The 128,813-nt window shown below is 46.0% G+C and overlaps 2 protein-coding genes across 3 annotated transcripts; one reads left to right on the top strand and one right to left on the bottom strand.

The window, feature by feature from the left end:
* Window positions 1-7,521: 7,521 nt before the first annotated feature.
* LOC308663988 (scaffold attachment factor B1-like) lies at window positions 7,522-45,881 on the bottom strand. 2 transcript variants are annotated; one of them, XM_081320878.1, is made up of 21 exons: window positions 45,427-45,881; window positions 41,615-41,702; window positions 40,354-40,418; window positions 40,054-40,251; window positions 38,873-38,935; window positions 36,212-36,239; window positions 34,741-35,293; window positions 33,100-33,146; window positions 31,508-31,608; window positions 30,007-30,156; window positions 29,822-29,901; window positions 28,618-28,748; window positions 27,601-27,692; window positions 23,212-23,324; window positions 20,038-20,340; window positions 18,915-19,052; window positions 16,723-16,765; window positions 15,841-15,953; window positions 12,627-12,739; window positions 8,590-8,641; window positions 7,522-7,888 (listed from the first exon to the last, which is right to left on the bottom strand). In XM_081320878.1, the coding sequence occupies exons 1-21, from the start codon at window positions 45,670-45,672 to the stop codon at window positions 7,774-7,776; spliced, it is 2,832 nt and encodes a 943-aa protein (XP_081177004.1). In that variant the 5' UTR covers window positions 45,673-45,881; the 3' UTR covers window positions 7,522-7,773. The 2 variants fall into 2 exon arrangements, with proteins under 2 accessions (XP_081177004.1, XP_081177005.1); XM_081320879.1 differs by having other exon boundaries at window positions 8,560-8,641; window positions 45,427-45,879.
* Window positions 45,882-54,476: 8,595 nt separating this feature from the next.
* SAFB2 (scaffold attachment factor B2) lies at window positions 54,477-110,278 on the top strand. Its single transcript, XM_081320901.1, has 19 exons — window positions 54,477-54,863; window positions 63,378-63,465; window positions 65,065-65,129; window positions 65,255-65,521; window positions 71,075-71,137; window positions 74,539-74,566; window positions 75,540-76,131; window positions 76,714-76,760; window positions 79,263-79,363; window positions 82,599-82,748; window positions 84,952-85,055; window positions 86,851-86,987; window positions 87,717-87,808; window positions 89,227-89,363; window positions 98,542-98,832; window positions 100,189-100,326; window positions 103,089-103,128; window positions 107,438-107,553; window positions 109,891-110,278. Exons 1-19 carry the CDS (start codon window positions 54,666-54,668, stop codon window positions 110,015-110,017), a joined length of 2,781 nt encoding a protein of 926 aa, XP_081177027.1. The 5' UTR covers window positions 54,477-54,665; the 3' UTR covers window positions 110,018-110,278.
* The last annotated feature ends 18,535 nt before the right edge of the window (window positions 110,279-128,813 follow it).

Raw genomic sequence — 128,813 nt, 5'->3', positions numbered from 1 at the left:
AATTCTCTTGAATAGGAATCAAATAAACACAAAGAAAGTATTTTATAATTACTTTTCAATTTTTCCCACGGCACACCAGGCAACATCTCGCGGCACACTAGTGTGCCGCGGAATAGTGGTTGAAAAACACTGTTCTAAATAACCATAAAAAAAATCCTTAGAAACAACATTTGGGTCAACAAGAACACTGGGAAATTTCTAAAGATGTCGGGCAGCTCCTAACACGAATAAGCAGGCAACTTGGTCTCAGGCACCAAAGACTTGGAGCAAATTTTGCGGAGATCAAAGCAAGGTTTCTCTTTGCCAAAGAATTTTATTTTTATTTTTATTTTAAAAAAAACGCCCTTACCTGAGCAAGTCATTTGGGAAAGAAGCAGGTTCCAGAAAGGTAAACTTAAGTACCAGAGAAAAATCATGAACTCCGAAGCTCTTTTTTTTCCCCTCCTGCAAGTCAAATCTGACGGATTCAGAGCTTCGTGGCTAAAGGCAAAAATAAACCAGAATGCCTCGAAAGATCTTGCACAGGCTTGTCTGACGCTAATTGTGTCTGACTCGTCGGAAGCCGACGGGCCGAGCTGCAGTCAAACCCTGCCCATCTGCGGTAGGTGATTATATTACTATTCCCCGAAAAATGCATTTTTCACAAAAGCTGGGCAATTTGTTTCAGATGCAGAACGAGGAAGACTCAAGGAGATTCTCTGGGCCAATGAAACTACTGCATAAATCTGGAGTGTCCAACCTTGGCAACTTGAAGACCTGCGGACTTCATCTCCCAGAATTCTCCAGCCAGCCATGCTGGCTGGAGAATTCTGGGAGATGAAGTCCACAGGTCTTCAAGCTGCCAAGGTTGGACTCTACCGGTGTAAATCATTGCCTATTATCAAAGATTTGCAACATGTTCAAGAAAGTGTATTAACTTAAATTTATGCACTAATACAATTCTTTTTCTAGTATGTTGCTCATGCCCCTGAAGCTAAATGAAGCCTGTTTATTGACAATTGCTATTTATTTCAAGTCTGTTTATCCATTCTTCCATCCATCTTGCCCAGTTTGAGAGACTTTGATCTACGCCATCGAATTAAAGGCCACGCTGGCATGAGACATATTTTGAATTATTTTGGGAAGAACGTACTGAGTCCTCCTAGGTTCACCAAAAGTCCCTATATAGCTCAGATTGTGCCAGCCAGCTCTCTCTTGTGGCTACGTTTTCCTTACCTGGTGGAGCACCTGGTGGTACCCTTTTCTTGGTAATGCTGGATAGAATTGTTATCTCCTGAGGGTTCCAGACTGGGGCAAAGTGTTCCACTTTCAGATATTCCAAACAATATATATAAAAATAGAGGGAGAACTATTTGATAACTCAAAGGCAGTGACATGGAAGGTTAGCTGGCAAAGGAAGAAAGCTAGAATAAGGCTGAAGAAAATAGTGGCTTTGATTTACCAGATGGGATACTATATTACTAATTACCACTTGGAGGCTCCAGCTGGTGCAGAATGCAGCCGCGCGAGTTGTGATGGGGGTTTCCCGATACTCCCATGTAACACCTCTGCTCCGCGAGCTGCATTGGCTTCCAGTTGTCTTCCGAGTGAGATTCAAGGTGCTGGTGATGACCTAGGTAAAAGGTAAAGGTAAAGGTTCCCCCGCACATGCGTGCTAGTCGTTTCCGACTCTAGGGGTCGGTGCTCATCTCCGTTTCATAGCCGAAGAGCCAGCGTTTGTCCGAGGACGTCTCCGTGGTCATGTGGCCGGCATGACTAGACGCCAAAGGCGCACGGAACGCTGTTACCTTCCCACCGGAGTGGTCCCTATTTTTCTACTTGCATTTTTACGTGCTTTCGACTGCTAGGTTGGCAGAAGCTGGGACAAGTAACAGGCGCTCACTCTGTTACGCGGCACTCGGGATTCGACCCGCCAAACTGCCGACCTTCCGATCGACAAGCTCAGCGTCCTAACCCACTGAGCCACCGCGTCCCTAGGTGATGACCTATAAAGCCCTAAATGGCATGGGTCCGGGTTATTTACTGTGAGGTGTTCTCACGAGTGAATCGTTAAAGGTGCTTCCAAGCAAAGGCATCACGCAGAGATGCAATCATATTAGCTTTATTCAATGATAGATCAAAGAGAAAGAAATACTTGGCATGAAAGCATTCATGCCTGCATGTGAGAGAGAAATAAAATAAAAGAAAACAAGCTAGCATTACATGACTAAAATAGAAAGACTAAGAGAATAGGAACTAGAAGCTAGAAGTAGAACTAGAAGCAAGGACAAAGAACAGCCCCTCGTGCAGAGGTATTTATGGGGGGTCTTGGTCCCTCCCTGACCATAAAACTCTCTCGCCAATGGGGCTGTGGGTCCGAGACCCTTGGCTCATCAGTGGAAGCAAAGAAGCCTCTTTGCCTCCATCTGATGATCCTTTTGGGGAACTGCCAATGGCTGGCACTAATCATCTAACATTTACGGGAGCACCTCTTGCCGGCGTTAACTTCCCATCGCCCTGTGCGCTCCCACAGAGAGGGCCTCCTCAGGGTGCCATCGGTCAAGGAATGTCGACTGGTGACCCCCAGGGGGAGAGCATTCTCTGTGGGCGCGCCTGCCCTCTGGAATCAGCTTCCGGTTGAGCTCCGGATGGCTCCCGACCTTCGCTCGTTTCGCCGCGACCTGAAGACCTGGTTGTTTGAACAGGCCGGCCTGGGCTGAGGGATTGGATTTTAGTGTTTAAATTTTTTTAAAAAATTAAATTTTAGATTGTATTTATTACTTAGGGCTATTGATTTAATCTTATTTTAATTTTTAAACCTTGCGTGTTGTTACTGTTTTAATTGCCCTGTACACCGCCCCGAGTCCTTGGAGAGGGGCGGTATATAAATCTAATAAAATAAAATAAAAAATAAATAAATAAAATTAGATGGTTGAACATGATGGAAAATAGACAATTCTTAGAAATCAAAATATTATTATAATCAGGTAGATGAGATGTGTAACTAGAATATTAGATTTTGGTATGAAAAGGGGGAAAAAGGAGGAAGTTGGAATAAGGGAAGCTTTTGGTCACTTAAACATAATGTACTTGGAAATCATAAATAATAGTGTTATTTTGAATATCGATGGGAAACCAAAACCTTTAAAAAAAACAATAACAGGACATTGATTGAATACAAGGATATTAAGTGCAAATGAAGTTAAGATATGTATTGGTTAGAAACTGAAATTATTGATAAATGTAATGTTTTTATTAAGTTAATAATAAGAATTGTATTTGCCCAATATGGGAAAAGAAGATACTACCGGAAAAAGAGGGGAAATACTTGATGTTGTAATATTAGACTTACGCTAAAGATTTATGTATATGAATTATTGATTGACCCAGACGACACGTTGCTTTTTCCCATATTGTACCTTGGATGGGGTTAAAGATCGTCCTTGGGTTACATTCATTCATTCAGTGGCTGTTATGACAGTACTGAAGAAAGGGGACTTACAACCGGTCCTCGAAGTTGCGGCCGTCCGTGTCCCCCATGGTGAAGTGATTGAGATTCGGGCGCTTGGCAAATGGCTCAAAATTACAATGGTTGTAGCATCCTGTGGTTATGTGATCACCGTTTGTGACCTTGTCCTGCTGTCTTCCACAAGCAGTCAATGGGGAAGACAGCAGGAAGTCAAGTGTTCTTCCACTAGATCAGAGGTCTTCAAACCTGGTCCCTTTATGACTTGTGACTTCAACTCCCAGAATTCCTCAGCCAGCGTGCCTGGCTGAGGAATTCTGGGCCAAGTTTGAAGACCCCCTGCACTAGATCTTCATCCGCCCGCTCACGCTCCGTAGCATCTGTCCATGACACAAATCCACCTGTAGCTATCACCTGCTGGCCTGGGAACTCTGCCTCTTGTCACATTGCAGTAATGTGAGGTCCTCACTTAACGACCCGTGGGATCCTGGGATTACAACAGGAACTGCTAGGATTGCTGTCATTAAGCAATGCAGTCTTGTCAAGCATTGTGCTTGACAACCTCGTTATTCACCATCAAATCACAATCACTTGATCCTGGGGTGTTTCAACAGCCATCAACTTTGAGGACCGGGTTGTAAGTCCACCTGCATTCAGTTCTGTCGTTAACAGTACTGATCATAACCTGAGAACTAACTGTGGTTTACTGAATCGCCACTGCCCTCTCCCAGTTTATGGTGAAGGAGCCTTAGTCCTTCCAGAAAGCAAGGGAAGGCAGAGGATTATGGGTATATAATGGTAAGGGAGGGTGGAGTAAATTGGTAGCACCATGGCAGTCGAGTAATTTCAGCGAGTGTAAGGTTTTCTCATGTCCCATTGTCCTCAGTCTGATAGGCATAGCCTTAAAAGTCCAATATTCTCCAACTTTTTGAGAGCTTTGATTGGTTTTTGGACCACTTTCACCACAACGCAGGTAATCCTCATTTAACAACTGCAATTGGGACTGGCACCTCTCTTGTTGAGCCGTCATTAAGTGACCATAAAAGGTAAAGGTTCCCCCGCACATGCGTGCTAGTCGTTTCCAACTCTAGGGGCCGGTGCTCATCTCCGTTTCGAAGCCAAAGAGCCAGCGCTTGTCCGAGGACGTCTCCGTGGTCATGTGGCATGACTAGACGCCAAAGGCGCACGGAACGCTGTTACCTTCCCACCAGAGCGGTCCCTATTTTTCTACTTGCATTTTTACGCGCTTTCAAACTGCTAGGTTGGCAGAAGCTGGGACGAGTAACAGGCGCTCACTCTGTAACGCGGCACTCGGGATTCGACCGGCCAAACTGCTGACCTTCTGATTGACAAGCTCAGCATCCTAACCCACTGAGCCACCGTGTCCCTATTAAGTGACCATGCCAGACTTTAAATCAGTTCTGCAGTTGTCATTAAGCAATCATTGCAGGTTCTTAACCACAACAGGATTAATTGTATCTTATTGCCAATTTCTCCACTGGCGTTGCTTGTTGGAAGCCGGCTGTGAAGCTTGCATGTGTCGATTACATAACTGGTACACCAGTCCGGCCATTAGGTCTGAGGAACTGGTTATAAAGCTACTTTTTCCAACACTGTTAAGTGAATTCTCACTAGGGGTATTATGACCTGGTAAATTATCTGCTTCTTCATTCCAAATTATATTTACAGCCAGTCCCCAACTTACGGCCACAATTGAGCCCAAAGTTTACGTTGCTAAGAGAAACATTCGCTAAGCGAGTTTTGCCCCATTTTGCGACTTTTCTTGCCGCTGTTGCTAAGTGAATCATTGCAATTGTTAAGTGAGTAACTTGGTTGTTAAGTGAACCTGGCTTCCCCCATTGACGTTGCTTGTCAGAAGGTCCCAAACCCTAGGACGCTGCGACTGTCATTAAGTACAAACTAGCTGGCAAGCATCTGAATTTGGATCACATGACCATGGGGATGGTGCAACGGTCGTGTGAAAAACGGCCCAGTCACTTTTTTCAGTGTGGTTGTAACTTTGAAGTCACTAAACAGTTGTTAAGCCAAGGACTGCCTGTAGTCCTTTCCGATTGTCAGCGTTCTCCTTTGCCTGTTGCAGATATTTGGTACCCATGAAATTAGTGGCTCCATTCTCTCACAACACAAGCTTAAGGACAGTCCTCGGGCGGGTGTGGTGGGAAAGACCCAGTGTGGGGATAAGGGATGAATTGGGCCTTCCTGGGCCATGTATGAAGACAGGCGCAGGTCTTGCAGGATTTTCAGAGGCTGTGGATGGCTGTGAACATGAGTGCACTCTCATGTGGCCTCCAAAATCAGTTTTTTCAGGGCCGCAGAAGAGCATCCCCCAAAGCTACAGCACAAAGGCCTCTTGTGACCCAAGGCAGCTCTGGATAGGCCAAGGGGCCTCTCAGAGGAAAGAAAACACCGCCTGAAGGTAAACGGCACACATAAGATCACAGGGGCAGTGCTGGGCCAGGGGAAAAGTGCGAGTGGGTCTTTTTGAGCGGCCGTGGTGGCGCTAGGCTGAAGTTGAGGCCTGGGCTCCTAATCCAGGCCCAGCTTTCGCACTGCTGTCAAGCGTCAACAGTTCAGGGTGGCTTACATGGGGGCAGGGGAAGAGATAGAAAATTCTTTTTGCAAGATCCAATCTGGCTAGGTCTCCAGAGGTTTAGTCTTCATTCAGTTTTGCAGCTATTAAGATTGTCGGATGAGCAGGTACAAAAACAGCCAGGGAAGTGATTGAAGCCTGGGAAACATCGTCAGTCAACAGGAGCATTGATTTACCCCCAGCTTATCAAGTACTTAGGAGGCTGAGCCTGAGAACTATGGCCAAGCAAGATATTGTTTACCAGAGTTGCAAGAATTTTTTCTCATCATAATTGCCTGAAGATTTAATTAGGTAATGTGACCTGCACTCTCGGGCGGGGAGTTTCTATACTTTTTAATATATTGCTTTCGCACCAAATAGCCAGAGCTGGTTTTCCTTTCATCTGTGCCAATATAATTTGCTCAATAAAGTTTTGCATTAGAGATTGGATCGTCTTAGCTATGCTTACTTTGTCGGATTCCTCAAAGGGAACCACGACAGTCATCCAACACCCCAATCAACAAGTAAAAAGCCACACATAACAGGCACCATATAAATACCACACACGGAAAAGCTCAAAGCACACACTCTGCTAGAGAGACGTTCCCCGAGGATGGGCTCCGGTAGGAGTCCAAGAGCTTGGAAGACTAAATCTCTGGTCCTAGTGACCAACCTTGATTGCGTCCTGTAACACTATCCTGGGACACGTGCGTTTGTCTTCATTTGCGAGAATGTTTTTAAGATCGTTTTTGGTGTGTGCGAGACACGTCAGTGGGATGAAGTTAGGCATTTTCCGAATTTTTGACACTTGCCATTGCTGGCCTAGCGCCTTTGGCTGAAAGAGCTCCGTTCCGCTGCACAGAGAAGGGCAAAATTAATGATTGAATCATAGAACACGAGGGACGTGAGGAGCACGTTTGGTTCAACCTGCAAAGCAAGCAATCGACTTGTGGTGTTCAACTCCCATGGCTGGCTAGGGAATCCTGGGAATTAAAAGTCCATAGGTCTTAAAAGTGGCCACGGTTGGACATCCCTGTTCTAGACCAATAGCAACAGCACTTAGACTTATATCGCGCTTCACAGTGCTTTACAGCCCTCTCTAAGCATATCACCCCCAACAATCTGGGGTCCTCATTTTACCGACTTAGAAAAGATGGGAGGCTGAGTCAACCTTGAGCTGGTCAGGATTGAACTGCTGGCAGAGAGCAGTCAGCCTGCAATACTGCATTCTAAGCACTGTGCCATCAGGGCTCTTCAGATAGAAAGATGGGTGATAGACAGATAGATGGATGGAAGGCTGAGTCAACCTTGAGCTGAGCCTGCAATACTTCACCTTAACTACTGCGCCACCACGGCTCTTACTCCCCACTCCTGGGAGGTGTTTTAGGCAGGCCACTTCTTGGAAGAGCCCTCAGAGCCGGTATCCCGAGTAATTGTAAACTGTACTTTTTTCCCCCCTTTTATTTATAGAAAATGGAATGCCTCGTAAAAGAAACACGTTTTCTTTCAAAGGATGAGCATGTGCGGCAGGCACCTACAGGAACACATTACAAAAAAATAATAATAATATATATATATATGTATGTATGTATGAACGGCTTCACATACTGAGCTAGGAAGTGAAAGAATGAAAGGTCAACTTAAAGGTCACATTCAGTGGTACACTGAGTCGTAGTGTCGAGCATCTTTTGTCCCTAGTCTTGGTTGCCATTTGTACAGTTAAAAACAATAAAAACATTCAATAGTGATGGCTGAACCGGGGGTCGCTGGGTCGGTCTGCCCTCTCTTGTCCTGCAAAGCCCTCTTCCTGGGCAGTCTGTTCCTGCGGGCCGCCTGGAATGAATCCTCCTTGTCTGGAAGAGAGAAAAAGAGGGATGGGGAGACCACCATGAGGAAGGGAGGACAGCAAGTCAGGTCCCCTGCTCCCATCCCCAGCTGCGCTCCACGGTCCTTCCTCTTTAAAAGGAACTCGCCCGGCTGCTGCACTTCCACGGTTTGGATCGGGCGGCCTTTCCTGCGCCAGAGTTTTCCCAACCTTGGCAACCTTAACAGCCAGGATACGTGGACTTTTTAATTCCCAGAAAGGATGGGTGTGAACTCCCCAGAATCCCCCAGCTGGCCTGCGTGACTTCGACTTCTCAGAGTTCCCGAGCTAGCCTCCTGCTTGGGGAATTCTGGGCGTTCGAGCATCATTTGGTCCCAAAGTTGAAAAATGCTGGGCTAGACCATCTTTCCCTTCCCTCCCCCCCCCCCTTCAAGGAAAGGCAAGAATAAAATTTAAGTAATCCGAGAGCCGAAAGATTGAACTGGAAGGAAAACATGCATCTGAACAACCCAGAAACGGGTCCCATCGGATCCTCTTAAAGAGAGCTGCTAGATAATGCAACGTTAACCCCCCCCACCCCGCCGCACTGGGAGAGGAAGTGACAGTTTGGAAAGTAGAGGGGGAAACAAGAGCTGCATAAACACCATCTAGGTTTTGCTATTAGGGTCAAAATGCGTAATGAGAAAAGGTTAACCTTACTCTGAATTCAGAAGGCTGAAGGCTTCTTACCCAGACATTCCACCTCGCGGCATTACGTGGCCACGCCGTTCCCTGCCCCCACCTAGGAAAGACGGCAGTTAATTCACACTTGCAGGCCTGAACTGCTCTGAAACTGTCATGTTTCCTCCATTTCAGGCTCACACAAGGACGTGAAAAGGAAGGCTTGGAAGGAGAGGAATTCCAAAACTGTGGGGGTGCTCCCCGAGATGGGCTTGGTCTTCTTTTGCAAGACACCTCATGACCCAACTAGGTAACGTCGTCAGTGCTAGTAGGGGGCGAGATCTGTGGAGAGGAAGAGGAACGCGGGGCCCTTGGTGCTCTCTGGCCTTGGTTGTGTTTTCATGACCTTACCGGGTAACGCCATCAGTGCCAGAAGGCAAATGGAGTTTGGTTTCTGTTTATATACTGGGGTTTGCCTTGTCGGGGTTTGCCTTGTTGTTCTCTTCTTGGTAGTTCTTTAATTAGGCTGCTGCTTATTATTGGATTGTTTGTCTTGAGTTGATAGCGGCAAGTCCCTTTATATCAGTGATATAAAGTGCCCAAATTGCAACCCAAAACCCACTTATCTATCCTCGGGTGCCGGGTGGGCGTGGGCCTTTGGGTGGGCGTGGCTTTAGTGGTAAAGGCAGACTGGGTGGGACTAAAAAGTCCAATCAATCAATTCCAACTTTGCGAGAGATCTTTCCCCCCCCCCGCGAGAAGTTGAAATTGATTGATGATATGACTGAACCTTTTTTTTTTTTGCACACGGCGGCGGAGGCCTAAAGCGAACACATAAAGCCCAGCTGAAGGCCTAGGACTGGGACGACGGCGCACGTGCCCACAGAGAGGGCTTGGCGTGCCGCCTGTGGCACCCGTGCTATAGGTTCGCCACCACGGCTTTATGTCAACGGAGAGCCAACCCCACACTGCCTTCCAGCACTGATGATGTTATCTAGAAGGCTCATGAAGCGTCTGCAAGAAAACAAAGATGATCAAAGGGGATCAAGGAGTCGACAGGTCAATCCTGAGCTACAAATTTATTTATTTATTTATTAATGGGATTTATATCCCGCCCTATCTCCCGAAGGACTCAGGGCAGCTAACAACAATAACATATAATAAGTACAGAAATTAAGATAAAAATAAAATTAAAATCATCTGTGCAATAAATTAAAATTAAAAATAAATTAAAAATTGTAAATATAATTAAAATGCCTGTCAGTCCAGGTCAGCCAGGTGGAAAAGGAGTGTTTTGAGGCCGCGGCGAAAGGACCGGAGATCCGGGGCTATCCGAAGCTCAGGGGGGAGCTGGTTCCACAGGGCTGGCGCTCCCACAGAGAAGGCCCTCCCCCTGGGGGTTGCCTGCCGACATTGCCTAGCTGACGGTACCCTGAGGAGGCCTTCTCTGTGTGAGCGTACTGGACGATGGGAATTTGTTCCCGGTAGCAGATGGTCCTGCAAGTATCCCGGGCCTAAGCCATGTAGGGCTTTAAAGGTAAGTACCAGCACCTTAAATCTCACCCGGAGGGCAACCGGTAACCAATGCAGCTCATGGAGCAGAGGTGTTATATGGGAGTATCGGGGAGCTCCCATCACTACCCGTGCAGCCGCATTCTGCACCAGCTGAAGCCTCCGGGTGGTTTTCAAGGGCAGCCCCTTGAAATACTCCCTTCTATTAATAGGGAACCCATCAGACTCTGGGAACAGAGCTTCCTTTGTAGGAACCTGTCTTTAAGATTATAAATACCATTCCCCAAAGCTGTTTGAGCACCAACTGATGTCTCCTTCTGTCCAAATATAAAGAGCCCTGACATCAAGGAACAGACATATGGATCTTGCTGTACACCCCCAGGCTTAACTACCCTGGGACTGGAGCTGAAAAGGGGGGAATATCTGGATGTTAGCCAGGGTGCACTGAGCACCGTTCAAACAAGGACACCAACAAAAAAAGGGAAGGTGGGTCAGCTCAATGTTGGAAGAAACGACCCTTCATTTCTTCAAATCACCCTTTGTGACTTCCTTTCACTTCAAAAGCAGAAAGCCTGAAGGAAAGTCCCTTTTTTAAAACAAAACAAAACAAAACAAAAACTGTGGAATTGATGTGACCTGCTTTGGGAGACAAGACAGGCAGTCCTCGACCTACAACAGTTCGTTTCGTGACCGTCGGCAACAGCGCTGCAAAGTGTGACTTGCGATGTGTTTTTCCTACTTAACAATCGCTGCGACATCCCTGTGGTCACGTGATCGACATTTGACAACTAGCATGTATTTTTTGACGGGTCGCAGCGTCCCGGGGGGGGGGGGTGTGTGTGTGTCACGTGATCCCCTTTTGCGACCATCTGGCAAGCAGTCAATTGGGGGGGAAAGAAGCCAGAATCACTTAACAACCGCGTTAAGTAACTTAAAAACTTCAGCGGGTTGCTTAACAGTTGTGGAAGAAAGGTGGTAAAATGGGACAAAACTCACTGAACTGTCTTGCTTAGCAATGGAAATTTTGGGCTAAGTAGCGGTTGTAAGTTGAGGACCACCTGTCATCCGAAGAATGGAGAAAGTTTAGAGCAGGGGTCTTCAAACTTGGCCCTTTTATGACATGCTGGCTGAGGAATTCTGGGAGTTGAAGTCCACAAGTCACAAAAGGGCCAAGTTTGAAGACCCCTGACTTAGAGGATAAATAAGCATCTCTCTCTCTCTCTCTCTCTCTCTCTCTCTCTCTCTCTCTCTCTCTCTCTCTCTCTCTCTGTGTTTTTGTGTCTGTGTCTGTGTGTATAGATATAGTCAAAATTTTGTGACTGACAAAAAGTTACAGAATTTACAGTGTTCACAGTAGTGACATTTGCCTGCAAAAGATGCTCTTAGACTGGAGCGAAACGCAGAACAGACTGCTTTATATTTGGCAGACCAGGTCCTCCACCCCCCACCACATACCCACCCACCCACCTACCTACCTATCCATATCTATCCATATCTATCCATATCTATCTATCTATCTATCTATCTATCTATCTATCTATCTATCTATCTATCTATCTATCTATCTATCCATATCTATCTATCTATCTATCTATCTATCTATCTATCTATCTATCTATCTATCTATCTCATCTATATTTTATATCTATCATCTATCTATCTATCCATATCTATCTATCCATATCTATCTATCTATCTATCTATCTATCTATCTATCTATCTATCTATCTATCTATCTATCTATCTATCCATCCATATCTATCTATCTATCTATCTATCTATCTATCTATCTATCTATCTATCTATCCATATCTATCTATCCATATCTATCTATCTATCTATCTATCATCTATCTATCTATCTATCTATCTATCTATCTATCTATCTATCTATCTATCTATCATCTATCTATCTATCTATCTATCTATCTATCTATCTATCTATCTATCTATCCATATCTATCTATCTATCTATCTATCTATCTATCTATCTATCTATCTATCTATCTATCTATCTATCTATCTATCTATATATATCTATCCATATCTATCTATCTATCTATCTATCTATCTATCTATCTATCTATCTATCTATCTATCTATCTATCTATCTATCTATCCATCTATCCATATCTATCTATCTATCTATCTATCTATCTATCTATCTATCTATCTATCTATCTATCTATCTATCTATCTATCTACCTACCTACCTATCCATATCTATCTATATCTATCTATCTATATCTATCTATCTATCTATCTATCTATCTATCTATCTATCTATCTATCTATCTATCTATCTATCTATCTATCATCATCATCTATCTATCCATATCTACCTACCTACCTACCTACCTACCTACCTACCTACCTACCTACCTACCTACCTATCTATCTATCTATCTATCTATCTATCTATCTATCTATCTATCTATCTATCTATCTATCTATCTATCTATCTATCCCTGGCTTTTCTGTTCCACACAGAAAAGGATCTTAAGTTAGTCCTGAAGGGCCAAACCTGCCTACAACTTACCCCCAAAGCCTAAACAACTGGAGCTTTAACAACGGAAAGGGAAAAAAAAAAATTACCTCGCCATCGCTCATGATCACGTCCTGGTGGGCCCCCATCATCGTTGCCTGGCCAAGAGCGATCGGGGTGGCCTTCAAATTTTCTAACGTGATCCCCCCATTCACGTCCATCTCTGAAAGGCAAGGAGTTTGTCATGGATCCAGTGGTAGTTGTTTCCCCCCCCCCCCAAAACACATACAATCCTGAAAGCTTTCAGGTCCAGGTCGTCACAAAAACTACCCACAGAAAGGAGAGCTGATAAATGTTTTAACGGGTTTTAAAAATACTTTTCAAAAAAGAAAAAAAAAAGAGACACCGGTAAGAGTCACCATTCTGAGTTTACAAATTAAAAAATAAATGGTTCTTTTTAGAAGGCTGTCCAGAGAGGTTAATTTGAGTTGAAATCTCTGAAGCTCCCATGATTTATTAGCCCAGGAGTCTTCAAACCTGGCCCTTTTATGACTTGTGGACTTCAAGTCCAAGAATTCTTCAGCCAATTCTGGGAGTTGAAGTCCACCAGTCATAAAAGGGCCAAGTTTGAAGACCCCTGTATTAGCCCATGGTGAAGCCAGCACTGACTCTCTTGCCTTCTGGTTAAGACCTGGTTCTCCCAACTGGCCGGGGGGGGGGGGGAGAGGGGGAGGGAGCATGTAAGAGTGTCAGTGCCATCCCTGGAGTGGCTGGTGGGTCAAAGGCATTTCCTTGGCCTTTTAACTCAGCAACTGTTCTTTTTACCTCTGTTTTAATCCAGTTTCGTTTGGAATTACGGCCTTCGTGTGATTCTCCTCTTTTTATTTGTAAGCTCGCCCAGAGTCAAGGAAATACGATGGGTGGTACAGAAGTTTGATTAATAAATAAACCAACTAGCTGTAGGAAGTGTCGCTTAAGGTCCACTTGCTTAGCGAGGGTTTGAAGTTACGACAGACCCTCAAACAACTGCTTATGGCCAGTTTTGGAATTTCCATGGCTGCCTAGAATTCTGTGGTCACACGGGCGTATTTTGGGCACTTGGGAACTAACTCAGCTTTTACCCTTGACTGCGGCATTCCTCAGTCACAGGATAGGGATTTATAATGCTTCTGGCCTTTTCAGACAAGAAATGCCCATAGGAATACATTGATTCACTTACTCACTCCTATGGTGGTTATGCCTGGGTCCTTTGGGTCTAGTAGGTCCTCCTACCTGGATGGTCCTACCTGGGTGCTTCGCAACCTAGGTGCACTTACGCCTGGTTGCCAAGCGCCCCACTATCACCATTTGCTAACTTTCCTTCTGGATCCCCCAGCAAGGCAATGGGGAAGCCGGCAGGGAAGGTTGCAAATCACTGGGATTAAGTCTCCTCCACTCTCCCCCAGGCCTTTTGCATTTACGTCACGCTGTGGCTGCCACGAAGAAGAGGGCGTGTGTGTGTGTTTCACCCGATTTCCCAAAACACACGAAGGCAGGACACGAAGCAATGGACAGAAACTAATCAAGGACAGAAGCAACCTGGAACTAAGGAGGAATTTCCTGAGGGTCAGAACAATTAATCAATGGAACCGTTTTGCTCTAGAAGTTGTAGGTGCTCCAACAAGTGGGGATTTTCAAGAAGAGACTGGATAGATTTGTCTGAAATGGCATAGGCTAGCGATGGCAAACCTATGGCCCGTGTGCCGGTGGTGGCCCGCAGAACCCTCTCCGTGGGCACGCGCACCGTCGCCCCAGCCTTGCCTCCCCCTCCTCATCAGCATACCCGTGGAGGAGAGTCGCCCCAGGCGTGGCCCGCGTGGAGCACTGCAGCCAAGGACATGGCAGCCGGGACAAGACTCCACCCTCGTGACCCATCGTGTGCAAATGATGCTACGGGGTGCAGGCGGAAGGCGTGGCCGCCATGGCGCTGCAGGGCTGCCTGGGTGATCTGCTGTGGCGGGCCGTGGAGGTGGTAGGTGGCTCTGCGGGTGGGGCAGGGGGTGGGCAAGGGTGAGGTGGGCGGCAGAGCGGGGCAGGGCAGTTTTTGGGCACTCCGTGTCTAAAAGGTTTGCCATCACTGGCATAGGCAACCCTCGGCAGAGAGGGTTGGACTAGAACACGGGTCGGCAACCCGCGGCTCCGGAGCCGCATGTGGCTCTTTGAGCCGTCTCCTGCGGCTCTCAGCCGCCCGGTGCGCGCGCACCTCTCCAAATGGAGAGTGGCACCGCCCGTTTAGAGAGGTGCGCGCGCACCTCTCCGAATGGGCGGAGGTGCGTGCGCACCTCCCCAAACCTTTGGAGAGGTGCGCGCGCACCTCCGCGCGAACGGGCAGCAGCGCCGCTCTTTGAGAAAGCTGCCGTGGCACGTTTGCAGGCTGCCGAAAGCGGCAGCTCCGCAGACGGGCCGCGGCAGCTTTCCCAAGAAGCGGCGCCGCTGCCCATTCCGAGAGGTGCGCGCGCACCTCTCCGAACGACCGTAGGTGCGCGCGCACCTCCCCAAACCTTTGGAGAGGTGCGCGCGTACCTCCGCGCAAACGGGCAGCGGCGCCGCTCTTTGAGAAAGCTGCCGCGGCACGTTTGCAAGCTGCTGAAAGCGGCAGCTTTGCAGACGGGCTGTTGCCGTCGGGCAACCGGGAAACGGTTCCATCTCACTTTAAAAAAATGGCAACCGCGCGCGTCTGCGCATGAAAAAACCGTTTTGCGCATGCGCGAAACATTTTTTACGCATGCGCGTGCATGGACGCACACACGCGGCTCCCACTTTTTTTAATGTGTGATGGAACCGGTTCCCAGTGGCTCTTTTCCTTTTTCAGGTTGCTGACCCCTGGACTAGAAGAACTTCAAGGTCCCTTCCAACTCTTGTTATTCTGATAAACCCTCACCCACCCTACCCAACCCACGCAGCACCTCTTAGCCCCCCCCTCACTAACCCACATGGTACATCTTCAACACCCCCCCCCAAGCAGCCACTTACTTACCTGCAAGCCTGGGACTTACCACTTCCTGCCAGCTTCCCCACTGACTTTGGCTGTGGGGAAGCTGGCAGAAAGTTGCCGAATCGAACGAACATCGGATTCGATTAACAACGGCAACCAAGAGGGCAGGCATTGCCACTGCGGAATGACGCAGTTGCCCTTTACGACCAGATCACTTAACAGGAGGGAAATTCTGGTCTGAATGGCTGCCGTGAAAAGTCGCGGACTCCCTGCACCCACGTTCTGTTTGTATTTAACTGGTTTCTGGACTCCCAACACCATTTGAATGTGATCACCCAGAAGCCACTCACCGGGACGGTGGAGGTATTCGCCGCCCCTCGTTCATGCGCCGGTCCGACCCATAGCTGCCCCAACCTTCTCTGGAGTGGCGATCTGGATCCCGGTGGCGTTCCTCTGCATAGTGCTGAAAGAGGGGAAGGAGACAAGAACAATTATCCAACTGGTATGTGAAGGAAGGCTAGGTGGGGTGCAGGCAAAGATTTCTGAAGCTATGCACCTAGTACAGGGGTTCTCCAAGCTTGACCACTTTTAAGACTTGTGGACCTCAACTCCCAGAATTCCTCAGCCAGCCCTCAGGGCTGGCTGAGGACCCCTGCCCTAGTACAAAGGGAAGTCAAAGGTAGGGCAGAGAGACACAAAGGCTGCAGTAGCCATTTCAGTCAGTTCTTGTTTTGTCTGGCAGCTCACCTGCCCTAAAAGAAACACCAGCAACTGAACTAAGAAAAACCAACCAGCTTGAGGCACTAGGACTTTGCAAGGTCTGCTTTCAAGAGCTGCAAAGCGCTGCTTTCTCAAAAATGCTCCAGAGCGTTAAGAGAAAATTTCGAAAATGTATATACAATTGAAACCTGAAGCTTCCTTTTTTTTAAAAAGGAATGGCAGTTAACACAGAATTAATAGGGCTGGAAGAGACCTCAAGAGGTCTTCTAAACCAACCCCCTGCTCAAGGCAGACCGTACACCATCCCCAAATAACAAGTCAGAAGGGACCTTGGAGGTCTTCTAGTCCACCCCACTGCTCGAGCAGAAAACGCTGTTATTATTTCAGACAAATGGCTGTCTAGTCTCTTCTAAAAAAACCCCAGTGTTGGAGGACCCAACTTCTGGAGGCAAGTCGTTCCACGGTTTAATTGTCCTCACTCTCCTTTCAAATGCACAACGAACGTGACTCACCTGCCTTTCTCGGTCTCCCATCATCCCCCGTGACCCTTCTCTCCTGGGGAAAAAAAAAATACAGCTGTATCAAATGTTTGCCCTGGATTGATCCCCAATGTCATACATAACCTATGCCTGTGGTGGCGAACCTATGGCACACATGCCACAGGTGGCACGCAGTCCTCTTTGTGGGCACGCGTGCTGCCGCCCCAGTCCTAGGCCTTCAGCTGGGTTTTATAAACCCTTTTTGCTTTAGGCCTCCATCGTTGTGTGCAAAAACAACGGCACTCCCTTGTGGAGAAAAAAAAATTGTCCGAATTTCACCTGAACAGCACTGTGCTTCTGAATATTTGACATACAGAGAGTTGGAATATTATATTAATTTATATATTTTGAGCTGAGAATATTATGTGTGTGTGTATGTACACACACACACACACGCACACACACACAAACACATCGATGTCCGCTAGGCCCATTAATCGGAACCTTTTTCTCTCTTTCCAAGTCCTTAGAAACTGAGAAAAGAATTTCTTCTTTGAGATCTGGGCTCTCCAAACTTAGCTACTTTTAAGACTGGTGGACTTCAACTCCCAGAATTCCTTAGCCAGCCATGCTGAAGGGAATGATACCAAAGAAAATGCCCACAATCCAAGGGGGTTACATTGCATCTCTTCAGGGTGAGGGGGAACTTTCCTACAACTTTTCGTACAATCAGATCGGATGGAGAAATGGACGCCTGCAGTTAATTTTAACCATTTTTTTTTCTTTTAAAAATCATGTTCACCGTAACGCGGCAGAACGCAAATTGTCACTTTCTTCTAAGAAAAAGCAGCAAGCAAAACAAATACCATCTATTAGGAGCAAGAAAGAGGATTAAGAGATGGGCAGTTGGAGAGAGGAAAGAAGAAGAAAGCTAACGTGACTGAATCCCCCAAACCCCAAACGCTCTTTGCGAGAAACTAAAAAACCAGGTGTGTCCAACCTGCAGCCCACTGGAAAGCCAGTAATGAGGATGCACAAGATAATAAAAATATAGAAAAATAAAGGAAGCTTGTTGCTTGAATAGTTTAACAAGATTATATAGTTTATATGGGGCCCCAGATAATTCCTCTTCACTCAAGGAGGCCCAGTCAAGCCCAAAGGCTGGACAGCCATGAACTCAATGGTCATTTTGTTAATGAAGCCAAATGGAGAGACGCTACAGGTGGTTCTCGACTTACAACAGTTCACTTAGCAACCGTTCAAAGTTACAACGGCACTGAAAAGAGTGACTTATGGCCATTTTCCACACTTAACGACCGTTGCACATGCCCATGGTCATGTGATCAAAATTCAGACGCTTGGCAACAGACTCAGATTTATGATGGTTGCAGCATCCTGGGATTGCACAATCCCCTTTTGCGACCTTCTGACAAGCAAAGGCAATGGGGAAGCCAGCTTCAATTAACAACTGGAGGTTACTAATTTAACAACTGCAGTGATTCACTTAACAGCTGTGGCTGGACAAATGGGGCAAAGCTCACTTAACAGCAGATACGTTGGCCTCAGTTGTGGTTGTAAGTTGCGGACTACCCATCTAATGCTTTCCCCTTATCTATCAAAAGCAGAACAATATTTATGTAAGATGAAATTTCAATTTGTGAACTCTTAACTTAGAGGCAGTGGGTTGTTAAAGAACATTTACCTCAATTTAAACAAAATGAATACAGGTAGTCCTCGACTTATGACTGTAATTGAGTCTGGAATGAAACTGGTCACCTGATTGTAACCGGTTTTTATGGTCTTTACTGTACCGGTCGTTAAGTGAATGTGGCGGTTGTGCGAATCTGTTTTATCCAACGGGCATTTTCCCCCCCCCTGGAAACCAGAAGTAAACACTGAAAAACCAACAACAACAACAAAAAACCCTTGAAAATCACGGTCACATGACTCGAAAGGCTGCAAATGGCAGTAATGTTAAGTCAGTTGCCAAGTGCCCTAAATGGGATCACATGATTGGGGGGGAGGGGGGGGGAAAAGAGAGCATCTATGGCTGTCAGGATTTTGAAACTGGCATTATGTACCTTTTGCGGGGGGTCAACAGGAACTTGGAATAGTCATAGAGTGAGGACTACCTGCGATCCACTTTTGGGCAAGTACACTTGGGAGTTGAATAAAAAAAAAACTTTCCCCAACAGGAAAACAAAACGTTCCGGCCCCTGGCTTACCTGTCCAGAGGATGGCCCTGGTACCGCCCACGTTCCCTGTGATCAAAGTCATGGAATCGATCCTGGCGGCCGAAATCGGAACGGTGACGATCGTCCATTGCCATCCGCTTGGCTTCTGGCCAGTAGGGTTCATCCCTCCTGCAAGCAAGATTGAGGTCAAGAGACCAGCCTTAAAAAAACAAAACAAAACAAAACAAAAAAAACCTTCCCCCCTGATCTCCTAAGTTGCTGGCGGATCCAATCTAAGGGGATGAAACCCGATTCGCAATAAAGGAGAATTATTTGTAGCTCGGGGGTTGAAATGCAGGGTCCTTGCTGCTCTCTCTTGAGCTGGGTGGTTTTCTTGCAGACGTTTCATTACCCAAACTGGGCAATGTCATTGGTGCTAGAAGGGAGTGAGGCTTGCAGAGTGGAGGAGGAGGAGGAGGAAGACTGTGGGGTCTTGCGTACTCTCTTAAGCTTGGTTGTTTTCTTGCAGAGGTTTCACGACCCAATTAGGGAACATCATCAGTGCCAGGAAAGAGCGAAGTCCACATTTCCTTCTAGCACTGATGATGTTCTCTAGTTGGGTCAGGAAACCTCTGCAAGAAAACAACCAAGCTCAGAGACAGCACCAAGGACCCCACAGTCCTCCTCCTCCTCCGTTCAACCTCCCCACCGTTGTAGCATTGATGATGTTACCTAGCTGGGTAATGAAACGTCTGCAAGAAAAACCCCAAGCTCACAAGAACACCAAGGACCCCACAGTCCTTCTCCTCCTCCTAAACCCCAGTCATTTCTTGCACTAATGATGTTCCCTAGTTGGGTCATGAAACATCTGCAAGAAAACCACCCAGCTCAGAGAGCACCAAGCACCCCACAGTCCTCCTCCTCCTCCTCTTCACAACCCCCTCTCTTCTAGCACTGATGTTGTTCCCTAGTTGGGTCATGAAACCTCTGCAAAAAAACAGCCAAGTTCAGAGGGCACCAAGGACCCCAGAGTCCTCCTCTTCTTCCTCATTCCCACCCCTTTCTAGCACTGACGTTACCCAGGTGAGTCATGAAACATCTGCAAGAAAACAGCCAAGTTCAGAGGGCACCAAGGACCCCTCAACTGGCCCACGGTTGCCCATGTGACTTTCACCTCCCATCCATGTCATACGGCCTCCGCAGGGCCACGCGCCTCTCCTGGTCGTAGCGCAGCTGCTCGTGCTGCCGCCGCAACTCCTCTCTCTCCCGCTGGATCCGTTCCTGCTCTCGCCTCCGCTCGTGCTCAATGTACATCCGCTCTCTCTCCAGCCGCTCCCGCTCCATCCGCTCCCGCTCCAGGCGCGCCCGTTCAAACTCCAGCTTCTCGCGGGTGATCTCCAACCTCTTCCGCTCCTCCTGCTCCCAGAGGGCTTGCAGGCGCAAGCGCTGTCTTTCTCGACGGTCACCACCACCGGTGCTGTAAGGGAGGGAGAAAGATGGCTGGCTCTGATGGGCAGGCCGCTTCGGCCTTCTGGCTCCTGCTGTCGTGCTTCCCGTTGAAGAAATGAGTGAGCAAGCCTGGTCCCCTTTGGGCCGATTTGGTTAGATCAGGGGTAGGCAACCTTGGCTCTTTTATGAGTCGTGGACTTCAACTCCTAGAATTCCTGAGCCAGCATGGCTCAGCTTGGAAACCTCTGCCTTTCCCCTCAGCATGGCTGGCTCAGGAATTCTGGGAGTTGGAAGTCCACGAGCCACAAAAGGGCCAAGGTTACCTACCCCTGGGCTAGGCCAACCTTGGCATCTCTATGATTCGCGGACTTCAACTCCCAGAATTCCTGAGCCAGCATGGGTCAGCTTGGAAACCTCTCCCCTTTTCCCTCAGCGTGGCTGGCTCAGGAATTCTGGGAGTTGAAGTCCACGAGTCACAAAAGGGCCAAGGTTGTCTACCCCTGGCTTAGATGCTGAACTGGCTGGGGAGAAAGAAATGTCACCTCCGCCCTCACAAGGGTGGTGTAGTGGTGAAGGTGCTGGATTAGGTATCAGGAAGAAGTCAGTTCTGGTCCCGCTTTAGGCATGAAAGCCAGCTGGGTGATGCTGGGCCAATCACCAGGAGAGAGTGAGTTCTAGTCCCACCTTAGGCAGGAAAACTGGCTGGTTGGCACAATCACCAGGAGACTGGGAATTCTGGTCCCGCCTCATGCATGAAAGCCAGCTGGGTGACGTTGGGCCAATCACCAGGAGACGGTAAGTTCTAGTCCCGCCTCTGGCATGAAAGCTGTCTGGGTGACTTTGGGCCAATCACCAGGTGAGTTATCTAGTCTGGTCTTAGGCATGAAAGCCAGCTGGGTGACCTTGAGCTAGTCACTCTCTCTCTGCCCAGTTCCCTTCACAGGATGGTTGTTGTGGGGAAAATAAGAGAAAAGAGTATTAATGTATGTTCGCCGCCTTGAGTTACCTGTAAGTAAAATCTAAAAATAAAATAAACACAGCAGAGCAGAGCAGAGGTCACAGGTTCTGTACCCTCCTGGATTAGCTATTCACATTGCAACTGTTTGTATTAATTGTTGGCTTCAGTAGAACGCAACAAAAGGTAATCTTTTTTTTTTAATTCCATTTATATCCCGCCCTTCTCCGAAGACTCAGGGCGGCTTACAAACTTAGCAGTAGTAATGGGCATATCAAAAGGTCAGCCTTCGCTACACCGGGGTTCTCCCAATGTAACTCGGCTACAGGTCGTCCTCGACTTACGACTGTAGCCGAGCCTGCCATTTTAGTCCTTAAGTCAATACGGCCAAGTGAGACACCGCACGACTGCGCCCAATTTTACAGCCTCTGTGCAACGGTTGCTAAGCGAACGTGGTGGTTGCAAAGCGGACACAGCAGTTGTTAAGGGAACCAATTGTTTGCTAGGGAGTGTTTTCGCCAGAAATGGGAAGCAAGCACCCGTTTTTGGCAAAAAAAAAAAAAAGGTCACAAACCACGATCGCGTGACCATCAAGCACGGCACAGGAGTATAAATGCAGGTCAGTTGCAGCTCACGGAAATGAAGTCATGTGACCATGGAGAGGGAACTGGGCCTTTGGAATTTCAAATATGACTGGGGGGGGGGAGGAGATTGTCATAACTTTGAATGGTCATCAAGCCGGCTCTAAGAAGGACTACATGTACTATGGCCAGTGGCGTAGCGTGGGTTGTCAGCACCCGGGGCGGGGCAAGGCAACCGGAAGCGGAAATAGAGGGGCGGGCAGGCGGTGACGTCACGGCACTGCTGAAAAGACGCGCCCCGCAGCGGCGTAGACTTTCCAAGAAGAGTCGCGCGCATGCGGGATGCTTCCGGGTCCCTCTCGAGGGCGGCTGGGCGGGGCTCCGACCTGCAAGAGCCGCTGCATTCAAGCTCGCACGTGAGCCCCGCTAAATAAAGCCACGCATGCGCACGAAGCTAGGCCGGCCGGCCAGCGGGTCCGTCTTCGCTCGGCCAAACCTGCCAGGGCGCCTGCGGGGCGCTTGCGGTTGGCCTGAGCCTGGGCGGAGAGTTGGCCACTTCTATTTATTTTATTCAGTTTATGTGGCCGCCCATCTCACCTGCCGGACTCATTTCGCTTTGCAAGAAAGAGCAGCTCGAGAGCGGAGCCAAGCCGACTCTGTGCAGCCCTTGGGGCTCCCTGAGCAGCTCAGTGCGAGCGCGCCCCCCCCAGGTGTTGCGCCCGGTGCGGCCGGCCCCCCCTGCACCCCCCACGCTACGCCACTGACTATGGCCATTCCCTATCAGCAACAATGGCCAGATACGACGGGAACCAAAGGTGCTTTTTCAAGAGGCAACTGGACGTTGGTTTTTCCTGGAAGCCATTTCGCTTCTCATCAAGAAGCTTCTTCGGTTCTGACTGAATGGTGGAGGAGGGAAGGATTTATATTTATATTTAGCTCGCATGGTGTAACAAGATGGTGGGCTTGTTGTCACTGTGAGTTGTGATGGGGGGAGCACGAAGGGAGGCTCAGCCAATCTCCATGTATACGTGTTGTACTTTGATAATAAAGGTTCATTCGTTTATATCCCTCGTACTCCTTAAATCCTTCCGTCCTTCCATTCCCCACCGTTCAGCCAAGAGCTGAAGAAGCTTCTCGGATGAGAAGAGAAATGACTTCCAGGAAAAACAAAGAAAAATCCAGTTGCCTCTTTTTGAAAAACCACCTTTGGGACAACCAGGATGACCTGGATGACCGAGAATCTCCACAGACATTTATGATAGGAACTGTAAACCCAAAATGGAGAAGCTTGTTAAGTAAATGTGACACAAGTTTTTTTTTTTAAAAAAAAGGCACAACACAAGCACAGATTTGAGCTTCTCACCGGTGTTGTTCTTCGTTCGGTCGCCTGTCTCTGCCTTTGTTGAAGGGCACGGAGCCTTGTCGCTCTCGGCTCTTTTCTCTGCTCTCCGACTTGCGTTCCTGGCTCTTCTCGCTCTGCATTTCGAGACACAGAACAAAGTTGCAAGATCTGATTCGTTAAAGGAAGGAAGGAAGGAAGGTTCGGGTTTGGAAAGGGAACGAAGGTCAAGGAAACGGCCATTTTTTTTTTTAAAAAAAAATCCCATTTATATCCCGCCCTTCTCCGAAGATTCAGGGCGGCTTACAATCTAAGAAGCACAAATCAATGTGCTTAGCAATAGCCTTCATTCTATGTATATGCCTGCTTATTAGGGCTTTTGGGCCGCCCCAAGTGGCATTTTTTTTTACAAAGTCAGCTTATTGCCTCCAACAATCTGGGTCCTCATTTTACCTACCTCGGAAGGATGGAAGGCTGAGTCAACCTTGAGCCTGGTGGGACTCGAACCTGCACTAATTGCAGGCAGCTGGTGTTACTTAAGGAGGCATTAGCCCACTGCTCCACCAAGGCTCTTTTGAGCTGCCGCGGGATCCGGAAGGACAACTGCGAGACAGACGAGCCCAACTCTGTGTCCGTAACGGACTTCAGGAGGTGAAACTCTGCTAGGGAATTCTCTGATTTCAAACTGTCTTTGAAAGGCAGGGTTTCGGCCTGTCTTTCTTTCTCCTGATCCCAAAGCAGCAGCAGCAGAAACTTTTGATGAAACAGATCGGCAAGTAGCCCTGCAAGTCTGTGCATTGATTAAAAAGCAGTCCTCAACTTATGACAGTGATGGTGAACCTTTTAGAGACCGAGTGTCCAAACTGCAACCCAAAACCCACTTACGGTTGTCGGGTGCCGGGTGGGCGTGGCCCATTGGGTGGGCATGGCTGCGGTGGTAACGACAGACTGGGTAGGACTAAAAAGTTCAATCCATCAATTCCAACTTTGCGGCATCTTTTTTTTCCCCGCGAGAAGTTGAAATTGATTGATTGAACTTTTGTTTTTTTGCACACGGCGCCGGAGGCCTAAAGCGAAAAGGTTTTATAAAACCCAGCTGAAGGCCTAGGACTGGGGTGACGGGGCGCGTGCCCACAGAGAGGGCTCTGCGTGCCGCCTGTTTGCCACCACAGACTTATGACAACTGAACCCCAAATGTTCATCGCTAAGTGAGACATTTGTTAAGTGAGGTTTGCCCCACTTTATGACCTTTCTTGCAGAGTTGTCAAGCAACTCGCTGCAGTTTTTAAGTTACTAACTAACGCGGTTGTTAAGTGATTCTGGTCCCCCCCCCCGGGTTGACTTTGCTTGTCAGAAGGTCGCAAAAGGGGATCACGTGACCCTGGGAACACTGCAACCGTCATAAACATGAGCCAGTCGCCAAGCGTCTGAATTTTCATCACGTGACCCTGGGGATGCTGCAACGGCCAAGGGAAAAACGGTCATAAGTTGCTTTTTTTCAGCGTTATGACAGCAATCTCTAAATGAACTGTTGTAAGTTGAGGACCATCTGTATTTGGATGAGGACTCCAGAATCAGAAATCAGGAAATACGTACGTTACCTGCTCTAAACTACAATCAATCACCCTTCTAAAAGCTACAGCTTTCAGGTTGTTTCCCCTGAGCATCAAAGTCTAACACGCCGAAAAGGTGTTACAAAACCCATTATGCTGAGTGCATTCTCACGTGGCCCTCCCTATTAAGGCTGTTTCCAATTCCAACCCTGCAATACTGAAATTACTTTCGTAAAAAATACGATAGGCCAAAGTTGATCTGCACGTGATTCTTTTCCGCTAAATGAGGCGTGCACAATTAGGGGAAGCAACAGACTTTGCTGTGCCCCACAGGAACACGCGTACTTAAAAACCAATTTGGAAGGTAAAAGCAGCACAAGCCAGTTTGCAAAGAATCGATCCAAAACACAATATAAATCTCCTCACGGGCGTATTTATACCGTGTCGTGTGGTGCTGTTTTTGCTGCAAAGGTCAAATCAAAAGTGCTGTTTTAGTTATCTTCTTTTGACAGAAGTGTTCTGTAGTAGCTTTGCATTCCTAAGAGTGCTACTTTCCTAATGTAGCCAGAATCAGGTTTTTACAATTTAAAAATCACACATGCCATTAAAAATTTAAGTACAGATCTTCTGAAAAAAGATCTAAGATCAAAAGATCCAACTCCCATCAGGTTCTAAAGCTTACCAGATAACCCCTGCGTATAAAACAGGACAGAAACTGGGGTATGTTGAAGGCTACTAAGTTATTTTAATGTCCTGGTGTTTTTGAAGATGAAAGATCATCTTTCTTTTAAAGTTATCCTTAAAACATTATGCTTCATGAAGAATACCAAAGCCTACAAAAATAACAGAATTGGAAGGGACTTTGGAGGTCTTCTAGTCCAGACATGTCAAACACAAGGCCCGGGGGCCAGATCAGGCCCGTGAAGTGGTTTCATGCGGCCTGTGAAGCCATCCTGGAAACAGTGAGGGAATGGCCCCCACTGCCTTGGCCCTGGCCCAGAGACCCTCCTTCTGTCAGAGACCCTCAGATCTGTCCCACTCCTGCCCAGGCCCCCATAGGTACCCTTGATGCGAACCATGTAGAGCTGGCCACGCCCACCCAGTAGGCCACGCCTACCCAGGCCACACCCACCCGGCCCCTTGTGGGCAACCGCAATGCTGATGCGGCCCTCAGTGAAATTGAGTTTGACACCCCTGTTCTAGTCCAACCCCCTGCTCAAGCAGGAGACCCTATACCAGGGGTAGGCAATCTTGGCTCTTTTTATGACTCGTGGACTTCAACTCCCAGAATTCCTCAGCCAGCCTGGCTCAGCTTGGAAACTTCTCCCTTTCCCCTCAGCATGGCTGGCTCAGGAATTCTGGGAGTTGAAGTCCACGAGTCATAAAAAGAGCCAAGGTTGCCTAACCCTGAACTAGTATAATAATAATAATAATAATAATAATAATAATAATAATAATAATAATAATAATAATAATAATAACAACAACAACAACAACAACAACAACAACAACAACAACAACAACAATAATAAAGTTGGAAGAGACCTTGGAGGTCATCTGAGTCCTTCGGGAGAAGGGCGGTATACAAATATAATAAAATAAATAAATAAATAAATCTAGTCCAACCCCCCATTCAGGCAAGAAACCCTATACCATTTCAGACAAATGGTTGTCCAGTCTCTTCTTAAAAACCTCCAGTGTTGGAGCACCCACAACTTCTGGTGTCAGGTTGTTCCACTGGTTAATTGTTCTAACTGTCAGGAAATTTCTCCTTAGTTCTAGGTTGCTTCTCTCCTTGATTAGTTTCCATCGTTTCTTGTCCTGCCTTCAGGTGCTTTGGAAAGTAGGGTGACCCCCTCCTCTTTGTGGCAGCCCCTCAAATATTGGGACACTGCTATCATGTCACCCCTTGCCCCTCTTTTCACTAGCCATACCCAGTTCCTACATACGTTTTCAATCTTTGATAGTCAGGATTATGCAAAAATATATATTATAAAATCTTTTGGTTTGCTGTTCATAAAGATGTTGAGCCCATCTTAAGACTTAACAGTTAGAATCAGCTTCAGTAAAGAATCTTAAAAAGGTTTCACATTGATTTTCCCATTTCCAATATATAGAGGGTGAAAGGATGTTTATTGCTTAGTATCAAGTTTTCAAAACACAAAGATAAAAAGAAACAATTCATTTCCCACAATAGAAGAGTGGATGGCAAAGGGGATGGAGCTGATGGAGATGGCAATATCGACCATTTGAATTAAAGAGAAAATAATATATGTAGTTTTTCTTTCCATTTGGAAACCACTTCTGGATTTTGTACTTGAAACTGGGGAAAAAATGAAACTCTAATTTCAGCCTTTTATGATTAGAATTTTATTGCTATAGGCTTGAAGTAGTTAGAAAAGTAAAAGTAAAAGGTTGAGGCTGTAATTGTTTTTTTATTCTACTGCACTGAAAAAGTTGAAGTCCCTACTATTTTTCAATTCTTTTTTATCTCCTTTTACATCGTTCTCTCCTTTTAACTTTTGTATTTTTGCTTACAATAACCTTTTAAAAAACGCTTCCGAACAAGGAAAAAAAAGCTTCCAAAGCCTAAAAAGGTAGTTCATCCCATTTCAGTTATCCAATTATTTTTATTTCATTAATGTTTTCCTAACAATGGCCAATGCGCTCCTCCAAAATGAAGATTAAGGGGGGGGGGAAGTTTTGATGTTTCAGTAACTGTGTGTAGCAAATGGAGGTGAAACAATGATATCAAACTTCTCAAGGATAAAACAGTAGAATTGGCCTGCCTCCTTCCCTTGCTTTAACAAAATCCAGCAAACAACAATTGTGACAAGGAAAAGCTGAACGTTTTACTTACTCTTTCTTTTGATCGTGATGTGGTCTTCACGCTAATAACTGGCTCACCCTTGGACTTATCCATTATCACGGTTCTTTCTGTCCCTTTGCTCCCTGTGCGAAAGCAAAGATGACAATCCAATCGTTGGCAGAAGCCAGCAATGAATGGCTTAGGGCAGGGCATGTCAAACTTGCGACGTCGTGACTTTTCCCCCCGCTGCCGGCAATGGGGAGGGCGCGGTTTCATTGTGATGCATCCGGCCTGCGGGCCGGCAGTTTGACATGCCTGCCTTAGGGCCATGTTTCTCAACCTTGGCAACTTTAAGACGGGGTGGACTTCAGCGAGTGGTGTTGGGGGTCTCCCGATACTCCCATGTTACACCTCTGCTCCGCGAGCTGCATTGGCTGCCAGTTGCCCTCCGGGTGAGATTCAAGGTGCTGGTAATGACCTACAAAGCCCTACATGGCATGGGTCCGGATTACCTACAGCAGCACCTGCTGCCGGCGTCAACCTTCCTCCGCCCAGTGCGCTCCCAGAGAGGGCCTCCTCAGGGTGCCACCGATCAGAGAATGTCGATTGGTGGCCCCCAGGGGGAGAGCCTTCTCTGTGGGCGCGCCAGACTTGTGGAACCGCTTGCCGGTTGAGCTCCGGACGGCCCCCGACCTTCGCTCCTTCCGACACGATCTAAAAACCTATTTATTTGAACAATCCGGCCTGGTCTGATGGGGTTGGGGTTTGGATTTGGTTTTAACATTGTTTTAATCATTGTATTATATTGGGCATAATTATTTAATTCCTTTTTAACTTTTGTATGTATATTTCGATATTTATTGCCCTGTACACTGCCCTGAGTCCTTTGGGAGAAGGGTGGTATAAAAATTTAATAAATATAAATATAAATTTAATAAATATATAAACTCCCAGAATTCCCCAGCCAGCCCAGAATTTTGGGTGTTGAAGTCCACCCATCTTAAAGTCGCCAAGATTGAGAAACACCAACTTAGGGGTTCCCCCCCCCCCGCTCCAGCAATAAATTACCTGATTTGGGAGTCTTAGATTGATCGGCAGATCCAGCTTTCTGCTCTTCTTTCCCCTTCTCGTCCTTTTCATCTGCTTTGCTACTATCTTCTTTCGAATCAGCCTTTTCATTCTTTTTCGCACTGGCAGCCCTGAAACACAGTTAAGAATGTTTAGAGCAGACCTGGGCATTTAATATTTTAATCTATATTCCACCTTTTATTATTTTTTCTAAATAACTCACAAGCGGCTAACACAGGGTTAGGCAACCTCGGCTCTTTGATGACTCGTGGACTTCAACTCCCAGAATTCCTGAGCCAGCGTGGCTCAGCTTGGAAACCTCTCCCTTTCCCCTCAGCATGGCTGGCTCAGGAATTCTGGGAGTTGAAGTCCACCAGTCATAAAAGAGCCAAGGTTGCCTACCCCTGGGCTAACACAACTAATACTGTGTAAGCGTTCCTCGTATGTTTCAGCCTCCAGCCCTCTAATCGTCTTTCTTTTCTCTGCAGTCTCAACCTATTTTTTTTCTCTGCTGTCTCAACGTATTTTTTTATATCACGGTGAAGAAAACTGGATGCCGTATTCCAACTGTGGTTTTACCCAAGTCCGCTGACTCTTATCTGACGCCAATTTGCCTTGACCGTTAGCAGATCAGATTCTTGTGACTAGATAAAGGTAAAGGTTCCCCCGCACACGCGTGCTAGTCGTTTCCGACTCTAGGGGCCGGTGCGCATCTCCGTTTCAAAGCCGAAGAGCCAGCGCTTGTCCGAGGACGTCTCCGTGGTCATGTGGCCGGCATGACTAGACGCCAAAGGCGCACGGAACGCTGTTACCTTCCCACCGGAGTGGTCCCTATTTTTCCACTTGCATTTTTACGTGCTTTCGAACTGCTAGGTGGGCAGAAGCTGGGACGAGTAACAGGCGCTCACTCTGCTACGCGGCACTCGGGATTCGACCCGCCAAACTACCGACCTTCTGATCGACAAGCTCAGTGTCCTAACCCACTGAGCCACCGTGTCCCTTTTTGTGACTAGATAGCACGAAATAAATACTTTTGAACTCTTTTAAGCTGGCACCTGATTTCCTGCGCTTGACGGGGACTTCTGAAGACGGTGGGGGAGAGGAGTAAATGGTCTACATTAGTATGTGCACATCTAATAAACTAAAAAAAAACAACAACCAAAACCTAAAAAAACCAAACACCAAAGCAAGCTGCAGAACTTACTTATCGCCAGATGATGTTTCAGTCTTCCCCTCACTGTCCTTTTTATCCAGAAGCTTCCTTGTGGCAGGTTCATTCTTTGCCTGAGAGTATATTGAATCGTCAGAAAAAATAGAAGCGACGGATTAATTTTCCTACCAGTTTTTTTTGGGGGGGGGGGCTTGAGGAAGGAGAGAGGCCCCACTTACTCTTTCGACTGAGATTATTTTGCCGTGCAGCTCCGTCTTGTGGCAATGAGCAATGCATTTGGTGGTTTCGTCGGCTGTGGACATTGTCACAAAACCGTAACAGCGCGCCCCGGGGCTGCGAGCGTTGGTCACCACTTTGGCCCCAACCACCTGGAGGAGAGAAAGCCCATGTGGTCTTGGGAACTGCTGGCTGGAGATCCATCTCACCCAGCAGCCTTCGGAGACCAACCACCGGCCCTAGTTGACACACGTCACAGGGGGATATTATGCCGCGTCATTTCTGGTGACACACAAGATCTCGAGACTCTCTGGAAGTTGCGTGAGAAGGCCCCGCTCTCGCGCGGCCTTCGAAGCGCCTGAAAATTGCGCGGCGTTGCCACGTGATTTTCCGAGGCTTCAGAGGGCACTCTTGCACGACGACTTTGAGAGGAGGTCCTGAGGCCTCTTTTGCCTGGAGCGAGGCTGAAGCATGGGACACGCCAGCAGAGCCAAAGTAGGCATTTTTTAAATTTTTGACAACCGCGTCCAAAAGATTCGCAATCACTGAACTAGCCCTGCCGTTTAAAGGGAACAGAGACAACAGCTTCACCTTGTTTACCCCCCTCCCCGCCTAAATTTTTAAACACAATGTACAGATACTCTTTGACTTAGGACTGATTTTTAAAAAGCTTGGGGAGGGGGGGGGAATGTGGTGCTGTGACAGAATGGAGAGCCGTGGTGGAACAACGGTTAAATGCAGTATTGCAGGCAAACTCTGCCCACAGCCTGGAGTTTGATCCGGGGTGTGTGTGTGTGTGGTCCTCAAGGTTGATTCAACCTTCCATCCTTCTGAGGTTGGTAAAATGAGGACCCAGATTGTTGGGGACAATATGCAGCTGTTTCTACATTGTAAACTGCCCAGAGAATGCTGTGAAGCACTGTGGGACAGTATATAAGACTAAATGCTATTGCTAGTATCCTGATAAGAGGACGTGGAGGATTAGCTGAACGAGAGCTACACCAAAGCCCTCATTTTAGAAGGGAGAGAATAGAATAAAATAGAATAAGAAAGGAATAGAAATAGAAATAGAAATAAAATAGGAAAGGAAAGGAATAGAATAGAATATAGAATGGAATAGAATTCTTTATTGGCCAAGTGTGATTGGACACACTAGGAATTTGTCTCTGGTGCATAAGCTCTCAGTGCACATACAAACAACAAAATAATATAATCATAAGATACCAACAGAAGAAGGCAATAGGAAAGATGAGGAGGATAGTAGTAATACAGCCCTACTACATGGATAAATATTCCTAAACGTGTTCAGGTTCAACACGAGGGGGAAAAACTTGTGTGTCTAGATACAAAGGCACAAAAAGACAAAATAAAAATGAAAGATTAAAAAGTTTAATTCCGAGTTGTATTTAAACAATTTAAAGATAAAATAAAACTTAAAAAGACAAGAGCCTGTAACCAAGCAGATCACCTTTGGATTTAAGGAATAAATGAAAACAGCCTTACTTTCCCATATTTGCTAAAGAGATTCTTCAAGTCAGTAGCTCGGGTACTGGAAGCGAGGCCACTGACCCAGAAGTTCCGACCGGTGCTGGCGCTACTGTGACCTAGTTGGAAAGAGAAAACTCACACGAGTCACGTGACAAGGTGCAACGTGAGAAGTTCAGCCACTATCACTGCTGCCACCCTTTGAAAGGAACGCAACTCCCCCCCCCAAAAAACTCTCTTTACGTTCCGCTAAAACAGGGGTCTTCAAACTTGGCCCTATTATGAGTTGTGGACTTCAACTCTGGGAGTTGAAGTCCACACGTCGTAAAAAGGGCCAAGTTTGAAGACCCCCCCTGCGCTAAAACCTCTGTTCTCGCCCCAATGGGATTGGCTCGCCCCACCCACGCAGGCAGGAGGAGCATGCTGCGGACCTGTCTGTCAAAGGATTCCAAAAGGCCTTTTCTGCCTCTGGAACATCGTGTCCCTTGCGGCGAGATTTGCCCCCACCCTCTCTTCGCTTTCCGGAAGAGCCTTGAAACCACCTCACTCTGGAGGTGGTTAACCACCATCCACCCCACTGGATGTTGCTTTCTTCCTTAGCCGATTTTTTTATTTTAATGTTAATGACGATTGTTTTGTTTTCTATTGGTCTTTTTTTAATCTTAGGTGAGTTACTAGATGGTGAGATGGGCGGCATATAAATGTGTAAGAGCCGTGGTGGTGCAGTGGTTAGAATGCAGCGTCGCAGGCTAATTCTGCCCGCTGCCAGGAGTTTGATTCTGACCGGCTCAAGGGGGAACTCAGCCTTCCATCTTTCTGGTAAAGTGAGGACCCAGATTGTTGGGGGCAATATGCTGACTCTGTAAACTGCTTAGAGAAGCCTATCGAGCACTGTAAAGCAATATATAAGTCTATTGCTAATGCCTGAAAATGTGGCATCTTATTTGAGGCCGTGTCTTAGTTTCAACTGCAGCCAGCATCCACTGGCGAATGCCAATGAAGGAGATATTTGCAAAAGATGCCCGAAATTACTGCCTTTCGTAATGTCAAAATTCATCAATCTTTGCCATCTGCAGGATAGTATCCAGGATCAGTGCCATCGTGCTAAAGCCGATTATTTATTTTTTTAAACTGACAAAAACCCTGTAGAACAGACATGTCAAACACAAGGCCCGGGGGCCGGATCCAGCCCGCAAAGTGGTTTCATGTGGCCTGCGAAGCCATCCTGGAAACAGTGAGGGAATGGCCTCCACTGCCTTGGCCCTGGCCCAGAGACCCTCCTCCTGCCAGAGACCCTCAGATCTGTCTCCACTCCTGCCCAGGCCCCCATAGGCACCCTTGATGCCAACGATGTAGAGCTGGCTATGCCCACCCAGTAGGCCATACGCACTCTAGCCCCGCCCACCCTGGCCACACCCACCCGGCCCCTTGAGGGCAACCGCAATGCTGATGCGGCCCTCAATGAAATTGAGTTTGACACCCCTGCTGTAGAATTTCAACTCATGTCATGAAGCATCAGCTGAGGTCATGTGTAAACCCATCAAACATTTAAATATCCTCTCCTCAGTAATGGTTAGGTGGATGAGACAGTTTCACACAAACAAACAAACCTTTTTCCTCTTTTGTAGACTGCTTGGAGTCTTTGGGTTCCTCAGAACTAAGAACAAAAAAAGAGAAAGGAAAAGAAAATTGAGTCAGGAAATGAAAGAAGGAAAGATTATATATGATAATGTATTTTAAAAATTCATTAGAACGCAAATACCTACCCAATTTAAACATAAATGAATCAGTGAATTAAAAAAGCAGCCTTATAGTACTCACAATTTAAGCTTAGAAACAAAAAAAGAACTTTATAAAGATTAAAAATAAAAAGTTGCAAAACAATGTTTAATGCACAAGAAAGGGGAAATACAAAACCTAATTAGGATTTTTTTTTAGGGTAGCAAGGAATTTTAATGGGCTTGCAGGCCAAATTGAAGAAATGCCCTAATTTCTTATAGACCAACTATCTATCTACGTATGCTGTACATATGTATACATATAAAGAAGGAAAAAGGCAGCATTTTGTCTAAAATGGAGAAATGTAAGGTACCAGCCCATATTATACATGGATTAATAAAACTGTTAAGCACTAGCAGTATTAACCCCTTACACAACTGAAAAAGAGAGGAAGATTAACATTCTTAAGAATCAGAGGAGAAATAAACAGGTGCAATATTTCCCCCCCCAAAATATTGATTCAAGGAGGATGAGGGGATGTATGTTCCACTTACAGGTAGGAATCCAGTTATTTTTGCTTTTACTACGGAAAGTACGTAGCTGCATTCTTGCATTTCTCTATCAACACAAATTGTACCATGTAGGTAGTCCTCAACTGATGACCACAGCTGAGCCCAAACGTTGCTATGGGGACATTTGTTGAGTTTTGCCCCATTTTACGACTTTTCTTGTCACGGCTGTTAACTGAATCGCTGCAGTTAAGTTAGTAACCATCCATTAAGTGAATCTGGCTTTCCCATCGACTTTGCTTGTCAGAAGGTTGCAAAAAGGGATCGTACAACCCCGGGACGCTGCAACCGTCATAAATACGAGTCTGTGGCCAAGCGTCTGAATTTTGACTAGGTGACCCTGGGGATGCAGCAACGGTCATGTGAAAGACGGTCATAAGTCACTCTGTTTTAGTGCCATTGTAAACTGTCTGAACTGTCACTACATGAACGATTGCAAAGCCGAGGAGTACCTGTACTCTAACCACAGATTTTACCAGGTTGTCCTTATGATGGTCTGAATGTGAGGCTAGTTTTCCTACACATTCTTCAGGGGCCAGGTGATTTTTTTAAAAAAAATATTTTTATTGTACAAGTCTGCAGGTGTGCGTCTGTAACAATCCCCCCCTTTCCTATGTAGCCTCTGACTGATTTCTAGACTTGCCCTGGCATTCAAACCCTGTGGATCAGATGTATCCAGTCTTGATCTTGGACGGGGGGGGGGGAGAAATACCACGGAGAAAAGAGACCACGGAAAGCTCTAAATGATTGCATCTGTATAGTCTTCCTCTGTTATGGAAAGCGTTAACCTCTCTATCCAGTTTTCTAGATAAGAGGCTGACCTGTTATCAAGGCTTACAGGATTACAAATCTGGGTATCATATTGGCTGGTACCTTACTCTACTCTTTGGACGGATACTATACTGACACAGCGGATCAGGGATTGGTATTTTCCTTTTGTTGCTAAAACGGAGAGAAACAAACCTCGTGTTCTGATCACCACCCTCTTGGGCAGAGGACTCTCTAGTGGCAGAGGGCTCCTCCTCAACATTAGCCTTCACTTCCATCTTCTCGGCCTCTGGACTAACCACTTGGGGACCTGTGTCCGACTCCGCGGTTTCCTCACTACTGGCTTCCAGAGTTTGAGCTTCTCTGCTACTATTATTATTATTATCATCATCATCACCACCTCCACCTCCTCCTCCACTCCTGCTCTCTACCGCTAAAGAGTCCGAGTCCGGTTTGGCTTCCTCAACTGTCTGCTCGCTGGGCTCCCCTTTCGCTACCACTAAGAGCTTTGCTTCGTCCTCTTGGCTCTTGGCCGCCGCTGGGCCTGACTGGCTGTCTGTATCTACAAGGTCTTCGTCCGACTGGGTGCTGGCAGCCAGCGCGTCTTCCTCGTCTTCTTTTTTGTCCGGCAACGGTTCATTTGCTTCCTGCGCCTGCTCCGATTCAGACGCTTCTTCTTCTTCTTCTTCTTCTTTAAGGAACTCAGATTTACAAGTGTCACCCAAAATGTCGAGCATTTTCTCATTTTCTATAGATTTAACAGGAATAGAATGGCACAAGGTTTAATCACCAGGGAAACATAGCAAAGACATATGCGGAACGGGCATGGCTGCCAGTCTTAACAGTATGGTTATAGCTACACAGAAACTGGAAAAAAAAACGCTTTCTGTATATCACATTCAAATGCCTAAAGCTAAGACATAATTTTAGAAAGATCATACGCTATGAAGGAAAAAACAAAAAACAAAAAAAACCAACCCTGATCTTATCAGTTTAAACAAAAGCTGTCTGGCTCATTCTTGAGAGATCTTCAAGAGGTTCTTTCTTCCAGAATTCCAAGAGGCTTAAACAGAATGCATCAAGAACACACATTTCCATTTCAAACTCTGAATTTCTTTCTTTCATTTTGGTTTAAAAGCATGGCAGGTCCAACAGGAAAACTGGAATGTCTTCTGATGATGCATGAACATGTAACTCCAAGAAAAGCAAATAGCAATTTTTTTAATGGAAATTTCCACGCAGAACCTCTCTTCTTGCTTCTTCTCTTTTAAGCTGTGACTCACAATGTCTCCCTACGGCAACTTTTAAACTAGCCTTTCTGCTCTACTGACCACACAATCACATGCTACAATCTGCTCTATAGGACTTGCTTTCATATTTGACATTAACTTTCTTCTAGTGTATTTGTGAAGCTAGAGAGGACTTTTAAAAAAACAAAGTGTGTGGTTTTTTTTCCTCCCAGGTCTAGAAAAAAAAGCACTTCTTAAGTGGCAGGCATGAATTCACAGAGATGGAATCATGATTGCATTCCAGATAATTTACACACTAGAGCATTATGTGGGTTGTCCGACATGTAATTAATTAATTGATACAACTAGAAAGTCCAAGAACTGGCCCCTTACCTCTGCTGTACTTTTTAAAATAGAAGAAATTAACAGAAAAATACCTGGTTCGGAATGTTGCTCTTCCAAATCCTGCAGCAAAAACAGGAAAGAAAAACATATTAAATGAAGGGAAAATAATTGCTTCTATGTTCATTTATTGTGATTTCTAGGTCTATCTAGAAAAGAGACTGAGATTAAGTGATTGTAATCTGCTCCTCGTGACCAATTCCTTTATGGCAATCTCACACTGAACAGGGTTATTTTGTGAAATTGGTAAGTACTTTTCTTAAGCAAGTAGGATTTTAAAAGTGTCGCTAACATGTTCCAAACATGTTGTAAGAGGATTCTATAGATATTTTTTAATCCACGTGTACTTGAAAATACTCAAGAGATACTAAGAATACAATTGCAAGAGGTGGGATAAAGACAACAGAAGAAGCCAAAATAAAATAAAAAAGGCCAGTCATGTGGTCTAGATGCGCGCCTAATAAATGGGAAAGCAGGCCACCAAACAAGTGTTTCTGATCCAGAATTACAGATGTCTTGTCAAGAAGACTAACATTCAGAATTAGTTGGGAACAACATGACATAATAACGGAGTCGGAAGGGACCTTGGAGTTTCCCAATCTTTCCAAGTTGGCAGCCCCAAAGTGCGGGGAAAGGAAGAAAGAGGGACTGATTTTGTTGGAGGCAGATGTGCATACGCACGGATGAGCACCCATTGCTCGTGAGAGGCCAAGATTGCCTGCGACGCTCATGTGAGCGGGGCTGTGCGTGTAGACACACATGCCCACCAGCCAGCCACTTACACGGCCCCGTTGCCAATAGACCATGGACCGGTAGTGGACTGTGGCCCACAGGTTGGGGACCCCTGTTCTAGTCCAACTCCATCAAGGGGAAAAATATCCAACAGAAACAAAAGTGGACTCAATGATTCAAAGGGGTGGAAGGCTATTATCTGTTTGATGCTCAGAAGTTGGCCAGCCATTTGTTGGGGAGGTTTACTTTAGATTTCTGAAATGAATACAAGGTAGGATCCATGATCTAATGGCTTCTTTCAAGGCCTAGAACAGTGATGGCGAATCTTTTAGAGACCGAGGGCCCAAACTGCAACCCAAGACCCACTTACGTATCGTCGGGTGCCAGGCGGGCGTGGCCCATTGGGTGGGCGTGGCTGCGGTGGTAACGGCAGACTGGGTGGGACTAAAAAGTTCAATCAATCAATTCCAACTTGGCGAGAACTTTTTTCCTTCCCGCGAGAAGTTGAAATTGAACCTTTTTTTTTTTTGCACACGGCGGCAGAAGCCTAAAGCAAAAAGGTTTTATAAAACCCAGCCGAAGGCCTAGGACTGGGGTAAGGGCACGCGTGCCCACGGAGAGGTGCCACAGGCTCGCCACCACGGGCCTAGAAGATTCCTTAAACAAACAAACAGCAACAAAAAACATAGCTGCAGCCATCTGGTATTTACCTTGCACTCAACTATGAATACTTATAAATACTTATAAAATACTTATAAAAGCCTAAACCAGGGTTTCTCAACCTTGGCAACCTGAGGATGGGTAGAATTCTGGGAGTTGGAAGTCTACCCATCTTCAAGCTGCCAAGGTTGAGAGACACCGCCCTAAACCATTTAGGACTTTCTTTCTTTTCTTTATTATTTATTTATTTTTGGGACTTATATGCCGCCCTATCTCCCAAAGGACTCAGGGCGGCTAACAACACATAGGCTAAGTTCCTGCTGTTATTTTTAAAAGGAATAGTTTTTTATTTTTAAAAGGAATAGTTGGGTCACAGTGTGTCAATACTGTAATACATATAAGGAATCTAAATCTCAAGGGCTGGAACCAGCTCCTTGTTTAATTCCCAGAGCATCACCTGATTACAGGCATTTCTTTTCCAAACACGAAGCTTCTCAGCCATAGGCTACCAAGCTTCTAGAAAAGCAAAATGGCTTTTGAATCCATCTCTGCCTGTGCAAACAAGCAACGCAGAACTTGAGGCGCAGTCTCCTGATATTTATACATCTTTTTGTGAAAAAAGGGTAGGGTAATCGAGATTAAAGTAGTCATAGGAAAAAAAAGAGGATGCCCTTGTAAGACAGAACTCAGCCCAAAAATTTAAGAGACCAGTAAAAAAAAAAAATAATAATCACAAAAATAGCGTTAACAATTTATTGAAAGTAAAATTCTGTAAATGTCTGCCATAAGAAAGCTCTTTCAGCTATCTGGCCCAACAAAGCAGCTTTGGAACTGGAAAGGAGTTTATGAAGAGACTGCCTCCTCAGCCCTCAGATTTCCAATGTATTAAAATTTATTTCCATAACCAGTAGGGTTGGGTTGGGTAATGGGTTGAAATCTGAAGCATGTGAAGGAATATTGGTGTACTTGTCTGATTTGGCCCTGTAAAAATAGAATTACAGCCGCACGACTCATCCAAATAAATAAATAAATAAATAAATAAAAAGTGGGCAAGGAAAGCAAAAACCTTCCCATAACTGTCACCTGCAAACTGTTTGAGTGATCATCATGCCCCACTGATCAGAAATAGCCAACACAACTGCTCTTTTTTCTAGGAGAGAGATGGTTTTAAAAAAAAGAAGAATAATTTGGGCTTGGTTTGAGAGACAAGGCCAGAAGGCAAGTTAACTTGGCACTTAAAAAAAAAAGTTGTGGGTTGAATGGTTACAACACATTTCCCAAGCCTGTGAGAGCTAGCAAGTTACCTTCATTTCAGCCAAGTCAGGTGAAGCAGCCTCTAGTTGGTCATCAAGGTCGTCACCATTCTCCTGAGAGAATAAATAACAAACAGATACACCTTTCAAAAGCTGATCGTTGATCTAGAGGGGCAAAATCCATCAGCAGAATATGAATGTTGGAGCCCCAGCATTATAAATGCTCACTGGGAATAGCAACTTGCTGAAGAAGCAACCAATTTCATTGACACATTGAGCTAGGACCAAGTTTCGTTTCCCAGTGACGTTCAGCCTGTGCAACTCTCAGAGGAGTGAGTCCTTTGAACATTCCAACTGCTGAAGGAAAGGCATCAGAAATAGCAAGCTGAGCCAGGAGTGAAACTGGCGGTGTGCAGCTAATCTTTCAATTTATTTACATTATATCCAGCAGAAAAACAATAGGGGACTGAATTTCTTTTTCTATCTTTCTCTTTCTTCCTGCCTTTATGTTAAAGGTAGTTCTCGACTTACAAGTTTGTTTACTGACCGTTCAAAGATACAACATTGAAAAAAATGACTTATGAGCATTTTTCACACTTAGGACCTCTGTAACGACCCCATGATCATGTGATCAAAATTCCAATGCTTGGTCCCTGATTCATATTTATGACGGTTGCAGTGTCCCAAGGTCATGTGATCCCCTTCTAGGACCTTCTGACAAGCCAAGTCAAGGGGGAAGCTGGATTTACTTAACCACCGTATTACCAACTTAAAACAACTGCAGTGATTCATTTAACAACCGTGGCAAGGAAGGTTGCAAAAATGAGGCACAAATCACTCAGGCAACATCTCGCCGAACAACAGAAATTTTGGGCTCAACGGTGGTCGTAAGTCAAGGACAACCTGTAGTTAGTTATAAAATTTATCAGCTGCCCATCTTACCACAGGGTGACCCTGGGCGGCTTACAATAATAAAATATCTATCTACAGATAGGTAATACAAGCCAAACAATATGATCCAATTAAAAATAGGGAAGGGTGGGGGCAGGATGGAGGGGAGGTAAGATCAGTTGTTAATCGATCAGCCGCCTCCACTGTGATGCTTCCCCACTGGAGCCCCAAGCTAACTAGCCGAGCGAGGTTTTTATGTTGGTTCTGAGTAGTCAGCCTTAATCTTTGCGGGCACATCTCCGGCATGATATAAATAATGAAATATGCCCCCAATGATCTACCTCACTTTCCATCAGCTGCTCTGGAAGTTCTTTCATTTCCATATCCATGTTGTCTTTGTCAGGATCAAGAATGCTGTCAGATCGGTAGTCATCTGCACAGTCCACGGCGCTGCTGTTATCTATTTCAGCTTCATCCAACACGCTGATGTCCATCATGTCAATATCCTGCAGATTGTCTGAACTTGCTTCAATATCCTCCTGTGGTTGAAGTGGAAGAGAAAAAGGGAAACTAATTCTCACTGTAACTTGAAAACTTTAAAAGAAACAACACAAATTTTCTTCCTCCCCCCCCAACCATACCTGTCCATCTCTGGAATTCTCTTCCAATCCATTGTCCTCACCCCCTTCTTCTTCTGATTTACGTCCTAAAAGAATAAAGCTTTAATATACTGCTAGAAAGTTTAACATAACTGATAGTCCTTAGAAACAATATACTAAAGTTTGAGTCAGCAATACGCTGCCTTTATTTACAGAGGGGTAAAATAATTGCCAACTTCAGTGTAAAGGAAGAACCCCCGCAAAACATAATTTTAAATTTTTTTTAAATTTATTTTAATTCCATTTATATCCCGCCCTTCTCCGAAGACTCAGGGCGGCTTACAAGCTTAGCAGTAGCCTTCATTCTATGTATATGCCTGCTTATTAGGGCTTTCACACACCCCCTCAAGCGGCATTATTACAAAGTCAGCTTATTGCCCCCAACAATCTGGGTCCTCATTTTACCTACCTGGGAAGGATGGAAGGCTGAGTCAACCTTGAGCCTGGTGGGATGCGAACCTGCACTAATTGCAGGCAGCTGGTGTTACTTAAGGAGGCATTAGCCCACTGCTCCACCAAGGCTCGTTTACATTACACACATTATTGCCAGATAATGTCAATTTTATTATGTAGCTCAAGTGGAAATAAGCACCTATAGTTTGACAAAATACACTGAGGTGCAAAACACTGAATAAAACTGCGCTCCAAAATTCAGATTTTGATCACCAAGAGTTTGAAGTGTTAAGTGTTAAGAATCATTTTTAATGTGATTACTGAAAAAAAGAGAAAAGACTAACAGACAAAACTTGGCTGACCACTGCTTCCTAACTCAGAACACTTGCACAATTGTCATCGCTGACTTTGAAGGGTGCTACAGATCAGCTATGCTAACAGCAAATTCTGTTGATGAATTCTAAACTAACTAGACCCAAGATAGAGCTGCCAAGAAACAGAAAAGCGACCTGCAAGCTCTCATTAAACCAGAGATTGGAGAATCATAAAAAGCTACCTTCTGAAAATACCAAAGGATATCGCAATTCCCAAACTGCTCAGATGATTAAATATGTGCGGGAACCATACATTAAAATGTCACGTAGAGAACAAAAAATGACTTCTGTCAGCAGCAGGAATGTATGACAAAGCCAAGTAGTGCTGCAGATCCCACTCATTTTTATTTATCTAGCATCGAGCTGCGTCTTTTTTTTGAAAAAAATGACACCCCCCACAGGTTTGCAATCTGAACACACACACACACACAACACACACATACGCAATTCAATCTTGCTGAAAAACTGTCTTGTACCTTTTATAGATCTTTTGGGGGTTTTCTTGCTACTGTTCTCTGAGGCCATGGGAACCTCATCAGGATTCCCTCCTTCTTCTTCAATGGCCTGTCAGGAGGAAACAATGTGACGTTTTACAGCAAGAACAACTGGTGTCTGAATTGGCCAGAAAAAAGGCAAGTCTTTTCTGTTCTATATGCCCAAACAATTTCCTCTGTTCGCAGTGGACAGACACCCCTACCTATCTCCATTTTACCTCTCTTCTTCTCATAGTCTGATTTAATCTTTTCTTATTCCCTATCTGCCTCTTTTAATTTTTCGTTCTTCTCCCTGCTGACATTATCCAAATCCTCTCTCTTCTCCCAAACTCTGCCAGGTTACCTTTTCCTACTCTAAAACTCCCACCCCTACTTGAGATATATGCCTTTCCTTTGCCTTGTCTTCCTCCAATTTTTCCCACGTCAGCTTTTTGATTTCCTCTTTTTTTATGCCATGACTGCATGGCATTTTAGCTTTTAAGGAACGGGTCGGTATATACTTTTCCAAATAAGCAAATAACTTTGTTGAAAACTCTAATACAGTGGTTCTCAACCTTTCATTCGCCACCTTTTAATACCTTTTGTGGCCATGGACCAAAACTTAACTCAAGATTTAAATCATAACATTTCCTCAAATCTTCGCGGACTTCCTGTAACAACATTCCCGCTCCCCCCGCCGCCGCCCCCCCCCGGGGTCCGCAGACCACAGGATGAGAACCTCTTTCTATGCCTCAACTCGGCCAATTTCCTCTTACCCATTTCTCTTGTTCATCAAACCTTCACCCTTGCTTATTGTGCTAGAATCTCATTTCTTTTTCTGGATTTCAATTCCAGCTATTATTTCCCACATAAATTATTTCTAGTCCTACCTTTCTCATTTCCCTTGCTTAACAGTCCCTTCTCCTCTGCGGAAAGCTCTGGCTTTCCTTCTCACTTTCCAGTTCTTCCTTTTTTTTGTTGAATGCCTCATTTGTCTTATTAATTTCCTAGGTACCACCTTCTGTTTCATTTCCACCTGCTGCTTATAACTTTCTTCTCTCGTCCTTTAATTCCATTTCTTTCTCTGATACACCTTCAATCTACTCACAATCACACCTTCCATTTAAATCTTAACTCTTGATTAATAACAATTCTTCTCCTTCTTCTCACAAACTCCTTCTTCCGCTCAATCTGACCAAACACCCTTCCAGACTACAAAGATCACACTCATATTAACAGTGACTGTTCCACAGGGAGATATTAAGACAAGGGATAAACAGCCGCTGAAAGCAACAGGATCAGAATATAAACTACAGCAAAACAAACATCAAAAAGAGCACACATTTTTACTCATTCCATTCTCTTTAGAATCCATTCTTTAATTACTGTTACTTATTGCTATTTCAATGGAGACAGATGAATCAATCACCATTCTCGATTCCCAGCGTTTCCTATGGATCTTTCGGCATAAGATTTAGATACCCTACTCTGAAATTAAGAGACGACAGAATGCCTCTCATTCTGGAGGCTACTGAGCTGTAATTTTTGAAACCTCCATTATGAATGGTCATGTAGCCTTAAGGAGAATAATGAATTCAGAAAGCCTATGCTAAAATCGGGTTATTCATCTCAGAATACTAGATTCTTATTTGTTCTCGATAGCTTTTTCCTCCATGAATTCCACAGTACTAGAGTGCAAGATCACCCACTGAAATTAAATGATGTAAAACTGAAGGCAGAGGAAAACCCAAATTCATGGAAATTGAGGCTATCACAGTGGAGAGCATAACCACTTCCAAATGCCAGTTGCTGAAAATAGGAGCTGGAAAGTGCCAAGTATTCGTATTCTACTGGGACTCTTCCCAGAGGCTTTGCAGAAAACAGGACGCCAGATAACAAGAGCCTTTTGCTCAATCCAGCTGACCTCTCCTTAGGGAGATTGATCATGATTACAAAATTGGTCTCCTATATCCACTGCCAATCCTACCATACATCATTAATTGCTGGGAACGAGGGAAGGGGGATGATGCATCAGGGCTTCCCAACAGAATAAAGGGTGCTGAACCAAACGGATTTGTTACATTCCCACTGAGCTCTCCCCACCCATTTTGACTTCTCTTCAAACCACTTCCCTCTTTTGATTTCAACACCCCCGTCCAGATCCAGTGACTTTGGATTGGATGCTACTTAACTATCACTCTCAGCGGAGAGGGCTGAGGGGCGGAGTTGCGGCCCCTCTCTGGAGGACCTGTCCTCCGGAGTGGATTCAATTCCCAACAAGCCTGGCTGACAGGAGTTGTAATCTCTTGTCTCCGGAAGGCCAGCAAGTTGGGGCAAGGCTGCCTTGATTCCTGCCCTCCAGGGAGAATGGGCTAAACCTCAGACAGGTGGCTAATAATGGGAGTTGCACCATAGATATCCTTAGGATAACCAAGACATGGATGACTGGGAGCTGTAGTCCACTCTGTGGAGGGCTGCGAAAGTGCTGTGAAAGGCTGCTTTTAATCCTTCCCTCCAATGAAATAGGGCTTCAGTTCCCATCATCCTCCCAACTGATTCATGGGAGTTGTAATCTGTCACATCTGGAAGGCTGCCTTAAATCCTTCTTTCTAGAAACAGGACTTCCATTCCTACCACTCCAAGGCTGGCTCATGGCAATTGTAATTACTGGAAGTCTTAAATCCTGCCCTCCAGAGACACCTCTTCAACACCCATCATCCCCAAGGCTGGCTGATGGGAGTTGTAATCCTACAATAGAATAACGGAGTTGGAAGGGACCTTGTAGGTTCTCTCCAACCAACCCCCCCCCCCCGCAGCAAGAGACCCTACACCATTTCTGGCAGATGGCTGTCCAGTCTCTTCTTGAAAGCTTCCAGTGATGAAGCACCTACAACATCTGAAGGCAAAGCAGTTCCACTGGTTGATCGTTCTCACTGTAAGAAAATTTCCCCTTAATTCCACATTGCTTCTCTCCTTGATCACTTTCCATCCATTGTTCCTTGTCTGGCCTTCAGGTGCTTTGGAAAATAGGTTGACTCCCATCCTCTCTGTGACAGCCCCTCGAATATTGGAAGACTGCTATCATGTCTTCCCTGGTCCTTCTCTTCACTATAGCCATGGCCAGTTCCTGCAACCGTTCTTCATGGGTTTTTAGTCTCCAGTCCCCTAGTCCCTGGAAGGCTCCCTTAAATCCTGCCCTCCACGGACAGAACTTCAGCCCCCATCACCCCCAAGGCGGGGCTGATGGGGGTTGTAATCCCCGGAAGGCTGCCTTAAATCCTGCCCTCCACGGACAGCACTTCATCCCCCATCATCCCCAGTGTGGGCTGATGGGGGTTGTAATCCTCGGAAGGCTGCCTTAAACCCTTCTTTCTAAAGACAGGACTTCCAATTCCTATCGCCCCAAGCCTGGCTGATGGGGGTTGTAATCCCAGGAAGGCTGCCTTAAATCCTGCCCTCCACGGACAGTACTTCAGCCCCCATCATCCCCAAGGCGGGCTGATGGGGATTGTAATCCCCGGAAGGCTCCCTTAAATCCTGGCCTACACGGACAGCACTTCACGACCCATCATCCCCAAGGCGGGGCTGATGGGGGTTGTAATTCTTGGAAGGCTGCCTTAAATCCTTCTTTCTAAAGACAGGACTTCCAATTCCTATCGCCCCAAGCCTGGCTGATGGGGCTTGTAATCCCCGGAAGGCTGCCCTCCAGCGAATCCCACCCCCACCCCCTTGGCGGTGCTGCCGGGATGGGCCTTGTAGTCCTTGGCCACGCGCTGCCCCGCTCCTTTCCCCCCGCGGCGGCCGGGGAAGCTCACGCTGCGCAGCCGCTCGAGGAGGACGCTCTTGTTGCCGCCCGTGTCCAGGTTGCGGCGCTTCAGCTCGGCCCGGAGGTCGATCACTCGCAGGTCGCTCAGGCGCCGCCGAGGGGCCGAGGCCGCGGGGGTCGTCCCGGAGCCGCCCGCAGAAGGAGCCGCCAGCCCCGCCGCTGCTGCTGTTGCCGCCGCAGCCGCCGTCTCCTCTTCGCCAACGGGCCCGGCCGGCCCTTGCGCCCCCTCCGCCATCCGCGAGAGCTTCCAGGCGCCGCTTTCTCCTCACATGAAGCGACCGAAACGAGTCGCGGGGCAAAGATGGCGGTGGCCGAGCAAAAAACTATACACGGCTTCCTTAGGTTTTTTAATTCTCGCCGCAACCGCCTTCTGCCCGCCGCGGCCCGGTTCTTTCTCCCCCTCAGACAAAATGGCGGGAAGGCCTAAACACCGAGAGGCGAGTACGGCCTCGGGAGGGGCGCTCAAGGTGCGCCTGCGCGGAGGGAAGGGAGGGGGGAAGAGAAGAGGAGGAGGAAAAAAGAACCTGCGCACGTGCGGCAGGCCGAAACTCGCCGGGCTGGCAGAGTCGCGAAGAGTGCGCGCACGGGAGGGAGGGAGGGAGGCAGCGTGAGGGACCCCAGCGCGCACGCGCTAGCGAGTTCCTTTCCCGCCCTTCCATATAGAGCTAAACCAGTTAGAGCAGAGTTTTCCCCATCCTGGCTGGGGAATTCTGGGAGTTGAAGTCCACATGCTTTGAAGTTGCCAAGTTTGAGAAACACTTGATTCAAGGCACTTCAACCTCCACATTCCTTGCGGTGGGGTTTTCTTTTTTATTTATTTATTAAAATGACAGAAAAGTTACCAGGGTTAAATCAAAAAAGATTTTGGAGTTGTTTTCCTCTAGTTCCCCCCCCCCCAAAAAAAAACCCCAAACAAAGATCCTCTCTTGAAGACTTAGGAAGCAAATTGTTTTTCACACTTGACCGTGGTTGCAGCATCCTCATATTGACATGATAAAAATTTGGACAGTTTGGTTCATATTTATGACTGTTGCAGTGTCCCAGAATCACATGATCCCCTTTTGTGACCTTCTGACAAAGTCTTTGGGGAAGACAAGATTCACTTCATAAGCGATGTTACTAACTTGCAGTGATTCACTTAACAACTGTGGCAAACTAATGAAACGTAAAGAACTAGGGGAAAAATGTATGAAGAGATAAAATAAAAAAATGAAAAGCAGTAAAACTCAAGCGAAGAAGAAAGAGAAAGAAAAAAAAAGAAACACATCTAAAGCAGAGGTCCCCAACCTTGGCAACTTTAAGACTTGTGGACTTCACCTCCCAGAATTCCTCAGCCAGCCTGGCTCAGCTTGGAAACCTCTCCCTTTCCCCTCAGTATGGCTGGCTCAGGAATTCTGGGAGTTGAAGTCCAGCAAGGCTCAGCTTGGAAACCTCTCCCTTTCCCCTCAGTATGGCTGGCTCAGGAATTCTGGGAGTTGAAGTCCAACAAGGCTCAGCTTGGAAACCTCTCCCTTTCCCCTCAGTATGGCTGGCTCAGGAATTCTGGGAGTTGAAGTCCAGCAAGGCTCAGCTTGGAAACCTCTCCCTTTCCCCTCAGTATGGCTGGCTCAGGAATTCTGGGAGTTGAAGTCCAGCAAGGCTCAGCTTGGAAACGTCTCCCTTTCCCCTCAGTATGGCTGGCTCAGGAATTCTGGGAGTTGAAGTCCACAAGTCTTAAAAGTTGCCAAGGTTGGAGACCCCTGATCTAAAGAATTGATTTCTGCCCTTGTTTACAACAGTTACAACTTACAAACATAATTATTTGCATTTTTTGCAATCCAAATTATATATCATGTTCCCCCCGGAACCAGATGGATTAATTATCAGGTTATTACTATGAATGTTTTTGAGGATTATTTTTTTTATAATTTTTACAAAACACAGTAAACACTGAGATGTAGGAGAGCTGGAAAATCATATAGCATTAATACATACAAGGACAAGAATTGACTGGAACAATAAACTGCAAATAGTCCTGGACTTACAACCGTTTGTTTAGTGTCTGTTTGAAGTTACAACGGTAGTGAAAAAAGTGACTTATGACCGGTTTTCCAATTTATTGTCTTACAGCATCCCACTGATCATGTGATCCCCTCTTTGTGGCCTTCTGACAAGCAAAGTCAATTGGGAAGCCTCAAAGGTGCTTTTTCAAGAGGCAACTGGACTTCCTGGTTTTTCTTTGAAGACCTTTCCTTCTCATCAAGAAGCTTGTTCAGCTCTGACTGGATGGTGGGGAATGGAAGGATTTATAGTCCTTACATATAGCTCCAAATGGCCTCAACAACCCTCTAAAAGCAGGGCTTTTCAACCTTTTCAGATTGTACCAGTTTTAGGACATGGCAATATTTGAGTACCGCCAGTGCTTAGTAAGGTGTCAAAAACTTGATGACTAAAAAAAAAAGGGGGATTTTGGATTTTATTGATTAGATTCATTTGTTGGTATAGTTCAGGAGTGGGGAACCTTGGCTCTTTTGTGACTCGTGGACTTCAACTCCCAGAATTCCTGAGTCAGCCATGCTGAGGGGAAAGGGAGAGGTTTCCAAGCTGAGCCACGCTGGCTCAGGAATTCTGGGAGTTGAAGTCCACGAGTCATGAGGGGGCCATAGTTCCCCCATGCTGGCTCAGGAATTCTGGGAGTTGAAGTCCACGAGTCATGAGGGGGCCATAGTTCCCCCATGCTGGCTCAGGAATTCTGGGAGTTGAAGTCCACGAGTCATAAAAGAGCCAAGGTTGCCTAGCCCTGCCCTAGGCCAACCTTGGCATCTCTATGACTCGTGGACTTCAACTCCCAGAATTCCTGAGCCAGCATGACTCAGCTTGGAAACCTCTCCCTTTTCCCTCAGCATGGCTGGCTCAGGAATTCTGGGAGTTGAAGTCCACGAGTCATCAAAGAGCCAAGATTGCCTACCCCTGGTATAGTTTATAATATTATGGAAAAGTAAAAAGTTGAGGTTCAATGTTAATGCTTCCTTCTAATCTACTGCAACAGAGGAACTCTGTTCTTTTTCCCTTCTCCCCCTTACTTTCCCCCCTTTTTCTTCCCCACTGTGTCCTCCTATTTGCTTCTGTATTTTGGGTGTATTCTATAATCTAATAAACTATTACAAACTGTAGAAAAAAAAAGAAAAAATACCAGTTTTAATTTCTTCGGTGGCTGTTCCTTTGCTGAATCACCTTCCCTTTGCAAATAAAGAGGAAGTGTACTAAAGTAATTGTGTAAACAAAGGTATTCGTGTCCTTAGGGCAGACGCTGATCAAGGTAGCCATAATCCTGATAGCGTAACTACACATATTCCCCCGGTGACTGTCTTGGTAGGTCAATATTGGAAGAAAGATAGTTTGCCTACTATAGAAGATTGGTCACTTAAGGTGTCAAATTTGGCAGAAATGGCTAAGATTTCTGCTTATTTGAAGGATCATTCACAAGATACATACATTTCGGTTTGGAGAAGATGGATAGATTATATTCAGAACAAATATGGGACTAAAAAGTTTCATCTAGCTTACGAATGAATTATAGAATGATATTAATATTAGTATGTTTTTATGGTATTTTTATTAGTTTTTATTATATTTTATTATTATTAGTAGTAGTATTGTTTAATAATATGGATATTATCTTGTTTTTATGTTCTTATGTTTACTTTTATCTTGTTTGTGTTCATGTTAAAGGGGAGTTAAAGTGCGTTAGGAACTTGGTCACATATATAGTTGGTTAATGTTATTTAGATTTTGATTTGTTATTTTTGTAACCCTGTATTCAGTTCTGGGAAGTGGGGGAGGGGGAGGGGGGTGGTTTGGGGGTGGGTTTGTATTGTAACTTTTATAAAACTTTTTAATAAAAAAAGAGGAATGTATTAAAAGTCCTTGTTTAAGAAAACATAGTCTTGTCCTTAAGTTAGATGATGATTGGGATGCCATATCCTGTCTGTGAAACTACACGTACTTCATGTAATTTTCAGGATGTAACCATATAAGGAACAATGTATAACAATGTATAACTAGGAATTAGAGGTGTATAAATATGTCTGTTCATGAGCCCTTCAGGGTTCAGACCTTTTGCTTTGTTTAAGCCTTCTGAACCTGCGCAATAAACCTTTCCTTTTCTGAAGAGCTGGCGTGAGCCTCTTCTTTCTACAACACACTGACAAACATATGATGAATTTATCCGTGTTTATTAATATGTACCACTACCAGCTAGTTCAGGGGTCTTCAGACTTTTGCCCTTTTAAGACTTGTGGACTTCAACTCTTAGTATTCCTCAGCCCTCATGGCTGGTTGAGGAATTCTGGGAGTTGAAGTCCACAGGTTTTAAAAATTTATAAGTTAGTAGACTCCTGAGCTAGCTGGTTGGCCCTTCTGAGCTCTTCCACAGTGTAGTAAGAATGCACCACCACCCCCATCTCTTCCCTGTACCCTTAAAGAAACAGTAATCAAGTGCAAAGCAAGAAGATAAAGAAACACAAATGCTGTTTTTTTTAATTCTTTGTTGTTGTTGTTGTTAGCTGCGAAGTCGTGTCCGACTCATCGCGACCCTATGGACAACATTCCTCCAGGCCTTCCTGTCCTCTACCATCTTCTGGAGTCCATTTAAGCTCACGCCTACTGCTTCAGTGACTCCATCCAGCCACCTCATTCTCTGTCGTCCCCTTCTTCTATTGCCCTCGATCTTTCCCAGCATTAGGCTTTTCTCCAGTGAGTCCTTCCTCCTCATTAGGTGGCCAAAGGATTTGAGTTTTAGCTTCAGGATCTGGCCTTCTAAAGAGCAGTCAGGATTGATCTCCTCTAGGGCTGACCGGTTTGATCGCCTTGCAGTCCAAGGGACTCGCAGGAGTCTTCTCCAGCACCATAGTTCAAAGGCCTCAATTCTTTGGCGCTCAGCCTTTCTTATGGTCCAACTTTCACTGCCATACATTGCAACTGGGAAGACCATAGCCTTGACTATACGCACTTTTGTTGACAGGGTGATGTCTCTGCTTTTTAGTGTGCTGTCTAGATTTGTCATGGCTTTCCTCCCCAGGAGCAAGCGTCTTTTAATTTCTTGGCTACAGTCCCCATCTGCAGTGATCTTGGAGCCCAGGAAAATAAAATCTGTCACTACCTCCATTTCTTCCCCATCTATTTGCCAGGAATTGAGAGGGCCAGATGCCATGATCTTGGTTTTCTTAATGTTAAGTTTCAACCCAAGTTTTGCACTCTCCTTCTTCACCCGCAACAAGAGGCTCTTTAGTTCTTCTTCACTTTCTGCCATTAGAGTGGTATCATCTGCGTATCTTAGGTTGTTGATATTTCTTCCGGCAATCTTAATTCCAACTTTTGATTCATCTAGCCCTGCCTTTCTCATGATGTGCTCTGCATATAAGTTAAATAGGCAGGGCGACAGTATACAGCCTTGCCGGACTCCTTTCCCAATTTTGAACCAATCAGTGGTTCCATGTCCAGTTCTCACTGTTGCTTCTTGACCCGCATATAGGTTTCTCAAGAGACAAATAAGATGGTCTGGTACTCCCATCTCTTTAAGAACTTGCCACAGTTTGTTATGATCCACACAATCAAAGGCTTTAGCATAGTTTAATTCTTTAAGCTACCTGTTACAATCCAAAACAGAAAGGCTCTGGCGATTGCGAAAAGCTTTAGCTTTAAATTAAGCCAGTTTACCTTCAAAGAAAACTTTTTAAAAGCCACAGACTCACTCAATTAAAGGGGGTAAAACTAATTACATTTGTTTAAAAAGATTAAACCTTTCCTGTTGTCTTTTTCCCCCTCCCCCCAAACCACAAAGAATGGAGGCTTTTGAACTATGGTGTTGGAGAAGACTCCTGCGAGTCCCTTGGACTGCAAGGCGATCAAACCGGTCAGTCCTAGAGGAGATCAACCCTGACTGCTCTTTAGAAGGCCAGATCCTGAAGTTCAAACTCAAATCCTTTGGCCACCTAATGAGAAGGAAGGACTCACTGGAGAAGAGCCTCATGCTGGGAAAGATCGAGGGCAAGAGAAGAAGGGGACGACGGAGAATGAGGTGGCTGGATGGAGTCACTGAAGCAGGAGGCGTGAGCTTAAAGGGACTCCAGAAGATGGTAGAGGACAGGAAGGCCTGGAGCAGACATGTCAAACACAAGGCCTGGGGGCCAGATCCGGCCCGCAAAGTGGTTTCATGCGGCCCGCGAAGCCATCCTGGAAACAGTGAGAGAACGGCCCCCTCTGCCTTGGCCCTGGCCCAGAGACCCTCCTTCTGCCAGAGACCCTCAGATCTGTCCCACTCCTGCCCAGGCCCCCATAGGCCCCCTTGATGCCAACGATGTAGAGCTGGCCACGCCCACCCAGGCCATACACACTCTAGCCACGCCCACCCAGTAGGCCATGCCCACCCAGTAGGCCACACCCACCCGGCCCCCTGAGGGCAACCGCAATGCTAATGCGGCCCTCAATGAAATTGAGTTTGACACCCTTGCATTAGAGATTGCAGTTCTGGGCATAAGATCTATCTGGCCTGGACTGAGGGGGTTTTTAGTTTCAAGTTTTTAACATTGTCTTATTGTTGGGTATTAATTAATTTAATTCTTTTTAATTCTATTTTTTATCTTAATTTTATATTGTCTTTTAAATATTGCCCTGTAAACCGCCCTGAGTCCTTTGGGAATAGGGCGGTATAGAAAACTAATTAAATAAATAAATAAATAAGCTCCGCCTGAAATGTGTTTCTTCCCAATACTGTCTGTCCTTGTTTAACAACCAACAATTGGTGCTGGAACAATGGCCACTAAGTGAAATGGTCGCTAAGTGAACCACACGACAGAGACAGAAAAAAAAAGAGACACTGAATATTGCTAGTTACTGCTCTTCAGTTCTCTTATGCAGCCACGCTAGCATTGCTCTCTCCCTGATGTGTGGTGTTGTCAGGTACAGAAATTTGGATTTGGTTCACCCAATAATTTTTTTTTTTAGTATTTTATTTACCATCAAATTTCCAAATGGTTGCTGTTCTAAGATACAGACTTATGACTACAATTGAGCCCAAATTTTCTGTTGTTAATTGAGACATTTCAGTTAACTTTGCCCCTTTTTACAACCTTTCTCGCCACAGTTGTTAAGCGAATCACGGCTGCTCTTAAGTTAGTAAATTGTTAAGTGAATCTGGCTTCCCCGTTGACTTTGCTTGGCAGAAGTTCGCAAAAGGCGACCGGGACACTGCAACCGTCGTAAATGTGTCAGTTGCTAAACGTCTGAATTTTGATCACGTGACCATGGGGATGCAGCAACAGTCGTAAAGGTGAAAAACGGTCGTAAGTCACTTCTTTTTAATGCTGTTGTAACGTTGAACAGTCACTAAATGAACTGTTGTCAGTTGAGGATGCCCTGTACTTGTTAAACGAGGACTACCTTCCTATGCTTTTAGGAGTATTTCTAAAGCGAGGGCCCCCATCCCCCAGTCCGTGGACCGTGGCATGCCACCAACGAGTCTGAAAAACAAGGAAAGGCCCATCTGTGGGATGTAGGCAGCACACAAAACCATGCACCCTCCTCCGGTCCAAGGAAAAACCCATCTCCACTTAACCAGTCCCTGGTATCCAAAAGGTTGGGGACGTCTGTTCTAAAGCGAAATTTCCAGGGAACGATGTATTTTTATTTACCTCGTTACTTCAGAGAGCACCAAGGACCCCTCTTTTTTTTATTTCTTGTCATGCTTTGCAAGGCAACAAGTTCCTCAAGGGTGCTTCCCCTCCCAAATGTTCACCAGGATCCGTCACAACCTCCCCTGCTCACCTCTTCGGTCCCTGCAAGCTGCGACATCCGGATCAGAGTCAGAACAGGGGTTCCTTGAAATGTCGAAACGATAATCCAAGCAGCGGCGTAGATTCAGAAAAACCTGAACGGTTCTCAGATGATTCCTGCATAAAATACATGAAATAATTCAAGCTGTGCATGCGTTCTTAATTTTGGATTGGGAGGAGCTTTAGTTTTTTTTTTAAAAAAAATTAAAGCTGGGGGGGAAGGAAGCTATTTGTTTTATTTATGTATTTATTAGATTTTTGTGCTGCCCATCTTGTCTAGAAGCATCTTACAAATGAAATATTGTATTTTCTGAATGTTTCTTTTTGACAGCAGTAAGTCTCTCTCTCTCTCTCTCTCTCTCTCTCTCTCTCTCTCTCTCTGTATACACACAGATAGTCCCCAACTGACAACAGTCCGTTTAGTGACTGTTTGAAGTTATAACGGCACTGAAAGTGACTTATGACCATTTTGCATACTTACAACCGCTGTAGCATCTCCATGGATCAGAATTTGAGTCCTTGGCAACTGACTTGATATTTGACAGTTGCAGTGTCCTAGAGTCATGTGATCACCTCTCGGTACCTTATGACAAGCACAGTCAATGGGGAAGCCAATTTTACTTAACAGCCGTATTACTAAAGAACTGCAGTGATTCACTTAACAACTGCGGCAAGCAAGGTTGTAAAATGGGACAAAATTCACTTAACAAATGTGTCACTTAGCAACAGAAATCTTGGGCTCAATTGTGGTAAGTCAAGTACTACCTGCACCTGTGCACGTGTGTGTGTGTGTGTGTGTGTGTATGTCTGTGTGTATGTATATATACGTGTATTTGTGTGTGTGTGTGTGTGTGTGTATGTATATATATATATAAAGCATTGTTGAACTTACATGAATTCTGTTCTTTTTATTTCTGAATTTCAGTGGCTTTTGCACATTTTTAAAATTCTATTTTTAGTCAGCACCATTTCCTATTCAAGCAAGCGACTTGTCTTCCTATATTTAGTCGCATCTAAGGTGGGCTAAGATATGCTCAGGGCGCATGCGCTCCCAGCTCTCTCTCTCTCTCTCTCTCTCTCTCGTTTCTCCGCGGTCGCTTTGTTCCGCCGTTCCCCACGTCGCGCACGCGCCCCGTCCGCCTCTTCCCCCATTAGGCCGCGTAGGCAAGAACGCACATGCGCAGCGATCCCTCAACCAGGCCAGTTCTGCGCGTGCGTAGAGAGAGAAGATCACCCGCCATTTTGTGCGTGCCGGGAGCGCTCGCGCGCCCCGCATAGACGTTATCTTTTTCGGGAATTTGTGGTTTTTTAGTTTTTGGGAGTTTTAATTCGTTATTATTCTTTTTTGCGAGCCGAAGTTCCGCCCGAGAAGTCGCTTGTTGTTTTTTTTCCCTTTTTTTCTCCACAGTCTTCCCTTATGGAGGCAGAGAATCAGGCCGGGCTCGCCGCAGAAGCGACGGTTTCCCTCAGCGGTGGCGGCTCGGAGAGCTCCGGAGGCGGCATGACCCGGCGCCGCCTGAGCGACCTGCGGGTGATCGATTTACGGGCCGAACTGAAGCAGCGCAACCTGGACAGCGGAGGCAACAAGAGCGTCCTTCTCGAGCGGCTCCGGAAGGTAAGAAGAGCTCTGAGCCTTCTTGGGAGGGCTGGCGGGGGACTGAAGGGGTTAACTCCACCGCGCATGCGCCCCCAGCGCAACGTTCATCTCTGGATTGGTGTGGAATGTAGACTCGATAAACTCAAGAGTCGCCTTCGGAACTGGACGTTAAGGGATTCCCCGCGAAATTCGTGGCTATCTGCTTGAATCTTCATCAGCGCTGGCTCTGGTTTTAAGATCCTGCAGAAATAATAATAATTAATAATAATAATAATAATAATAATAATAATAATAATAATAATAATAATAATAATAATAATAATAATAATAATAATAATAAGCAGCAGTTGGAAGGGACCTTGGAGGTCATCTAGTCCAACCCCCTGCTAAGGCAGGAAACCGTATACCATTTCAGACAAATTGGTGGCTGCTCCGTCACTAAATGTTTTTAAGGAGAGATTGGACAACCATTTTTTTTTAATTTTATTTTAATTCCATTTATATCCCAGCCTTCTCCGAAGACTCAGGGCGGCTTACAAGCTTAGCAATAGCCTTCATTCTATGTATATGCCTGCTTATTAGGGCTTTCACACCCCCCCAAGCGGCATTATTACAAAGTCAGCTTAATTGCCCCCAAAAATCTGGGTCCTCATTTTACCTACCTCGGAAGGATGGAAGGCTGAGTCCACCTTGAGCCTGGTGGGATGCGAACCTGCACTAATTGCAGGCAGCTGGTGTTACTTAAGGAGGCATTAGCCCACTGCTCCACCAAGGCTTTAAGAGAATTAACAGTTGGGAGGGACCTTGGAATGAATGAATGAACCTTTATTGTCAAAGTACAACCATGTATACATTGAGATTGGCTGAGCCTCCCTTCGTGCCTCCCCCCCCACAACTCACAGTGACAACAAACCCACCATCTTGTTACGCCATGTGAGCTAATTGCAGAACACACCGGCCTGGCAAGTCAATCATACATAAAAGTTATTTCCCGTTCAAGAGCCTGACAGCCCATGGATAGAAGCTGGTCTTCAGCCTGTTGGTACGGCTGGCTATACTTCTATATCTCCCGATGGTAGGAGAGTAAAGAGGTACCGACCAGGGTGTGAGTCGTCCCTGAGAATTTTCCTCACTCTTCCAAGGCAGCGAGCCCTGGCGAGGTCATCCAGTGGGGTCTTGTGCTGTGCTCACCACCCTCTGTAATGCTTTCCTATCCGCGGCTGTCAGGCCAGCATACCAAACCACAATACCATACGAGAGGACGCTCTCTATAGTAGACTAGTAAAAGAGGGTCATTAGCCGTTGTTCTACCCTGTTCTTCCGCAAGACCCTGAGAAAGCGAAGTCTCTGTTGGGCCTTTCTGGTCTATCTAGTCCAGGGGTCTTCAAACTTGGCCCTTTTGTGACTTGTGCACTTCAGCTCCCAGAATTCCTCAGCCAGACCCCTGATCTAGTCCAACCCCTTGCTCCAGGCAAACGGTTGTCCAATCTCTTTAAAAACCTCCAGTGTTGGAGCATTCCACAACTTTTGGAGGCAAATTGTTGCACTGATTAACTGTTCTTCGCTGTCAGGAAATTTTTATCCGAAATGGGATAGGGCAGGGGTAGGCAACCTCGGCTCTTTTATGACTCGTGGACTTCAACTCCCAGAATTCCTGAGCCAGCCAACACTGAGGGGAAAGGGAGAGGTTTCCATGCTGAGCCACGCTGGCTCAGGAATTCTGGGAGTTGAAGTCCACGAGTCATAAAAGAGCCAAGGTTGCCCACCCCTGGGATAGGGTCTCCTTCTTGAGCAAGGGGTTGGACTACTAGAAGACCTCCAAGGGCCCTTCCAACTCTCTTATCCTGATAACTAAGGGATTTATATAAAACTCTCCCAACCCATTATGGCTTTGGGGAGGGAAAAGCTCAGATCCAGCTAGATGCCGGAGTCCACGTAATTTTTTTTAACGAGTACAGGACAGGAGAGGTTTTATATTGCTTTCTTCCTCCTGTTTTTTTCCCTTCCTTTCTGGTTTTCCATTCTAATTGACAGCTTTGTGCTTTCCTGATGGTCTCCTTTCCAAACACTAAGAAGGTCGATCCTACTTAGCTTTCGGTGGGGGAGAACTCAACTAAGGCCTGCCCCTGCTGCAACTAAACTGGATGTATTCACCCAACATTTTGTAACAAAAGTAAGGAAATCATATTACGGCAGGGGTATCCAGCCTTGACAGTTGTAAGGCTTGTGTAGTTCAACTCCCCAAATTCCCCGCCAGCCATATCACCCACTAACGATTATTTATTTATTTTATTTTATTTTAATTCCATTTATATCCCGCCCTTCTCCGAAGACTCAGGGCGGCTTACAAGCTTAGCAGTAGCCTTCATTCTATGTATATGCCTGCTTATTAGGGCTTTCGCCCCCCCCCCCAAGCGGCATTATTACAAAGTCAGCTTAATTGCCCCCAACAATCTGGGTCCTCATTTCACCTACCTCGGAAGGATGGAAGGCTGAGTCAACCTTGAGCCTGGTGGGACTCGAACCTGCACTAATTGCAGGCAGCTGGTGTTACTTAGGGAGGCATTAGCCCACTGCTCCACCAAGGCTCCTTAATACAGGAGTGTCCAATCTTGGCAATTTTAAGACCTGAAATTACCAAGGTTGGACCCTCATATTAATGGTTAGTGGGTGATATCAATCAGAATGGAGCTGGAAGGGACCTTGGAGGTCTTCTGATCGAACCCCCTACCCCATTCCAGACAAGTGATGTCCAGATTGCGGGTTCAAACTTTTCCATCTATAATAAAAGGTTAGAATATTTAGGGCTTGGATAGAAGAAGGGAAATGATTGAAGTGTATAAAATTATGCAAAGGATTGGGAAAAAGTTTAACCAAGACTCATTTGTACAATTTACCTGTGGAATTTATTATTGTGAATTACGATGATAGCTACTCACAGAATATGGCTTGAAAAGGGGATTGGGTACATCTTTGGACGAGGGGACAGTCTATCATCGTATTTGTCTTCAAGGTTCAGTATTACCTCTGGGCTGAGCGTGTGTCTGTATGCCAGTTGCAGAGCAACCAAAGGGAAATAGGGAAGTGTCTCCATTTGTCGCTTGCCTGGAAACATCAGGTTATCTAGCTTGAGGAAGAAGAACAAGCAGGACTAAGATGCGTGTTGGCCTGATGCAGCCGAACTCTTCTTATCATGCTTGGTGCTATACCGAGATGTATGCTTCTTTGACTCCCTGGGCAGAAGTGAGAGCTGCCTCTAGGAAGCAAATAAACAGAAATAGTCCAAGCCATGTTGGGTTAGGCCAGAAGTCCATCTAAGTCCAGCTTTCTGTTCCGCAAGTCAACAACAGTTGTGCATGTCCCTCGGCTGATTGTGGAGGCAGAAAAAGTCATAGAGGTTTTTCTCTTATGACCTTATAGAGGTCATCCTTTAGTGCCACTGCCTTCTTTCTGTCCATATAATGTGAGATAAAATTTCCCCCTTTGGTCTTTATTCTGGATTTTTAAAAAGAGCACTTTAAAAAATGCATCTGCATGAAACACAGAGCTATACAATGCTTACGTTTGCTTCTAAGTACAGGCAATCGTCAACTTACAGCCATTCATTTAGTGACTGTTCGAAGTCACAACGACACTGAAAAAAGGGACCTATGACCCATTTTTCACACTTACCACCATTGCAGCATCCCCGTGGTTACGTGATCAAAATTCAGACGCTGGGCAACTGGCATGTACTTGCGACGGTTTATTTTATTTTATTTATTTTATTTTAATCCCATTTATATCCCGCCCTTCTCCGAAGACTCAGGGCGGCTTACAATTTTAAAGCACAAATTATTGTGCTTAGCAATAGCCTTCATTCTATGTATATGCCTGCTTATTAGGGCTTTCGCCCCCCCCCCCCAAGCGGCATTATTACAAAGTCAGCTTATTGCCCCCAACAATCTGGGTCCTCATTTCACCTACCTCGGAAGGATGGAAGGCTGAGTCAACCTTGAGTCTGGTGGGACTCGAACCTGCACTAATTGCAGGCAGCTGGTGTTACTTAAGGAGGCATTAGCCCACTGCTCCACCAAGGCTCTTTAGGTTGCCGTGTCCCAGGGTCACGTGATCCCCTTTTGCAACCTCCTCTCCAAGCAGAGTCAACGGGGGAAGCCAGATTCGCATAACAAGCGTGTTGCTAACTTAACAACTGCAGTGCTTCACTTAACAACTCTGGCAAGAAAGATTGCAAAACGGGGCAAAACCAGCGTCTCCTGCTTCACAGCGTAAATTTTGGGCTCAGTTGCGGTCGTAAGTTGAGGACTACCTGTAATTCATTCAGGCTGCAGAAATGTCAAGGCAGCAAGTTAAAATAAACTGGCTTTCCCGCAACAAGATCAATGACCAGTGGAGATTTGTACTCACAATTTTGTGTCTGTTTTTCTGCTTCCCTTTTAATTAATGATGCCAATGAATTTATAGGGCCACCTGTACAGGAGCCCCAGTTTTCGGTGAGTTTTTGTTAGCCTAGAAAGGAAATTTGCTTAAGAGGCAGATTTTTCCACGTGAAATACGATCTGACTACAGTGACCTACAGAGAGGGAATGACATGCCTAGCATTTCAAATGCTCAGGAAGCCTTGGGTATTATATAACTTTAATATTCGCAATTATCATTTTAAGCCTGCTCATACTTGCCGGAGGAATGGGTGGAGCTTGCTTGTTTGTTTATTGGTGTCAGAAGCATCACCATTAAGGCATATTATACGACATAACATTTAAAATACAAAATACAAGATTAAAACAGGTACAAGTTAAACAGATCTTGCCCAGAAACTAGCAACATTATTCTGTCGCACTGCCACGAGGTCCTCAAGCGTGCACTCATCAGCAGGGCTTTCCAACCAGTGGCACGGGTACCACCTGTGGTACGTTGGCAGCTGGCAGGGGGTACGCGACCATCCTAGAAAAGTGGCGGGGGAGGGGAATGAGCTGAACCGGTGGCAGCACCGCACAAGCCAGAGCGAGAGACGGCTGGAGCTGCAGGGCTGTCAGGGCTCAGCGGAAGCGCCAGGATCAGCACCAGGATCCAGCTGGAGCTCCGCACTGATCCTGGTGCTTCCGCTGAGCCCAGAAGAAGCACCGATCAGCTGGAATGTTGCAGCATCTCCAGGGTCTTGTGATTTACATTCAGATGCTTGGCAACTGATTCATATTTATGACGGTCACAGTGTCCCAGGGTCATGTGAAGTGACCAAAACCTGCTGCAACCACACAGCAGATGGGGAGGGAATAAAAACCAACCCCCCCACCCCGACTCCGCTGCCAATCCTCAACAGAAATGCTCACAACAATGAAAACCTCGGACAGGAGGAAGAGCGTCGTCGGGCGGGCAGGCAGGTGTCTTGCTCGGCTGTGGCTTGGGGGGGCACTTTTTTCAGTGCCATTGTAACTTCGAACAGTCACTAAGAGAACTGTTGTAAGTCGAGGACTACCTGTACTTCATCACTTTTTTCCTTTTTTTTTTTTTGGTCATCAAATTTTTGACACCTTGCTAGGCGACTGGTGGTACTCGGATGTTGCCATATCCTAAAAGTGGTACAACGGGTGAAAAGGTTGGAAAGTCCTGCTGATCAGGACACACAGAGTCTTCGCCTGAAATCATTTGGTACAAGGCTTCCCAACCTTGGCAGCTTTAACATGTGTGGACTTTTACTCCCAGAATCCCACAGCTAGCATTTGTGGGGTTCAGCTCCCATAATTCCCCAGCCAGCATGCGTGGACTTCAGTCCCCAAATGCCCCCCCAGCAAAAGTTGAAAAACAGTTGTGGAAAAACAAAAGGAGTCATAATTGGACATTTGCGGGCCGGCTGGGAAATTCTGATAATGTTTTTATTGAAGTTTTAACATAAAAGAGATTAAAAAAACTAGTACAAACGTAAGAAAAATAATATAAAAAAATGAGAAAAAGTGTAAAAAAAGAGGAAAGGGTAGGAGAATAGAGAAAAAATATATAAAAAAAGGGAGTCGAAGTCCACACGTCTCAAAATTACCAAGGTTGGGAAACCCGGATTTGGTAAGCTTGTAACAGGAAAAAAGGGGCAGTTTTAGATGTACGATCCAGTCCGCTATGTTTCCATGAATACGGGTAGTCCTCAACTTACAACAGTTCACGTAGTGACCGTTTGAAGTTACAATGTCATTGAAAAAAGGGGCCACTTTTCGCATTTGCAACCCTTGCCGCCTCCCCATTATCACGTGATCAAAATTCAGACGCTTGGCAACTGACTCCTATTTATGACGGTTGCCGTGCCCTGGGCTCACATGATCCCCTTTTGTGACCTCCTTACGACCAAAGTCAATGGGAGAGCCAGATCACTTAACAAGCCGTGTTACCAACCTAGCTGTTCTGTACCAGCCTGCTACCGGCCCTGCAGAAAAGGCAGGGACAACCCCTTTTTCAAGAAGGCAAGAGGCTGGAATTACGCCTACCAGATTTATGAATACAAAAACAAACAGAACAAGACACGAACCAAGAAACAGGAGCTTTTCAAGCGGTTGCCTTCAGCAAACCAGCCCTCCCACGCATTCCCCTTTTATACAGTTCAGGGCATGGCTTCTCTCTGCCTCCTTCCGAGGTGCCCCATTGCCTTCCTCTGTTTACTCCTGATTGACTGCCTCCTGCGTCGGGTGTCCTTGAACAGGGCCAGCTGTGGGTCATCTTCATCCACGCTGTCAGGCTCACACAGCTGGGTCTCCGTCGTTACCAGGTGGGAGGGGCCTGGCTGAGGGCTCTGCGGAGCCTCAAGGCCATCATCAGCAAGCTCTTCAACAACCCCCTCCTCCTCCTCTGAGTCGTCCAACCCAACTGCCGAACCCACAGGCTGACCCTGAATCACAACACTAGCAACTGCAGTAACTCATATAACAGCTGCGGCAAAAAAGGTTGTAAAGTGGGACAAAGCTCACTTTTAAAAAAAGAGGTCTCGGCAACAGAAATTTTTGGCTCAAGTGAGGTCGTAAGTCAAGGACTTTACCTTTATGTAGGCCCATCACCGGTACACTCGTATCCCAGTGCTTTGCTTCCTTGCCTGAATAAAGACCCGAAATACAGCTTGGGTGACATCTGAGCAATTAGTGTTGAACCTGAATGTGACAAGCTTGGGGGGGGGCTGCGTTGCTTGGCATCCTCATTAAAGCAGCATCAAAAGCTGTGGGGGGGCTGTATTTCAAGTGTGGTCTTACTAAGGTTTTATAAAGTGGTACGAATACTTCACTTGATTTTGATTCTGTGCCTCTGTGCATTTGCTTTTTTTGGCTGCTGCCACCCCCACCCCCCACCCCGCCACTGCTGACTCATATTTAAGTGATCTAGGACTCCAGCGTCCTGCTCACAGTTACTGTTTTTGAGCCAGGTTTGGCCCAATCTGTACTTGTACCTTTGGTTTTTCTTGCCTAAGTGTAAAACCTTGCTTTTCTCCACATTAAATTTCCTTTTGTTGGATAGGGCCCATTGTTCAAGTCTTGTCAGGATCATTTTGGATGCTCAGATTGTCTTCTTGACAACACTGTCTTTGTTATAAATTAAAAATTCCCACCATACTGTCTTATGCCCTAGGACAGGGGTGTCAAACTCGCAACGTCACGTGAGGCGTCGTGATGTATCCTGACTTTTGCCATTGCCGGCGATGGGGTGGGCGTGGTTTCGCTATGATGCATCCGGCCGGTGGGCCGGCAGTTTAACACCCCTGCCCTAGGATGTCAGATCACGTAGGGCTGCATTACTGTTATCCTTCTCATCTTTCCTATCACCTTTAGCATCTTTCGACTATCGCTTTGTTGTTTGTATCGTATGATTTATGTTGATTGCTTTTATTTAGTATCCTATGACTATCCATGAGTGTTGTATCTTTATGATTTATGATGATTGTATTTTATGATTAAGGGACGCGGTGGCTCAGTGGGTTAGGACGCTGAGCTTGTCGATTAGAAGGTCGGCAGTTTGGCGGGTCGAATCCCGAGTGCCGCATAACAGAGTAAGCGCCTGTTACTCATCCCAGCTTCTGCCCACCTAGCAGTTCGAAAGCATGTAAAAATGCAAGTAGAAAAATAGGGACCACTACGGTGGGAAGGTAACAGCGTTCCGTGCGCCTTTGGCGTCTAGTCATGCCGGCCACATGACCACGGAGACGTCCTCGGACAAGCGCTGGCTCTTCGCCTTTGAAATGGAGATGAGCACCGGCCCCGAGAGTTGGAAACGACTAGCACGCATGTGCGGGGGAACCTTTACCTTTAACTTATGATTATAATCATGATTTATCACTTGTTGCTTGTATGTACACTGAGAGCTTATGCATGGGAGACAAATTCCTTGGGTGGCCAATAAAGAGTTGAGTTCTATTCTATTCCTATTCCTGTTCCTGTTCCTGTTCCTATTGTCAATGGCCATCACGGATGGAACACTGATTATTACAACTTTTCCTGTGTGGTGTTTTCTGCCAAATTCAATACCGCTCTGCTTATCCAAGCTGACTTTGTCTCTTTCTAACAGGCTATTGAGGAAGAAGGAGGACACCCCGATGAGATTCCAGTGGGGTCAGAAATAATCCCCAAGAAAGTGCCAAAGAGAAGCAGTAAAGGTACACAAGAAAATAGATAAAGGTGAAGGGTTTAAATTGGTTAATAGACACGACATTCCTGCTCTGCAAATGCTGAGATACTGTTTTTAAGACCTGGGTGGTCGGATGGCCTCTGAAAATTTGCTGTGTTCAGGGAAGTAACAGAAAGATTGAAAACTGCTTCTCTAGTTCAGTGTTTCTCAGTCTTTCTTATTCCAGTAATTTTTTATTGATTTGTCAAAATGCAAAATACAGAGAGAAACTAAAAAAAACACAATAGGAAAATAGGAAAAAAAGGGAGGGGAAAAAAAGATAGTGTGAGAAAAGAAGAGAAAAGAAAAAGGCACCAACTTCTGACTCTTTAGCACAGTAAAAGATAACATTACAACCACAACTTTTTGCTTTTACGCAACAACCCCTCCGTACCTTCCATAAGAACCTAAGGCAGGTTTAGGCAACCTTGGCTCTTTTATAACTCATGGACTTCAACTCCCAGAATTCCTGAGCCAGCCAGGGAGAATGGAGAGGTTTCCAAGCTGAGCCATGCTGGCTCAGGAATTCTGGGAGTTGAAGTCCACCAGTCATAAAAAGAGCCAAGGTTGCCTACCCCTGGCCTAAGGAGTTGGCTGTGCCAGTTGGCTTGGGGCTTCAAAGGAGGAGCTTCAGGTTACAGCTGGCTTATAGATTAATATCAGATTCCCCCCCCGCCCCCCCGTGCGGTCATCCTACTCCAGACATGTCAAACACAACGCCCGGGGGCCAGATCCGGCCCGCAAAGTGGTTTCATGCGGCCCGCGAAGCCATCCTGGCAACAGTGAGGGAATGGCCCCCACTGCCTTGGCCCTGGCCCAGAGACCCTCCTTCTGCCAGAGACCCTCAGATCCGTCCCACTCCTGCCCAGGCCCCCATAGGCACCCTTGATGCGAACGATGTAGAGCTGGCCACACCTACCCAGTAGGCCACGCCCACCCTGGCCACACCCACCCGGCCCCCTGAGGGCAACCGCAATGCTGATGCGGCCCTCAATGAAATTGAGTTTGACACCCTTGTCCTACTCGCTCCCTCTCCATCTTTTAGCTATCGTATTTTATACGTTGTATTTTATAGCTGTGTAACGTTCTATTTATGTAGTTTTTTTCCCCCTTACTATTGTAACCAGCCCATGGTTATCCTGTGATAAGATGGGTGGCCGATAAATTTGATATATAAATAGACAGACAGACGTAGAGATACCGGTAGATGGATGGATGGATAGATAAGATAGATGATAGGTAGGTAAGTAGGTAGATAGATAGATGGTAGGTAGGTAGGTAGAAAGAAAGAAAGAAAGAGAAATAAAAAAATAAAGAGCCCTTAGAGTTATATACCACTCCATAGTGCTTTACAGAGTCGGCATATTGTCCCCAACAATCTGGGTCCTCAGTTTACCGACCTCAGAAGAGTAGAAGGCTGAGTCAAACTTAAGTGGCCAGAATTTGCCTGCAGTACTGCTTTCTAAGCACTGCGCCACCACGGCTCAGAGATAGGTAGATAGAGATAGGTAGGTAGGTAGAAAGAAAGAAAGAGAAAAAGAAAGAACGAAAGAAAAGTACCTATGTGTGTGTATTCTGTTCTTTTTAGGGCGGAGGCCTGAGGAAGAGGAAGTGGAGGATAATGGCCTCGAAGAAGAATCCGGAGATGGGCAGGTATGGCGAAGGAACGACGGCCGCCAGACGCCCCCCGCAAAGACTCCCGTGTCGGAAGGAATATCTGTGTCGGAACCCCAGCAACTATTACATGTGGCTTTTCTTTCTTTCTTTCTTTTTTGCAGGAGGATATGGAAGCAAGTTTGGATAACTTGCGGGATATTGACATGATGGATATTAGTGTGTTAGATGAAGCGGTCATAGATAACAGCAGTGGTGTAGACTGCCGAGAGGATAGCAGTGCTGATAGTAGACTTGACAGTAAGGAGAGTGCTGATGCAGAAAGTGGAGGACTTCCAGAGCAGCTGGCTGGAGGTGCTCTAGGTAACACGGAGGCTGCTCTGCCCTTGTCAGACATGCCGGAAGAATCGAGAGAAATACCCGTAGCCATGGTAGGCACCTCCTTCGGCAGCCGCTAAATTCACCATCCTTATACGTGTTTCCTTTTTCCATTTTCCTTTCCCCACCCTCTCTTTCTTTCTCTCTCTCTTTCTCTCTCTCTCTCTCTTTTTTTAATCCCATTTATATCCCGCCCTTCTCTGAAGACTCAGGGCGGCTTACAATCTAAAGCACAAATCAATGTGCTTAGCAATAGCCTTCATTCTGTGTATATGCCTGCTTATTAGGGCTTTCACCCCCCCCCCAAGCGGCATTATTACAAAGTCAGCTTAATTGCCCCCAACAATCTGGGTCCTCATTTTACCTACCTCGGAAGGATGGAAGGCTGAGTCAACCTTGAGCCTGGTGGGACTCGAACCTGCACTAATTGCAGGCAGCTGGTGTTACTTAAGGAGGCATTAGCCCACTGCTCCACCAAGGCTCTCCCCCCCCCCTCCCAATTAAAAGGACAGAAATGACCCAGCATCGAAAAACAAACCCTTTGAATCCCCTCCACCTTTTGTTAGGTGTGTGAATTCATAGCTGTGGCATCCTTGTTTGCAAACTTGTAGGTTTTCAGCGTGTGCTTTGTTTAAGAATGAATGAATGAATGAACGAACCTTTATTGTCAAAGTACAACCATGTATACATTGAGATTGACTGAGCCCCAGAAAGTTTTATTCTCAATATTGAGATGCGCTCTCTCGCTCTCTCTCTCTCTCTCTCTCTCTCTCTCTCTCTCTCTCTCTCTGTGTGTGTGTGTGTGTTTGTGTTTTCCCCAATGTGTTATTTCCATTCACTCATTTTCATGAGTGTAGAAGAAGGTGGGTATGGAGGCTTTGGTCCCTTGTGGCACGACCCGTGAGTTAGTGAAAGGGAAGCCTTGCTCTTGCACCACTTTCGGTGTGTTTTCGAAAACTTTTTTAGTTTCTTTGTAGTCTCCCTAATCCCTTCGGGCAAAAGTATATACATGAGTGAAAAGTTCGGTTACTAAACATGCTTTTTTTTGGGGGGGGGGGAATGATTTCTGAACAGATTCTAAAGCACGTTCGCTTTGCAGGTAGTCCTCAACTTACAGCCAGGACAGAGAGCAGAATTTCCACTGCTAAGCGAGGCGGTTTGTTAAGTGACTGGCGCCCAATTTTACGACCTTTTCGTTCCATGATTGTTAAGTGAATCATGCAGTCACATCTTGCCTCTCCCACCGACTTGGTTTGTCGGCAGGTGGCTGGGAAAGTCGCCAAGGAAGATGGGCCTGATCCCAGAACATTTTGCAACTGTCCAAAATACACGGCGGTTGCGAAGCAACCGAACTTCGATCGTGTGAACGAGGGGAGGCTGCGGCCATTACAGTGGGAGAATCAGAGGATCATTAACAGAATTATTTCGGTTTGACTTGCGTGAATCCAGCCAATAATTTATTCAGCTCGCAAATGATTTGAGCAAGTCACAGTTTAGCATAACATTCGCATTTTACTTTGGGGAATACCTACTTGGGCTGACCTCCGAAGCTGTGGGTTTTTAAGTTTGGCTTCTGGAGAATTCAGGAACTGGAAGCTTTTGAGGACTTGTGCATTCTGGGTAATTTATGAGAATGTTTATCTCTCTCTCCCCCCCCAAGTGTTCTTTTAACTCTTGTGATAGAAGCGCAGGAGTCACTTGTGACAAAGCAGGACGTCTCACAAAGACCTGAGTCTTGTCTTAGTTGAGACAGGATTTTTCATGCTTTCAAGCTTAGCCTTCTCCCTTTTAAAAAGCCACAACCATCTCTGGGACTAAAGAAAAAAAAATCCAAAACCTCAAATCTTTCCTGGCTCTCCCCTATCTTAGTTTTCTTAGATCAGTTTTTTTGGTCAACTTTGTTGGCTTTAGGATGTATGGACTTCAACTCCCAGGATTCCTCAGCCAGCCATGCTTTGGGAGATGAAGGCCACACATCCCAAAGTCGCCAGAATTGAGAAATACTGCCTTAGTTAGAAAGCTTGAAAATGCACCATAACAAACACCTGTTAAGAGAAGCTGGTTAATAAAGCCCCAATTCTCTTTTCTTCCTTCAGCTCCTTATACGGGCAGACCTCGACTTAACGACCATAACTGAGCCCCAAATTTATGTTGCGAAGTGAGACATTTGTTCAGTGAGTGTTGCCCCATTTTACGACCTTGCTTGCCACAGTTCTTAAGCGAACCACCGCGGTTACTAAGTTAGTCCTACGGTGGTTAAGTGAATCTGGCTTCCCCCGTTGACTCTGCATGTCAGAAGGTCTCAAAAGGAGATCACGCGACTCTGGGGAGACTGCGACCGTCGCAAATACGAGTCAGTTGCCAAGCGTCTGCATTTTTGATTGCGTGACTGCAACGGACGTAAGCGTGGGGGAAAATAAGGTCACAAGTCGCTTTTTTTCAGTGCCGTTGTAACCTTGAATGGTCACCAAATGAGCTGTTGTAAGTCGAGGACCGCCGGGACGCAGCCTTCTCCCCCTTTGCAAATTTACTATGCTAAGGGCCCACTTCACGGAGAAGACTTGCACGGAGGATTGGGCCTTCAAAACATGCTGGGCTTGCATGCCACCGGAGCGCTAACGGTGGCCTCTCTTGAGTGCCTGTTGCAAGTTAATCTCTTACATGGAAGTGAGTGACGCGGAGGGCTGCAATTAGGCTCATGGTGTCCTTTCTCAAACTCGTCATCCCACTTTCCCGCCCCAGGTTAGCGAGCAAAAGTCAAACAGCAATTAAACTTGCCTAAGATACTTTCCCAATATTGCCTGTTAGGTAGGGCTGGGCTGTGCTTCAGATCTGAAGCCATAGGCAGCCATAGGCACGTGGCTGGGTGCCCCACACCTTGGCAAATCGGTAAGAAGGTCGTGTGAGGTTAGGCTACTGCAGGGCTCTTCAAACTGGGCCCTTTTACGACTTGTGGACTTCAACTCCCAGAATTCCTCAGCTAGGCACGCGTAGTTGGGTGCCCCACACCTTGGCAAATCAGTAAGAAGGTCGTGTGAGGTTAGGCTACTGCAGGGCTCTTCAAACTCGGCCCTTTTACGACTTGTGGACTTCAGCTCCCAGAATTCCTCAGCCAGGCACGTGTGCCTGGCTGAGGAATTCTGGGAGTTGAAGTCCACAAGTCGTAAAAGGGCCGAGTTTGAAGAGCCCTGGCCTCCTGGGTGATTTCAGGGAAAGATGTAGCTGTTAACCACAGCAAGAATTGCATTTGCTCAACATTGGAAAGATGAAGAACCACCAGCGGAGGAAGAGAGAATTAAGAAAATTGTAGATTGTGCAGAATTGGGACAGATTTGACACCGAAAGTGAAAGAGGAAGAAGACTCGGAATATTTTTAGAACGTGGGATACATTTTATTTATTTATTTAATTCAATTTATATACCACCCTTTTCCCGAAGGACTCAGGGCGGTTTACAGGGCAAAATTAAAAGAATACAATATAAAAAATTAAAATAAAATTAAATCAATAGCCCCAAAATTTAAAATTAGAATTTAAAAACCTTAAAACCCCTCAGTCCAGGCCAGCTAACTCAAAAAGCCAGGTTTTTAGGTTCCGGCGAAACGAACGAAGGTTCGTTTTATCAATGGCTAGAAAAAAACCAGGTAGAGAGAGAGGAGTTTCACATGTATTAGTTTGCTAAATATTGAAACACAGACAATACGTTGCTGATAAAATACGAAGCCTTTGTGATGATAAAAAAAATTAATAAAATATTGGGGGAGGGGGGGAAAGGAAGTGGAAGCTTGCGTGCCTGCACCATTTCAGCTTTGGATCCAAAATGCAGAACAGGTAGTCCTCGGCTTACGACCTCAGAGGAGCCCCAAATTTCTGTTGTTGAGCGAGACATTTGTTGAAGGGGATTTTGCCCCATTTTATGACCCCTCTTGCCACCGTTGTTAAGTGAGTCAGTGTAGTTGATAAGTTAGGAACCCGGTCGCTAAGGGAATCTTGGCTTCCCCCCATTGACTTTGCTTGTCAGAAGGTCGTGAAAAGGGGGGAATCATGTGACCCCAGGGACGCCGCAAAGGTGGTAACTATGAAGACTGGTCATCAGTCCTCTTTTTCAGAACCGTTGTCACTTTGAACGGTCATTAAATGAGCTGTTGTAAGTCAAGGATTATAACATTTAGAATGCGGATGTGTTACCACTGTGGTGGTGTTTGGCCTGTCGTTTCCAGGTCGGGCCGAACCAGCAGGTTCTCCATGCTTGGTTCTGATAATGCTTGGAAGCCCAGCCTCTGAGTTTGGCGTGCTTTGGGTGTTTGGTGTGTCGCGTTGTTGCTTTCGGCTTGCACAAAATGGAATTCAACCCGTATAAAAAAAAACCATAAAGAGAGCAAGTTCCCAACCTCACATTCACTAAGGGTCTGTAAGTTCCCTGTTCTAGTCCAACTCCATCAAGGGGAAAAATATCCAACAGAAACAAAAGTGGACTCAATGATTCAAAGGGGTGGAAGGCTATTATCTGTTTGATGTTCAGAAGTTGGCTAGCCGTTTGTTGGGGAGGTTTACTTTAGATTTCTGAAATGAATACAAGGTAGGATCCATGATCTAATGCAGGGGTCAGGAACCTGAAACAATGAAAGAGCCACTCGGAACCGGTTCCCTCACAAAAGGAAAAACTGGGAGCTGCAAAAAATGTGTGCGCATGCGCGCACATGCGCAGAACAGGGTTTGACTGAAGAGTGGAGCCAAGGCGAGATATGCACCTACCCTGCATATGTGAATTGATTGGTTGAACTTTTTTAGTCCCACTTTTTTTTTTGGACTGCACATGGCAGAGGACTAGGAGCCGCAGGAGTCGGCTGAAAGAGCCGCATGTGGCTCCGGAGCTGTGGGTTGCAGACCTGTGATCTAATGGCTTCTTTCAAGGCCTAGAACAGTGATGGCGAACCTTTTAGAGACCGAGGGCCCAAACTGCAACCCAAGACCCACTTACGTATCGTCGGGTGCCGGGTGGGCGTGGCCGCAGTGGTAACGGCAGACTGGGTGGGACTAAAAAGTTCAATCAATCAATTCCAACTTACTTTTTTCTTCCCGCGAGAAGTTGAAATTGATTGATTGAACCTTTTTTTTTTTTTTGCACACAGCGGCGGAGGCCTAAAGCGAAAAGGTTTTATAAAGCCCAGCCGAAGGCCTAGGACTGGGGTGACGGCGTGCGTGCCCACGGAGAGGGCTTGGCGTGCCACCTGTGGCACCCGTGCCACAGGTTTGCCACCACGGGCCTAGGATTTTTTCGGGAGCTGGGATTCCCAGACAGTTTGAAACCTGGTGTCGAAAGAGGGAGGAATTCCAAAGGAAAAACGAACAGTATCCGCCATCGAAGCGCGCCCACCAAAAGACAGCGCTCATTCTGTCCCATCACGTTTTATTTCCTCCGCTCCATTCATTACTTATATTTATTATTTGAGAAAGCGAGTAGATTTGTGTGGCTACCAACCGCGTTTTTGGGGGGATAACGGATCAAGGAGAGAGCGGCTGAGTTTCTGCCCTGACTTCAGCGAAAGAACGGTAGCCTTTTTTGGGAAATGTGAAGAAATTTTTTCCTTTGTTTGTTTCTTTTAGGGAGAGAGCGAAGAAGCCAGTAGCACCGTAGACCTATCATCTGCTGATTTTGCAAACGTGAAGGTATTTAAACTTTTATGAAGAAGTTAACAATATAAGCAAAGGTGATTGAGGCTGTTTTCCAGTTCTCTGTTCTTCCCACAGGGGGGGAGAAAAAAAATCCTGTACAGTTGTTTAAAAAAAACCCCTGTTCTTCTTTGGTTAGAACAAGAAAGAGTTATGTTCCAAGCCAGGTTATGTTCACACCGTGGTTTGTGCAAGCTTTCGTCAGATTTAGATGCTTTGCCTTCCATTCCTGGCATGAATGTGACTATAGAAATATTTTGGGGGCTTTGCAACAATGTGATGAGTTTGGATTTTTTTTTTCTTCTTCAAGAAAAGTTTAGATTTTTTTTTTACTTCTGCGTCAGAACTGGAGTTCTGTTGCAAGTGGGTACTGAAGAAATGTTGAAATATCCTGCCTAAATAAGATTCGGGAATACATATTTCAACCGTATTTGGATATCTGTATCCAGAAATCTCTTAACAACTTCATAGCCTCCTTGACAGAAACATTTCCAAGTGCCCCCCTCCCCCAATTAATATGTAAGCTATTTAGATCATAGTTGCGAAATTAAGTAGCAAATAGCAAAGTACAATTGATGCATTGAAAATGTTTGGGTTTCATTAAAGTAATCTTCAACTTAAGACTACGATTGGGACTGGAATTTGGTTGCTAAGCGATGCCATTAAGCGAAAGAACACATGATCAGACCAGGTTTTACAACCATTTTTATACCATGTTTTTAAGCGAATCACCTGGGTGTTAAGGGATTCACTCAGCCATTAAGGAAATCTGGCTTCCCCCATTGACTTTGCTTGTTAGAAGCTGGCTGGGGAAGTTTAAGAGGACAATCACGTGATCCCAGGATGCTGCAACCATCATAATTGTGAGTTGGGTTACCAAATGCCTGAGTTGTTACCTTATGATTGTGGGGTAATGATCGTAACTACAAGGGAGGATATAAGCCATTTTTCCCCAAGACCGTCGTGACTTTGAACCAACAAATGGTTGTAAGTTGAGGACTACCTATAAGCAATCATGAAATGTTGCAGTCTGAATTAGATGAACGTTGCCCATCCATCTCTTTAAAGGCCAGTTAGATGTTGCCCTTTCATTTGCTGGCCTGGGCAACTAGGAGCATTTTGATGACCTTTAAGCACAATTTACTGACGTTGTAGTGTAGAATAGTGCTCCCCCCCCAACTTTTGGGCACCAGGGACCGGTTCTGTGGAGAGAGGTTTTTCTGCGGCCCGGAGGGTGCGTGGTTTTGTGTGCTGCCTGCATCCCACAGATGGGGCTTTGCTTGCCTGTGCGGACCGGTTGCTGGCATGCCGTGGCCCGGTATCGGTCCACGGACCGAGGGTTGGGGACCCCTGGTGTAGAACGGTGCCCCCCGATATGCAGGTTCTGAGGTTTCGCTTGATACAAAAATGCAGGGAAACCAGAAGTTGCCTTCAAGCTTGACGTTTTTATTCAGCTGGACAAAGGCGGGCTCCTCTAAAAGAGAGAAGCCCCGAATGACAAGAAATCCTGGTATTGATTCCTTCTGGTTACATAAGCAATCCAAGACAGCAGGGCCAGCTGCACATATTCACAATTGATACCTCCTAGGCCGTCTCCTAGGGACGCGGTGGCTCAGTGGGTTAGGATGCTGAGCTTGTCGATCAGAAGGTCGGCAGTTTGGCGGGTCGAATCCCGAGTGCCGCGTAACAGAGTGAGCGCCTGTTACTCGTCCCAGCTTCTGCCAACCTAGCAGTTCGAAAGCACGTAAAAAATGCAAGTAGAAAAATAGGGACCGCTGCGGTGGGAAGGTAACAGCGTTCCGTGTGCCTTTGGCGTCTAGTCATGCCGGCCACATGACCACGGAGACGTCCTCGGACAAGCGCTGGCTCTTCGGCTTTGAAATGGAGATGAGCACCGGCCCCTAGAGTCGGAAACGACTAGCACGCATGCGCGGGGGAACCTTTACCTTACTTTACCTTTAGGCCGTCTCCTAATTCTGGGTCAACGTAATCCCGCCTTTCATACTTTGAGCAGTGCGCAGAAGTATGATCATCAAACTGGAGAGACACAGGATAAGCCTCTGTAATGTATGAGTCAAATTGTTGAGGACAGGGAGCAGAGAGGAGTAGGGGCAAGTAGTGAAAGCTATCACAGAAAAAGAGAACAAGGAGCACCACAAAGCGAAGACCAATAAATAGTTCCCTAAACCATCCCCATCTTGGGAGCCAGCCAGGAAGGAACGACAATTTACTACTGAAGTCTCCCCATACAGCGTCTCCAGATCCTTAGGGCGATTCTTTTGATTCCTTCTTCTATGAGATGGATGGCGTGACTCATATTAACTTGATAATCGGTGGAAAAAAATAAATCCGAGCGGGCCAAAGCTTTAAAGGCAACTTGTGGTTTCCTGTATTTTTGTATCGAGCAAAATCTCTGAACCTGCATATCAAAAACTCCCCCCCCCCAAACTTTTGGGCATCAGGGACTGGTTCTGTGGAGATAGGATTTTCCACAGACCAGAGGGGGGTCGTGGTTCGCATGATGCCTGAATCCTGCAAATGGGGCTTTGCTTGTTTGCGCAGCCCGGTTTCTGGCTGTACCAGTCCACGGACCAGGGGTTGGGGACCCCTGGTGCAGAAGGAAAATGGCGAGCCAGGCTAAGCGGTGCCCTCAAGCTGATAGCTGGTGGTGTAACTTCAGCCTCCTCCGTGCCATCCCTGCCTTAGTATGAAGGCAGGGAGTAAAATCAGGAGACCTGGAAGAGGATACGGGTACTCCTTGACTTACAACAGTTCATTTAGCGACCGTGACTCCTATTTGTGGCGGTTGCAATTCCCAGGGATCACGTGATCCCCTTTTTGCGACTTTTTGACAAGCAAAGTCAAGGGGGGAAGCCAGATTCACTTAGCAACTGTGTTACTAACCGAGCCATTGCAGCAATTCACTTGACAACCGTGACAAGGAAAGGCCATCAAATGCGGCAAGATTAACTTAAGAACTGTCTTGCTTAGCAACAGGAATTTGGAACTGAATTGGGGTCGTTAAGTCGAAGACTGCCCGTATTCACGGCTCAGGGTCGAACTGTGGCATCCTTGGTCACTTTGATCCTCCCACGTTTCCTGCCGCGGGATCCTTGGTGGTCCCTGAAGCTGGTGGTTTTCTTGCAGGGGTTTCATTCCCCACCTAGGTAACATCATCAGTGCTGGAGGAGAGTGGGGTATCTCCCTTCCAGCACTGACGACGTTACCTCGTTTGGTAACGAAATGTCTGCAAGAAAACCACCCAGCACGAAAAGCAACAGGGACCCCGCAACGGAAGACCCGGGAGGGTAAGCTACAAAAATATAAATAGTTGAATTTAACCACCTGTGCCAGACAAACCTAACTCTTTTGTTTTGTTTCGTTTCGTTTCTGAATAGGAGCTTGGCGAGTTTCCTTTGGAACCAGGTACTGTATATTTCCCAAACCCTCTGCCCTTCCTGGGAATTCTCCATTAGGTCTCGCACTCCAGTCCCTTTAGTTACTCTCTTTTGGTTTTTTTTTATCCCATGAGTAGCTTTAGTTCATTATTCTAACCTGGTGCACGGTCCAGAACACCTGCAGAGGAAAAGCCACAGAGATTGGAAATCTGGCCATATCACCAGATCTGCAGGAGCACCTTTGATTTCTTATGGCACAGTTATCAGACTTCTCGAGAGAACAATTCGCACTTGTAAGATCCCTTCGCGGGGGAGCAGACCGCGACTCCCCCACTCCTCCCCTCCCCCCCAAGCCTAAAGGAACAGTTAGACGTGCCAAGCAGATCCTGTGATATCGCTCAGGGCTTTGGGACGGTCACTTTAGCTAGAGAGAGATGCAGTTGCAAATGTCAAAGCAGGGACCAGCTCTTTTTAAGCGGCTACGCGAAAACCGAAGATGACGGGAGGCCTTCGGCTTTGCTCTCTGGACTCCACAAACGTATCCGAATCACTTCTATTGAATGCTCCTCTGGCGTTCACCTGCGGACTTAAGTCTCCTTGAAAAGAATTGTCGGTAAAACCCGCAAGCTGAAACCGTCGAAAAGCATTTGAGCTCCCGTCGGTATAAGCACTTGGAAAGCGCGTCTCGGCTAGAATTGGAAAGGCCCGCCGTGCGAAGACAGCCAAGCCACCCGCCGCGAAAGCGTCGTTGCATAAAGGTTATTCTTCCTTCTCTCTTTTCAGGCCCTGCTCTGATAGCCCTTGGTTAGAACTGCAGTTGGTTTTAGGCGTGTTGAGTGTGGTTGGCCCAGAGGGTTTTCCAATCTCTGTGTAGCCTTAAAGTCCTACTCTCTCTCTCTCTCGGTCTTGAGTCGGGCAGCCATGCCCGTCCCGGCATTTGTCTTTGCTATGTTTCCCTGGTGATTAAACCTTGTGCCATTCTATTCCTGTTAAATCCATAGAAAATGAGAAAGTGCTCGGCATTTTGGGTGACCCTTGTAAATCTGAGCCCCTTAAAGAAGACACTTCCGAAGAAGCGGAGCAGGCGCAGGAAACGAATAATTCATGGCCGGACAAACAGGAAGCCGAGGAGGAGGAAGAAGAAGAAGGAGGAGGAGGAGGAGGAGGAGGAGGAGAAGACGTGCTGGCCGCCGTCTCTTCCACCCAGTCGGACGAAGACCTTGTAGATACGGACAGCCAGTCAGGCCCAGCGGCGGCCAAGAGCCAAGAGGACGAAGCAAAGCTCTTAGTGGTAGCGAAAGGGGAGCCCAGCGAGCAGACAGTTGAGGAAGCCAAACCGGACTCGGACTCTTTAGCGGTAGAGAGCAGGAGTGGAGGTGGAGGAGGTGGAGGTGGTGATGATGATGATAATAATAATAGTAGCAGAGAAGCTCAAACTCTGGAAGCCAGTAGTGAGGAAACCGCGGAGTCGGACACAGGTCCCCAAGTGGTTAGTCCAGAGGCCGAGAAGATGGAAGTGAAGGCTAATGTTGAGGAGGAGCCCTCTGCCACTAGAGAGTCCTCTGCCCAAGAGGGTGGTGATCAGAACACGAGGTTTGTTTCTCTCCGTTTTAGCAACAGATGCTGTCTTTTTTTCTTGCCCGTTGGTTATTTATGAATGCCAAAAAAAAAAAAAAAAAGCTGCTGTGATGCCTCCAGTGATTCCCGTTTTGCCGAGGTTCCCCCGACGAGACGGTAGCTTTTATCATTCGACGTAGAGTTCTCCGGTTTTTAATTTTATTTTAATGTAATTTTGTTCAGTTGTCCTTACGCAGGAGACCGTTTGGCTGGGGTTTTTTCCCCCCCGTTTTTTTTTCCCTTAAGGGTTTAAAAGAGAAAAAAAACACAACTCCATCTTCCAAAGGTTGAATTCTTAAATCTTGTATTCCTGATAAGCAGTTAGCGCTCTGGTGGTCTACGGAGAGAGGTTTCCTTCAGGTTTTTTTTTTAAAAAAAAAGCCCGCCCCTTTTTCCCCGCCGTGCCCCTTCTTCAGTAAAGGTCAATATTTTTTTTTATTATTTTGGTTTCTCTGGTAGGTATTTGATCATAGCACCCACTGTCACGCCTGCTCATTTTCCAAGTAGCCTTTTGCTGGTTGAATAATGTCCTTTTTCTTTTTTCTTCCTCGTCTTTAGCTCGAATGAGGATGCGGAGGCTAAAAGTGCTTCGAAAGATGAGAAGGGTAAGCTTATAGCCATGTATAAATATATATATATGCGTGCATGCATGCCTACAGCAACAGGTGGTCCTCGACTTGCAGCCCTGCGTTTAGTGACCATTTGAAGTTAAAAGGCCCCTACAAATGAACTGATGAAGCTTCTTAGATGAGAAGCGAAACGTCTTTGTCCCCAAGGAAAAAAACATGGTCCAGTTGAGCTTTTGAAACAACCGTGTCCTGGATGACTGAGAATCTCCATAGAAAGGCCTCTAAAAAATTGACTAATAACCCGTCCTCTCGCTTGCCACCATGACAGCATCTCCACAGTCATGCGATCAAAATCAAGGCGCTTGGCAACGACCCTGTATTTACGACGGTTGCAGCATATTGACTCTAGAAAGAGTACAGAGAAGAGCAACAAAGATGATCTGGGGACTGGAGGCTAAAACATATAGGGAACGGTTGCTGGGATTGGGTATGTCTAGTTTAATGGAGAGAAGGACTTGGGGTGGCATGATAGCAGTCTTCCAATATCTCAGGGGCTGCCCCAAAGAAGAGGGAGCCAAGCTGTTCTCCAAAGCGCCTGAAGGCAGGACAAGAAGCAACGGATGGAAACTAGTCAAGGAGAGAAGCAACCTGGAACTAAGGAGAAACTTCCTGACAGTTAGAACAACTAACCAGTGGAACAACCTGCCTCCAGAAGCGGTGAATGCTCCAACACTGGGGAGTTTTTAAGAAGAGACTGGACAGCCATTTGAGATTCAGGACTGCACGATTCGCTTACGGACCGCAGTGATTCACTCAGCAACCTTGGCAAAAAGCTTGCGAAAATGGGGCGTGATTCACTTAAGAGCTGTCTTACTTAGCCACGGGAAATTTGGTCCCGTCAGCGGTTGCAAGCCGAGGACGAACTTGTACATACTTAGTCCTGGCTGTGCAGTTTTAAGTTTCCTGTGAATCCGGACGAACTTAATAGAAATAGCAAAATTTATTTTTTTTTCTCAGCAAAGCAAGCGGCCGCATCTTTGTGCTCAGTCATTTCCCTGACGTTGCTTACGTACATTTGGTTGGTTTGTAAAGCCCCCCCTGTTGCTGATCCCTAATGAACTGATGGCCCTGGAGACGTTGGATTGCAGCACCCATCATCCTTGACTATTGTCTCTGCTGATGGAGCTGATCATTCAGGAACATCGCCAGAGTTGGGACATAATTGGCTCATTCTCTTACCTATAATAGTTTACATCAGGGGTCTTCAAACTTGGCAACTTTAAGCCTTGTGGACTTCAACTCCCAGAATTCCTCAGCCATCCATGCTGCAAAGGTTGTAACTGAAAAATAGTCGAAAGTCACATTTTTCAGTGCCCTTGTAACTTTGAACGGTCATTAAACAAACCATTGGGAGTCAAGGACTACCTGTACAAGATATGCAACTTCAGAGTTTGGTGCAAAAACTAGCATATCTTTTGAAGTTAGGACCTAATGATGTAGCAAACATGTTTTTGAGGTTTAGAAGTGCACGATTCATTAAAAATCTCCTGTCTCGCCTTCCCCTATCTTTCTTGGTTCTAGCAGCATCATTTAAAACGAGGGCTTTGTCGTTGAAATTTATTAAATTATGGGAAATTTAAAAAATCCCCGTGAACAGGCTACAAATTGTGCAGAAGTTGCTTATTGATTTGAACTGTTGGCCTTTTGTCTGAAATGGTATAGGGTTTCCTGCCCAAGCAGGGGGATTGGATTAGATTAGAAGATCTCCAAGGTCCCTTCCAACTCTATTAATTACTATTATTGTCGTTTTTACTATTTTTCTGGTTGAGCATGAAATGCAAACTAGTCTGTTACTTTGTCAAAACACGTGGTGACTTCAGCAAGTAGGTTAATTCAGTAATTGGACCCCGAGTGCGGAGCGTCTGTAAGTCAGTCAGCCATCTTGGCTTGGTCCACTGTTCCAGAATCCAGGAGGTTTTTTTCCTTTCTCCTGAGATCGAAATGTATTAAAGGTGCTTGCAAAGGGTTTGCAAATCGTCGCCGTGAGCTTTAGATCTGGGAGAGGTGATCTGTGGTGCTCTCTTTGAGTTTTGTTGTTTTCTTGCGGACATTTTATTGCCCAACCAGGTAACGTCATCAGTGTTACAAGCGGTTCGCTCTCTATTTATATACAGAGGCTTTGCCCTGTCAGTGTTGGTGGGGTGTGTGTGGTCTTCAAACTTACTAGCTCAGGCAAACAAATCAAACAGTAAACAACAGCCGAATTGAGCAGCCCCCAAGAACATTCCCAGCAACACTGACGAGCAAACCACTAGTTAGTATGTAAACCAAGAGCAAACCCTTTTCCCTTCTTGCACTGATGTTGTTACCTAGTTGGGTAACGAAACGTCTCCAAGAAAACAACCAAGCTCAGAGAGCATCAAGGGTTCCACCAAGGCAATCTGCTACGTTTGGGGGGGATTTTTCAACCTGGAGCATGTTGTAGTAATTGATGTCTTCTTCTCCTCTCTGTTTCCTCCCCCCACCCCTAAAACATAGGTCGCTCCACTGCTAGCTCTGGCAGAAATCTGTGGGTCAGTGGTCTTTCCTCTTCGACCAGAGCGACTGATCTGAAGAACCTGTTTAGCAAATATGGCAAGGTAGGGTGAATAGAAATAGAAGTGGGGTGGCTAAAAGTTTTCGTCAGTTCAAGTCGGCAATTTTGCCAGATAAATGTTTCGATTAAAATAGCAATTTTAAATTTGAACAAGAAGACCCGACCTAAGGGTTATTATCGCAGTGGCTCAGTGGGTTAGGACGCTGAGCTTGTCAGTCAGAAGGTCGGCAGTTTGGCGGGTTGAATCCCGAGTGCCGCGTAACAGAGTGAGCACCTGTTACTCGTCCCAGCTTCTGCCAACCTAGCAGTTCGAAAGCACGTAAAAACGCAAGTAGAAAAATAGGGACCACTCCGGTAGGAAGGTAACAGTGTTCCGTGCGCCTTTGGTGTCTAGTCATGCCGGCCACATGACCATGGAGACGTCCTCGGACAAGCGCTGGCTCTTCGGCTTTGAAACGGAGATGAGCACCGGCCCCTAGAGTCAGAAATGACTAGCACCCATGTGCGGGGGAACTGTTGTGATTCAGGGTCAGCCTGTGGGTTCGGCAGTTGGGTCGGACGACTCAGAGAAGGAGGGGGGTGTTGAAGACCTTGCTGAGGGGGTTGAAGATCTTGCTGATGAGAGCCCTCAGCCAGGCCCCTCCCACTTGGTCACCACGGAGACCCAGCTGTGTGAGCCTGACAGTGTGGATGAAGATGACCCACAGCTGGCCCTGTTCAAGGACGCCCGATGCAGGAGGCAGTCAATTAGGAGTAAACAGAGGAAGGCAATGGGGCTTCTCGGAAGGAGGCAGAGAGAAGCCACGCCCTGAACTCTATATAAGGGGAATGTCTGGGTGGGCTGGTTTGCTGAAGGCAACCGCTGGGATGGTTCATGTTTCTTAAAGCTCTTGTTTCTTGGTTCGTGTCTTGTTTGTTTTTGTAGCTATAAATTTGGCAGGCGTAATTCCAGCCTCTTGCCGGTTGTAAAGGGGTTGTCCCTGCCTTTTCTGCAGGGCCGGTAGCAGGCTGGTACAGAACAGGAACCTTTACCTTTAAGGGTTATTCTGGGTCACTGTGGCTCCATATTTTTATTTAAGTGGAGGGTTTTTTTGGTATTATTCATCTGCCTTTGCTATGGAAGGTTGCTCACAGACAGATCTATGGGATACTCGCATAATTATTCCCTTGCAAATTTTGTCCTGACAAGCAGTTATTCTAGGACAGCCATTGGAACTCCCAAATTCCAAGCTACATAGCCAAGAAGAAATCACAAGATTTATTACCTAACAGACAGGGGGCATCAAGATGTCAAAAATGTCTTCCCCTGGTCAATTTTAAAGTTTGCCAATAAAATACTTTTTCTTTTTGGGGGGGTGGGGGGTGGCACGCTATGGTCCATGGGGCTCTGAAGAAGTTGGACATGACTTACTGACTGAGCAGCAACAAACGTCAGCAAGCAATGGATGGTTCCACACATTATGCTGAACCATAATGTGATCTGCTTGTTTTTGACTGGCTGCGTGGAGTAAACGCAGCACGTCGATATGGCTTGGAAACAGCATTTAAAGCCTAGTGGATTGTCATGATTTAGTTAATAAACCATGGCTAAATAAAGATAAGATAATCTTTATCGTCACTTTTTTTCTCTGAACACACTGGCACACGTTAAAAAATGAAATTCTGATGCCCGCTGTCAAACGATAGCTGGATGGATAGATGATAGGTAAGTAGGTAGATAGATGGTAGGTAGGTAGATGGATGGATGGATGATAGATAGATAGATAGATAGATAGATAGATAGATAGATAGATAGAAAGATAGATAGATAGATAGATAGATAGATAGATAGATAGATGATAGATAGATAGATAGATAGATGATAGATAGATAGATAGATAGATAGATAGATAGATAGATAGATAGATAGATGATAGGTAAGTAGGTAGATAGATGGTAGGTAGGTAGATGGATGGATGATAGATAGATGATAGGTGTTCTGTACCAGCCTGCTACCGGCCTTGCAGAAAAGGCAACCCCTTTACAGATGGCAAAAGGCTGGAATACGTCTGCCAAATTTATTACACAAACAAAACATGAAACAAGATACCGGAGCTTTGAAATACTATCGGAGCGGTTGCTTTCAGCAAACCAGCCCTCCCCCAAACATTCCCTTTATAAAGAGTTCAGGGCGTGGCCTCTCTTTGCCTCCTTCCGAGAAGTCCCACAGCCTTCCTCTGCTTGCTCCTACTTGACTGCCTCCTGCGTCGGGCGTCCTTGAACAGGGCCAGCTGTGGGTCATCTTCATCCACGCTGTCAGGCTCACACAGCTGGGTCTCCACCAGGTGGAAGGGGCCTGGCTGGGGGCTCTGCGGAGCCTCAAAGCCATCATCAGCAAGTTCTTCAACACCCCCCTCCTCCCCCTCATCTGAGTCATCCGACCCAACTGCCGAACCCACAGGCTGACCCTGAATCACAACAATAGGTAAGTAGGTAGATGGATGGAAGATAGATAGTTGATGATAGGTAAGTAGATGGTAGGTGGGATGGATGGATGATGGATAGATGATAGGTAAGTAGGTAGTCAGTAGATAGGTTAGGTAGGTAGGTAGGTAGATAGATAGATAGATGATAGATAGATAGAAATAGCCCTTAGTTATATACCACTCCATAGTGCTTTACAGAGTCAGCATATTGTCCCCAACAATCTGGGTCCTCAGTTTACCGACCTCAAAAGAGTAGAAGGCTGAGTCAAACTTAAGTGGATGGAAGGATGTGGATGTGGATATAGATATAGATATATCCATATCTATACACACATATACAAATAACGTGTGTGTGTGTATATATTATACACACGGTGTGTGTGTGTGTGTATATACACATACACACATATATATATACACATGCACACACACACATATACACACACGCACACACACACACACGTTTATATATCAATCACAGACCATTTAGACTACGTAGTGGATAAAAGAGTTTTGAGAGTTAACAGTTGATACTATACGGTATAAAGCTATTACAGGATCTAGTTCTGCTTCAGATACTGCGAAGCCTTCTCCCAGGACATATCTTAAAAAGATTAAATCACTTTTTTAGATACTTTTGGCCTAGGTGATTGAGTCTTCATTTACATGTTACGTCTCCTAGAAGGTAACAAACAAATAAACAACAGCTAGTAGGCGTGATGTGTAAACCCAGTCGGTATTTGCCATCTTACTTTATCTCTCTCCCTCTCTTTCTCCATCTCTCTCTCTCTCTCCTTCTCTCTCTCTCTCAAGGTGGTAGGTGCTAAAATAGTCACGAATGCCCGCAGCCCCGGGGCCCGCTGTTACGGCTTCGTCACCATGTCCTCGTCTGAGGAAGCCACCAAATGCATCAGCCACCTCCATAGGACAGAACTGCACGGGAAGATGATTTCGGTGGAAAGAGTGAGTGTTTCCCTGAGTGACGAAATCCAAAGGTAATAGGTACTCCTCGGCTTAACGACCATAATTGAGCCCAACCTTTCCGTTGCTGAGGGAGACGTCTGTTAAGTGAATTTTGCCCCCTTTTACGACCTTTCTCGCCGACCAGTTAAGTGACTCGCTGCAGTCATTAAACGAGTAACACAGTCGCTAAGTGAATCTGGCTTTTCCCCCCACTGGCTTTGCTTGCCAGAAGGTCGCAAAAGGAGGATCAGGTGACCCCCCAGGGACCCCCGCAGTTGTCGTAAATACGAGTCGGTTGCCCAGCGTCTTGAATTTTGATCGCGGGACCCTGGGGATGCCGTAACAGTCATAACTCTGAAAAATGGCCCTCAGTCACTTCTCTTCAGAGCTGTTGTAACTTTGAACAGTCACTAAATGAACTGTTGTTAAGTCGAGGACTTACTTTAGTCCCAGCCAATATCAGTGCCAGCCAGGAGAGGAGCACGCAGTAGGTAAGCTGGCACTGATAGGAAAGAGGCTGGAAGGTCCAGAGATGGCCCGTGGATCCTGGCCACGGTGATGACTCCTTGATCAGCCACAACTAAACAGCCTTCCCTAACTTGAGATCGTTCAGATTCCTCGGGACCTCAATTCCCAGAATTCTCTTTGCTGTGCTAATGAGGAACTCTGGGAGTGTTGGTCCCAACCTACTTAGAGGTCATCACGTTGGTCTAGGTCAGGGGTAGGCCACCTTGGCTCTTTCATGACTGGTGGACTTCAACTCCCAGAATTCCTGAGCAAGCATGGCTCAGCTTGGAAACCTCTCCCTTTCCCCTCAGCACGGCTGGCTCAGGAATTCTGGGAGTTGAAGTCCACGAGTCATCAGAGAGCCAAAGTTGCCTACCCCCGGCTCTAGGTGATTACGTAGATCCAGCCCTACCGGCAGAAGATTGGTGAAATGTTACCCTGCTGAGTTATTGACAAAGAGAATATTTGTAGCTCAGGCTTGAACGGTGGAGTTATTAGTGCTCTCTGAGCTGGGTGGTTTTCTTGCAGACGTTTCATGACCCAACTAGGTAACTTCACCAATGCTAGAAGGGGGGGGGGGTGAGGTTTATGGAGAGGAGAAGGAGGACTGTGGGGTCCTTGGTGCTCTCTCAGCTTGGCTGTTTTCTTGCAGACGTTTCATGAGCCAACTAGATAACACCATCAGTGCTAGAAGGGAGTGGGGTTTGCAGGGAGGAGGAGGAGGAGGAGGAGGAGGAGGAGGAGGAGGAGGAAGACAACTGTGGGATCCTTGGTGCTCTATGAGCTTGGCTGTTTTCTTGCAGACATTTTATTACCCAACTAGCTGACATCATCAGTGCTAGAAGGGAGTGGGGTTTGCAGGGAGGAAGAGGAGGAGGAGGAGGAGGAGGAAGACCATGGGGTCCTTGGTGCTCTCTGAGCTTGGTTGTTTTCTTGCAGACATTTTATTACCCAACTAGCTGACAACATCAGTGCTAGAAGGGAGTGGGGTTTGCGGGGGGGGAGGAGGAGGAGGAGGACGATGACGACTGTGGGGTCCTTGGTGCTCTCTGAGCTTGGTTGTTTTCTTGCAGACGTTTCATGAGACAACTAGGAAACATCATCAGAAGAGCACTGATGATGTTACCTAGTTGGGTCATGAAACGTCTGCAAGGAAACAACCAAGCTCAGAGAGCACCAACGACCCCACAGCCCTTTTTCTCCTCCTCCTCCTCCTCCTCCTCCTCCTCCTCCTCCTCCTCCTCCCCCTCCCCCTCCCCCTCCCCCTCCCCCTCCCCCTCCTCCTCCTCTCCACAACCCCATGCTCCCTTCTAGCACTGATGATGTTATCTAGTTGGCTAATGAAACGTCTGCAAGAAAACAACCAAGCACACACACACACACACACACACACACACACACACACACAATCTGTTGAATTATTCTGCATACATTTTAGCACACGTTAAGGTCAAAGGAAAGACCCAGGAGAGGAATTTTAACCTTTCCACCTTCTTCCACCTCTTATGTTTGTTTTTTTTCTGCGTGGAGCATTCGGAGATGATTGCACTGTGCTTCTTCCCCCCCCTCCCCCCCCACCCCACACCTCATCCTGCTTGCGATTCAGAACAGGGACGGTTGCTTGCTGTTTGATTTTTTTTTTCCGCTCTTCCAGACTGGACCCCCAAATCACCCTCTTTCCTTGTCTTGATTCCAGGCCAAAAACGAACCCGCTGGCAAAAAGCCGTTAGCCGAGAAGAGAGAAAGTGACAGCAAGAAGGAAAAAGACAGGCGGCATTCGACCGACTCCAAATCAGAAAAGTAAAACAGGACTTAACTCATCCTCTCCGTTTTCGGGCGGTTCTCTTCTACGGGGAGCGGACAGGCCGCAGCTTTGAATCTCAGCTGGTTCAGACAAGTTGCGGTTTGAGGGCGTTAAGCAGGTTCTCTCAGCAAGGCGGCGGCGATAAACGGGAATTGGGCCACGTTCTTATTAAGATTTATGCCCTGCCTTTATTTTGTGTAAATCGCCTTCTATTTTCCCTACAAAATGAGTCATTTCAGTAGCCCTGGCTGAGGGAGAATTACAGGATTTATTGTCTAACCCAGGGGTGGGCAAGCTTGGCTCTTTTATGACTCGTGGACTTCAACTCCCAGAATTCCTGAGCCAGCCACGCTGAAGGGGAATGGAGAGGTTTCCAAGCTGAGCCACGCTGGCTCAGGAATTCTGGGAGTTGAAGTCCACGAATCATAGAGATGCCAAGGTTGACCTAGGATTCAGGGGTAGGCAACCTTGGCCCTTTTATGACTCGCGGACTTCAACTCCCAGAATTCCTGAGCCAGCTACGCTGAGGGGAAGGGAGAGGTTTCCAAGCTGAGCCACGCTGGCTCAGGAATTCTGGGAGTTGAAGTCCACGAGTCATAAAAGAGCCAAGGTTGCCTACCCCTGGTCTATCCCAACAGGGGATAGATACCAAGAAGTTAAATATGTGTTCTTTCTGTACATGTTTAAAGTCGGCCAATAAATCACTTTGGATGTAGATGACCAGGTTTTTTTAGTGGGGACAAGAACCCCTGATTCCCCCGCTTTCTAGCCCAGCAACTCAGTCATTCCCTCAAAAGGGCTGCCTCTGTCGTCTCTTATAGCCAGCAGAATCCAGGCAGACCTAATTTAAGCCTCTTTCTGAAACGGAACCACTTTTATAGAGCTGAGGTTGATTTGTTTTATGATTTGAATTTATATCCTGTCTTTATTTTCCATCAACTCCAAGCAGCGCACCCTCCTGACACTCTCCTCCCCTAATTTTCCCACCACAACAACCTTGTGAGGTGGGTTGGACTGAGAGAGAATGAAAGGGGCTGGCCTAACTGGCTTTTCTCTCAAAAGGGCGGATTAGAACTCGGTGTCTCCCGGTTTCTGTTCCAGCCCTTTCTCCGCCACCCCAAACTCTTTTCTCAGAGATGGATTCGGGTAGTCCTCGACTTACAACAATTCGTTTAGTGACAGTTCGAAGTCACAAGTGCACGGAAAAAAGGGACTTAACGACCGTTTCCCCACACGTACGACCCTTGTGGCATCCCCGAGATCATGTGATCAAACTTTAGAGAGACTTGGCAACTGACTCGTATTTATGACGGTGGCACTGTCTCCCTCCGTGTCCCGGGGGGGGAGTCACATGATCACCTTTTGCCAAGCAAAGCCAATGGGGAAGGCAGGTTCACTTCACAACTGTGTTGTTAACTTCTCATCTGCAGCGATCCACGTAACAACTGTGGGACGAGAGATGGTAAAATGTGGCAAAATTCACTTAACAACTGTCTTGCTCAGCAACTGAAATTTGTGGTTCGATTGTGGTTGTAAGGCGAGGACCTACCTGTATGGTTGCTTGTGATCTTCTTGTGGCTAAGAATTTCAGGAAAATAGGAAGGAGGCTAGGTTTATACCCTACCAGCTGGTTTTTTTTTCCAGATTTATATCTGAACGCCGCTTTTATTGTACTTTGGCGAGGCATCACCTGGTGGTGCTCTTTTTACCCCAGAGATCAAAGCGATGAATTTTGACTCACGAGGTACGTCGGATAAGAGCCTAAGCTGCTGTTTTTGATCCTGTTGGTAGGTCTCTCAGCCTTAAAGAAGAAAAAAACGACAAAAACGAGTCTCAAAGAGTGGAGGGCAGCGGAGATGAAAAGCAGGAAAAAGGGACAGAAGAGCAGAAAAACGGGTCATCTGGACGCTCGCGGTCCGTTAAATCAGGTAATGAATTAAAACTTCCATTGCGGTATGGTTTCGAGGCTGATTCCTTCGTCTGAACGTATCTTTTTGCATTTGAAATCTGCACCTGCCCGACGGACACTTAACCAAAGCCCTGTGCATTCCCACAGAGAGGGCCTCCTCAGGGTGCCTCCGGTCAGAGAATGCCGGCTGGTGGCCCCCAGGGGTTTATGGAACCAACTGCCGGTTGAGCTCCGGATGGCACCGGATCTTCGCTCCTTCCGGCGCGGGCTAAAGACCCATTTATTTGAACAAGCTGGCCTGGCCTGATGGGGGAACGTTAGGGTTTTAATGGGTTTTATATTGTGATTGTTTTAATTGGGCAATTATTTAATCCTTTTTTAACTTTTGTATTTCTATTTATATGCCCTGTTCACCGCCCTGAGTCCTCCGGGAGAAGGGCGGTATATAAATTTAATAAATAATAATAATAATAATAATAATAATAATAATAATAATAATAATAATAATAATAATAATAATAATAATAATAATAATAATAATAATAATAATAATAACAACTCCTTGGATAAGTGTTTCTCAAGCTTGGCAACTTCACAAGGCCTGGACTTCCGTTCCCAGAATCCCGCAGCCGGTGAAGGCCACAAAGGCATGAATTCTGAAAGCGGAAAATTGTCACGTCGTCGTCTTGAAAGTTGCAAAGGTTGAGAAACGCTGTCCTGTGTTTTGTGTCATTTTGTGCCACTCTAGGAAGCCGAGGAACCGAGCGAACAGTGGTTATGGATAAATCCAAAGGGGAGCCGGTGATTAGCGTGAAAACCGCATCCACCTCAAAAGAGAGAGTAAGTCTTTGCGTTTCGCCATAATGTAATGTAGAAGGGTCAAGACCACGCACCCATTATTCAAACCTTCCTAGCTGGTGAAAGTTGGCCCCAGGGATTGACTTCTCAAACGGCGTCTATTATAATTGATTTTTTTTTTTAAGCCACGTCGGGCGAAATGGCTTTCCAGCAAAATTGGTAGAAAGATTGATTGATTGATTGATTGATGACTTATTTATTTAAATTTGTATGCTCTCCGTCTCTCTCTATCCAAGTGGCTCCGGGTGCCTTAGAACGTCATAAATGACAGGACAAAACAATTGCAGGATTAAAACATCGGACCTTAAAAGCGAAAACGTTAAAATCAATATGAAAACAGATTATTATTTAAAAAAAAAAACAGTGCGCAGACAGAGTGGAGCTGACACGTTTACTGCCGTGTTTCCCTGAAAATAAGACGCAACCGGAAAAATAAACCCTAGCGTGATTTTTTCGTAATATAAGCCCCACCCCAAAAATAAGCCCGTCAGCCAGACGGACGCATTTAGCACCGTATTTCCCCGAATATAAGCCCTAATGCAGGGGTAGGCAACCTCGGCTCTTTTATGACTCATGGACTTCAACTCCCAGAATTCCTGAGTCAGCTATGCTGACTCAGGAATTCTGGGAGTTGAGGTCCATGAGTCATAAAAGAGTCGAGGTTGCCTACCCCTGCCTTAATATGTATTTTGGAGCAAAAATTTAACATAAGGCCCGGTCTTATTTTCAGGGAAACACGATAGTCTACTAACCAACTCCAAAATGGGATGCCCCCATTTTGGGATTCCAGGCTGGTTGGCCAAGGCAGGTTTTTAGGCTTTTTCAGAAAACGAGAGGGGAGAATTGCAACTCGAGGCATGATATTTCAAAGGATGGGAGCCACAGCAGAAAAGGCCCTTCTCTTGGACCCCACCAGGCACAATCCCTTGGCTGACAGCATCCAGAACTGGAGTAGGATTCTGCTGGAGCACATGGGGCAGGCCATAATAGAATAGAATAGGGCCCGGAAGGGACCTTGGAGGTCTTCTAGTCCAGCCCCCTGCTGAAGCAGGAGACCCTATATACCATCTCAGACAAGCGGTTGTCCAGTCTCTTCTTAAAAACCTCCAGTGAGGGAGCGCCCTCTTCTTAATAATAATAATAATAAAGTTGGAAGGGACCTTGGAGGTCATCTAGTCCAACCCCCTGCTCAGGCAGGAAACCCTATACCATGTCAGAAGCGGTTGTCCAGCCTCTTCTTAAAAACCTCCAGTGAGGGAGTGCCCACGGTTTCTGAAGTCTACCCCCTGGTGCTCTTGGCTGCAGAGTCTGGGCGCCCAGCCGCTCAGAAGCTGAAGGCGCTGGGCGTAAAAACGCACGAGCTCCATTTCCCCCTTTCCCCTTTTTCTGCTTCGCTCCAGAGCACCAAAAGCCACGACCGCAAGTCGGAGAGCAAAGAGAAGCAAGACATCTTGTCGTTCGATAAAATCAAGGAGCAGCGCGAGCGTGAGCGCCAGAGGCAACGCGAGCGGGAGATCCGGGAGACAGAACGGAGGAGGTGGGTTGGCGTCGACTCCTCGCCACGTTCCTGACCCCCAAACGGTCGCCGTGGCAAGGGCGTCCCTCGGCTTTAACAGCCATCCGCTCGGTGTCCGATCCAAGTTACAGTAGCAGCGAAAGAAAGTGACTTTGGACCCTACGCTTACCACCGTTGCAGCGTACCCGCGGTCCCGTGATCAAAATTCAGACGCTTGGCCGCCGGCTCGCGTTTATGAAGGTCGCGGCATCCTCGGGGTCACGTTTATCCCCTTTTGCAACCCAACAAGCAGAGTCAGTGGGGAAGCCCGACTGGCTTAACAACCGTGGCCAGAAAATTGGTAAAATGGGGCAAAACCCACTGAACAACTGGCCGGCGTATCAACAGAAATTTTGGGCTCAATTGTGGTCGTACGTCGAGGACCACCGGCATCCCTTGGGATGCTGCACCCAGTGTAACAAATGGGCGGAGCTTGCATTGTTTTTGTTCTTTTAATGAGCGTTGTATCCTGTGGACACCTTCGCTTAATAATAATAATAATAATAAACTTGGAAGGGGCCTTGGAGGTCATCTAGTCCAACCCCCTGCTCAGGCAGGAAACCCTATACCATTTCTGACCAATGGCTGTCCGGTCTCTTCTTAAAAACTTCCAGTGTTGGAGCATTCACCGCTTCTGGAGGCAGGTTGTTCCACCGGCTAATTGTTCTCACGGTCAGGAAATTCCTCCTTAGTTCCAGGTTGCTTCTCTCCTTGGTGAGTTCCCATCCTTTGCTTCTTGTGGAGCCAGCATGGGGGATTCTGGGAGCTGAAGTCCACGACTCTTAAAGTTGCCAAGGTTGGACACACCCCTGCGAATAAACAAACCTGTTTGGAAACAAATCATCAGCCTGGTGAGCTGTCAGCTGGGCTGTCAGCGATCCTTTTCGATCGCTTCGAACGTCTCTCTAAGTCCTTTGTGAACAGCACGCTGAGGTCGCCATTCCTGGCTCACTTCAAAAGTGGACGAAAGAGCCGCCTTGCATCGGTTGTGTAGCACTGGACCGTTGTTTTTTTTTTAAACGCTTCTTGTTTTTCGTGCCTCCTTGTCGCAGCTCAGCAGGCTCCAGTCCAACATTGCCCCAGCCGAGCTGAGCTCTATTCCCCGTCTTTGAAACCCTCCTGTTTCTGGGCAACAACCAGGGAGGATTACCTTGGCATGAATCTGCGGTCTGTTGACATGATCTATTACGCAGCTGTCGCTTTCCTCCGGGGATCCTCGCTCTGCTTGGGCGTAATGGAGGTTGATTCAGTTTGCTGAGTGAAATCTTCCACCTTTCTCCCTTGCAAGCGGATATTTTAAAGAGCTCTTGGTTATGTATTACATGATAGCCGTGTTCCAGTATCTCAGGGGCTGCCCCAAAGAAAAGGGAGTCAAGCTATTCCCCAAAGTGCCTGAAGGCAGGACAAGAAGCAACGGATGGAAACTAGTCAAGGAGAGAAGCAACCTAGAACTAAGGAGGAATTTCCTGACAGTTAGGACAATTAATCAGTGGAACTACCTGCCTCCAGAAGATGTGAATATTCCAACACTGGAAGCTTTTAAGAAGAGTCTGGACAGCCATTGGTCTGAAATGGTATAGGGTTTCCTGCCTGAGCAGGGGGTTGGACTAGATGACCTCCAAGGTCCCTTCCAACATTATTATTATTATTATTATGTATGAACGCGGCATTTTTTTCCACTTAATGGATCGTATGTCCACAGGCTGGTGGGGCTCTTTCTCTTGATTAAATGTTGTTGGTGTCTTTTTTTTTTTCCGCGTGACAAGTAATTATTAATATTGGAAGGAGCCTTTCTTTCCCTCTCCTTCCCCCTCCCTCTCTGTTACCCCTCCCTCTCTGTTCCATTCAGGATTTGACACACTCCATTCATTTGACACACTTACTTCACTTCCGCATTCTCTCCTTTCCCCCAATCTGGCAGGTGGGTTCAGGGTGCTGGATTTTTTTAAAAAAATTCATTTAAAATTTTATTTATATATACATATGTCACACCTTTATTATATTTACAAATATCTCAAGGTGGCGAACTTATCCTACACACCTTCCTCCTCCTACTCTCCCCATAACAACAACCCTGTGAGGTGGGTTAGGCTGAGAGAGACTGGCTCAAAGTCACACAGCCAACTTTTATGCCTAAGGCAGGAATAGAACTCGCCATCTCCCGATGGTTAATTTAATTTAATTTAATTTAATAATATTTCTATACCGCCCTTCTCCCTGAGGACTCAGGGCGGTGTACAGGGCAAGAATAAAACACAGAAATTTACAAAAACTAAAAGATAATTAAATGCATGCCCGATTAAAATACAATTGGTACATAGTAAAAAGCCCCAATAAAAATAATAAAAAACCCCACCAATCCCCCCTCAGGCCAGGCCGGCTTGCTCGAACAAGTATGTTTTCAGATCGCGGTGAAAGGAGCGCAGATCGGGCGCCGTCCGGAGCTGGCCAACCTAGCTGGCTTTCATGCCCATAGTGGGACTAGAACTCACCGTCTCCTGGCAATTGGCCAGCCCAGCCAGCTTTCATGCCTAAGGCAGGACTAGAACTCTCCGTCTCCTGGTGATTGGCCCAAAGTCGCCCAGTGGGCTTCATGCCTAGGGCAGGACTAGAACTCACCGTCTCCTGGTGGTTGGCCAGCCCAGCCGGCTTTCATGCCTAAGGCAGGACTAGAACTCTCTGTCTCCTGGTGATTGGCCCAAAGTCACCCAGTGGGCTTCATGCCTAGGGCAGGACTAGAACTCACCATCTCCTGGTGGTTGGCTAGCCCAGCCAGCTTTCATGCCTAAGGCAGGACTAGAACTCTCCGTCTCCTGGTGATTGGCCCAAAGTCACCCAGTGGGCTTCATGCCTAGGGCAGGACTAGAACTCACCATCTCCTGGTGGTTGGCTAGCCCAGCCGGCTTTCATGCCTAAGGCAGGACTAGAATTCACCGTCTCCTGGTGGTTGGCCCAAAGTCACCCAGATAGCTATCATGGCTAAATCAGGACTTGGAATTCACAATCTCCTGCTTTGACCCTGGAACGCTGCAACTTTCATAAATAGGAGCCAGTTGCCAAGTGTCTGAATTTTGATCATGTGACCATAGGGATGCTGCAACAGTCACAAGTGTGAAAAACGGTCATAAGTCACTTTTTCCCCCCAGTGCCATTGTAACTTTGAACCATCACTAGACACTTATAAGTCGAAGACCTGTCTGCGTTAACATTTAAGTATTAAAATGTCCTCTATCCTGATACGTTCCACTGAGCGCACATAGAATGGCCACTGAGTTGAGATTGGGGCAACAAAAGACTTAAAAGCACCTCTGTTTTTCCCCAGGATGACTGCAGTTCTTTGAAATGGTGTGTCTGAAGTCTTTGCCCTAAGAGTACAAAATAAAAATAATTTTATAACCCAGCAGGATAGAGCAGTAAATGTTAAGGCTATATTGTCAGTCAACCTAATTTCTACTGCAAGCAAAGCTAATTAAAATTAATGCTTTAAAAGTTACCCAAGCTAGCTACAAGTTAAATTCACATTTCTTCCCCCTCCGCCTTTCCTGTTAGAAGGAAACTTTTTGTCCTTTTTAAGAAAGTACTAGATTGCAACGGAAAAAGTAATACCAAATTAAATCTAAACGGCCGCAACATAAAACGCTTCTCAACATTATATTTAGCTAATTGCTTTTTAGGTAAGACTCAGAATTTCTCCATGATCAGATGCAGGGACTGTAAACAAATCACTTTCATACTTTTAATTGGGGGGAAAAAAAAGCAATGTTTCATATCTGCCTTGCCTGGTTTTAGATACAGAGCAACTTCTCATGACATAGAAGGCCTCTGTCGTTGTCCTCTACAATGATTTGCCAATATCTCAGATTCTAGCCATAGCCAGAATTTAGATTCTTGGAAATAACTTTGGATTTAGCTCACATCACTTTAGAGTAGGGGTCCCCAACCTATGGGCTGCGGCCTGGTATTGGGCCACGGGCTCTTAGCCAGAGGGCCGGAGAAATGGCTGACCAGGGCATGCACACATGGATGTGCATCCCCCCCCATTCGCACTAGCACCCACGGCCCTGTTTGTGCGTGCACGCGGGCGCGAACGGAAAAGCTACTGGGGGGGGTGCTCGCCCTGTTTTTTCATGCACGAGCGGGCTGATAGTGCCGGGGGGGCGTGTGTGCCCCCGTTTGTGCATGCGTGAATGGGCCGCTAGTATGGGGTGCCTGTGCGTGGGCCATTTGCCCATGCACGAATGGCCGCTAGCCGCCCCAGGGGTGCACAGCCGTTAGTACATGCGCATGGCGTCAGCGCATGCGCAAATGTGGCCGCTAGTACTGCGCCAGTGGGCATGGCCCCATTTGCGTTCGTGCACATGCACACAGTAATTTGGAAGCTGCTCTCCCCTCTGGGCCTTGAGCCTGGAAAGGTTGGAAAACTCTGCTTTAGAGCAGTGGTCTCCAAACTTGGCAACTTTTAAGACTTGTGGACTTCAACTCCCAGAATTCCTCATCCAGCCGTGCACACTGGGGAATTATGGGAGCTGAAGTCCACCTGTCTTAAAATTACCCAGTTTAGAGACCCCCTGCTTTAGAGCAAGAGAGCCTGGTCCATTAAATTTGGGATTTCACAAATTCTGTCCTTGAGGGCACCTAGTTCTTCTTTGGGGCTACCTTAATGTGAGTGCTGCTAACATCGGATGTTCTTGCTTGACAACACAGGGGGATGTAGCCTTCCTTTACCTCATATATTATTTTTAGAGCTAGAATTAGTGGATGCTGGGGGGAGTAGGGAGAATGTATCTCAAGACTGTTTGTAATAAGAGAAGAGAAGAATTTGGTGGGTTGTTAAAAAGGAAGTGAAACTTGCATGTTAAACTAATTGGAGAATGTGATTTATGACGTGTAGTTAAGGGAGGGAATTGTGTATGATAGATGTGTTCAGGGGAGGGAAATTCAGATTCTGGCATCCATCCATGAGTGCCGATGCTTCGTTCTCATTGTTGTTAGTTGTGAAGTCGTGTCCGACCCATCGTGACCCTATGGACAACGTTCCTCCAGGCTTTCCTGTCCTCTGCCATCTTCTGGAGTCCATTTAAGCTCACGCCTACTGCTTCAGTGACTCCATCCAGCCACCTCATTCTCTGCCGTCCCCTTCTTCTATTGCCCTCAATCTTTCCCAGCATTAGGCTCTTCTCCAGTGAGTCCTTCCTTCTCATTAGGTGGCCAAAGGATTTGAGTTTTAGCTTCAGGATCTGGCCTTCTAAAGAGCAGTCAGGGTTGATCTCCTCTAGGACTGACCGGTTTGATCGCCTTGCAGTCCAAGGGACTCGCAGGAGTCTTCTCCAGCACCATAGTTCAAAGGCTTCAATTCTTTGGCGCTCAGCCTTTTTTATGGTCCCACTTTCACTGCCATACATTGCAACTGGGAAGACCATCGCCTTGACTATACGCACTTTTGTTAACAGGGTGATGTCTCTGCTTTTTAGTGTGCTGTCTAGATTTGCCATGGCTTTCCTCCCCAGGAGCAAGCGTCTTTTAATTTCTTGGCTGCAGTCCCCGTCTGCGGTGATCTTGGAGCCCAGGAAAATAAAATCTGTCACTACCTCCATTTCTTCCCCATCTATTTGCCAGGAATTGAGAGGGCCGGATGCCATGATCTTCTTTTTCTTAATGTTAAGTTTCAAGCCAACTTTTGCACTCTCCTTCTTCACCCGCAACAAGAGGCTCTTTAGTTCTTCTTCACTTTCTGCCATTAGAGTGGTATCATCTGCATATCTTAGGTTGGTGATATTTCTTCCGGCAATCTTTATTCCAACTTTTGATTCATCTAGCCCTGCCTTTCTCATGATGTGCTCTGCATATAAGTTAAATAGGCAAGGTGACAGTATACAGCCTTGCCGGACTCCTTTCCCAATTCTGAACCAATCAGTGGTTCCGTGTCCAGTTCTCACTGTTGCTTCTTGACCCGCATATAGGTTTCTCAAGAGTTCTCATTATTATAGACTTTTTAGAAAAAAACAATGGCTGAATGTTCTTTGATCTTTGAACTTTGGTCGCTAAGCAGTGTGGTTGTTAAGTGAGCCACATCTGCTTTTATAATTTTTTTTGCCACGGTTGTTAAATTTGCCGTTAAGCAAATCGCACGGTCATTAAGTGAATCCAGCTCTACCCCATTTTCTTCTTGGAAGCCGCCTGGGAAGGTCGTAAATGAGGATGATGGGACCTCAAAATGCTGCAACCATTGTAGAGACATGCCGGTTGCCAAGCGCCCGAATTTTGATCCGTGTGAACATGGTGACGTTGTGACGGTTGTAAGTGTGAGGAGGATCCTAGGTCACTTTTTTCCGCATTGCTTTAACTTTGATTAGTTGTAAATTGAGGACTATTCCTGTTCTGTTCTTCTAGAATGGTCCTTCGCATGTCGGAAAAGGCCAAGTGTAGACCTCAATCTGAGACAATTATTATGGGGCCAAAACCGAGCCACAAATTTCTGTCGCTAAGCGAGACAGTTGCCAAGTGAGCTTTGCCCCATTTTACGACCTTTCTTGCCAGAAGTGAATCATTGCAGTTGTTAAGTTACTAGTATAGTTGTTAAGTGAATCCGGTGTCTTCCCCCCCCCCATTGACTTTGTTTGTCAGAAGGTCGCAAAAGGGGGTCACGTGATCCCAAGACACGGTGACCGTCATAAATATGAGTCAGTTGCCAAGCATCTGGATTTTGACACATGACTGTAGGGATACTGCCAGCGGTCGTAAGTGTGAAAAACCATCAGAAGTCATTTTTTTAAAAAAAATGGTCACTAAATGAATGGTTGTAAGTCAAGGACTACCTATATTCCACTACAATTCAGTTGCAGAGGAGGGCGTATCCCAAGATGGTTTCCTCCAGAGAGGAAGGACCGGTCCCCATCATTCCCTGCACAGATACCTGAAAGTCAACAATTTAGGGAATGCTAACACTTTCTAGTCCAGGGGTGTCAAACTTGATTTCACTGAGGGCCAAATCAGCACTGTGGTTGCCCTTGGGGGGTGGGCGTGTGTGTGTGTGTGATGGGGTCCTCGCGGCCGACTGGCTAGGGTGTCATGGTTCTGACAGATGAAACTCTTCAAAGAACTTCGAGGCATTGTTTACCTTAAATCAGGGCTTTTCAACCATTTCACCCATTGTACCACTTTTAGGATAGGGCAACATTCGAGTACCACCAGTTGCCTAGCAAGGTGTCAAAAACTTGATGACCATGTTAGGTATTGTTGTGCAGAGGGCTCCTTGTGCTACCAAGGAGTTGCACAGACAAGGAAGGGTACTGAGAGCAGTAAGAGTCACACAGTAACCACAAGAGTACACTGAGTTGTGAAGAACAAAAAGTATTTTACTTTTGAGGTGGTGTAAGAACAAAAATGCACGGTCAAAAATAAACAGTCCAGGTCATACACAATAGCAACAGTCCAAGGAGTAATCCAAAATACAAAGTCTTCTTACCGGTCCAGAGGTCAATACACAGTTCAGCTTTATCACAGTAGTAAACCAACAGTACAGCAAAATAGAGCAAAAACAGTAGTAGTAGAGAGCAGTGAATTCAGAGAGAGAGAAGCTACGTTCCTAGCTCCCTCTTATGGCCATGAGAACACTTACACACCCATTGGCCAATTAACATTTTAAAGTCACAACATCATGGTTTATATATTTTCAACCCAACATTGTAGGCTATCACCATATGTCTAACAGACCAAAAAAAGAGGAAAAAAGTGATGAAGTACAGGTGGTCCTCGACTTACAACAGTTCGCTTAGTGACTGTTCGAAGTTACAATGGCACTGAAAAAAGTGCCCCCCCAAGCCACAGCCGAGCAAGACGCCTGCCTGCCCGCCCGGCAGCGCTCTTCCTCCTGTCCGAGGTTTTCATTGTTGTGAGGATTGGCAGTGGGGGTGGGGTGGGGGTGTTTGGTTTTTATTTTCCCCCGCCCCCTCGCTGGGTGGCTGCTGCAGGTTTTGGTCATGTCACATGACCCTGAGACACTGTGACCGTCATAAATATGAATCATTTGCCAAGCATCTGAATGTAAATCCCAAGACCCTGGAAATGCTGCAACATTCCAGCTGATCGGCGCTTCTTCTGGGCTCAGCGGACGCGCCAGGATCAATGCGGAGCTCCAGCTGGATCCTGGCGCTGATCCTGGAGCTTCCGCTGAGCCGATAGCCCTGCAGCTCCAGCCGTCTCTTGCTCAGGCTTGTGCGGTGCTGCCACCAGTTCAGCTCATTCCCCTCCCCCGCTACCACTTTTCTAGGATGGTCGCGTACCACCTGCCAGGTGCCAACGTACCACAGGTGGTACCCGTACCACTGGTTGGAAAGTCCTGCCTTAAAGAATCCTTTATTTGAGTAGCATAGCATCGGCACTAACACGTAGTATCAACACGTAGTATCAAAGCACAATTCCCTCCTCCAGTTAACAGTCATAAATCCCATTCCCCAATTAGTTTGAGACATGGGTTTTCCCTCCAGCTTTCCAGCCCAATTCTTATCATCTCTTATTTCAACCTTGGTTTTCACACTAGGCCCCGTGTTATTATGTCTAGCTAGATTCTCGCGCACGTTTCCCCCCCCCCCCCCACAAAGCATCATCTAACTCTAAAAGCAAAAAAGAAGAAAACGGCTGCGTCTCCATCTGTGGTCAGTGCAAAAATGCCCGAAGTTAGCAGCGTTGACGTCGGGTGTGGCTGGGTGGGGCTGGCCAGTTCGATGTCTCTCACGTCGGGAGGGGGGGGGCGCCTGCCAGGCTGGTTGGGAGAGCCAGGGGTTTCCAGCAGAGGGGTGTAGTTCTAGGGTGGGTGCTGGGGTCTGGTCCACTGGAGGAGCTTTGCTCAGAGATGGGGCGGGTGGGGGGGCTGCCCGACGCATCTGGATCGCGTGCCTCCCCCTCCTCGCGCCTCTGCCTGCGCTGGCTGCTCGGAGGGCCGGGCTGGCGGCCACGGCGCTCAGACCTGCCTGCACTGTGTGGGTTGTGGGATCCTGGGTTGCACCAGCCAGGCTGGGAAGGGCCAGGGCAGCAGGGGCCGATCCCTCGCCATCGCTGGGGCAACCGCACGGGCCAGATCTGGCCCGCGGGCCTGGAGCTTGACACGTCTTGCCATTTTCCCCCGCACAAACCGCCTCTCCCTTTCCGTGTGTGAACCCAGGGAACGGGAGCGGAAGGAGCGGGACCAGCACTCCCAGGAGGCCCCGGAGTCGGACGAAAGGCAGCGGCTGCAAAAGGAGCGGGAACGGCTGCACATCCAGAAGCAACGGCTGGAGCGGGAGCGGATGGAGCGGGAGAGGCTGGAGCGGGAGCGGATGCGCATCGAGCAGGAGCGGCGCAGGGAGCAGGAGCGCATCCACCGGGAGCGGGAGGAGCTGCGGCGGCAGCAGGAGCAGCTGCGCTACGAGCAGGAGCGCCGCTCGGCCTTGCGGAGGCCCTACCACGACGGACGGTGAGAGAGAGAGGAGTGTCAGCTTGTAAGGCAGGAGCGCCGACATGGCACCTGGCTGTTCTTTGCGTTGAAGTCAAACTCGGAGCTTCTGTTAAATGCCTGCCGGTTTTGTAAGCGTTCTACCTTGTGGGCATTTTGTCCCCTGCTCTTTTCAGCTCTGACCCTGCAATCTGTTGGCCCTAACATTATTAACCAAAAAAAAAAAAGCCAACGCAGCCCGAGGCTGCCTTAACAGAGGGGCAGAATCAAGATCACGTGAAGCTTTAGTCCCGCTTTATTTTATTTTTATTTATTTTAATCCCATTTATATCCCGCCCTTCTCCGAAGACTCAGGGCGGCTTACAATTTAAGCACAAACCAATGTGCTTAGCAATAGCCTTCATTCTATGTATATGCCTGCTTATTAGGGCTTTCGCCCCCCCCCCCCAAGCGGCATTATTACAAAGTCAGCTTAATTGCCCCCAACAATCTGGGTCCTCATTTTACCTACCTGGAAGGATGGAAGGCTGAGTCAACCTTGAGCCTGGTGGGATGCGAACCTGCACTAATTGCAGGCAGCTGGTGTTACTTAAGGAGGCATTAGCCCACTGCTCCACCAAGGCTCTTTACAAGGCCTTGGCAAGGCCACCCTTGGAATCCGGCATCCAGTTCTGGTCACCGTGTTATAAATAAAGATGTCGAGAGTCTGGAAAGAGTGCAGAGAAGAGAAACAAAGATGATCAGGGGAGTGAAGGCCAAAACGTAGGAAGAATATTTGCAGGAATTGGGTATGTCTAGTCTGGTCCACAAAAAGACTAGGGTTGATGTGATAAAGGGCTGCCACATAGAAGAGGGTGGGGGTGGGGTTCAAGCTATTCCCCAAAGCTCCTGAAGGCAGGAGAAGAAGCAACGGATGGAAACTAACCAAGGAGAGAAGCAACCTAGAACTAAGGAGAAATTTTCTGACAGGGAGGACAATTAGCCAGTGGAACAACCTGCCTCCAGAAGTTGTGGGTGCTCCAACACTGGAGGTTTTTAAGAAGAGACTGAATAACTGTGTGGAATGGCTGGAGCAAAGGGTTGGACTAGAAGACCTCCAAGGTCCCTTCCAACTCTGTTATTCTGTATGAAAGCTGATTGGATGACTTTGGGCCGGTCCCTCCCTCTCTCTTCTCTCAGCCCAGCCCACCTCACAGGAGCTTTGTGGAGAAAAAGGAAGGCATATTATGCACGTTGGCTGTCTTGAGTTACTGAATAAAGACAGGCCAAACCTCTAAAAAGTAAACACACAGCTTAGAAATAAATTGCTGTAACGGTAACCCAAGTCTTGTCTGGAACCGGGGCGCTGATAACCTGTTGAATCTGGACTCTTTGCAGCCGTGACGATGGCTACTGGCCAGAACCAAAGCGGATGGCCATGGATGACCGATACCATTCGGACTTCAGCCGGCAGGATCGCTTCCACGGCTTCGATCACAGAGATCGTGGCCGCTACCAAGACCACTTCGGGGACAGGTAGGTAGCCGTGCCCTTCCTTCTAGCTTCGAAGCTCTCAACGCACAAACCAAACGAGGGACGAGTTGGCCAGTCTGAAGGCGCAACTCTGCAGCCGTTTCGCCCGGGGCTTCCAAAGTCTGGTCGAGAATTAAAAAAATGCCTTGAGGCGTTCAAGAGCGTCAAGGTGACCGTCCATTTATTAAAACCCTCAACTCCTCGCCATCGTCATCATCCCGTTTCTTGTGGAAGTCGTTGCACGCCGGCCTTCTTCCACGTCAGCCTTTTGCATTAACCCGAACGGTAACCTTTGGTTTTATTAGCTAATCAGTGGTGGTTTATTCGAGTTCAGCGCCTCCAGCGGCATTCTTGCAGGCCACAGGGCAGCAGATGGGCTGCCGTCTGCAAAGGACGTTTTCGTCCCGCGAGTTACGGCTGGAACTCGGACCTTTCGTTCAGTTATTTCTTGCTGAAACTGTGCAAACGTTGAACATGCCCTTATTTGTCTTCCTTTGGATACCTGGAATGGAGAGGGTCCCAATTGGCCTTTTTGACGGCTCGGTGACTTGACGGCTGGGCCCTTTTCTTTTCTTAATAAACCTTACTGTGTTTCCAGAAATTTTTTTTAACATACAGAATAACTGCCAGTAAAAAGGAGCAGAGGTTAAAAATAAATAAATTCAAAAAGGAGTTAAAATGTGGGGGAGTAAAAGAGGTGGCGGGGGGGGGGGGGTGGAGAAACAGGGAAAAGACTTCTAACTTTCTTCAGTGCAGATACATAGTCAGATATAATCAGTCCTTGACTTAACAACCGTTTGTATTTATTTATGTTATTTTAATCCCATTTATATCCCGCCCTTCTCCGAAGACTCAGGGCGGCTTACAATCTAAGCACAAATCCAATGTGCTTAGCAATAGCCTTCATGTGTAGGGCAGGGGTAGGCGACCTTGGCTCTTTTGTGACTCATGGACTTCAACTCCCAGAATTCCTAAGTCCATGAGTCATAAAAGAGCCAAGGTTGCCTACCCCTGGTATAGGGACTGTCTGGGGTTACAACAGACACTGAAAAAAGTCACAGCTGTTTTTTCATACTTAACGACTGTCAGAGCATCCCCGTGGTCATGTGATCCAAATTCATATGACTTGGCAACTGACTCATATTTATGACAGTTGCATTGTCCCTGGCTCCAAGTCATCACCATTTATAACCTTCCCAGCTGGCTTCCAACAGTGGCTAGATAATGCTTAACAACCACACGATTCATTTAACAACTTCAGTGATTCACTTAACCGTAGCGCAAAAAAAAAGGTGGTAAAATAGGGCAATACACACTTTAACAATTGCTTTGCCGAGCCAACAGAAATTTTGGGCTCATTTGCGGTCGTAAGTCGAGGACAGCCTGTAATCTCTTACTCTATTAAACCTCTTACTCTCTTACTCTTACTCTCTTAAACATAGGACAGCTAATATCTTAACTTTTTTAAGTTTCACAGCCTCTTTTAACGAGTCTTAGAAGAAATCCAAAAAATCCAAGGCCAAATTCTGAAATGCCTATCCGTTTCTTCTCTAGCAAAGATCATCAAAGCCGTTTTTTGGTTTTCAAACAAACCTGAGCGAAATCTTAGAATAACTATAACAGTCAGTCCCGTCGAATGACAGCCGGAACGGTTTCTAGGAAGGGAATCTCCACGCGATAGCCAAGTATCGCTTACGTGTGGAAGAATTTACCTCCTTTTTTCTGGGGTCCCACGAAAGATGAAAGATCAAGGAATTGGAGCATCCCTAGGTTGGGTTTTCGGAGCCATTTGAGGGTCATACCATGTTTGTGCGCGCTTGACATTCTTGTCTGTGTGAGAGAAACTGCTTGGTATAGGTCACGGGTCTTCAAACTTGGCCCTTTCGTGACTTGTGGACTTCAACTCCCAGAATTCCTCAGCCAGGCACGCGTGCCTGGCTGAGGAATTCTGGGAGTTGAAGTCCACAAGTCACGAAAGGGCCAGGTGTGAAGACCCCTGGTATAGGTGATGGTGGGACAATTAATTTCATAATTGGGAGACCATATTTTGTAAGAAGTTGAACGTAATATGGCTATATTTCATCCTTTCTATCTGTTCCATTATCTTATTGATATCATTCTTATGATTGTTATTTGATACTATGATTACTATTACTTTGTTGTTTGGCACGTACTCAGAGAGCTTATGCACCGGAGACAAATTCCTTGTGTGTCTTTATCACACTTGCCCAGTAAAGTATTCTTAACTCAGTAATTTAATCAATTCGTTTCTTCTTCTTTTTTTCTTTTTTCTTTTTGTCGTTTCGGCCTTGCCCCTTTTTTGCGATATTGTTCTTGGCAATATTGTACACAGATTTCCATACCCTGCCGACCAAAATTGGACAGGGACATTTGCAGGGGAGCTGAAAATCACTAGGATTGAATCCAGTTGGTGTTAACATTTTCATTGACCAGGTAGAAAAATAAAGGCATCTGCACGTTTATAAAAGTATCGATCGACACTTTTCCCGCATGGCGCTGGGAATCGTCTTAAGCTTCGTAATTATTTTAAATTTCTGATAAATCCATGCACAGCGGATAATGTAATGTAATGTAATGTAATGTAATGTATTATATCGGGCATAATTATTTAATGTTTTTAACTTTTGTATTTCGTATTTTAATATTTATTGCCCTGTACACCGCCCTGAGTCCTTCGGGAGAAGGGCGGTATAAAAATTTAATAAATATAAATGTATAAATATAACTTCCTTTTCCCCTTTTAGGAGAGAAAGTTCAAGAATGGTGCCAGACCGAGACGGACAGGTATGCTTAACTTGAACTGTGGTGCGAATTGTTAAAAATGCCCGTCTCTTGCTCGAAAACGGCCCAGTTTTTATCCCAAAGGCGCTTTTTTTTTTACCCAGGAGGCAACTGGACCTTCTTTGTTTTTCCTTTGAAGACGTTTCGCTTTTCATCCCAGAAGCTTCTTCAGCTCTGACTGGATGGTGGGGGAATGGGAGGATTTATACCCCTTGCAAACAGCTGGTCATTTGCATCCTTTTTTAGAGTCGTTGAGGCCACTCGGAGGCTTATCTGTGTCCTCAGGGTCCTCTGAGTAGTGCAAATGGCCGTGGAGTCTCCTTGGAGCTGCTGAAAGGAGACTGTTGTAGCCTGGAGAAGGACGATGTCGTATCCCGTATCCCTTCCCCTCTGTTCAGAGAGGACTGTTCAATTTTGACACAGATGGCCTCTTTGACCCCCTTTCAAACGAGCAGCGGTCATCTCTGTCCGAAACGTGGCCATCTACGTCAAAACTGAACAGCCCCCTCTCAACAGAGCGGGAGGGACACGACACCGTCTATCTCCAGGCTACCCCATCGTCTTTTCGGCAGCTCCAAGGAGGCTCCACGGCCATTTGCCCCTCAGGTGACCTTGAGGATGCACATAAGCCTCCAGGTGGCCTCAGCGACTCTCTAAAAAAGGATGCAAATGACCTGCTGTCTGCAAGGAGTATAAATCCTTTCATTTCCCACCATCCAGTCGGAGCTGAAGAAGCTTCTGGGATGAGAAGCGAAACGTCTTCAAAGGAAAAACAAAGAAGGTCCAGTTGCCTCGTGAAGGGGGGGGGAAAGGCACCTTTGGGACAACCAAGACCTGGATGACGGAGAATCTCCGTGCCCAGTTTTTAAAGTTGAGGATTTGCAATTTCAAGGGGGCAAGTCTGGAGTCAAAGATGGACTACAAGGGCTCGTTCGAACTCTGTTCCGGGCGTGACCCACACGTCCGTTGTCCATCGAAGGAAGCAAGAAAGGAAGAGATAGTAAGAGACCACACCTGTCCTTCACAAACTTGCCTTTTGGACAAGCCAATTTTACAGGTGGTCCTCGACTTAACCACCGTTCATTTAGCGACCATTTGAAGTTACAACGGCGCTGAAAGAAAGGAACTTGTGACCATTCTTCGCACTTAACGACCGTTGCAGCGCCCCCACCCTCCACCCCCATGGTCACGTGACTGAAATTCGGACGCTTCCCAACTGGTTCATATTTACAACGGTTTGCAGTGTCCCCCGGATCAGGTGATCCCCTTTTGCGACCTTCTGACAAGCCAAGTCCAAGGGGGAAGCTGGATCCGCTTTTAATAACTGTGTTACTAACTTAGCAATTGCAGAGACTCACCTAACAATCGTGGCAGGGTAGGTCATAAAATGGGGGCAAGGTTCACTTAGCAACAGATTTTGGGCTCCCATTGTGGCCGTACGTCGAGGGCTACCTCTCTCTTTGTCTTTAGACGTCTGCCTCTGTGTGGGCTGCTCTCCCGCGTGGTGGTTTTTTTTTTAACACCTCGCCCCCCTCATTGACATGAGAATGCAAATGAGCCATTAAAAATTGGACCGTGAAATTAGAAACTTCCTTATCCAAAGTCAGCTTTTGTTTAATACAGATGCCCCCTTTCTGCGGCGATTAAACCCAAAGTGGCTTTGCTACAGATGTAAGGCTGACAAGATCACCATTTATTTCAAACTATGAGGTTTTTTTTTAATGTTTTTGGCCTTCCGTGTTCACCTGCAGGGCCCACTGACTGAGTGCCCCAAACATGTAGCGGTGACTAGCATTTAAGCAATAGCACAGGGGTAGGCAACCTCGGCTCTTTTATGACTCATGGACTTCAACTCCCAGCTGGCTCAGGAATTCTGGGAGCTGAAGTCCATGAGTCATAAAAGAGCCAAGGTTGCCTACCCCTGCAATAGCGTTTAGGCTAGTAGGCCCTCCCCATAGCCCTTTGCAGCACTCTCTTTTGGTGGCTTACAGTGTAGAAGGATTGTTTGCATCTTGGCCCCAGCAATCTGGGTCCTCATTTGCCCAACCTCAGAAGGATGGAAGGCTGAGCCAACCTTGAGCCCCCGTCAGGATCAAACTCCAGGCTGTGGGCACAGCTTGCTTGCAATGCTGCATTCTAACCACTACCCCAGTGATGGCAAACCTTTTAGAGACAGAGTGCCCAAATTGCAACCCAAAACCCACTTATCTATCGTCGGGTGCCAGGTGGGCGTGGCCCATTGGGTGGGCGTGGCCCATTGGGTGGGTGTGGCTGCGGTGGTAACGGCAGACTGGGTGGGACTAAAAAGTTCAATCAGTCAATTCCAACTTTGCGAGATCTTTTTTTTTCCCCACGAGAAATTGAAATTGATTGATTGAGCCTTTTTTTTTGGCACACGGCAGCGGAGGCCTAAAGCGAAAAGGTTTTATAAAACCCAGCTGAAGGCCTAGGACTGGGGTGATGGCGCATGTGCCCACAGAGAGGGCACCTCTGCGTGCCACCTGTGGCACCCGTGCCATAGGTTCGCCACCACGGCACTACGCCATCCCAGCTCCTCTACTAAACTAGTGATTGTAAATCAAGGACTAGATATAGATAGATGGATGGATTGGATAGGATAGGATAGGATAGGATAGGATAGGATAGGATAGGATAGCAATAGCAATAGCAATAGCACTTAGACTTATATATCGCTTCACAGTGCTTTATAAACCTTTCTAAGCAGTTTGCAGAGTCAGCATCTTGCCCCTCCAACAATCTGGGTCCTCATTTTATGGACCACCGGAAGGATGGAAGGCCGCGTCAAGATAGATACGATAGATACTGTAGATAGATAGATAGATACAATAGATAGATAGATAGATACGACAGATAGATAGATAGATGATAGATAGATAGATAGATAGATAGATAGATAGATAGATAGATAGATAGATAGATAGATAGATACGGCAGATAGATAGATAGATACGACAGATAGATAGATAGATAGAATGAATGAATGAATGAATGAATGAATGAATGAATGAATGAATGAATGAATGAATATGGGATAAAATAGCAATAGCACTTAGACTTATACCACTTCACATTGCTTTACAGCCCTCTCTAAACAATTTACAGAGTCAGCCTGTTGCCACCCCTCCCCCCCGCGCCCTCCCCCCCAGCAGTCTAGGTCCTCGTTTTACGGATGGCAGGCTGCAGGGAAGTCGTCCTGTTGACCCAGAATTAGGAGATGGCCTAGGAGGTATCAATTGTGAATATGTGCAGCTGGCCCTGCTGTCTTTTTGGGCACTTGCAGAGTCCTGGTTGCAGGGCCATGAAAGGACAGCAAGGAAAACACCCCATGTCCTAACCCCCCCAGGAACGTAGGATATCCTTAGGGAAACACCCCAAAGGGAACACGTTTAGCTGCTTCTGCTTTCTTCCTTCTTGCCTACAGTGTGCCAGACTTACTGGGTGAAATCTTTTATCTCAGGGCTTTTCAACCTTTTCACCCATTGTGCCACTTTTAGGATATGGCAGCATCCGAGTACCACCAGTCACCTAGCAAGCTGTCAAAAACATGACGACCAAAAAAAAAAAAGGAAAAAAGTGTTTTGGTCACTTCACATGACCTTGGGACACTGTGACCGTCATAAATATGAATCAGTTGCCAAGCATCTGAATGTAAATCACAAGACCCTGGAGATGCTGCAACATTCCAGCTGATCGGCGCTTCTGGGCTCAGCAAAAGCGCCAGGATCAGCGCCGAGCTCCAGCTGGAGCCCAGCGCTGATCTCGGCGCTTCCGCTGAGCCCTGACAGCCCTGCAGCTCCAGCCGTCTCTTGCTCAGGCTTGTGCGGTGCTGCCACCGGCTCAGCTCATTCCCCTTCCCTGCTACCACTTTTCTAGGATGGTCGCGTACCACCTGCCAGGTGCCAATGTACCACAGGTGGTACCCGTACCACTGGTTGGAAAGCCCTGATCTATCTTACGCGTGTCAGCTTTGCTGGGTGGATTGCTTATGTAACCAGAAGGAACCCATACCAGGATTCCTTGTCATTCGGGGCTTCTCTCTTTTAGAGGAGCCCACCTTTGTCCAGCTGAATAAAAACGTCAAGCTTAAAGGCAACTTCCGGTTTCCCTGCATTTTTGCATCGAAGCGAAACCTCCGAACCTGCCCAGCAGGCCTGCGGTGCCGCCTTCGTAACCGCTGGGCCACCAGGGCTCGGAGCTGCCCCCTTAAACCTTAACGGGGGTCATCGTTTTAATTGTGGACCGTTTCGTGTCGAGAAGCTTCGTAACCTGATTTTGGCCCGTCTCTTTTCAGCACCATCCTGACGAGAGGCCTGGCCCTCCCCCCGATCGCCATTCGCGGGACGGCTGGACGGGTTACGGGTCAGAGCGGAGGCTGAGCAGGGGCCGAGGTTTCCCTCCCCCATCCCGGTGAGTTTCTTTAAAGAGGAAGAGGCGCCTTTCGACCCCGTTTTTCTGGAGACAGAAAGGGGCACGTACATACGTACAGGTAATCCTCGACTTAACGACCACGACTGAGCCCAAATTTTCCACTGGGGAGCCAGACAATCGTTAAGTGAGTTTCAAACTCCCCCCCCGCCCCGCTTTCACGACATTTCTTGCCACAGCTGTTCAGGGAATGGCTGCAGTTGTTTATTTTATTTATTTATTTTATTTTAATTCCATTTATATCCCGCCCTTCTCCGAAGACTCAGGGCGGCTTACAAGCTTAGCAGTTGTTAAGTTAGTGACACGGTTCTTAAGTGAATCTGGCTTCTCCCATTGATTTAGGCTTGTCAGAAGGTCGCAAAAGGGGATCACGAGACCCCCGTCACCCTGCAACTGTCATAACTATGAACCAGTTTCCAAGCTGCATTAACAGAGGGATAGAATCAAGATCACGTGAGGTGTTAATATCGCTTTATAACGCCTTGGTGAGGCCACACTTGGAACGTTGCATCCAGTTATGGTCGCACGATGTAAAAAAGAGGTTGAGACTAGAAAGAGTGCAGAGAAGAGCAACAAAGATGACCAGGGGACAAGGATAAAACATATAGGGAATGGTTGCTGGAATTGGGAACGTCTAGTTTAATGAAGAGAAGGACGAGGGGTGACATGATAGCAGGCTTCTGATATATCAGGGGCTGCCCCAAAGAAGAGGGAGTCAAGCTATTCTGCAAAGCGCCCGAAGGCAGGACAAGAAGCAATGGATGGAAACTAACCAAGGAGAGAAGCAATCTGGAACTAAGGAGAAACTTCCTGACGGTTAGAACAATTAACCAGTGGAACTACCTGCCTCCAGAAGCTGTGAATACTCCCACACTGGAAGTTTTTAAGAAGAGACTGGACAGCCATTTGCCTGAAATGGTATAGGGTTTCCTGCCTGAGCAGGGGGTTGGACTAGATGACCTCCAAGGTCCCTTCCAACTTCTTCTTCGTCTTCTTCTTCTTCTTCTTCTTCTTCTTCTTCTTCTTCTTCTTCTTCTTCTTCTTCTTATTATTATTATTATTATTATTATTATTATTATTATTATTATTATTATTATTATTATTATTATTATTATTATTATTATTATTATTATTATTATATCTCTGGATGGTTGGACTGGGCATTCAAGAAGAAAAATGGAAGAACTGGGAGAGCCTTGACATGTTTTGTCCCCAAAATGACAATAATAATAATAATATAATAATAATATAATTCTCCTCCTCATTAATAATGATGTTATAATAACAACTCAACAACCCATTTTTCCGCAACAACCATGTGAGGTTGGCTGGTTTGAGAGGGACTGACCCAAAGGCACCTAGCCAGTTTTCTTATCTAAGGTGGGACTAGAACTCACCATCTCCTGGTGATTGACCCAAAGTCACCCAATTGACATTTTTTGACTAAGGCAGAACTAGAACTCACAGTCTCCTGTTGATTGGCCCAAAGTCACCCTGCTGGCTTCCATGGCTAAGGCTGCCACAAAGAAGAGGGAGCCAGGCTGTTCTCCAGAGCACCTGAGAACAGGACAAGAAGCATCGGATGGAAACTAACCAAGGAGAGAAGCAACCTAGAACTAAGGAGAAACTTTCTGACAGTTAGAACAATAAATCGGTGGAACAACCTGCCTCCAGAGGTGGTGAATGCTCCAACACTGGAAGTTTTTAAGAAGAGACAGGACAGCCATTTGTCTGGAATGGTATAGGGTTTCCTGCCTGAGCAGGGAATTGGACTAGATGACCTCCAAGGTCCCTTCCAACTTCTTCTTCTTCTTCTTCTTCTTCTTCTTCTTCTTCTTCTTCTTCTTCTTCTTCTTCTTCTTCTTCTTCTTCTTCTTCTTCTTCTTCTTCTTCTTCTTCTTCTTCTTCTTCTTCTTCTTCTTGTTATTATTATCATCATTATTCCTCATCTCCTGATGGTTGACTTAAGAGTCACCCAGCCCCTTCCATCTCAAAGGCAGAACTAGAACTTCCCGTCTCCTGGGGATTGGCCCAAAGCCACCCAGCTGTTTTTCATACCTTAAGACAGGTTTAGAACTCTCCATCTCTGGGTGTTTGGCTCGGAGTCGCCCAGCCAGCTTTCATAACTAGGTCGGGACTAGAACTCACCATCTCCCAGTTTCTAGCCTGGTCCCTTTGCTGCTAGACCGAACTGTGAATCCATCCTAAAGATCCTGGGCGAACCCCAGGCAGCCTTCTCTTTGTCTAAAGGAAAGTGAGATGCTTCAGAACTAAAGCAGTTGCTTTTTTATTTTTGTTTGTCTTTTGTTTTGCCCACAGGCGTGGAGAATTTGCACAAGGCGGATCGCAGAACTCGGTCGCGCAAGCCCCCAATATACCAGGCGGTTTTGCAAGCCCAGATAGAACAACCCGGCCGGGTGACCCACGTTTCGCTCACCGTTACTGAAGATTTTTCCTTTTCCGACACAACTCTGTTGGGACTCTGTGGAATTCTTGCTCCCCTGGTTATGGCCTTGGAACTGTTGTTTGCTGAAACAGAAGCCCACCACAGTAGCTTGCAGATGATGTGAACTCAGTTGTGTTTTGTGTCTGTGTGTGTGTGTTCCCTCCCCCTCCCTGCTCTGGATATGTTTTTAACGGGACACCACTCAGTTGTTTCGCAGGAAAACATTCCATTTTCCACAAATAATAAATTTTACTGTATTGAGCTGATTGGAGAGTTTTTGGGGCAGATTGGGGCAGCTGATAAACAATGAGCTTGAGTGTTTCCCTTGAAGGTTGATGATGGGTGAATACAGGTCATCCTCAACTTATGACTACAGCCGAGCTGAACATTTCCATTTCGACACAAGGTAGTTGTTAAGTGAGTTGGCCCCCATTTGACGACCTCCTCTGCCACAGTTGTCAGGTGAATCACTGCAGTTTTTAAATTAAGTCAGGTGGTCGTTAAGTGGGTCTGGATTCCCCCTTGACATTGCTTGTCAGAAGGTCGCAAAAGAAGACGATCACATGACCGCCGGGACACTGCAAGGGTCATAAATACACGCACAAGACCTTGGGGATGCTGCAGTGCGCGAAAAACGATCTTGAGTCACTCTTTTCAGGGCTGTTGTAACTTTGAAGGGTTGTAAGTTGAGGACCATCTGTATTCAGTTTGGCCCGCGCTGAGCCTTGCATTAGCAATGTTGGGCAAGCTTAGGTGTTAGTAGGCGGGCAGAGTACCCAGAGAAAAAGATTTAAAAAAAATACAGTTTGGAAGAACGAGAAAAAGCAGAGGACAAGATTGATCTTCAGGGGACAGTGTTTCTTACTTAACCTTGGCAATTTGAAGACGGGTGGACTTCAACTCCCAGAATGCCCCAGCCAGCATGCTTTAAGACGGGTGGACTTCAACTCCCAGAATCCCCCAGCCTGCATGATTTAAAATGGATGGACTTCAACTCCCAGAATTCCCCTGCCAGCTTCCTTTAAAATGGGTGGACTTCAACTCCCAGAATTCCCCAGCCAGCTTCCTTTAAAATGGGTGGACTTCAACTCCCAGAATTCCCCAGCCTGCACGCTTGAAGACGGGTGGACTTGCAACTCCCAGAATTCCCCAGCCTGCACGCTTGAAGACGGGTGGACTTGCAACTCCCAGAATTCCCCAGCCAGCTTCCTTTAAAATGGGTGGACAACTCCCAGAATCCCCTAGCCTGCATGCTTTTAAGATGGGTGGACTTCAACTCCCAGAATTCCGGGAGTTGAAGTCTGCCCATCTTAAAAGTGGCCCAGGTTTGAAAGCCACTAGTCTGATACTTATTTAAAATTCTGCTTTCCCCCCCCCCTGCCCCCCATATCTCTCCGTTTGGAAGTCCACCTGGATCCTTCAGCTTGGACCTGAGGTTCACCAAGGTTGGGTTCTTTCACAGCTTGCAGATTCGGCTCTTGGATCCAGCCGATCGCTTCCTTCTCCGTGTATTTGGCATTTCCAAGGAATGCAGGAAAGAACGGAGATGCCTTCGAGATTTTTTTAAAAAAAATTTTATCTTGGGTTTTTTTTATTAACGTTCTCTCAAAAAGCCGAGTTTGAAGCCTGACCTGCTACAAAGAGAAGCTTTTTCTTTGAAGTCCTCGAGGGTCTGTCGGAAATAAAATTGGGCGGCTGAAACGGACAGGAGGAGGCAAACCTGCAGAAGAAGGAAGAAGAAAGCCGTAGAAATTTGAGTGGCTGGCAAGGAGGAACCTCGCTTATTTGAGTGGGTGTATTCTTGCAGTTGTAGAAAGATGGCAGGCACTTCAGACGTCATCCAGTCCCACCCCCTGTTTGATGCTTGGCCTGTACGACCAGACAGAATAGACTTGATCCGGATCCCGTCTATTAAGCTGCAGGGAGGGGAACCTAAGAGATAACCTTGTTTGTTTACGGCATTTGCTTCTTGGAACACTGGTTATAGCTGCCATTTTGACTTTTTTGACTTCCCTATGGAGGTCTCCCCCCCCCCCCCCCACATACACACACGTGCACAAACCATGTTCAAAAAAAGCTCTGAACCTCAGGCCCTGGTTTGGTGCATTTACCGCATCCTATGTGCGGTGGCTCAGTGGGTTAGGACGCTGAGCTTGTCGATCAGAAGGTCGGCAGTTTGGCGAGTCGAATCCCGAGTGCCGCGTAGCAGAGTGAGCGCCTGTTACTCGTCCCAGTTTCTGCCAACCTAGCAGTTCGAAAGCATGTCAAAATGCAAGTAGAAAAATAGGGACCACTCCGGTGGGAAGGTAACAGCGTTCCGTGCGCCTTTGGCGTCTAGTCATGCTGGCCACATGACCACGGAGACGTCCTCGGACAAGCGCTGGCTCTTCGGCTTTGAAACGGAGATGAGCACCGGCCCCTAGAGTCGGAAACGACTAGCACGCATGTGCGGGGGAACCTTTACATTTACCTATGTGCTTTGTTGTCAATTTTAAATTGTTTTTATGCCGATGGACGGGTGGTGCTTTTCGTAAAAATGTATTTATACAGTTGCATTCATGGGTCTTTTGCCCAGAGTCGTTGGAGAGCTAGGCAGCCTTACAAATTTCTTAAGCAAGCAGAAATATTAAGAACTTACAACAAGAAAGGAACCCCTGAGAGCATGAAGACCAACCCCCTTGCTCTGCTTAGGAGTTAGGAACGCCGATAGTTGTCCAGCCACAGTTTGAATAAAACCACTGGGCTTTGTTTGCACTGTTCAACAGCTCTTTGTGAGAGTTTTTTTCCTAACATCCCTCCTGATATCGTAAATCCCTTACAGGGTGTCCTTGGCTTACAGCTGTTCACTTAGTAACCGTTGGAGGTTACAGTGGCACTGGAAAAAAAGTGTCTTAATGACTGTTTTTCACACTTAATGACTGTTGCAGCATGCCCGTGGTCACGTGATCAAAATTCGGTCCCCTGGCAGTTCATATTTATGACAGTTGCAGGGTCCCCGTCTCACGCGATCATCTTTTTGGCAAACTTCTGACAAGCAAAGTGAGTGGGGAAGCCAGACAGACTTTAACTGTGTTATTAACTTAACAACCGCAGTGATTTGCTCTAACAACTGTGGCAGGAAAGGTGGTAAAAATGGGGTAACATTCACTTTAACTTCTGTCTCACTTAGCAACAGAAATTTGGGGCTCCGCTGCGGTCATAACTCGAGGGCCAGCTGTATTGCTTTTATTTATTTATTTATTATTATTATTATTTAAATTAATATACCGCCCTATTCCCGTAGGACTCAGGGCGGTTTACAGGGAAAATTAAAAATACATAGCATACAAAATTAAAAACAGTTAAAACTATTAATTAAATTACAGTCCCTGAAGTTAAACTAAAACCCAATTAAATTAAATAAATTAAAACCCCTCAGTCTGGGCCAAACAGCTCAAAGAACCGGGTTTTCAAGTCTCGGCGAAATGAGCGAAGGTCGGGGGCAGTCCTGAGTTCCGTGGGAAGCTGGTTCCATAGGGCCGGTGCGCCCACAGAGAACGCCCTTCCCCTGGGAATAACCCGCCGGCATTCCTTAACCGGCGGTACCCTGAGAAGGCCCTCTCTGTGGGAGCGCACAGGACGAAGGGAACTTGATGCCAGCAGCAGGTGTTCCCTTAGATCAGGGGTCTTCAAACTTGGCCCTTTGATGACTTGTGGACTTCAACTCCCAGAATTCCTCAGCCAGCGTGCCTGGCTGAGGAATTCTGGGAGTCGAAGTCCACAAGTCATCAAAGGGCCAAGTTTGAAGGCCCCTGCCTTAGATAATCCGGACCCAAGCCATTTAGAGCTTTATAGGTCATCACCAGCACTTTGAATCTCACCCGGAGGGCAACCGGAAGCCAATGAAGCTCACGGAGAAGAGGTGTTACACGGGAGTATCGGGAAACCCCCATCACCACTCGCGCGGCCGCATTCTGCACCAGTTGAAGCCTCCGAGTGGTCCTCAAGGGCAGCCCCATGTAGAGAGCGTTGCAGTAGTCTAGCCGGGAGGTCACGAGCGCATGGGTGACTGTGCGTAGGGCATCTCGGTCCAGGTAGGGCCTGCCCTTTGGAGATATTTTTTTTCCCACCCCTGAAGATTAAACCTTCCCGTGTTCTCTTCCTGTAACTTAATTTCCTGATCGTCCTCTCTTTCCTTGAATGCTCTTTTTTTCCAGACACCATCTTCAAATCTGATGCCCAGCCCTGGATGCAGATGAGGTCTGGCCAATGCAAGGAATAAAATTTAAGCATTTACTTGCCCCAAAGAAGAGGTGGTCAAGCTATTCTCCAAAGCACCCGAAGGCAGGACAAGAAGCAACGGATGGAAACTAATCAAGGAGAGAAGCAACCTGGAACTCAGGAGGAATTTGCCCATAGTTAGAACAATTCACCAGTGGAACTACCTGCCTCCAGAATCTGTGAATGCTTCCAACACTGGAAGTTTTAAAGAAGAGACTGGACAGCCATTTGTCTGAAATGGTGTAGGGTTTCCTGCCTGAGCAGGGGGTTGGACTAGATGACCTCCAAGGTCCCTTCCAACTTTGTTATTCTGTTATTTCTGTTATTCTAATATAAGGTTTCCTGCCTGAGCTGAAGGTTGGATTAGATATGGAACAAGCTAGCATAGATGGTAAAACAGAACACAATATGCAACAGTTAAGGTGCGAGTCTCGGCTAACCAACAGTGCTGTCAAAATTAAGACCAAACCTTCCTGAAGTTGTTTAGTGGTTGAATTTGGAAATTTTGGCCCTGAGACACACATCCTGCCATTAAACAATGTCTTTCTCCTTCTGAAACACACAATGCATCTACTTTCAGTTGCAAAATGCAAAATCTATGTGACTGGATGACCTCATCTCTGCTTTTCAACGTCTCCCATTGGTCGGCGTCTCCTGCCTGCGGGTCTTTAACTAGCCACCAGATGGCAGTAAGAATTAACCAATGGAGCATCTTGCTTCCCCCCCCCCCACACCCTTTAAATCAACTTTATATATATATATATATATATATATATATATATATATATATATATATATATATATATATATATATATATATATATATATATATATATATATATATATATATATATATATATATATATATATATATATATATATATATATATATATATATATATATATATATATATATATATATATATATATATATATATATATATATATATATATTCCTTTTCTTTCTTTTTGGAATGTATAGAGAATAATTTAATTCTCTCCACTTCCAGTGAATTTGCAAGCTAAGCTGCTTCAGGATGCCTCGGCGAGATGGGATGCCTAGGAGTTTAATAATAAATAAAATGAAATAAAAGGTCTAACCGAAAACGGTCTCCATTCAAAAATGCTTTAAAAAAAAATCAGGATGATGGATGTCAAGCATCACCTAAATTCTACAAATCGTTTTTTCTGGTCACAGAAGAAGTAAAAAAAAATGTTTTTCCCCATAATCTTTTTCCTTGTTATATTGAACACTGACATTCTGTTGGCTTCTTTTAGAGGTTTTGAAGCGCTGCATGCATTTCACCCTGACAAAAATCCTGCGAGGTGAGACACTATCCCGTTTCCCCCATATATAGCTTTCCGCTTCAACTGTCAGAAGAATGGAGAAAAATCTATTCAATAATTTTAACTACTTTTTCCTAATAATCCAGCCCTGCTTCTCTCTACAACGGTGTTTCTAGTTTGAATGAGCGGTTGATTTAAACCAGTGTTTTTCAACCTTGGCCACTTGAAGAAGTGTGGACTTCAACTCCCAGAATTCCCCAGCCAGCAACGTGTGGAACTTCATTTCCCCAAATCCCCCAGCAAAGGTTGAAAAACAATCGTGGAAAAACAAAAGGAGTCATAACTGGACATTTACAGGCCGGCTTGGAAATTCTGATAATAATGTTTTTATTGAGGTTTTAAAATAAAAGAGATTTAAAAAAAAACTCGTACAAACTGAGAAAAATATAAAAATGAGAAAAAGTGTAAAAAAGAGGAAAAAGTGGGGTAGGACAATGGACAACTATTTGTTCAAAATGGTAGGGTTTCCTGCCTGAGCAGGGGGTTGGACTAGATGATCTCCAAGGTCCCTTCCAACTTTATTATTATTACTATTATTATTATTAGAGAAAAATATATAAAAATGGAATAAAAATAAAAAATAAATAAATTACTTCCTCCTTTGTCAAGACAAGTCCAAATATTTTCAATATCTCAACTGAAATTATTATTTCAACCAAAATCTCTTTATCTCATATCTCGTTTTTAGCTACTGGCAAATAGTAAAGCTTCAGTTTTCAATCTTACTAAGCAAAAGTCCATTAATTGCTATCAGAAATAATCATCTCTGTCTCTCTGTTTCTCACTCTCTCTGTCTCTGTCTCTGAGTATTTCTGATAGCTCTTAATGGACTTTTGCTGGTTAAGATTGAAAGATAAGCTTTATTCTATAAACTATGAACATGCAAATCAATTTCACATTTCTTTCCTTTTACACAATACCTCCTCATTTTCTCTAAAAATGCACAGAAAAATAACTTGTCTTCCACAAACTATAACTTCTCCAAAGTTTTATTTCCAGTCAATCTGACCTCTTAGTCCCTTTGAAAACCTTCCAAAATCAACATTCTAATCATTCTTAATTCCCAGCGTTTTTTTTAAGCCTTAAACTTGTATCAATCTTCTTTTTGCTGCGTGTTGAAGGAAAAATCACTCAGCTTAATAAAACTTGCCCTTCTGGAGGTTCTTAATGTCCCCAAAAACAATTTCTCAAGCTATTTCCAAATAAAAGTGATTTAAGAAAGGAAGCAGATGAACTCGGCATCCTTTTGAAAGGCTCTGAACACAACTTGGGCAAAACTGTCTCTCCCGGAGCTCTAAAACTGACAAAAACCCCTGTCTTGCAATCCTGACACAGGAAACATCTGTAAAGAGTACTACGGACAATCCCCAGTCCTCACCTTTATCCAGAGAGGAATTCAGGGAGCCGATTCCTTCCCATGTGCTTGTCAGCGCCGCTCAAAGCAAAGCTGTCTTAGTCCACCATTGCTTCCCTGGAAGTGCTGACTGGGGAATTCTGGGAACTGAAGTCTTAAAGTTGCCAAAGTTGAGAAAGACTGATCTGAAGAAACTAAAATAAATAAATACATAAATACATAAAATGAAGGCCATCTCTAGATATGGACTCCCTTGATTGTTTTATATAGGTAGTTCTTGACGTACGACCACAACTGAACCCAACGCGATAGTAATAATAATAATAATAATAAAAGTTGGAAGGGACCTTGGAGGTCATCTAGTCCAACCCCCTGCTAAGGCAGGAAACCCTATACCATTTCAGATGGTATAAGTGAGTGGCCCCATTTTACGGCCTTTCTTGCCAGAGTTGTGAAGCGAATCACTGCGGCTGTTAAGTGGTGGAACGTGGTTGTTAAGTCAATCTGGCTTCCCCCCTTGACTTTACTTGTCTGAAGGTCTCAAAAGAGGATCACGTGACACACACACACACACACACACACACACACCCCGGGATGCCGCAACCGTCCTGAATAGGAGTCAGTTGCCGAGCGTCTGAATTTTGATCACGTCACCCTAGCAACGCTGCAGTGGTTGTCAGTGTGAAAAACAGCCAACGGTTGTAAGTGTGAAAAAGTTCCTTTTTTCCAGTGCTGTTGTAACTTTGAACGGCCACTAAATGAACAGTCGTAAGTCGAGGACTACCTGTAAGCTGTTTGAAAGCCCAGTTTTGTATTTATGGGTGGTTTGGTTTTTTAAAAAACAAATAAGGGTGGAGGGTTGTTTCGTTCTGCTCTTTGGTTATTTTCTTTTTTCTTTCTGGAAAGGCTGTTGCAAGACTGTGGACCGAAATCTGCACCTCGGACAGGCTTTGGTGTAAACGTGCTTAGCATAACACGGGAAGGAACAGAGCCAAGAAATGTATATAAAGACTCCTGTTTTGGCTCCTATCAATATGTATTTCTGAGTAGGCCTGCAGAGAAGTGTGTGTGTGTGTGGGGGGGGGGGGAATGGCTGTCTCTTTGCTTGTTTATCTCCCCTATTTCTAAACAACCTTTCAGATCCGCTGTCTTGCCAAAGCCGCTGACAGTAGTCACAGCAAAGACACAATAGCGTGTTTAAACCTTTTCTTTGTTGCCACTGCTTGCAGACAGTTGAAAAGGAGCCAGCGACAGGAAAATGCCACTAAAATGCAAGAAAAAGCCTGAGCTGGGTTGAAATGCCAGGAAAGCAAAGGCAGGCGGCTGCGTTAAACGGGAAAAGATTTTGCCCCTCCCTGAACGGATGACGAAGGGGAGGAGCCAGCCAGTCCGGGAGGCGGGGCTTGCACACCAGGGGGAGGGACCTGGCGGATTGAAAAGGTGGAGCTTGCTCATAGAAGTAGGGGTAGTCCTCGACTTACTATCATTCATTTAGAGACGGCTCAAAGTTACAGCGGCACTGGAAAGAGGTGACTCACGACCGTTTTTCACACTTCTGACGGTCGCACCATCCCCCCTGGTCACGTGATCAAAATTCCGGACCTTTCGCAAGTGACTCATACATACGACGGTTGCACTGTCCCTGGGTCACGTGATCAGCTTTGGCGAACTTGTGACGAGCAAAGTCCATGGGGAAGCCAGATTCGCTTAACCACCGTGTCACTAGTTAAGATAGGCAAGAAAATGGTAAGTGAGCACCTGTCCAGCCTAAAAGGTAAAGGTAAAGGTTCCCCCGCACATGCGTGCTAGTTGTTTCCGACTCTAGAGGCCAGTGCTCATCTCCATTTCAAAGCCGAAGAGCCAGACGAGTTCAAATCACCAGGACCAGATGGATTATTTATTTATTTATTTATTTATTAATGGGGCTTATATCCCGCCCTATCTCCCGAAGGACTCAGGGCGGCTAACAGCAATAATATACAATAAATACAGAAATTAAGATAAAATTAAAATTAAAGGCCTCTGTACAATAAATTAAAATTAAAAATTAAAATAAATTAAAAATTAGAGTTAAAAATTGTAAACATAATTAAAATAAAAATTAAACATAATTAAATCCCTGTCAGTCCAGGTCAGCCAGTTGAAAAAGGAGTGACCCTTCCCCTGGGGGTCGCCAGCCGACATTGTCTAGCCGACGGTACCCTGAGGAGGCCCTCTCTGGCTGTCAGAAGGGTAGGGTGCTATTGTTGTTGTTGTTATTGTTATTATTATTATTAATAATAATAATAATCGCAGAGATGTTCAGGCTGATGTTCAGATTGGGTTTGGCCAGGTGTTCAGACTGGATTTGATATTTATGTCCACCTATCGACTCCTTCCCAAGAGCCTGGGATAAGCAGATGTGCATTATTCGATGTGTTATTTATTATTTTGGTTCATTGCATAGTCAGCCAGATGTTCAGACTGGATTTGGTGTTTATGTCCACCTAGCGAGTCCTTCCCAAAGACCTGGGATAGGCAGATGTGGAAGTTTGATGGCGTTACAGATCTCATCACCGAATTTAAGTTATTCCTATATAATAAATGACTGATAATAAATATATTCTATTCCATTCCATTCCATTCCATTCCATTCCATTCCATTCCATTCCATTCCATTCCATTCCATTCTATTCTATTCTATTCTATTCTATTCTATTCTATTCTATTCTATTCTATTCTATTCTATTCTATTCTATTCTATTCTATTCTATTCTTTCATTCCAAATTCTATTCTATTCTATTCTGTTCTATTCTATTCTATTCTATTCTATTCTATTCTATTCTATTCTATTCTATTCTATTCTATTCTATTCTATTCTATTCTATTCTATTCTATTCTATTCTATTCTATTCTATTCTATTCTATTCTGTAACTCTATTCCATTCCATTCCATTCCATTCCATTCCATTCCATTCCATTCCATTCCATTCCATTCCATATTCTATTCTTCTATTCTATTCTATTCTATTCTATTCTATTCTATTCTATTCTATTCTATTCTATTCTATTCTATTCTATTCTATTCTATTCTATTCTATTCTATTCTATTCTATTCTATTCTATTCTATCCCTAGTCAAGCTGCCTTTTGCAATTGACTGATGGTGAATTTGTCAATGCCGATGGTTATTTCAGTGGTGACCCAGATGTTTTGGGATTGCACCCCAGGTGCCTGTCACTATTGATCCTACCTTTGCTTTCTTTTTCCGCCATTATTTTGCTTCTATTTGTAGGTCTTTGTATTTTGTTATTTTGCCTTCTATTCTGCGTTGGCTGCCTCATTTTACCTCAGAATAACTCTGGGCGGGTTACAATACTAAAAAGATAAAACTATACAACACCTGTAAACAGTACAAATAAAATACTGTAGACATACGACCACAATTGAGCCCAACATTTCTGTTGCTAAGCGAGAAAGTCCTTAAGTGAATTTTGCCCCATTTTAGGGCCTTTCTTGCCACGGTTGTTAAGGTGAATGACTGCAATTGTTAAGTTAGTAACCTGGTTGTTAAGTCAATCTGGTTTCCCCATTGAGTTTGCTCGTCAGAAGGTGGCAAAAGGGGATCACGTGATCCCAAAGACACTGCAAACTTCATAAATATGAGTCAGTTGCCGAGTGTCTGAATTTTGATCATGTGACCATGGGGATGCTACAACGGTCGTTAAGTGTGAAAAATGGTCATAATTCATTTTTTACAGTGCTGTTATCACTTCGGATGATCACTAAATGAACCGTTGTAAGTTGAGGGCTCCCTGTACAAATACTTGATGAAGTCTAGGTCTCCGACCTAGAGAAAGCTCGGAAGATTAAATCTCCGGTTCTGGTGACCGACCCAGATTGGATCCTACAATATTATCTTCATTCCCAGAGAAGTGTTTGTGTTTGTGTGTGTGCGTTTTTGTGTGCGTGTGTAAAGGAGTTGGCTCTTGTTTGCCCCGACAGTGTTACACAGTTCGGCATATCAGTCATTTTTGTCACTATCCAGCTCCTTCCTCGGTTCTCTTCCAGAATTGCCAGTCTGAGGGAAAGAGCTGCCATTTTGGATTCGCCGCAAAGTTCCAGCCTGCTCTCCCTTGCTGGAAGCTGGAATCTGAATCCCCCTCCCCTTAGCACTGCTCTTTCCTTTCTGGTTTTGCTGGCTAGATCCCAAGTTCACAGTTGCCCACATCTTTTGATTATATAAATTTTTGCTGGACAATGAGGGGGTTGGAAAAATTTGCATTCTGTGTTCACTAGAGGTGTGTGAATATGTTTTTAAAGCAATATGGTGAGTCAATTTTTGTCTTAACTCCTAAGCTGCCCTTGGCATCCTTCTCAATCTCGCAGCTGTTATTGCCTTGGCATACAGAACTTTTTTTGGAAGGAATTGTAAAAAACAAACATGCAAAACCTGGATAGGGCACCCCTAGTTTCATTAGTTAAGACTTTGCATGACATTAAAAGCAATACTAAAAGCTAGAAGGAAGGGGACAATATTTGGTTTCTAAGACAGAATTCCCTGCTTTGGTCACTCCTCAGAAAACTATGGATCAATGTCTATAAAATCGGTCTGTGTCTGTCTGTCTGTCTATCTATCCATCCATCTATCATCTATCTTCTCTCTCTCTCTCTCTCTCTCTCTCATCCAATCATCTATCCTATCTATCTATCATAGATCCCCTCATCCACGATTTGGATGGGCGCTATCTAACAAAATGAAATTCAGTGGTGAAAAAATAAGGTTCTACATTTAGGCAGGAAAAACCAAATTGCACAGGTATAGTATAGGTGGTACCTTGCTCAACAGTAGCAACTGTGAGAGGGATCTCAGAGTCCTAGTAGACAATCACTTCAATATGAGCCAGCCGTGTGCTGCAGCTGCCAAAAAAGCCAACACAGTGCTAGGCTGCATTAACAGAGGGATAGAATCAAGATCACGTGAAGTACTAATACCACTTTACAATGCCTTGGTAAGGCCACACCTGGAATACTGCATCCAGTTTTTGTCACCACGATGTAAAAAAGATGTTGAGACTCTAGAATGGGTACAGAGAAGAGCAACAAAGATGATTAGGGGAGTGGAGGCTAAAACATATAGGGAACGGTTGCTGGAATTGGTTATGTCTAGTTTAATGAATCGCTGCAGTTGTTAAGTTAGTGACATGGTTCTTAAGTGAATCTGGCTTCTCCCATTGATTTAGGCTTGTCAGAAGGTCGCAAAAGGGGATCACGAGACCCCTATCACCCTGCAACTGTCATAACTATGAACCAGTTTCCAAGCTGCATTAAGAGAGGGATAGAATCAAGATCACGTGAAGTGTTAATATCACTTTACAATGCCTTGGTAAGGCCACACTTGGAATCCTGCATCCAGTTATGGTCACCACGATGTAGAAAAAATGTTGAGACTCTAGAAAGAGTACAGAGAAGAGCAACAAAGATGATCAGGGGACTGGAGGCTAAAACATATAAGGAACGGTTGCTGCAATTGAGTATGTCTAGTTTAATGACAAGAAGGACAAGGGGGGACACGATAGCAGTCTTCCAGTATCTCAGGGGCTGCCCCAAAGAAGAGGGAGTCAAGCTATTCTCCAAAGATCCTGAAGGCAGGACAAGAAGCAACAGATGGAAACAAGTCAAGGAGAGAAGCAACCTGGAACTAAGGAGAAACTTCCTGACAGTCAGAACAATTAACCAGTGGAACAACCTGCCTCCAGAAGCGGTGAATGCTCCAACACTGGAAGTTTTTAAGAAGAGATTGGACAGCCATTTGTCTGAAATGGTATAGGGTTTCCTGCCTGAGCAGGGGGTTGGACTAGATGACCTCCAAGGTCCCTTCCAACTTCTTTATTATTATTATTATTATTATTATTATTATTATTATTATTATTATTATTATTATTATTATTATTATTATTATTATTATTATTATTATTATTATTATTATCTATCCATCATCTATCTTCTCTCTCTTCTCTCTTATCTCTCTATCTATCTATCTATCTATCTATCTATCTATCTATCTATCTATCTATCTATCTATCTATCTCTTCTACTCTCTCTCTTTTTCTCTCATCATCATCAACTCTCTCTCTCTCATTTCTAACCCCCCCCCCCCTTCTATTGTAAGAGATGTATTTGTTAAAGCTTTCTGAAGCTCTCCTGGGAATTTCTGAGCACAAAACTTAGATGGACAATTTCTTACAGTTTTTCTTTTCGGAGGAAGAAAAATATTTTCAAATATAGTTTGACACACACAGGCCTCTCCCCGCCCCCCACCGATGGGTTTTCTTCTTGCCTTCTTGTGGTCTTCAACAGTCCTATTTTTTGAGTTTAAGATTGAAAAAGCCTTTTTCATCTCTCCCTCATCTCTGATCTTTCTTGAATTCGAGATGTAAGCCAAAATCCTGTAATTACTCTTCTGCCTAATTTATAGGTATCTCGTCCTCCAGCATGTCTACCCGACGAATAAAATCTGGAAGCATCGGTGGTCCTCGAATTGCAACAATTCATTTAATGACTGTTGAAAGTTACGACGGCACTGATTTAAGACCATTTTTCACTCTTACGACTCTTGCAGCATCCCCATGGTCACGAGATCAAAATTCAGACTCTTGGAAACTGACTCGTATTTATGACAGTTGCAATATCCTGGGGTCACGTGATCATCTTTTGCAAACTTCTGACCAGCAAAGTCCATGGGGGAAAGCCAGATTCCCTTAACAACCGACTTACTAACTTAACATCTGAAGTGATTCAGTTAACAACTGTGGCAAGAAAGGTCGTAAAATAGGGACAAACTCAAAATGTCTCACTTAGCAACAGAAATGTTGGGCACAATTGTGGTTGTAAGTCGAGGACTACCTGTATTCCAATATCTCAGGGGCTGCCCCAAAGAAGAGGGAGTCAAGCTATTCTCCAAAGCACCTGAAGGCAGGACAAGAAGCAACGGATGGAAACTAACCAAGGAGAGAAGCAACCTGGAACTAAGGAGAAACTTCCTGACAGTGAGAACAATTAACCAGTGGAACAGCCTGCCTCCAGAAGCTGTGAATGCTCCATCACTGGAGGTTTTTAAGAAGAGACTGCTCAGTCACTTGTCTGAAATGGGGGCTGGACTAGAAGACCTCCAAGGTCCCTTCCAGCTCAATTCTGATTCTGATTCTTTGTTTTCTTATTGGATACCTCAATGTTTTCAACAATGGAAGAGCTTCTGAGGCATTGGGAGTGTTCTTAAAAACTCCAGGAGGAGTTATAGGATATCTATATATCTTTCAAGGATATCTGCCTTGCACGTATCTCACTAATAAGTTACTAAATGAACTAGTAGGTCACTAAATGAACTGTCGTAAGTCGAGGACTACCTGTATGTAGATCTTTCTCTCACGAGTTTTCTGGTTTTTCCCTGCCGAATGCGAATATTTCAAGGCTGTAAAGCTCAGTTGCATCTTTCTCATCGGCTGTCACGGATGCCAGATCCTGTGGATCTACTTAATGAAGGGGGGTAAGACTAAGTGACCTCTAAAACCCCACCAAATGTTGAAAAGCTTCTGATTTTACACTCCCCATCTGTCTGGAAGCTGTGTCTTCAAATGGCCGTTTAGAGTTGTCATGAGCATAAGAACAGCTTAACCTCCCAGAGGCAGATTCTCTCCCGTTTATCCGCCTTTCTCATAACAACAGATCCCTCCGATTAACCTGCATGAACCAGCAGGATAATTTGGCCTCCATCTTTTGTTTCAATCAAAAACCAAATCTTTGGAAATCAAAGGATGGGAGTTGACAAACGCCAGGATGAAAACCTCTGCCTTTTTGTTTTTTGCTTTGGAAGAATAGCTGAATGAGAAATTCAGAATTAATTGGCAGAGATCTTAGGGGTGGGGAACTGACTCTTTTATGACTTGTGGACTTCAACTCCCAGAATTCCTGAGCCAGCCATGCTGAGGGGAAAGGGAGAGGTTTCCAAGCTGAGCCATGCTGGCTCAGGAATTCTGGGAGTTGAAGTCCACGAATCATAGAGATGCCAAGGTTGAGCTAGAATTCAGGGGTAGGCAACCTTGGCTCTTTTATGACTCGTAGACTTCAACTCCAGGCAAACGGTTGTCCAATCTCTTAAAAACCTCCAGTGTTGGAGCATTCCACAACTTCTGGTGGCAAATTGTTGCACTGATTAACTGTTCTTAGCTGTCAGGAAATTTTATCCGAAATGCGATAGGGCAGGGGTAGGCAACCTCAGCTCTTTCATGACTCGTGGACTTCAACTCCCAGAATTCCTGAGCCAGCCATGCTGAGGGGAAAGGGAGAGGTTTCCAAGCTGAGCCATGCTGGCTCAGGAATTCTGAGAGTTGAAGTCCACGAGTCATAAAAGAGCCATAGTTTCCCATGCTGGCTCAGAAATTTTGGAGTTGAAGTCCACAAGTCATAAAGAAGCCATAGTTCCCCATGCTGGCTCGGGAATTCTGGGAGTTGAAGTCCACAAGTCATGAAGGGGCCATAGTTCCCTCATGCTGGCTCAGGAATTCTGGGAGTTGAAGTCCACAAGTCATAAAGGAGCCATAGTTTCCCATGCTGACTCAGGAATTCTGGCAGTTGAAGTTCACAAGTCATAAAGAGGCCACAATTCCCCATGCTGGCTCAGGAATTCTGGGTTTTGAAGTCCACAAGTCATAAAGAGGCCACAATTCCCCATGCTGGCTCAGGAATTCTGGGTTTTGAAGTCCACAAGTCATAAAGAGGCCACAATTCCCCATGCTGGCTCAGGAATTCTGGGAGTTGAAGTCCACAAGTCATAAAGTGGCCACAATTCCCCATGCTGGCTCAGGAATTCTGGGAGTTGAAGTCAACAAGTCATAAAGAGGCCACAATTCCCCATGCTGGCTCAGGAATTCTGGGTTTTGAAGTTCACAAGTCATAAAGAGGCCACAATTCCCCATGCTGGCTCAGGAATTCTGGGTTTTGAAGTCCACAAGTCATAAAGAGGCCACAATTCCCCATGCTGGCTCAGGAATTCTGGGTTTTGAAGTCCACAAGTCATAAAGAGGTCACAATTCCCCATGCTGGCTCAGGAATTCTGGGAGTTGAAGTCCACAAGTCATAAAGTGGCCACAATTCCCCATGCTGGCTCAGGAATTCTGGGAGTTGAAGTCCACAAGTCATAAAGAGGCCACAATTCCCCATGCTGGCTCAGGAATTCTGGGTTTTGAAGTCCACAAGTCATAAAGAGGCCACAGTTCCCCATGCTGGCTCAGGAATCCTGGGAGTTGAAGTCCACAATCAGAAAGGGGCCATAGTTGTCCAACTCTGGCCTATCTGTACCCATCCACTCATGTCCTTCTTCCTTTAAAATAAAACATCCAGGATCACCCTTTTCCAGACCCGGTTCAAGTCCATCAGTACAGGTAGTCCTCGATTTATAACCACAATTGAGCCAAAACTTCTGTTGCTAAGTGAAACAGTTCTTAAATGAGTTTTGCCCCATTTTACAAACTGCTGGCTCTGGAATTCCGGGAGTTGAGGTCCACAAATGATAATGGGGCTCATTCCCCACCTCTGCTTTAGAAGTTCAGGATGGAAAGGGCAACAGTTGTGGGTCTCGGCTAGTTTGACTGGTGGCTTAGATGCCATTGGGATGAAACCATTCAGAATTCAGAAACTGGGAAGGGGGAATTCCCCCCATTAGCCCACCTGTTTATAGTTGGCTCTCAACGTAGGACCACAACAGAGCCAAAAATGTCTGTTGCTAAGTGAGACAATTATGAAGTGAGTTTTGCCGCATTTTACGACCTTCCTGGCCACGGTAGTTAAGTGAATCACTGCAGATGTTAAGTTACTAACCTGACTGTTAAGTGAATCTGGCTTCCCCGATGACTTTGCCTGTCAGAAGGCCGCCAAAGGGGATCACGTGACCCTGGAAGCCTGCAGCCGTCATAAACATGAGTCAGTTGCTAAGCGTCTGAAATTTGATCACCTGACCATGGGGGTGCTTCTATGGTGGTAAGTGTGAAAAACGGTCCTAAGTCACTTTTTTCAGTGCTGTTGTAACTTTGAACGGTTAAAAAACCGTTAAAAAACGAAAAATAAAATAAAATAAAATAAAAATAAAAATAAAATAACCCCAACACTCCCCCTCAGGCTAGGCCGGCTTGTACAAACAGAAATGTCTTGAGATCGCGACGAAAGGAGCGAAGATCGGGCGCCATCCGGAGCTCAACCGGTAGCTGATTCCACAGCTCCGGAGCGCCCACAGAGAAGGATCTCCCCCTGGGGGCCACCAATCGGCATTCTCTGATCGGTGGCACCCTGAGGAGGCCCTCTCTGTGGTAGCAGTGTTGCAATATTTAAGGGGCTGCCACAAAGAGGAGGGGGTCAACTTATTTTTCAAAGCACTTGAAAGGCAGGACAAGAAACAAGGGATGGAAAGTAATCAAGGAGAAAAGCAACCTGGAATTAAGGAGAAACTTCCTGACAGTTGGAACAATTAACCCGTGGAACTACCTGCCTCCCAAAGTTGTGAAAAGTCTTTTAGGAAAAGGCTGGAGAGCCATTTATCTGAAATGGTGCAGTATAGGGCTTCCTGCCTGAGCAGGGGGTTTGCCCAGAGCAGGGCTTTCCAACCAGTGGTACGGGTACCACCTGTGGTACATTGGCACCTGGCAGGTGGTACGCGGCCATCCAAAAAAAGTGGTAGCGGGGGAGGGGAATGAGCTGAACCGGTGGCAGCACCGCACAAGCCTGAGCGAGAGACGGCTGGAGCTGCAGGACTGTCAGGGCTCAGCGGAAGCGCTAGGATCAGCACCAGGATCCAGCTGGAGCTCGGCACTGATCCTGGCGCTTCCGCTGAGCCCAGAAGAAGCGCCGATCAGCTGGAATGTTGCAGCATCTGCAGGGTCTTGTGATTTACATTCAGATGCTTGGCAACTGATTCACGTTTATGACGGTCACAGTGTCCCAGGGTCATGTGAAGTGACCAAAACCTGCTGCAACCACCCAGCAGAGGGGGGGGGAGAATAAAAACCAAACACCCCCCCTCCCCCACCCTCGCTGTCAATCCTCAACAGAAATGCTCACAACAATGAAAACCTCGGACAGGAGGAAGAGCGCCCCCGGGCGGGCAGGCAGGTGTCTTGCTCGGCTGTGGCTTGGGGGGCACTTTTTTCAGTGCCATTGTAACTTCGAACAGTCACTCAGCGAACTGTTGTAAGTCGAGGACTACCTGTACTTCATCACTTTTTTCCTTTTTTTTTTTGGTCATCAAGTTTTTGACACCTTGCTAGGCGACTGGCGGTCCTCGGATGTTGCCCTATCCTAAAAGTGGTACAATGGGGGGAAAGGTTGAAAAGCCTGCAAGGTCCCTTCCAACTTTGTTATTCCGTCAAATAACTGCATGAAACAAGGTTGGGAAGGGAGGGAAAAGGGGGAGTCAGTCGCCCACCCACCCCTCCCCACCAGCAGGCTGACCCTCAATTCCGCCTGCCCCGAAATAAATGAAATTCATTTTGGACCGTCTTAGGATTTTTCTGAGTACGAAATTCCTTTTGGAGCTGTTTGAGAAGCTTATCGGCTCAGAACCCGGAGAATAAACTAAGCTGGAGTCGTTTGACGCAGATCTCCAAGCGGGAAGACGATTTTTTATTTATTATTTCTTCTTGCCAATTTGCAACTCGTTGGCTTTGAGAAAGGGGAAGATTAATCACAATTTTGCCTCCCGCCCGCTCCAACCTGGTACGGCGTCTTCCAGATGTTTGGGGATTACTTTGGCCCAGAACACCCACCGAGCACCACCAAGCAGGGTTTATGTTTTCCTCCTAATCCTCA

Source organism: Vipera berus, assembly GCF_964194415.1.
Source record: "Vipera berus genome assembly, chromosome: 1".
In the NCBI taxonomy this organism is placed as follows: Eukaryota; Metazoa; Chordata; class Lepidosauria; order Squamata; family Viperidae; genus Vipera; species Vipera berus.
Note: the sequence above shows the minus strand (reverse complement) of the source record. Positions and strands in the feature narration are given on the sequence as shown.

Excerpts from the sequence above, each read along its gene's own strand:
- LOC308663988 (XM_081320878.1), bottom strand. The coding sequence starts at position 45,672 with ATGGCGGAGGGGGCGCAAGGGCCGGCCGGGCCCGTTGGCGAAGAGGAG. Across the intron at positions 40,252-40,353 it reads AGAATTCCAGAGATGGACAG|GAGGATATTGAAGCAAGTTC; the intron begins GTATGGTTGGGG and ends CTTCAACCACAG. Across the intron at positions 31,609-33,099 it reads GTCTACAAAAGAGGAAAAAG|GTCACAGTAGCGCCAGCACC; the intron begins GTTTGTTTGTTT and ends CTTTCCAACTAG.
- SAFB2 (XM_081320901.1), top strand. The coding sequence starts at position 54,666 with ATGGAGGCAGAGAATCAGGCCGGGCTCGCCGCAGAAGCGACGGTTTCC. Across the intron at positions 54,864-63,377 it reads TTCTCGAGCGGCTCCGGAAG|GCTATTGAGGAAGAAGGAGG; the intron begins GTAAGAAGAGCT and ends TCTTTCTAACAG. Across the intron at positions 103,129-107,437 it reads TGCCAGACCGAGACGGACAG|CACCATCCTGACGAGAGGCC; the intron begins GTATGCTTAACT and ends GTCTCTTTTCAG.